The sequence below is a fragment of the Coturnix japonica genome, chromosome 1 (genome assembly GCF_054131305.1).
Source record: "Coturnix japonica strain WE chromosome 1, WE-NBRP24, whole genome shotgun sequence".
In the NCBI taxonomy this organism is placed as follows: Eukaryota; Metazoa; Chordata; class Aves; order Galliformes; family Phasianidae; genus Coturnix; species Coturnix japonica.
In genome coordinates, this window is record NC_140663.1 from 56,409,675 (window position 1) to 56,553,853 (window position 144,179).

Consider the following 144,179-nt stretch of genomic DNA (forward strand, 5'->3'; position numbering starts at 1 on the left):
GCCTTTCAGAAAGCATAGTGTAAATCTGGACACTGGGACTATACATATGACCTTGATGCTCTAAAGTACTGGAACAATCCTCCCACAGATGGTAGATGTAGTGTGGATCAAAAAAAAAGCCTATGCCTCTGTGGAATGATCGCTGGAAGCCAAATGATGTGTCCTACGTAGCCTAAAATGGTAAGTTGCACATGTGTAGGCAACTACTCATAGAATCAGAGTCATAGAATGGCTCAGGTTGGAAGGGACACTGAGGATCATGGAGATAACAGGCAGGACCACCAAACTCCAGATCTGGTACTAGGCCAGATTGCCCAGGGCCCCATTTAACCTAGATTGAATGTGTCCAAGGGTGGAGGCGATGAGCATCCACAGCCTCTATGGCCTGCCAGTTTCAGCAGCTCACCACTCTCTCTGAATAACTTCTCCCTGACATGCAATCTAAACCTTCTCTCCTTGAGCTTAAAACCATTCCCCCTTGTTCTATCACTATGTACTCTTGCAAAAAGTTGATTCCCTTTCTATTTATAATCTCCTTTTAAATACTGGAAAGCTGCAATGAAGTCTCCTCACAGCCTTCTTTTCTCCAGCCTGAAAGAGCCCAGCTCCCTCAGCCTGTCATTGTAGGGGAGGTGTTCCAGCCCTCTGATAATCTTCGTGGACCTCCTCTGGACTTTCATCAACAGCTACAAATCTCTCCTGTATTGAGGGCCCCAGCCTAAATCCCAATCCTAATTTCTTTGCATGGCAGGTAATGAAAGAATATCACAAGTTGCTTCCAGATGATAGGTTAGTATATGTTTTTATTTTTACTCATTTCTGCTAGTTTATGTAGCAAAATGTGGATCTGAAGAATTCAACGATCATCACCTGCTCAGTGTAGCATAACTGTAGACTTTGCAAAATGCTAGCAGATCTGGATTCTTTCAGGATACATTAAAATCTTTGCCCATTCTGATATGTTTTGAACAAAACTGATGAATATTCCAGAAGAAATCAAGAATGACCTCTAACTTCATTGTTGAGCTACTGCATGGTCTCACAGAACTGTAGGAGAGTGTAAGGTCTTCTTTTCAGGAAGAAATAGAAGAAAAAAAGATCCAGACAATCTACTTAATGCTACTGAGGGAACTAAAACGAGACAGAAATTCAGGTAAAGGCAAATCAATATATAGTTACCACATAAATTAATAGACTGGTTTAAACTATGTATTTCCTTACCAAGTAACAACATTCATCTCCTAACTCAAATGAGAACTGAAGATAGAAGTGCTCTACAAGGATTTGATTTATAACCAGTTGTCACCTAAGTGTGTTATAGGAATTATGTATCCTTTTATTTTTCCCTAGGATGATCTCTAAGGTCCCTTCCAACCCGCACGAAACTATGAAACTATGAAAATAAAGTAAAATGTGTAAAATGTTTTTAGACGAGAAATGCTTCTATAGGACAATCTGTTAGGTGGGTTTCTTTGCAGAAAGCAAACACTGACAAGATCTGACAGGATTTTAAATTGTTTTCATCTTTTGACATGATTCAGAATTATTTTACAGAATACTGTGAAATGACTGTTCAAAGCTCCTCAGCCCAGCCTGATTGTAAAACACAGGTCTGCACTGATGGAGACCTGCTAGTGAACTGCCAATAAAGTTGCTGCATAGGCAGAAATTGTGCTAAGGACTGACATAAAACCAGCAGTGGGTAAATCAAACACAAGTTATTTGAGATGTTATTATTTACAAGGATAAGACTTTCTGTCTCTCCATCAGAGATGTATTCCTATGAAGTCACAAATGAGGATTAACTGCTTCGGTGAGGTATTAGCCTGTGTTTCATCAGATGTTCCCATGTCACAGAACTGAGATTTTGGAAGTGCCTCCTGAAGTTCTCAGTATGTTAGAACTAGAGAAGAAATCATACAGTTAGGCCTACAAATACAATGGGATGCTTATTTCTGCTTATTTCTAATGTTTTGTTGTATGATCTTTACAATTCCACTTGTAAAAGGAGATAAGATTCAATCTGGCTCTACCAATGAGCATTAAGAAATAATTTGATTTTAACATCCGTTATTCTCCTGCCTAAAAAAATGAGTGACAAATTGACTGACAGGACTTTGAACTCCAGCACTCACTTCTGTGTCAGTATTAACTAAAGAGGAAACAAGTGGCACTGACAAACAGAGAAAATGGTGAATATGCTATTGTAGGTATGAACTGTGTAACACATCTATTGAGCCTCCCAATAAATGTGCACACAACTGAGCCACGGACCAATGCGTAGTTATTTAAAGGCAGTAAAAATGAAAGCCATACACAGCAGACACAGCCCACCATACCCAAGCCATTATGAGTTTCAATCACCATCCTGAGCCAAATGAAAGCACCATGCAAGCCAGGGCTGCTGGTCAGTCACTAATTGCCACAGCAGCAGCAGCAGTTTACTTTAAAGCCATGTATGACTAATTGGGGAATAGCACATATTTCTCAAGACCTTGGATATAGCTGGCATTTTGGTTTATCTGACTCTTGGGAGGCTGCTTACAGCTGTCCTGTTACTTTTGTTCATTTAAGGGCCTGAGAGAGAAGAATATCAAATTTCCCAGGAATTTTCTTCTACCAGTAACTGGATACATAAAAAACTTTGCTTTATAGAATGTTACATTAACACTTGAGGATATCAAATCTAAGAAATCAAAACTTCTAACGCAAGCAATACTTCATCTTATATTTACTGGTTTGTCTCTTAGCCTTCATTGCAGAGGAGAAAGAAATTATTAAATCTTGGGAAACTTTCACTCAAACTCCACAGGGTGAAACATAAAATTTTCCAGGTGATAGGAACTCATTCCAGGTGATGCTGATCATGACGTATTATCTTCTGGTCTGTTGTATCCCATCCTCAGCTCTTACATAGGATGAAGGTAAAGTATTTAGCAGTGAATGGTTTGCTAATAATCTGATAAACTGAGGTTTGTCCTAAGCAAAATCTCAACATCCCCCTTACAGGGCAAATCTCTATTACCTTTGAGACTGAATATGCCTGTACTCACATCTCTCTTCCATCTTCCAGATTTAACAGAACAAAAGAGGCACCAGGAAAAGAATGCAAAGGGGGATTAAGTGATCTGATGTGTGACTTACAGGTCAGGATGGAGAGTGCATAGGCCTGTTTAGTTACCCCAAGCTAGTCAGAGGAAGGTTGTTCTTTCCAAGGTTATCAATGGCGAACTGTTATTTTTTCCTGAACAGAAAAAAGAATTGTTCATTTTCAGTGTTTTCCATTGTTACCAGTACAAAAGCTCATCCCAGAGCTCTGGCAGCTTTTGTAATGTTATTGAAAGTTTTCCAGTAACTAGTATTTGGTTGCATAAGGTAGAACTGTCAGAGCTAAGGTCGGGACAATGAAGTTTTTAAACTACAAAGTTCTTTGCAACATTGGCTTTTTTGGCCTCCTTTACATTGTATAATTTCACTAATGGAGACTTTTAGGGTCTAGATAGTATGGTTTAAGACACTATGAGGCTGGAGTTTGCAAGACTCCGTGAAGGAGCATGCAAGCATATTTCATCTCAAAGTACTACCAGGTAGACTATAATTAAGGGTAAGTTATAGCCCAGGTGAACTTGCTGTGGATTGGATTAGTTTTGAGAGGCCAAGGAACATAGGGAGGGTCACTTCACAGAATCACAAAACTGCAGGGGTTGAAAGCGACTTTGAATTCATCTAGTCCAACCTCCTACTAAAACACACTCCCTAAAGCAGGTTCCACAGGAACCCAGTGGGTTTTGAGTATCTCTGGTGAAGCAGACTCCACCTCCTCTCCAGGCAACCTGTCCCAGTGCTCTGTCACTCTCACAGTAAAAAAGATTTTCCACATGTCCAGATGGAACTTTCTGTGTTCTAGTATGTGCCCATTGCCCCATGTTCTGTTACTGAGCACTTGACCTCTACCTGTTAGATACTAGTGTTGATAAGATTCCCACTTAACTTTCTCCAGGCTGAACAATCTCAGGTTTCCGGGCCATAATCCCAAACAAGAACACTCATTAAGTAGCACAAGCAGCAGCTCCTGAAACGTCTGTGTTATCACACCCTACAAGACAGCAAAGAAACTGCAAACTACACACTGGCTTCATCGCTAGCTACATGGTGCTTTCTATCTGACTTGCTTTTGCTGGGTTCTCAATTTCTCTGGCCACAACATGATACTGTCTTTGCACTACTCTGGTGCTTCACTGTTACAAGGGAATTCAGAAGACTGGAAAATAAGCTAGCAGCAAATCCTTAGTAATGCTGACAGATATGTATTGTACCTAGGTTTTTAGATGTGTATTAAGCTATTTTAGAGTGTTCAGATATATATAACAAAAAGCTAAGAAATAAGTTGTTACAACACAGTTGTAGTTCTTGTGAGGCCCACAAAATTCACAGCACAAGTCATGTTTAAATAGCTAGCACTTCTGAGTACAGAAATACAAGGTAAAACATTTAAGAACTTTAACTCAAACAACTGCATAGAAATAAAATCCAATGTAAATATATAATTTCCCAAGGAACTGCTTTTAGGAAAACACTGTTATACCTTCTGAAAACAGGAATATTAAAATTAAAATCAATTGTGTTTATCTCAATAACCTAAAAAACTGAATGACTCGGTTATTTCATGTGTCTTTCCTATCAATCTGACATTTAAACCTGAAGAGTAACATGAACATGGCACTGTGTAGTGATTGTTTCTGATGTAATCCCTAGCTACCTGGAGACAGAATTTAAATAACATTTAATTACACATCCACAATAGGAGATTCTGTGGTCACAAAAGTAAGCAAACCTGGTCATGATGGTTAAGATAAAAAAAACAAAATACTATGATTTTAACTATAGATTTGTGGCTCATCTTCATTTCCTAAACTTATTCTAAATATAGCAAAATGTGTCAAGTTACCAACATGCTGAAAAAGAAGGCCTCAAAGTCCAAAAAAACCCTATCAACTAATTCAAGCAGCCTTAAAAATTCTCTTCTGTCCTATCCCATCCCATCCCATCCCATCCCATCCCATCCCATCCCATCCCATCCCATCCCATCCCATCCCATCCCATCCCATCCCATCCCATCCCATCCTATCCTATCCTATCCTATCCTATCCTATCCTATCCTATCCTATCCTATCCTATCCTATCCCATCCCATCCCATCCCATCCCATCCCAATCCCAATCCATCCCATCCCATTCTATCCTATCCTGTCCTGTCCTACTCTACCCTACCCTACCCTACCCTACCCTACCCTACCCTACCCTACCCTACCCTACCCTACCCTACCCTACCCTACCCTACCCTACTCTACCTTACCCTACCCTACCCTACCATATCTGTCCTATCCTATCCCATCCTATCCTTTCCTATCTTACCCTATCCTGTCCTGCTTTAATCTAGCTTATCTTAGCCTAGCATAGCACAGTAATGGTTCGGTTTCTGAATATTGCAGGTTTAGTGAATACAGGGGGACAGCAGCATAAGTAAGATATGATCTACAAAAACAAAGTAGTGTGTAGAAATGACACATGACATGAGCTCCTTAATTATGTTTTTAATATGGCGTGTAAAGCAGTGGAATTACAGCAGACGCAAACAGCTTTTAGCAGGTGTTTACTTTTGACAAGTGTTTTCACGAAGACAAATTGCATCAAGCAGCATGTTCAGCTCACATACTTGTCTGTTCCCTGGGGGTCTAAGGGCTGTCCTTGATATTCAGATGGAGTCAGGGGAAAATTTCCACCTCTTAATGTTATCTACCTGACTTTAAAGGGAGTAAAGTAAATGAGACAGACAGAATGTGAGACACAGCAGAGATTACCCAACAACTCGTTCCTGTGTGGCTTTGACTTGGGCCAGTGAAGGTCAGTTGCATACTGCTAAAGAATCTCTTGTGTGCAGCATGGGTTTTCTGGTTAATACTGCTGGAGATCATTTGCTGGCTAACTAGCAACAACACTGCAAACTGAGGAACTTACTGAGCAAAATCAAAGATTGCCAGAATAGACTTGGAGCTTTCAGCAGTAATGTGAGATTGCCAAGGACATAGCTCTGGATGACATACCTAAGGTTATTTTAGCAAATGAGTGTTTGTAATGCAATGTGGATGAACACACAAAGACTCCAGAGGCTCAAGAAAAACACCGTGCCTCGTGTAGCATTGTGCATAAGAAAGAAACCATTGCAATTTTGCTCTGTATAAGACACAATGCAAGCTATCATATATTGCTTACAAAATAGCTTAAACATTACAATCAACAAGAAATAGTTTTCCTATTATTATTCTAAAATAATTTGCATCGTAATGGAGCAGCAAGGCCTCAATCAGGGAAATGACCCCACTGTACCGAGTGCTGAGCAGACCACGGATAATAGCTCTTTCTTGAGTTCAATTTATTGTGCAGTGAAATGTTATAATTAGGACATGGAACCTATCAAATAAACCTGTGTTTAGAGAAAAGTGTCTAAATATATTTTCGTCAAATGTCCAGGAAGCAATAGACTGCTCTTAAAACTCGCCTCACAAAGGTAGGCAGCAGCTATGTGAATCCATTGTCTGTGTAATGAAGCTGTCCAACACATTCTTTGGGATAATGAACTATCACTCCCCAGTACAAATCATAACACATTCTTCTGTGTAATAGCGCAGGCACAACTAAACTAAAAAATGGCTCAGGCACTGAAATATCGGCCCTTCCTAGCCTCTTCTCTTGTTCTGGATATCAGATTAGAGACTGCTTGATTTTCCGGAGCTGTTGATAGATTACAGGCAAAGAGCTTTCATGTTGTTTCTTTTTTTTTTCTCTATGTACTGCTAGTTTTGTTTTATTTTGTATTTTGTTTTGCTTTCTCTTGGTTTTAATGATCCTTTTTTGCCTTTCATTGCTCATATTTCAACACATCCATGGCTGCTTGGGCAGAAGGAGGGAGACTACATCCTGTCTTCTGGAAAGATACAGAGACTTCTCTGCAAGGAGGGGCCACATGCTGGAATTTGGGGAGGATGGGTACATGCAGAACATTCTCCTTGGTTTGAGGTACTTTTATTTTTCTGATAGCCAGTCTATTTTAATCTTTTCAATAGTAATGATGTGTGAAAGGAATGATTTTACTGTTTATTGAAGCAGTGAAAATGTAATTGCAAGAAGAGAGTAAAGGAAATAAATTTTTCACATAATTCTTACTGTTGTTTCTGTGCTCATAATACGCAGAGTGCTATGGCTGAGAAAGGACTTATATATATATATATATATATATATGGGAAAAAACAAAAACACAAGAACAAATCAAACAAACAAATCCCCCCAAAAAAGAAAAAAAAAATCACAAGCAGAGCAGTGTCCTGTTCTGAGAGAGTGAGAATAGTTGAGACATGAAACAATTGCTAGACTCATTTCTTCATCCTGATGTAAGAAAAGTTAGCTAGAGACCAATGTATAGGGCCATTCTGTAGTCTGACCCCAAACCAAAAGGACTTATGCTTTTGTGTTTTTGTGACAGCTTTGGTTATCTGTCACAAACAAAGAATGCAGCAGCAAGCTTGTATCCAGCAAACACTGACTTCCTTCTCAGGAGAAGCTGTAAGCCATTTTGTAGCTATACCATCAGAAGCGGGCTTTTTAGCATAAATATGGAGAGACACTTGAACAATTGAATATTTTCACTACCTTCATACACAAGCATATTTGGGGATATATGGGGCATATAATCTGATTAGTACTATGTCTGTAATCTGTTAATTAATGTACCTTCTACTGAAGGCTGGATTAAATTTTGCTCTGCCCTAAATGTCTGTCAGTTATTCACTCAAGATTCTTTATATCTTCTGAACAAAAACTTGTATTTTTAGTGAGCAAATGGCCATGATTTATTTAAATGTCTTTTGATGTGTTGCAAGAATTTTCTTCTGTTAATAGCAATCTCTGGTTATAGTTCAGCAGTCCTGGTCAAATTCTATATAATGGCATGTGTAAAAATGCATGAGTTCTAGTCAGTCTTTGAAAAGTACCTTAGAATACAGAACTCCATGATAGCCAGAAAGTAATTTCATTCTTTATCCATGTGCATAGTTTTTCCCATTTCCCTCAGGCACAGGGAGGGATCTACAGCATAGAAATCACTTTATTTCTACTCCAGCATTTTCACTGTGAGTTTTTGTCAACTAGTGTCAGTGGGGTCAGTCATCTGTGTTTGACCATTAAAGAGGGAATTCATATAATTATCTAGATCCTACAATCTGTTAGAATTGTAGGTGACCTCATCAGGTTGCAGGAGATGAATCCAGTAGGTTCACCCTTTTCCTGATGTGAAGGAAAGAAAGGTCAATATAAGTAATATATGGTTAAGTTTAGCAAGTTGAAGACACCTAGAAAACAAAAGAGCTTCATCACCTCTTCTTTTTTATTTCAAAAGTCTACACTGAATTAAAATAATCATCTGTGGCTGATTAGAATCATTACGAGAGATATTTCAAAGAGACAGTAGCCTCTGCCTGGCTCAGACTGAGATCAGTGTTCATCTTAAAAATCCACTTCTCCTTTGCCAGTTCAGTAAAGACAAAAGAGCACTGATGAAATTCAAAGCTTTTTGATTAAGATAAGAACACGAGGAAATATTTTCTGGAATTTAGTATGAAGATGTTTTTTGACTACCACTTCCTCACTATAGTCGGTGAAAAGAAAAGCGCATGAAAATGGTGCAAAGAAATTTTTTACTCAGAGTAAGCAGAAGCTGAGGTTTTGTTTCATTTTTGTTTCATTTTGCCATTAGCAGTGACAGAAGCCCTGGTTATTTCAGTCAGGTGCACATTTTTTTGAGGAGTGTGAAATGTCAAGGAGATCCCTTTAAAAAGATAGGAAGTGTTATAAAGAGAAAAAATCAGTTCAGCAAGTCATTCAGTCTCTAGAAGTCAAGCTTACAGTGTATTTCTCATCATCAGTGGTGTAACAGTAAATCTCACAACATTTCTAGGGCATATATGGCATATTGGAAGGGTGAGAATGCAAGTCAGCCTATTTGAGATCTTCTATATAGTGCTCAAGGGATTAAATAAATGGCAAAGTAAAAAAGACTGTTTCTGTTATGTTACTGTGCCTTGCTTTTGTTAGACACTGGCTGATTGCAGAGTCAGTTCACTGTCTCCAAAGAACAAAGGAATTGGAAGAAAGAAGCGATATTCTGATTCTGGAAAGAGATCTAATCTTATGTCTGTACATTTCAGAAATGTAAACAAAAACGAAAAAAGAAAAAGAGACATTTGAAAAGAACAAGACAACCTCTTCGTATAAGCTACTACTGTCTCTTGTTATTTCTATGCTTTCACTTAAGGCAATTGCCAGGTAGTCAGACTAATCCTCAGAGAACAACTCTAATGCCTTTCCTATGGACCTCTTAACCTGTCTTAGGAATAGCGTCACAGTATCACACAAGCTTTTAGGTATATGTGCATGTGTATACAATGTAGAGCATGAGTAAGAAGTAGATATTCCAGTATCCAAGCTAGACTCTTTTAAATAATTCTATAGCTCTGATCACACCATAGGAGTTTATCCAGTGTATTTTTATTTTTATTATTTTTATTATTTTTATTTTTATTTTTTATTTTTTAAAGACCACACATAAAAGGAAGAGTATTTACACATACTGCACTCGAAAAATTTCTGCTTTTGGAAGCTCGGGAGGTCAAAGGTATGCATGGATTACAAAAGCAAGGAGATAAATTGGAAGAACAGTCCATCAGTCTTTGCTTGTTCATTTTCTCTGCTCTACTCCCTGGTGGGAATGTAAGACTTCACTCTGAGAAGACAAAACACCTCCTCTTAGAGGACAGAAAATAAGCAACTAACTCTTGTCCTAAAGGGCTCTCTGCGCTCCACTGTCTGTGAAAGGATGAACAAACCTTCACTAAGCTGCAACTACATTACTGTAGAATTTCAATTTTGAATTAGATATAGTATATCTAAATGTAAACCTGAGCCCTTGAACTCTCTTTTAGAGTAATGAAAAAAATCAGCAGTAAGGCAGTGCATGTCCTTCACTCCAATTCTGTAATTCTTTGGAGTCCATTGCTCCCAAATGACCTATTTATCTGTATGGAGTTAGGAATGTATACAAGATGTGGCAGGGTGGTGGCCTGATGAGATTGCTGATCTTCAGCGCAGAACATTTTCTTTTCCTTTGAGCTAACAAGCATATTTGTATCTGCCTGTCTCCATGACTCATACAATGACTGTAAGTTATTCACCTCCAGGAGCAAAGGCTACCAGCTCATCTGTTTTACTGCACTCTCTGGAAAGCTTTCTAATGTGAACAGCTCTGTTGACAAAGGTTCTGTTTCAGCATTTTACATTGGTTTAGGAGGGATATTTCAAAATTAAATATCAATATTTTTTTTAAGTGCCTTGTAAAATCATTTTGCTGTTGACTCCTCTGCTGGCCTTCTTCCCTTTAGAGATGCTATCTGTCTCAGCAGTGCTATCAATACACTTCTTTGTTTTCTTTTGTGGATGGTATGAGCTCTCCAATACAGAGATCTATGAGCATTGAATAGAAGAGCAAAATGAGAAGAAAGCAGATCAGACAAAGGCTTCAAAGCTCGATCATAATTTCATTTTTTTCCTTCTCCTCTCCTCTCCTCTCCTCTCCTCTCCTCTCCTCTCCTCTCCTCTCCTCTCCTCTCCTCTCCTCTCCTCTCCTCTCCTCTCCTCTCCTCTCCTCTCCTCTCCTCTCCTCTCCTCTCCTCTCCTCTCCTCTCCTCTCCTCTCCTCTCCTCTCCTCTCCTCTCCTCTCCTCTCCTCTCCTCTCCTCTCCTCTCCTCTCCTCTCTCCTTTTCTAATTTCTATTTATGGAAAAATGAAGAAATACAGAGGTAAGTCTTGTTTCTTAAGTTCTTCTTTCTATTCTAGAAAATAGGTTCAATGGGCCACAGAATCTGTACTTGCATTTTTAGCAAATGATGTTTTCTCCTTGAATGAGTGTCTAGGAGACCCTTTGAACAAGTCAAACTCCACATACTCTGATTTGTGCTACTTTTATGAAGTCTTTTCTGTATGTGAAGATTTGTACTTAAAACTGACAAAATGGACAAGATTTCTTTATTTGTGAACCAGTCAGAAAATAGGTCACTCTTACTACCTCATAGACTTCCAAAACTGAGGTGGCATGTTCTAACTAAACTGTAACAATCCTTAGTGGGAAGGAAAGAGAGGCTCTCCTGGACCATACCTCATTCTGTGACAGCAGCTGAGGTAAATCACTTCCCAGGTGCATCTCTGTCTGTACACTGCTGAGGGCCTGTGCCTGACTAGGTGAGCTGTTCAAAATAGAGTAAAGGGAGATTAATCTTGCAGTGATGGACTCAAGGAGATCCTAAGTGATGACAAAACAATACCAATATAATTTTTTTACCTGTAATTATTTTTCCAGGCAGATCTTTAGCTTCCGACTCCCTTACTGCAGTGGTAGAAATCTTACTCTTAAAGCATTTTATCTGCTACTTACATTAGCATTTTGATACGTATGCACATTTCTAATGCAGTGTGGGATACAATAATGTATACCGCTATGGGATCAATTGCTCCAGAACACCTCTATGTAAATGTAAGGAATTACAATAATGTTTGTTAGCTCAGATTACTTATGTTGTAAATCACTTGGGAATACTGCATCTTATGTTACAGCCCGTAACCAAAATCTGTATTAAATGTTCATTCTACTCTGCTTCTTTCAGTAAAATATTAATTTTTAAAGAATTACATGAAGAAATTCTTTTTAAGTACACGCAGTTGTAGGGTTTTTGATACAAAAAAATTTATAGAGCAAGAAAGCCTAATACTTCATTGCTGCTACACTTGTACTTAGTTTGTATTCCAGTTGGAATTTTAAGGTGAATGCTAAGCAATTTGTCGGAATGACACAAACAATACAAATGAACCTTAAATGAAGTTTTCTTTATCAGTTGCTTACAGCATCTGTTCATTCTTCATCTCAGAAATTATGTAGGCAAAGCACTTCACACAGTTAAGAAGCATTTAGAATACATATGCAACATGTATAGGGAATAGGATAATCATTCTAAATTAAAATAGAAGAAAAATGTAATACTCTGAAAATCTGACTTATTATTTTAACTCCATAAGGGATTTTTTTTTTTTTTCTTTTGAACAGTTTTATACTCTACAGACTATGGAATTATTAAACAAATGGGACCTTATAGCAACTATCACAAAGTGAATTACAAGGTCTGGCACCCCCAGCCCAAGAAAGATGCAGAGCTCTTGGAATGGGTCCAGAGGTGGTCCACTAAGATGATCAGAGGGCTGGAGCACCTCTCCTATGAGGAAAGGTTGAGGGAACTGGGATTGTTTAGCTTGGAGAAGAGAAGGCTCTGGGGTGACCTCATCGTGACTTTCCAGTACTTGAAAGGAGCATACAAACAGGAGTGGGAATGACTAATTATGAGGGTGGATAGTGATAAGATAAGGGGGGATGGTTTTAAACTAAGACAGGGAGTGGTGACCTGCTGGAGCAAGTTTCCCAGAGAGGTTGTTGCCCTGTCCTTGGAGGCATTCAAGACCAGGCTAGATGTGACTCTGGCAGCCTGGTCTAGGGGCTAGCAGCCCTGTACATAGCAGGGGGTCAAACTAAATGACCTCTGAGGTCCTTTTCAGCCAGGTTATTCTATGATTCTATGATGATTCTATGATTCTAGACTTATGCATTAAATCTCTGAGCAATTCTGTGGTATAAGACAGGTAAATATGTAGTGAAGCAGGATACAGTGCCTGTAGATACATTCTCCCAAGCTTTTGGTTCTTTTCAAGAGAACAAACTTACCATTAAATTGCTACAGCGGATGTTCCATCAAACATATGCCTTCCCAGCTTCCAATTATCAAGAAACTGTGAATAGCTCCCCCTCCACACCAAAGCCCAGGCTCAGTCAATTTACTGGTAAATTTTACCAGAGGAGGGTGGCAGCCCCTCTGAATTACTGGCTTTCAGTTACTTTTTTGTAAATGCAGTTCTTTTATTTCTAAGACTTCCTTTTCAAAATATTACAACTAAGTTGAAAAGTTATGTGCTTCTAGAGAAGAGAACTAAAGCTTTAGGAAGGAACTGCTATTTCAAGCAGAAACCTAGTACCTATGTTATCTTAGATGTACAGCACCGTCAAAGTAGAATATAGGCAAGAAACATACTCTTTACAAAGCTTTGGCTAAATAGCTGTCCTTTCTCCCTTTGAAGGCTGTTTCTATAACCCCAGGAGCAGATATGCTTATTAACTGGGTTAAATGCTATCTGTATTTCTGAGTGGCTTGTAGGAAGAGCATTGGAAAATTGTGTTCTTGTCACTTCATAATCACTTTGTAGAGAGCAACCACCTGGAATGTGGACTCCTCAGCTCCTGGACTTCCTGGAGGGGGATTAATTGACTCATTTGCATGAGATTCTATGTAAATAGAAGAAGTGGGGAGAAAATCATGGAAGTGTCTGATCTAACCGTGAACACAGTGAAGACATATTTAGTGCAGGCTCTGAAATTACTTACTACATATGATCCATTTGAATGAATGAATGCCTTTAAGTTATAGTCTTGCTTTGTATCTGCTTTTATACCATACAGCTTCTATAACTCACAAGTAACAAGCCTATAATATTTGAATTTATAACCACACAGCCCTATAAAATTTGTCTTTCTAAGAGATGGGAGACAGTAACTAATCACTAACAGGCAATCCCAGAAGACACAATGATCCCACCCACCCTCTGACTACAATGCTTCCTAGATGCAATAGGTGAAGAAATGATTTCCTTTAGGCTGTAATTTAAAAAGAGAAAGTACCAAAGCACCTCTAAGATCAGTGCTTTTTTTTTTTTTTTTTTCTCTTCAAATCTTCCTTTGTATATAAGTAACTTTTAATTTGAAAGTTGTAAATTCCCACACCAGGGACAATTGAAGAAGAAATTTGAAGAGGATATAAGAAATCAAGCAAAAATGTTATCTTCTTCTACTGGTGCAGCCAGTAAAGTAATTAACAAGCAATTAACAAACTATTAGCAGGTAGGGAAGGCAGGAAAAAGAGAGAAATTGGAGGCTTGCAGTCATTGACAGAAAATAAGTTGGTTGGTTCTACCCCTTTACAATAAATTCTCAAGTAAGCATATTTCATGCTCCCCAGCCAGCAGTGCTGACTGCAGGGAAACAATGATTTAGGGACTTCTCATTTTCCCTCACCCAAATCTTAATCTTCAGAATAATGTATTTTCTGCAAAAGCCATGAGAGGGGAACTGAGAAAACAGCTATTTGGACACCCAGGCTGCTGGAAACTACCTGCATGAAAATCTGCATTCATGGACACTTCCTCACTTTTTATTCAGTGTGTGAAAAAAGGCTGGAAGCATAGCACGGTATTTTCATTAGTCTCCCAGCAAAAAAGGAAAAGGGAAGCCACGTCATCTTAATGCTGAAACTATTGATTAGATCTTGCATTATGAACATTTGCTTGAAAGAGTAAAGTTTTAGGATGTAACTTTAACTACAGTCAACCTAATGATATTTATTATTGGTGTTAAAGAAAAATACAGCTCTTTAGAGAGTTCTAATGGGAGTTTAGGTCCTGAACTAGGACCAAGCTAAAATGTCAAAGTGGCATTCCAGATGCATTACACCTGGAAGGCAAGGAAATGACCACTGTGAACATAAAATTAATGAGAAAGGATGCATTTAACGGTATCAGAAAACAATGACAGAGAAAGTACAGAAGCAGTACCTTGTACAATCCTGTACAATCTTTCCATAGAAGTTCAGGAGTGGTTTTGGAAAGATTAATAGTGAAGGTACTTACTTGATGTGAAATCTGTGTGGATACCTGCCACACAAAACAAAAGAGAAATTAGGACTTCCTTTAGAACTGCAGAACTAGACACAAGTTCAGAGAAATGAGAAAGAGGAAAAAGTATCTGAGTGTATTGAAAATACCAGAGTTGTAATTTGGATTTTGGCATGCCTGCTTATAACTGAAAGGGACCTGGAACTGAAGAAAACTCTTAGTCACAGCGCATTGTGTCTTAGTATGTTCAGATTGCTTGATAAGTATATCTTCACCTTGGCATTCATACTAATTTTGTTTTATTTACTACTCTTTCTACTTATCTTGCTATACAGGAAGAACACCAAAGCAAAACAGAAAACCTAATCCAGTACAAATTCAGTCTTTTGTCTGTGCACTCAGGCATGTAAGTGTTACAATGAGATGTGGACTACCTGAGCTCAGCATCTGCTTAGGGGGGAGATAATCTGTCCTTGTCAGCAATTCATAAGAGATGAAAGATGACTTGAAAAGATGGGGATTTTTTTCTGCCCTTCAAATATAAGGGTACAAAACTTTTATTTTATTTTATTTTATTTTATTTTATTTTATTTTATTTTATTTTATTTTATTTTATTTTATTTTATTTTATTTTATTTTATTTTATTATTTTATTTTATTTTATTTTGTTTATTTTATTTTATTTTATTTTATTTTATTTTATTTTATTTTATTTTATCTTATTTTATTTTATTTTATTTTACTTTTTCTTCTATTATGCAATGAATATATGGAAAAAGAACATAAAAATGCAAACTGATAAATAATTCAAAATGAAAACATTTCCATTCAAAGAAATAAAATGTATGGACTTTTAAGACCAAAAGAGAAAACTGCAATAATACAATATGATCCCTACTATCTCTCTTTCCTGTAAAGATTTCTGTTGAGACTGAAGTAAGTACATACTTCTAGAAGCAGCCTTGATTTGAACATTTCTACTTTACAGGGAATCCACCCCAATCTAAAGATAATTTGTGACGATGATCAGGCATTCTCACAGTTAACATCAGTATTTTATCATCATCCTGAACCTGCCTGGATCCCAGGTATCGATTATTATTACACCTCAAACCATAAAACTGAAGTTGCCTACTATTATCAAATTCTGATTTCCACAGAGGAATCTTAATATATGGCTTGGCATCAGGTTTAAAGGTATCTGCAAAGCCATTACAGTGATGTTGGCTGCTATTCATTATGTTGCTGACTAGAAGAGATAAATAAGTGAGTAGGCAGTTTCTGCAGGTCAGTATGAACCAAACTCTAACAATGTTCCAAGAAAAAAGCAAAATGCTGGTAATTAACTAACAAATCAAACTGTCATTCCAGTTTAGCTTTATCTGAACAAAATAGCTGATGCTCTCAAGTTGTCTATACCTCTGGGTACCCACAGGTATGTCAGGTGCCTATGAGTCAGGCTTAGGAACAGCTCCTACAAAATTCCTTTTCTGAAGCTGGCTGGCTAGGACACAGAACCTCCCTTCATCAACATGCTGGATAGCAGGATTAAGGACTGAGTACTGCAAGAACCCAACTCAAGAGTTAGTAATGAAATAGCTCCTGACCTGCTTAAGAACCTCATGTTCTGAAACAACAAATCCCATTGCAAGATCTTGCACCTGGATCATAAGTTGGGCGATGTAAGGATAGAGCATAGCCCTGCCAAAAAGGGAGTGGGTGTACTGGTGGATGGTAAGCTGGACATGAGCCACTGCTGGCCACCCCTCTTTTGAGGCAGCCAGGGATACTGTTGGCCTTCTAGGCTGCAAGTGTACACCGCTGGCTCATGTCCAGCTTTTTGTTCATCAAAACTCCTAAGTCCTTCTACACAGGGCTGCTCTCAATAAGTTCTTCTCCCAGTCTGTATTCATATCTGTGATTGTGGCAGCCAGGCAAAGTCCCTGGAGATTGAAAAAGAAGAAACATCCCTCTCATTTACAGGAAAGGGAGGAAGGAGGACCCTGGGAACTACAGACCTGTGTCAGGGGTGTTGGAACTTAATGATCCCGTCCAACCCAAACCATTCTATGATTCTATGATTACCTTGATGCAAGTGCAGTGCCTTGCAGTTAGTCTTGCTGAACCTCCCTAGGTTCTCATGGGCCCACTTTTCGAGCCTGTCCAGGTGTCTCTGAATGGCATCCCTCCCTTCTATTGTGTCAGCTGCACCACTCAGCTTGGTGTCATCAGCAAACTTGCTGAGGGTGCGCTCAATTCCACTATCATCTATGTCATTGATAAAGATGTTGAAGAGTGCTGGTCCCATGTTGGACCCATGGAAACACCACTTGTGACTTGCCTCCACATGAACATAGAGCCATTGAAAACAATGCACTGGCTATGACAATCCAACCTATTCTTTACCCACCAAATAGTCCAGCCTTCAAATCCATCTCTCTCCAATTTAGAGACAGGAATGTGGTGCCAGACCATTTCAAAGGACTTGCACAAGGTAGATGACATCAGTTGCTCTTCCTTTGTCCACCAGTGCCATCATTCCATCATAAAAGACCACTAGATTGGTCAGGTGTGATCTGCCTTTGCTGAAGCCATGCTGGCTGTCCTGGATCACATCCTCATCCCACATGTGCCTTAACATCACTTCTAGGAGGATCTGCTTCATGATCTTCCCAGGCACAGATATGAAGCTTAACAGCCTGTAGCTCCCCAGATCTTCCTTTTTCCCTTTCTTGAAAATGGGAGTAATGTTTCCCTTTTTCCAGTCACTGGAGTCTTCACCTGACAGCCATGATATTTCAAATACCACATCAGCCATTTCCTTCAGAACCACGGGATGCATGTCATCAGGCCCCAGAGACTTGTGTACACATTCAGCCTTGTGAGGGGGCCTCAGACTCAGTCCAGTTTTACTCTGGGAGGGCTTTTGCTCCTCTTACTTCTGCTTAGAAGTTCAGGAGTTCAGGGACATGAAAAGCGTGGGACCTTCTGGAGAATGTCCAAAGGGCGACAGAAATGATCCAAGGGATGGAATACCTATACTATGAAAACACACTGAGAGAGCTGGGGTTGTTCAGCCCCTGTAGTCTTATACATACTTTTGATCAGGAAAATGAAGTACTGGTTTCTAAAGACTAGTTTTGCTGTAGAATAAATGTAAGTTTGACTTACAAATTGAGAGTTAATGGCATAGAATAAAACATACTGGATTTAAAACAGGGCTCAATTAGATGTACTCTTACCCCAGGAAATCACTTTCAGCTTAAATAATTGCAACACCAGTTCTGATTGCATTTATAATTGTATTCATTGCCCAGTATTAATGGTTCTTTAACTTCTAGGGTAAGATGCATATTAATGAAGTTTTTCATTTATTCTCCAGTTATAAGAATTAGGTAAATAGGGAAACATACAACGTTTCTCAAAATAATAATAGATATATTTCTAATTGAGAAGCAATATTTCAAAACATTGAAAGTACACTTAAAGACTCTTAGCTTAAAGAGGAGAATGAAACCTGAATTTACTGTTATCTGTTATAAAATAAATAAATAGTGGGCCTGACTCATGCAATGCAGAATAAATCAGAACTCATATGAGTTTGAATAGTGGAGTCTATTTAAGAACCTTCAAGGTTAGAGTCTCGTCCTACCTAGCTATTTCACATGCTTGCCTGCTGTCCCACAAGCACTGTCTTCCTCAGGTCTTGATTTCCCTTCCTAGATGGGAAGTTCTTTCTGATCTGGGAAGGTCAGGCAGCAAGTCAAGTTCATGCTTTGCAGCTGCTTGCCATTGTCTGTCTCTGGTGTTATCAGCCAAGGTCCTGGGCATCCCCCAGCATTTGTCTCTACAGGTCTCCCCCATTCCCAAAGTCTTTCTCCAGCCGGGATGTTTGAACATTCACCCTGCACATGCATGTACTCAAATGTGCACTGCCTGTTCAGAGGAGTTTTTTGCCTGTCACAGTGACTATTTGTTTAATGTTTTTTGACTGGAAATACTGATAATCTCAGAGATTTTTAGAAGTATCTAATGGCCCTGACTGCCTCTGAATTTTACACAGTAGAGACGCTCTTCATCAGAAAGGACTGACTCAAAGAATCAATACTGGATAGCTTGAAACAAAAAAAGTGAACAATGAAAATTACCTGGAACAGATGATATTTATTCAAGAGCATAAAGCTTATTATCTGAGGAGTTTCCATGATGTGTGATGTATATAGCACAGCATCAACAAAGTGCTGGATGAATGGAAGATGGCAGTATGGCCCCAATGGTTAACAACGGCTCTCTGTTCCTACATAAAAACCACAGAAAAATTACCAACTCCCACAAAGATGTAGTGATATCAAAAAAGAAAGGAATTAATACTGAATATGATATTTGTATTAACATGACTTTTGCTTAGTAAATTTATCCATCATATGGACAAAATCAGTGCCCAAGTGGTCCATCTGTCATCTGAGAATGTGGCAACAATGCTCCATACAAAAAGCCTTTCAGATCTCTCAAGTTGGAGGGAAAGGTTTCAAGGACTGATGAGTACTTAAAGAGTAGGAAAGAGTGCATTGAACTACGTGATCTGTTTTCATAATGGAAGGCAGTTACTCTAAGGGTCCTCCTAGGCTCTGAATACTAAGATCTAATGCTGCTTACAGTGCTGACTGCAGTGAATTGCCACAGAAGAACTGCAGGATGTTGATTGACCAAGTAATAAAAAAGCCAATGAAACTCAAGGAAAATATGTGGAAAGTAATGCACTTATGTAAAGAAAAGGAAACAACAACAACAACAAAAGCTTGCATAGATGATAAGTTTTGGGTTAACTATTTCCATTTCCAGTTCCTCCTCCTATCCAGATTCCTCTACTTTTCCCTCCCACCTTCATTGACTCCAAGTGTCTGAATCCTCAGCCTGGCTCTCATATCTGACTAATCATAGAGCAAGCCAGCTCAACTCATCAAATACAAAAGCCCTTTTTAATTTATTTTTTTTTTCAATTTCTGTTTTTAAGTGCATTTTCTGCCATTTCAGTGTGTTTGCATGCTGCATGACTGGATGAGCACCAGAAACACACAGGCAAGAGTCTGTGAATCCAGAAGCTTGGGGGTCTGAATCTCAGAGGAAGAGCAGGACATTTATCTCTTGTCAGTAGTTAGCCCAAGATGTGTTATTGTGAATCCATGAGCTAGTGCTTATTGCTAAACATCTAAGCTATCAGTTGTGGGCAGCAAATCACTTAGATTAATTTTTATTCTGATACTGCACTGCCATTCTTACACTCAGTGAACCAGATTTGGAAAGCAATATGGGTAGTTACCTTCAAGCAGACAGGTAATTCTGTGAAAACTGTACCAGAACTTCAGCAGTCTTCACCCATTAGCTAATGATTAAGGTAATAGATCTTCAGCTCTTCTCTCTATTTAACAAATCACAAACGAAATTAACTATGGAAGTCTAAAATAATCTACATACATAGATATTGTTGAATCTCACAGTTCTTTCCTTACTTTGAAGAGGAGTACATCAGTCTTTACTGCATTCCTTCCCAAGCACAGAAATGAGTATTTTACTGTGCCCCCATAAGAACAGTTACAGCTGAAATCGTTCTTGCATTTTTGGAAATGAAATGATTTCACCATTATTGCAGAGTCCCATTTGTTAGATAACTTGTAAAAGTCTGATATGCTTTAGGGATTAATTATATGCTCTGAGTCATACTTCATAAAACTACTGCAAACTGGCATCCATAGAGGACTTGGATGAATACATTTAAACTTTAGAATTCTTACAGCCTGCAAATGATTCTACCAGGAGACTCCTGATTTAAGTTATGTCTCTGCCATAACTTGATATGACTTGATGTCAAATCTGAGTGTAGAAGTAGGGTGTACAGCTCATCAAGGAGCTCCTCAGTTAGAAATTAAGACAAGATGAACACATGTTGTTCATAGCACTTGCTTAGTTAAAAAAATCCAGTCAGAAAAAAAATGCATAAATTAAATATGAAACCTGTTTCAGTTATCAGTTTAGGTAATTTTGTGCTTAGAAGAGCAATTTTTGTATAATTGCTTTTCTAGAAAAAAAGCTCTGGGATAGTTTATATATTCTGATCATATATATATATATATATACTATACTGATCAAAGCATGAGGAAGTCATACATATACGTTTGTTGAAATAGATTGCATAGCATTGGCCAAAACCACTTTAAGCTTTGCCATAACTGCCTTTCAACATTGTAAGTGTACTTATGTTAAGTGCAAATATAGCAAGGCCAATAAACATCAGCTGATTTTCTTGATTTCTTGATTTTTCAGGGAAGCTGGGGTGCCAGCCTGTCTTAGATGGTAAGCTGCTGGTGTCTAAATGAACATTATAAGTCACTAGGGTAACCCTTAGAGAAAAATAACAGCCATATCCAGCTAACAGATTTGTTAAGAGTTCTTTATTTTCGAGATCTAAGCGGGGCTATGAAAGTGCCTTAGTATAAATACTTACATTTAATGGGTTACATCATAATGGCAAAATTATCATTAATGAATATAGGAGCAATCAAAAACTCTGATGTAAACCTCTAGTTCATTGTGAGAAAAATCACAATAATTACAACAGTCGCAATGGATCACTCTTCTTGCTTTCAAACATCCTCACCCAATAGAAACAAAGCTTGTGAAGCCACAGTAAATTGCTTCCCAAAAGTATGTAAGTCGCTCTGAAAGTAACACCTCCTGTGTTTGTTTTTTTTCTATGAAAACCACAGCAGATACAAAAAGCACAGTAACATAATTTGATAGAACAAATTCTCAGTTAGAAAATAGTATTGTTCAATGTAGTCACCACCATTAGCTATGCATTTTCATTAGTGATGAACAAGAGCCTGCATGCTGTGCTCACAAAAATCTGCATCGCCCTCTAGAAGGTAAAATGCTCGGTTTGCTTTATAATGGTGTTGTTGCTGTAGGTGTGACAGCCAGAGAAAGTAAGACTTAGAGCAGAGCTCACATCCTTCACCAAACTGAATATAAAACATTTTCAAGCACAGAGTCAACTACAGGAACCTGACAGCTCATCTGATGTTTCTAAATATATCAGAAAGGCTGGTAAGATTTATTGCTATCCATACCAGCCTTATTTTCCCAGAAGTACAGTTCCGCAGTCACCAACCATCAGAAGTTACAGCACAATTCAATTATTTAAAGAGTGAGACCAGGTGAAGTTTCTTTACCTCTCATGCACAGCACAAGATGAACTGCTGATGAACATGTTACACTTCCCTTCTTTGCAATGTATAAGGAACACATATTTTAGTTTGAAAACTTCATTTACCACTGGATTCAGTGGAAGTGACACAAGTTTGGCAAAAGGCATAATTTTACTTAGTATACTGAATGAATAAGCAGACATAAATGTTGGAAGGAAGAAAAATATAATCTTAAGAGAAATAGGAGACCCTAGTTATTCCAGAGCTCTGCTGTTTCTCTTTCTGGGTATTCATAGAATTGCAGAGTCGTGGAATTGTCTGGGTTGAAAATGACCAAAATGACCATTTAGTTTCAACCCCCCTGCTATGTGCAGGGTCACCAACTACTAGACCAGGCTGCCCAGAGCCACATCCAGACTGGCCTTGAATGCCTCCAGGGATGGGGCATCCACAACCTCTCTGGGCAACCTGTTCCACTGCATCACCACCCTCTGAGTGAAAATTTTCCTCCTAATATCTAACCTAAACTACCCCTGTCTTAGTTTATAACCATTCCCCTTTGTCCTGTCACTATCCACCCACATAAACAATCATCCCCCTCCCTGTTTATGTGCTTCTTTCAAGTACTGGAAGGCCACAGTGAGATCTCCCCGGAACCTCAGTGTATTGGTAGAGCTGGTAAAGTGTTGGTAGAGCTACATCAGCTAATCACGTAGATATGATTCTTCTTCTCCTCTTTTCTCCAGACATTGCCTTACTTCAATTGCCATAATTCAAGAATACGATGATTAATATGAATAGCATTCATCATAATTCTTCTGTGGAGTCACTCACACAAAATGTACCACATTGGCAGAATGTAGCTACTTCCCATCAAGGCAGGGAGATTAATAACTGAGAGTAGAAGGTACACCTAGGACACCAGGAACCCAGCAAGGAGAAGAGAAAATTAGATGGGGTGGTGAATAGTCAAAACTGAATAATTAGTAAAAGAAAAATCAAAGACATTTTGTCAGGTTTATTGCCTGCTGATCCTATTTCTTTCCAACAAATGTGAGAAGCTATTTGCTGTGTCAGTGTAGAAGTTTCACACTCAGGAGTATATTCACTCTCTTTGATCACAGCTCTTTATCACTGAAATGCATGCTATGAAGTTGGCTTTGAAAATTGTCTTAAAATGCCTGCCCTAAACAAATGTGAGGCGATAAACTGAGCTGAATTCTCCTTTATGACTTATTCCCCTTCAGCCTCGATAATCTTTGAAGGAGATATCAGAGTTGCTAAAGTTACTTACTAATCTCAAGCACATTTAGAAAGCAGACTCAAAAACTTGTCTTTCCAAAACAGTCCTAAACTCATGAAATTGCTATCAAAACCTGCAGTAAAACAGTCATCCATCCATTCTCAGCTCTTGTCACAGTAGCTCTGGAAGATATATAGTTGTGCGGACACGCTTTGAAAGAAAGCCAGATTTGAAAGAAGGCCATCTGCATGTGACGCTTGTTCTGTTTTCATGGTCTGAAATAATGCCTGCTTCTATTTTCTTCGTTGCTTTGTGTGTGCCTATGAGTGGCTTTTTATAGCACCTGCTTGAAACTGGAGTGGAAAAAGAGTTATCTTGAGTACAAGGTTAGAGTTAGTTATGCCAAATGGCATATTTGTGTCTTTTGCCCCAAAGGGCAAGATTCCTCATAATAAGATAATTGTCAATAAAATATATTCTGCTTCTATCTCATCTGCTGTCCTTACATGCCTCCTTCTCCTTTTTCCTCCGTACAAGACTAGTTTTTCTTTCCAGTTTCCTCTGCATCTCTTGAGCTAAATTTGCCTTTAAAAATTCCTGAAGATAATTGATTTGAAATGTTGAGTTGTACTTTTGAGTATAGTTTTCAGTGCTGGCACAGAATATCTCCAAATCCCTGGGTTTTAAAGACAAAGGAGAGGTGGGAAAGTTATCAAAAATAATAAGAAGGCAATGCCACTGATCTATTTCAGGAAGCCACTTTAAGGGACAACTCACATTGTATATTTGGTAAGAACAAAACCCACAACTGCTTCAGTGTGACTACTCAACTTCAAAGTTAGCCAAAGACTGAATTATTGTAATTTAGTTTCATGGAAAATTCCTTTGAGGCTCAGCTCAGATGTCCTATGTCCTTTCTCTGAAAGAAACAAACAATTGCTTTAAGTTACTTGCAAAGGACAACAGCATCAGCCTCTAACAAATCTGGGTGAGGAGCACTGGCAGAGCTAGAAAGGTAATGCCTGCAGGTGAGCACTTCTGCTGGATTGCCAGAGAGCCTGGCCAGGGCCTGTGCAGCTTCAATGATCAGCAGCCTGAAAGTACAGCCTTCATCAAGTTGTACCAATAGAGCTGTCCTTCCTGCTCTTATTTAAGCAAAACTCTTCATCTGAAGCAGAGACTCAGAGTTCTCACAGAGAACTGTTTTACGTGTTTGAGTGACACGTCACTTGGTTATGTCAACATTTCTCAGGACTGTAAAGCTGGTAGCTAGTCTAAACCTGTGAACCCACTGCAGTATTTCAGCTTCTTCCTAGTTATGAGCAGAGAAAATTTAAACGGATAAGGCTGATAAATGGAAGTGACTGATAATGGAAAACTAATGTATCCATCAAAGCATAAGACTCAGACCTTATGGGAAAGGTCTCTGGACCTCACGCTGCACTGCTGATGGGGACTATGACATATGGAATCATAGAATCACAAGGTTGGAAAGGACTTCAAGATCATCTAGTTGAAACATCCTCCCATTGCTGTTGCTACCACAAGCCACTAAACCAGATCTCATAGCTCTTCATCCAGACACCTCTTGAACACTGCCAGGGATGGGACGGCAACTCCACCACCGCCCTGGGCAGCCATTCCAGTGCCTGACCACTCTCTGAGAGAAAACATTTTCCCTCATGGCAAATCCAAACCTCCTCTGGTACAACTTGTGGTCATTTCCTTGGGTCCTGATATCTGTGTGGGACTGATGGAAGAAAACCTGCGAGAGACAGTAGACCAGTAGTGGCTGTATATCAGCAGCAGTATGCTGCAGAAATGCACTCCTAGCAAGAGGTAGGCTCTTCTCCCTGCACACCCTCTGCAGGAATAACTCCTTAAGTAAATGGTCTGTTTATATGTCTTGCTGAAAGTGCTACCTGTGGAAGCAGATTTCTTGCATCTCAGAACAAACACTGAGGACAATGAGACCTACACAAAGCCATTAGCATTCAGTGCTGAGCCACGCTGCTGCTCTGGAGAGCGGACGGTCATGCCCCTTTCTTATTGCTGATGACTAGTTTCCAGCAGGTATAGCAGTGGTGATGGATTGCTCAGTGCTGCTGTTCCAGCTCCCACACCTTATCTCGGCAGTCAATGCACAGCATCTCGGGCATAGCTCAGGAAGGTGACCAAGTGGTCAGAGCACCGCAAGATGGGGGAGGGTAGGTGGAGCGGAAAACAGCAGCAGACATGCAGAGCAGGCACGTGGATGAGAACATGTAGCTTTTGTTTCCAGCTACTAGCAGTGTCAAGTTATTCTGGCAAGACCGAAATTACAGCTCAGTTATCACTGGATAAAAAAGAATTGGCACCAACACCCTGCAAGCACTTGTGTGAGGTAACCAAAGGTGAGATGGTGACAGATTTCAGCTGATAACTTGACTGGAGATAGGGAGTGCAAAATGTACCCTGAAAACAGCAGAGCAAAGGCAGGCTGTGAGGTATGCTCATGCCTGAGTCCTGCGTGGGTGCTGGGCTGACGTTCCCTGGGGCTTTGTGGCTTTGCGTGCCTGCATTGCCACATTTCTGTCCTCTGCTCATTCCCAAATAAGCAGAAGGTGCTATGCAAGAAAGAAATGCTTATCCCTGGGGAACATAATCCAGTGAATGGCAGGCCTGAAAAAACAAAGAGAGAGGTGGGATGAAAGAGGGGAAATCAAAAAGGAATAAAATTAAAATAAAATAAAATAAAATAAAATAAAATAAAATAATAAAATAAAATAAATAATTTAAAAAAATATCTTTATATACTTCAGAATCTAAAGTATTTGTTCACCCAGAACCAAATTACATGTTTTTTCTTCCTGTAGCCCTTCTCAGTATGTACAATGCTATGTCCAAACAACACTACAAAGCAGAGCAGAGCAGAAAGCCAGAGTGAGCTGGGTGCTGGTCCTTGGGAAACCAAACCACATTCCAGACTCTTCTCCTGGGTCCCAGCTCTGTCCTTGGGAGATCCCTTTACTTTTCTGTTGCTTGGTCTGCTGTCTGGAGGTAGTCACCAGTACACTTATTTCCTCAAGTGATTTGATTTGTCCAGTCAGGCTGTGAATTTCGATAAGCAGGGACGCCCGTGCTCTCATGCTGCACATGAATCATATCTAGCAACAGCTGGGGCCCCCCTGTTTCTGCTCTAAGTGCATGTTTACTTGAGTATTCTGATTCACTTCAGTAGCAGCAGAGGGAAGCCCAGCAGCTGCAGCTCTGAAATGAAATGCTGCTGAGGCTATGGTTCCTCTGGAGCTGTTTGCTAGTATTGAAGGAGAGGAAAACATAGTTGGTGATAAATGGGCTTTTGTCTTCACAAGAGTATAGCAGAGAAGGAAGGAAGAGGAATAAATAAGCAGATCAACAGTAGCTGAGGTGGATGTGATGATGATAGCACCCGAGGACCTGCTCCCAGAACAGACCTGTGACTCACATGCCCAGACTTCTTCAAAACACCTCAATAGATGCCTGTAATTCTTTTATTTATAGTGCTATGGAGTGGAGATTATTAATATTATTTACAGCTAATAGATGAGACAACTGAGGCACAGGGAGAAGAGATGTCTGGGTCAAAACTGTGAGTGTATTACTCGCAGTGGTAGGAACATGGGCACCCAGATTTCCAGCTTGGCTCATTTATCTGCTCTAAACTTTATGCACTGACCATGTTCTACTGAAATTAGTATTCCATTTTGACTGAGCACTATGGAGCTGAGAGAACATGAGGAAGATGCAGCCCCATCCAGCTGAAGGAGTGCCCATACTGCATCTGCTCTGTCACACAAACGAAAGGCTCCTGATGCTCAGGGTTGGACACAAACAACCCAAATTCCCTTTAACTGACTCATCAGCAACAAAAACCTCAGTGTCAGTCAGTACTTTTAATCTTCCTGGAGAGGTACTGTTTGAAGAGATAGGTAAATTTCTGTATACAATGAATTGAATGCATTGAAAAAGGAGAATAGGTGTATTCTGTGACACAGAACAAGAGGAAATGGTTTCAAAGTAAAAGAGGGGAGATTTCGATTTGGGGGGGGGGGGGGAAAGGGGAAGGAAAAAAAAGAAGCTTTTCACAGTAAGGATAGTGAAGCATTGGAATACACTGCTGAGAGAGGCAGTGGATGCCCTGTCCCTGCAGACACTCAAGGTCAGGCTGGAGGGGCTTTAAGCACCCTGATCTACCTGTGGGTGTCCCTGTTCATTGCAGGGGAGTTGGATGAGATGGCTTTTAAAGGATGCTTCCAACTCAGATGATTCTATGATAGCAGTTTTTGACCAGGTCAAAAGCAGCCAGACTTGCTGCTTATATATCATTTACGAAGGGACAGAGCACAAGCCTGCTAAGAGCTATGAATTCAGTCTGCAGAAGCATTATAAAAGTAGGATTTTCCAGGCTTGCTGTGATCTCTCTGTAGAGTGGCGAGGATGGAGGTGGGATGGTGCTTCATGAAAATTTCTATCACTAGACCCTTGTTGCTGTTTATTCCTATTGTACTGATGGCTTGGTTTCACCTACCTCTTATCTGCCATCTGTTCTGGTGGTAGATACTGGTGTATAAACAAGATTAGAGCTTTCAAAAAGTGTTCTCAATTTTATTTATTTTTATTATTTTTCTGATATGCAATCTGAAAAATACAGGTCATTTTTTGACTTCTAAAGCAAGTCAGCTTTCCCAGAATTGGAATCAGGCTTTAATTTAACCTTCATAAGCACCACTACATCAATGTCCTATCATTTCCCAGAATGAAATGTACTTTTCAAGTTACTTATATGTATTACATACATATACATATACGGATTATTATTGATATTGTTATTATTATTATTATTATTATTATTATTTCTTTGCACCCCTGGTATGTCAGGAAAAGGATGCAAAATAAATGGAGAATGCCATTGCCAGGACCCCAGTGTTTAAAACCAAGATGCAAGAGGGATGTTTGTTCTTAGACAATGCCAATGATGTAAGTTGAAGTATCCCTTATGTGAAAGGACTTTGGGTAGCAGAAAGGGTGTGTTGGGTACTGAAGAGGAAATTAAGTTGCTTGCCTCTTCCAAAACCTCGAATTAAATCACAATTGGTTTTCTGTCTCAAACAGATTCTGCAAACATGACAGGAATGAACAACCTGCTCTCTGTTCACTTCCCTGAAGATATTCACGCAAACAACTCACTTCAGTGTTGTTTTGCTTATCAGCATGTAACCTTGGACTGGGGTGTTACAGAGGGAGATCTCTCCCAAGGAGTGATGCTGCAATACTTGTGTGTTAATGATGGTGTCCTGCCAGGGAGGTGTCAAATACATTCCTTCAGGAAAACAAAGGAAGAGGTAATTGCACAACACACAGAGGTTATTGTAATTTTCTTTAATGGCTGAATATTCCCCAAGGTTTTATTTAAGCAGAAAGGCAATGGGCAAAGCCATTTGAAATGCATAGAGGTGTCAGTTAGAATAGAAAATGAACTAACAATAGCTATAGGACAGTGAAGGTTGCAGTAGTAAAACAAAGAAGAAAGTCCCAATTCCAGATAAGTATCATTTTGTTCCTAATTAACCCTTGTGTTCAATTTCTGCCCAGTTTTCAAGTCCTAGGGCAGAATCTGCTTGCAAGATGGATGCCAATTAATCCAGTTTGAAGAATCCCATTACATCTGAAGCACAAGAATATTGCCTGAATTTGAAAATAAGTTGAAAACTACAACAAAATCTGCTGGTAGATTTCTTATTTTTAGATCAAAGGAAAAAGATATGTGACCGCAAAGGAAACTCCACCTGCATGCTTCACTTCTAAGGCTGATGACACTATTTTGCTCATAAAAGGCACCACTCCCCTATGTAAGACAATTTAGACAAGCTTTCAGAAAGTCAAGCTGACCTTTGCAAGCCTGTGCAAACTCTCTACTGAGTAATACTGAAACTTTAGAAGTTTCTAGTTTTTGCTGGTCTTTGTAATAGACAACTGGTAGAACCCTATGCTTTTCTGTGCTTTTTAACAGACAGAACAGACTTTCCTTCCGATGGTACTAACTTGCCAAATCCCTGAGACCTACCAGAAAACAAAACAAAAGAAAGAAAGAGAGAAAGAGAGAAAGAGAGAAAGAGAGAAAGAGAGAGAAAGAGAGAAAGAGAGAGAGAGAGAAAGAGAGAGAGAGAGAAAGAAAGAGAGAGAGAGAGAAAGAGAGAAAGAAAGAAAGAAAGAAAGAAAGAAAGAAAGAAAGAAAGAAAGAAAGAAAGAAAGAAAGAAAGAAAGAAAGAAAGAAAGAAAGAAAGAAAGAGAGAGAGAAAGAAAGAGAGAAAGAAAGAAAGAAAGAAAGAGAGAAACTGAAACCACCATCAAAGCTCTCTCTAGAAAGAGTAACAGGAAAATGTGACTCGTAATTTACCCAATCTGCATGTTAGGGAGGAGCCAACCACCCTGCAAGAAAAGGGGAGAAAAAGGAGTTTACATATTTCACCCCACCCCTGACTTCATAACATTGGAATAAATCTTACATATCACTTACCACCAGAGAGAATAGCTCAAGAAGGACAGGAAGCAATTTATGCTATGAGTTCATTAGAGATGTCCACTTATCCATCATTCCTTCCCAGAAAATAAAATAAAATAACATAAAATTCCTTTACCATAGCTCAGAAACAGATTCTATGGAATCTATGCAAAAGGAATAATAGGAAAATTAAGTCCACACATTGAACTAAAGTGTTTCCCTGCTTGAAGCTGCATTATATCCACATCAGAAGAGCAAGAAGATCATGTGTCACAGAATGGGATGGGGCTGCTGCATTATCACTGGGTTAGGTTGTTCTCTCTCCTGCAAGGAAGAAAAGCTGCGTTTCAAACAAGTCATTTCTAATAAGAGACAAAATCTGTATTTATCTACAGGCCAGGTCTTCAAGGTTTCATTGTCTCACTTTCCTGGTCTATAAGTCACAACGATGTGACTGGAGCTCTCCAGCGGTTGTGTATTACTCCCCAGCTATAGTCCTTCCAAACATCAGATGAAAAGTGCTCAGCAAAGCTCCCTCTTCTTCATCCTCATCACCACTGGGGATGTCCAGGATGTCCTGAGCCAGCACAGCTCCGCCCCCAAAAACTTAGGAGTTCTCATGGGATCAGCTGCCTTCTTGTCTCTCTGCAGTCAGCCACACAAGCACCAGTGCCTGGCCAGGAAGAGGAGCAGAACTTGAAAGCTCAGGGCAGGGAAAAGAGAAGAATTGCTGGAATCCTACTTCAACGTTTTGACTTAGAAAGTTCTTTCTTCCATTTCAGTCTTGTGATGTATCCTAAGGCTAATAGACATGACTAAGCTGTGGAATTGGGGGTAGTTAGGCTACAAGACATTCACATGGTTAATATTCTAACTAATGACAATGGCTGCACTCAGAGGGAGCTTTCTCCACTCTTCAAAAAGCAAAGCAAAATAAAGCTGATTTGCTTCAAAATAGTTTTGTGGCCACAGTTGCCTGATCCTGTTCTGCTTATTTCTAACAGCAGGCTGAATTCAGAAATGAAAAAATATGTACAAAATGAGCTACACTTATTTCTAGCCAAGCAAAAATACCTGTAAATCAAAGTTAACTAAGCGACAGTACTTTCAGACAAAGATTAAAATCAAATTCTGCTTTTGGGAACTTTATTGAAGTGAAATCTCCAAAACAAACTTTGTTTTTTTCTTTTTTCTCACTGTCAGATATTTAAGTAGAAACCTTTCCTGTACTAAAACTTTGTGAAATGATAACCTGAGATTCCCTTCCCTTCCCTTCCCTTCCCTTCCCTTCCCTTCCCTTCCCTTCCCTTCCCTTCCCTTCCCTTCCCTTCCCTTCCCTTCCCTTCCCTTCCCTTCCCTTCCCCTTCCCCTTCCCCTTCCCCTTCCCCTTCCCCTTCCCCTTCCCCTTCCCCTTCCCCTTCCCCTTCCCCTTCCCCTTCCCCTTCCCCTTCCCCTTCCCCTTCCCCTTCCCCTTCCCCTTCCCCTTCCCCTTCCCCTTCCCCTTCCCCTTCCCCTTCCCCTTCCCCTTCCCCTTCCCCTTCCCCTTCCCCTTCCCCTTCCCCTTCCCCTTCCCCTTCCCCTTCCCCTTCCCCTTCCCCTTCCCCTTCCCCTTCCCCTTCCCCTTCCCCTTCCCCTTCCCCTTCCCCTTCCCCTTCCCCTTCCCCTTCCCCTTCCCCTTCCCCTTCCCCTTCCCCTTTCCCTTTCCCTTTCCCTTTCCCTTTCCCTTCCCTTCCCTTCCCCTCCCTTCCATCTTTCTTTTTTTTTGTTAGCTGTATCTATAAAAATGCTCATTTCAGCAGGTTGAGCATTTTATCCTCCTGTTATGTTACTTCCCAAAGCCTGTTAACCAATGGAGGTTTTTGGGTTTTTTTTTGTCCCTGAAGTATAGGCCTTATTCTTTCAGTTTCAGTCTTACATGATGCATTTTTGAGCCCCCACAACTCACAGAGACTGGCTGAAAATAAACTAAATATGTCCAAAATAACAGGAAAAACAAGAAATAAATAAAAGAAAAGAAAAAAGAAAAAAAGAAAACTAGCCTACTTTTGAGAATTTCTATATGCATCTTTAAGAGGACACTAAAAATGAAAAGTCAAGTGCACATTTCATAAGAACAGCAACTGAGACTTTTCACATCAGAGACATCAGACACTTAATATCACAGCATTAACTATTCATGATGAGGATATATGCAACAGTTCAATAAATGATGACATAAATTCTCTAGATACTCACACAAGAATACTAAGGGGAGGGGAGAGAGGGGAAAACAAGAAACAAACAAAACTAAACGCCCTTTCTCTTGCACAGATCAACCATTGGCTTTGAGTTCTCTATTAAGGGCCAAAATGCTTTCATTGCATTGAAGATTACATGTACACCCAGGGTCTCAAAACCATATTTTCTTAATTCTCTTTTCCTCTTCATTTCCCCTGTATCTACATTGATCTTTCATCTCCTTTGTCAGCCTCAGAAGAAGGTGAAATCTGTAATAAGAAATGGCACTGAGAGATGGCATTGAGATGATTCAGGTTATTTACTTATAATTATGTGTAGCAAAGTACATGAATGTTGAGAAGCTGCATTGTATCACATGGGGAGAATACAGTCGTCACAGGCATGTGCAGCACAGATTTCTACTCTAGAAAGAAATATTTATGGTAACGATGCTGTTAGGTATTTAAATAACTGTTTTACACGTATGGAAGTCTGTTACTGTGTCTGCTATGTTTTCTTGACTTCTGTTCTTTCCCACTGCTCTCCTGCATGTATCAAGGCAAATTCAGAGTTCTTTCTGAAATTTAGCATTTTTTGATCTGTCAGATTTACCTAAAATAGCAGTAGGTATAAGACTTGAGCTTGTTATAATTATGTTTATTTTATTTTATTTTATTTTATTTTATTTTATTTTATTTTATTTTATTTTATTTTATTTTATTTTATTTTCATAGTTTCATAGTTTCATAGTTTTGTGCGGGTTGGAAGGGACCTTAGAGATCATCGAGTCCAACCCCCCGGGATTCGAGCCTCTGTGTAGCACAGCGGCACTTCTACCACTTGCACCACAGGGGATTCATTTTATTCAAATTAATTCTGTTCTCACTATATCACAGACAAAAAGAATTGCCAGTCTTTGGATTGGGCATCTGGACTTGACCATAATGCACTGGCTGGATTTAGTAGCGCCAAATTTGTGGATGTGAACACTTCTATTTCTGTTTTTGATCAAGAGGGTGCCTACACCCTCTGTAAGGCTTCCCACATGCAGAATGATGCACAAGATCCTTGCATTACCAATTATAGTTTTCAGCTTTCTGACCATGATGTAGCAGTGAACTGATTACATACCATTCAAAGTGCATGGCAGTTTAGCATATCCACAGCATAACATTAAATAACTGCTATTTAGGACAACCCAATGGCTCATCCCATGCTGTTTGAACTGTCATACTGCTGATAAACTCAGGATTTCCCACTGCAGTGGTCTTCAAAACATTGCAGAGAAGCAAGTTCACTCCTTTTCTGGATCTGTATTATCAATGATCTGTCCAAATTTAGTTTAGGTGGAGATGAAGCAGCTTTGAAGCTGCCTTAACAGTCGGTGGTAATTTGTTGCAAGAGGTGAGGGGCAGGGAGTTAATTTATTCATTTAGAAAAAGAATCGATTAATGCCTGAAGCATATGTTTACCTTTGTGGGGAGCAACTTAAAAAGTAAGATCCTTACTTTAGATTAAAATAAGACTTTGAGGAAAAATAGAACTTCTTGCTGGATTTTAATTGATTCTCTATTTGCATATTAGGGATACCTGCATACCTATTTCCTTTGAAGTTATTATTGAGGGTCCTAAAGGGCTGAAGCTGCAAGGTAGTTATTGATTGTTACTGAACCATATTAAATAAAATCCTCCTGCTATTTCTTCTTTATTGACCCTCCCCACACAACGCCCAATTGATTTTAAATAGAGCAACCTACAGATAGGAGATGTTCAAACTTTTCAAAGACTTTTTAAAACCTTCTTCACAAGAAGTTATTGAAGAAACTTGTCAACCATCACGAGGCAAAGTTATGATGTTCTATAAAGCCTCTGTGGCAGAAAAATAGACATAAGTAGCTATTTCTCACTGTTGACAGAGGTTAATACTGGCCTGACCTAGGCATCAGGATTAGGTCTGGACTGAGGATATTCCACCTGCACATTAAAGAACTGGAAGAGGTGAAGAGTGAGGTGACCATTTCTCATTGTAATTATAGTTTATTGAGGCCAGTGATTTGGAAAGACCTAGCAGGCCTGGGGAAATTGCCAGATGCAGTAAATCTGGAGATAGATATGATTTTTGTCATTGCTAAAAATTAAGGAATTTGTTTCTTCTCCCTAACAAGAGCTGAAATATGGCTTTAGGATTATTATATTTATGTTACTGCTGTTAGGCAACATTTTCTGCTGCTTCAGCTCTCTTCAGGACAAGGTGAGCATTAGTGTTAATGCAAGAAAAGAGGCTGGGGTTTGACCTGGGGAAGGGGGAGGAACCTGCCTGTTCAGCAGTATTCCCTACTTCAATCCTTCCACCCAGTTGCACTGTAAATGATTTGTCTGAAGATCAAACAAAATCTGTCATTCGAGGAAATCAGCTCTTGTGTAGCTGGGGGCAGCCACTAGGCCATGTGGAACATTGCTTCTTGGTGGAGGTAGCAGCATCCATGGGCTATCCTCCAGTTCTCCCACCACAGCTGCAGTGTTGGCAACACACCTGTAAAAGCTTTGACAGCTCATACAACTCTATCTCTTATCTATTGCATAAGGATTTTTTACTGCACAGTGCAGTACATCAGCCTTTGAATAGCAATTTTCTTCTTCTTTTGCTGTGGTTTACAAAAACCCACCATCCAAGGTCTGAAAGATTATATACTAACAAGATATTTAACACTGCTTACAGAAAACCTGGAGGTGATGGCTGTGAAAAATGAAGTCATTTGCAGCCAGCCTACACAGGCACTGTCACTGCTAGCTGTGAGAGGGAGCTGCAGCAAGGACAAGGCAGTAGCAGAAGAACAAAAGCTCTGCCACTCCACACTGGCAAACCTTCAGCCAAGTGGATTCAAACTTCCCACTGGGGCAGACTGTTACAAGAGGAAAAGGTTTAGAGAAGGTTTATTTTGTTGAAATGTTCATCTGTCTTCATTATTTCTCTATTAAGCACCATTAAATTGGTGACTGGTTCTTAAACTTCTCTATATAAAGAGTCTGTGTCAAAACAGAAGTTTCCCAACTTCTGACCAGCTACAAATAAGTAAGTGGAGGTTGGTCATTCCCAATGAGAAGGGAGATTGCAAGTGTAGAAATCTATGGGAAGAACGGCTAGAAAAGGGTTATTTGCTTGCTTACTGCAAATTTTAAACATACTTTTTTGTTATAAAGATTTTGCTGGTTTTGCCTGTTTCAGCAAGAAGCATTACAAATGCTTTCCTGTGCTTCTTGCAACAGTGTATTTCACAATTTCAGCCCTGCAGAATACAGTGGTTTTACAGTTCAAGATTAAAGAATAACACCATTTAGAAAGTAAACACTGAGCCAAAGGACTTCAAAGCCGCAACTTTCATGTACTCAGCTTTCATGAATTTAAAATCACAAGTGGGAAAGAAGTGAAAACTAAATAAAATGGCACAATCCATCCATTTGACAATAAGATTCTAATTGCTATCCTCAAGCTTAGACTCCTTTATTTCTCCTTTTCCCAAATTATAGCATTAAAAATGTTTTCAGCTCTTTTCACCCCATACCAAGCTAACATCCTCTGGAGGAGAATCCATTGGACTGTTTAAACCTGAAGTTTATTAATGAGTATATTCTAATAGACAGGGCTGCTACTCATTACTTTCCTCTCCTATGGAGTAAAAACTAGTTCCACTTTCTCTAGTCATAAAGACAGCTTTCCTATTAGAACCTAGGTGTGTAATCACAGGCAGAAATGCTGGCTATATTTTGTCCTTCTGTATTTTTTATTTTTTTCCAACTGCTCTTGTAATGCATACTTTTTTTTTACATACTGTAAAACAGTGTTTTTCAACACAGTCACCACCATTAGCCATGCATTGTTGTAATAATAAAAATCTGCACCAGTGGAGGTGTCAAACCATTTTTTTCTGTATGGAGGAATTCAATGACGCTCCTTTTCTTCATACACTCTTCCATGTCAGACACCATTCTGTCTGACTGCCTCTCTGCTACTATCTGTTACACAAGACATAAAGAAATACTGGTGGAATGTTCAACCTCTAACGCTATCCCACCAACATTCACCTCTGATGTTGCAGGCCAACGCAATAAAAATGGGAGGCATTACTTTTGGAGCAACCTTTTTATGTCAGCCTATGTTCCTTTATTGCAAAAAGCCACTTATTATAGGAACAGCATTCAAAGCTCAACTTCAGCTTTGTCAAAGCTAAACACCACAGATTAAAACAGATAAACTAATCAGCCCTATCCGTAAGCTCCACATCTCATAGAAACAGATTAGGAGACCTGGCATCCCTGAAGACAGTTGGCCTGCCTAACAACTGAAATAATGTCATGTGAAAATGTTTATCTGAAGACACTGTAGAAATGAAGAACAGTTTGCTAAAATGCAAACATTAAGGCTTGATATCTCATGTACCTGTTTTCAAGTCACATAACACTGGGGAAACCAATTTTAAGATGCTACCGCTGTTGATGTTGGTAGGATGACAAGACCTATAATGTTGGCAGACAGAATAGTAAACTCCCAGCTCTCCCAGGCAGGAACACAGAGCTATGTACTCTTTTTTTGTTCATTTATTCTGCTTTTTAAGTTTTCCAGCAGTACATTTAGTCAGATATTTGCAAAGGAAGTCGAAGATTCCCATGGGTATTTCCATTCCTGCTTATTAGCTGCCATTCAAAAGTGCATTAATTTATTTCCTCATTATAGAGAAAGCATTTGGAACAAATTGCCCTGAATTCCTCAACTCTCAAGAAGAAATTATTACATATTCAGTGCCAGCTGTGACAAGAAACTGATCCATGATATGATCCATTTATATAGAACTCAACCAAAAAAATATTCATCATGTCTTCTCGTTGCAGGAACTTTGCCAAAGACATCCCAATGAAGAAGGTATCAGTTTTTGATAAAAGAACTATCCAAAAGCTCAGGAATCTGGGAAATTTCTACTCCTTATTACCTTGTGATCGATGGTCCATGAGTAAGATAAATTATTCTGTCTCTCTTTCCCTTTCTGAAACAAAAGCAAAGTAACTTAAATAAATCAACTATGCTGGCTATCACTCTGCCTCTTTACATATTTAAAAGTTTCCCCTGGCTATAGAGTTGTTTCTTTCTTGCTTTGGTTTGGTTTTTAAGTCCCAATAGTACACAAAGTATACATCCCAGTTTTAAAACAGAGAACCAAATGACAGAATAACCAATAACCTACCATTATACACAGGTGAAATGTGAACATAAGGAGAAGGTTGGCTTCACATAATTAAAATGAGAATCTGGAAAAAAGCAAGTTCTGATAACACATTAAAAAGGGACAGCAATACTCCCTACTATTAACTTGTTCTGAAAATAAGTTTATTGAATTTTCACATCTTCTGTGAGAGTTTTATATTTTTATTTAATTAAATATCCTAATAGGTCAACTCCTATACTAGCTGTTAGCCTTTATCATTGTTGCTCTAGCTTCTGAACAAACCTGCTACCCCACCATCCTCATACACACACAGTGAGTACCCCCCTCCCTTCTCCTCTCCCAGCACAACTATTGATTGATTTTCACAGCCACCAGTGGGGAAAAATGAGTTTTGAACTCCACAGTCCATCACAGCTGCCCTCTGCAGCAAAAATGCTTATACAAGCAGCAGGCAGCTCTGTGCTGACATGGGCCTCTGCCTTGCAGCAAAACTGCAGCTTAACAGAACAGCATTTCTCAGTCCAAATGGTTGAGGAACAAAGAACATCTAAGCTTTTCTGAATGAATAAATTCACAGGAGATCTTTCAACTTTAATCTCAGAGCAGGAAAACAATAAACAACACCTTCAGCATGAACACACAAAAGTGCTCTGGAATACTGGAAGTCAAAATAGTAACGATAAGAAAAGCCAAGATTTTTCAGCCATTGGGATTGTGGACTATATCTCACAAATGCACACACAAATCTTGCTCATTAAAATACTGGATGTTCTGGAAAATAAGATGTCTTGTTAAACATAAAAACTGTATGCAGTTCTTAACTCTGCCTTATCCCTTCAACATCTAGATATTTTCCCCCATTCAGTCTGAAGTTCATGTGTCTATGAAGTTGGCTTCCAATTGTAACTGAAAAGTGCTTTTTCTCTAATGTTAATTTTGAAGAAGTGAATTCTAAATAGAAAATGGTCTGTGAAAAACGACTCAATCTTTGTTTCATTTTTATATCCTTCATTTGCATGTCTAGTGTCCTGGTGCAAAGCGCTAAAATACAGCAAAGCCTGCTCCAGCTTCGGTCTGGCTTCTAGGTTTATCATTTTAACCTTCTGCTTCATGAATGCTCTTCTAAATAGTTCTTCCTACTCTTCTATACAGTGCTGTTAATTAGAAATGCCTGTTGCTGAGTCATCTTGCTCATTAAAACGCCTGGTCTTCAAGGGGTGCATCTGCCTAGGTATATTTTCAGTTATCCTATATTAAAACTAACAAAATTGGAATCACAAGGACAAACATATGTAAAAAGCAACAGCATTCAATAAATCTTATATTTCTTCTATCTCTAGGATACGTTAACTGTCAGCAGATTCAATTAAGGACTCTGCTGATTTAAGAAAATTAATCTGCTAGAAAGTTTAAAAAAAATAAAAATTACAGTCTTCATTCAATGTCAAAAATGCTGAGAGCTGTGATTCCCAGTCATGGATAGCTTGCACTGGGAAGGCTAGGATAGATGCTAAGAAGATTACTGCCCACAGCTCTCAATTCAGCCCTTGCCCTACGAGTAGCTAAGTTCCTAGGAAAGCAGTTTCTGTATAAGCATGAGGTAAATTCCAGAATTTTAAAGGTAGGATATGTTTTCTTGGAGAAATGCAAGACTGAACACTGATGACCAAAGAACTGCTTCAAAATGAACACAATAAATCAACTATGGATGTGATTACTGTGTAAATTGTGGAAAATGGGGTTTATGGATGTAATTCTTGCATTAAGGGAGACATTAGGTAGAAAATTCCTTAATGATCTCAAGTTGCACTAGAAGAGGTTTAGGCTGCATATCAGGAAGAATTTCTTCACCAAGAGGGTGGTCAGGCATTGGACAGGTGGCTCATGGAAGTGGTGCAGTTCCTATCCCTGCAGGTATTTAAGAGATGTGTGGATGTGATGCTTAGGGACACAGGACTTCATGATGAGAAGTAGCTCAGGTAGCTCGGGTTGATGGTTGGACCTGATGGTCCTGAAGGTCTTTTCCAAGGTAGATGATTCTATAAAATATGCATCTGTTGTACTTGCTCAACAAGCTTTACTTAAAATTCCTTAAGCTAAAATACTCAGAACAATCAAAGAATCATAGAATGGTTAGGGTTGGAAGGGACCTTTAAGATCATCCAGTTCCAACCCCCTGCTATAGGCAGGGACACCTCCCTCTAGACCAAGTTGCTCAAAGCGCCATCCAGCCTGGCCCTGAATGCTTCCAGGGAGGCGGCATTCATAACCTCTCTGGACAACATGTCTCACCACTTTCACAAGGAGAAATTACTCCTAATACCCAGTCTAAGTCTATTCTCTATGCTTTTTCGCAAAGATGTGGATGAATAGGACACTGACAGAGTGTTCAAACAATAGTAAATCTCAGGATAAAACAAAACAAACAAACAAACAAAAAAAAAAAACTCGGTGCCATGGGAAATGTCTATAGTTTTATTATAAATGCTAGATTTTAAACAATAATCAGGATACATATCAGTATTAATAGCAGGAATCATATCACTATTAATAGTGCTTATTAAACTTCAGGTGGGCAAGCTGAGAAGAAATGACTTCAATTTTCACCATGTACTGTTGAAGCCACAAAGACTTAAGGATACGAATGAAGCAAGATTTGTAAAGAGGGGACAGTATCTTTTAGAAAACCAGCTGAAAACTTTGGAAGTGTCCCAGGGAATCAAGCTCGTTTGAATGTGGCATAAGCAATCGTGTGCTTTTGAAAGCTGTCCATTAGTGAAGAGCATATAAAGGTGAGCGCATGAGAGCAAGCGTCAGCTCAGGTCAGCTCTGGCATGTGTGGAATGAACATACCTGACTAAATGGGATATTTAGAAACTACTCAGGGAGACCAACATTAATTTTCAGGATATTACACTCTGTTAGTCTCACTTCTGACACTAATTAATAAAACAAACAAACAAAATCACCTGAAAATCAATCAACCTGAACACCCTCAAACTTAACTTCTGAGTTTTGCAAATTGGAATCAAGGGACTTGCCTCCCCCCAAAGCAACCACCTGCTAAGTAGGTGTCAATTTTGAAACAGACATAAGAGAACGGTCAATTTATAACCAGATGATAATAATATGAGAACACAACCTTAGAAGCACCTCCTTATTAGGCATACAGGTTGTATAGCCTTATAGCTGTAGGGTGTTTTTTACTTTATTTTTCTTTTATCCTCAAGTTGTTTAATATTGGCTTTGTAAATATTTAATTTAACTTCATCTTCAGAAATTTCATTAATTTATAAGGTTGGGTTTTGTTCTTCCATTTTATACCTCTGATGTTAGAGGTCGGTATGCTTCCCATCTGTTTCATTTTTCTTTTAAAGCCAAACTCTTTTGTGCTGTTGAGAAGGTTATTGACACCAACTGCAAAACACACAAAAAACCTTTAAGGTGCATCAGGTTCTGTGAAATAATCCTTCAGCCAGCTTGCAGGCTAAGTGCACAAATAAAACACGAAGGGAAGAAGAAAAGAAGGGACGCTCTCCAATTGAGAAGTGAAATACAGAGAGGTTTGGGCACAGTCACAAATCTGTTGTTGTTGTATTGATCCCAGCTGTAATGATATCTCACTCTGTGCCTCATACATCTCCTTATGTATTCTATTTACTCTTGCTGTTCAGGATCTGTCTATGCGTAGGTGTAGGAAAAGCTTTTGATAACAATTTGCCAAAACTGTAGTTGAGAAGTATTCTTTGGCATATATGTCATGGTGCAATAGGTAAGAAAACTCAAGCATATAACTATGAGATGTCTTTCAAAAATAAAAGAATTATTTCTTTTGTAAAAGACAGAGTTACTACTTTGCTTTGTGAAAAGGAGCAATGAAAGCTAAAAGTAACTATTGGTTTTGGAATATGCAAGACAAAAGAAATGTATCTATATGTACAACATATAAACAACAAGAATAAATTCTGGGAAATACTTCTATAACCTTACTTTAGAAACAATTTGCTCCTTTTAAAAGACAATAACATAACAATGGTCATAGCTCCTTTGGTTTAATGAGAAATTGCTGCTTAACCTTGTTAAGCTTCCTGCATTCAATGCCCTGTGTAGATGAACACAGATGAACATAGGTGTAGACATGGAAGACTTCTGCACTGCAGAAACTGAATTAGGTAACAGCACCATACAGATTCTTGTATTTTTTTTCCTAATTAAACTTCTGCCTTACAATAGATAAGCACTGGGACCAAACTAGAAAATGGTTTGTTCTGAAACAAAAGCTTTGGTGAACAAACTGAAGTTTCTTCTGAAAGTACTGAGAAATTATCTTTGGTTAGAATAAGTTTATGAGAAGAATATACGAAGGAATAATTCAAAAATAATTATCAACATACACCATACTTGAATTTATCATAGGCCAAGGAATTATTTTGTAGACTAAGTAATGGTTCTCAATCCTTCACATTTATGTTCAGCTTGAGAAAAACAAAACAAGCTCTCTTTTAATTAATAGTAAGTTTGGTTGATGAATTGATTTGCGCTAGTGATTTTGGCTGACTCCCAGATTCATAATATCAAGAAATTCCTTGGGAAAAAAAAACCAAAAATGGACCAAAAAACAACCTTCTAATAAATAAACTTCCCGTTCTGATCGGTTCAAAGCAGACCATATAATCAATGTCATTATTTCTTACAAAGGGAATTTGAGCAATTCTAGTGAAGGCTAGAGAAGCACTGCTGTGAGACACTGCACATCACTGGAAGCAATGCAACTAGTCAAAGTCTGTGCTTGGTATTAAAGAGTGGTCTCATAGAAGCTGTCTCATCAATTAACCACATGAAGTTTTTCAGTTTCTTAAATTAGGATATCAGTATCATGACTCATTTCACAATCACAGTCCCATTGACTTAATCTGTTATTGCTAAGCCAAGTAAATTCACAAACTTCTTAGACTGAACCTATATTTTGTATGCTGATGTGCAAAACCAACGTGATGCGATTCCCATTGTAAGTGGAAGTTCCTTGGTGAGTGGATTCCACTGCTGTGGCGTTCATGGCTTTTGAATTCTGATTAACCTCCTGCTTACATAATGGATTCTGATTGTCCTTCTCCAAAATTTGCCTCCAAATTAAAATAATGAACCTCTTTCTTGCTGAGCACCAAAAAGGTTTTGCAAACTCCTTTTTTTTTTATGTGCATGTGTTACTTTAAACAGCAAACCAAGGTAGCAAAATAATGATGAGTATGCCAAGGTAGAACAGAGCTTCTTCATCTTTCACTTTCATCAGAAGAATAGATAATGAACCACAAAGAGGGAAGTGACCTTACTTCGTTTTAAATGAGCTCCTCATGTTCTCACATCTTCAGTGTTTCGGAAGAATTATGGTCATAAAAAGTATATGCAGATACGCATCCACTGCCATTATGAGTCTGTATCACTCATCAACCAAACCAGCACACAATACTACAAGTCCTAAGACTGCTGTTTTTAGGTTAGGCTAATATGCAGTCCCCTGCAACTTCAAATGACAGACTTAACAATTAAGAGCAATCATATTCCCTAACCAAATAGCTACAATGAGAGCTACATATTTAATTATAGTTTAAATAACTGAAGATCTTTTCTTACCATCTTGGAGTATCTTTTTAAGTTTACTTCTCAACTCATAGCATACATAGCAGCATTTTGCTACTAGTGAGTTGCTTTCCTTTACATCCTTGTTTATCTGTAAATACTGCATTACTTTATCAAACTATGCCTTAGAACTAACTGTATTCTGAGAGAAAACCTCTAAGTGGAAATAACTGCCTCCACCTTCTCCTCTTCCCCATTTTCTTATTCTTTTTTTAATTATTATTATCTGATGTAAAAACAGATTAAAAAGAAAACTTTTCCCTGTCAAACATGCCAGTAGTAACACCTTCCAGTAAGTATACCCAAAATACTAACGACATCTTTAAGACGCTAAAAAGACATTCGCATTCCTTAATAATTAAGGAAGTTCACACTGGGACTCCTTTCTACAACTCTGTTGATACCTGAGCTACCCCATATCTATTAGGTCAGGAATGGACAGACTGCTTCAGAGGTCTACACAAAAATCATAGAATCATCAAAGAAACATAGAATGGCTTGGATGGGAAGGGACTTTAAGGATTAGTTGGTTCCAGACCCCTCAGATAAACATGAGGATATGTTTACATGTATAAATTTGGTTAGCAAGAACATTAGCTGGTATTTCATTACACAGAAATCTCTGCATTAAAAACAAACAAAAAATGATGGACACAGGAACTGACCCCTCTTTTTCCCAGTTTCCCAGTACTGACTGAAAAGTTGTACATATGGCATCAAGATCCTGTTTCCAAAATTTAGCAGACTTCCTTAAAAATACTTTTTTCCCCCCCATATTTATACTATTTCCCCACTTTAATACAGTACCTTCCTGTATTTTAAAATACACATTTCTGAAGGAAAATAAACAACATCAAACTATTCAAGCAATGGGATTTAAATCACTGGTGACAAAGTTCTAACTGGAAGCTCAAAGTGCGCAAGAATAATCAATACACATTTAATGTCAATTTTATTTAGACTTCAGCTGTGCTTTCTATTAACAACTCATTTAATTTATCTGATAAAAACTAAAGTAGTTTATAGTCTCCCTAACATGCAATGGGAGTGACATACTCCCACCCACAGGATGCTTCTTAGACCAGTTAATCATGATAAATTCTTCTATATTATGCATCATCTTTTAAAAATGAAAAATGCAAACTACCAGGCTACAGAATTAAGCAAAAGCTTTACATATTTAGATGTCATTTGAATTCTAAGTATCTGAATATTTCAACCACTGTAAAAGCAAGTGAAAGTTTAGATGCCCTCCAGGCAACTAAAGTTGTAGCCAAAGAGATTAATAAAACATAGAAGCAAAAAGGGAAACAAAACTCCGGACGCTTATATCGCACAATTCAAGTTTATTCCATTCATTCTTGCAACACAAACTTAAAAATACAGTATCATTTAGCATTCTGATGTCTATGAACCATGATAATGAACCCAATTGTGTCAATACAGATAACAGTGGTGAAAAGAGGAAGTCAAATATCAAAATGCACAAAGCACTACTTTTCTTCCATCACTGCGTAGAAAGATGTTTGTCCATTTACAAAATAGAATTAAGACAAGTTCATCTTGAAATTTTGCATGCAACACTGCAATTGCTTGACCTAGGACACTCCACTCTTATCAGCCTCTTCTGCTAATATTTCAATATTATATTTGAAGATAAAGTTTCATTCAGCTATTACATCATTTCTTCCATTTGCTCCCCTTAACGAGAAGGAGCACAGGGCACAAAATCCAAAATACACTTTAGATCATAACTTACTCGGCACGAATTTCAAAGTGATCTTCCAAATGTACGTGAATCCAGTCTGACAATGCATTTAAATGCTGTTTAAAAAAAGTAAAATAGATTGGTATTTCCATCTAGTTAGGACCTGTTCAAAGATACAGGCAGCCACCATTAATTTTTTCCCCCAAATTGTAGCTAACAGAAAGGGAATGAATGAACAAGCTCAACTTCTAGAGAATTATATTTATTTTTTCCCCTTTTCTTTTGTAAAGTCCTGGGCCAAACCATCATTTGCTTTCCATGCAATGCAAAAAAGAAAAGAAAAAAAGTATTTTCTCTTCACAGTCAAACAGTAAATGTCATCTTTTAACTATCTGGAAAGGCAGCTTGGGTGTACACCATAGCCAAATTAACATTTATCTCACTGAAGTTTGTTTGCATTTTTTCCCCCAGTCAAAAGAAGTAAGAAAAAAATTAGGTGTTCACATAACTGTAGAAAAAGAGAGGCAAAATGACCTCAGTGAATCACCACAAGAGTTAGTACAAAGATGGTGTTTCTTTACTAAGATAATACTCATTTAAGTGAGTTGAAGGAAAGGGCAGTAAAGAGTACAGGGGAAAAATAATACCAAAAAGCACTATAGCCAGACAACTTGACACTAATTAACACAAAAGAACATGAATAATCAAGTTTTCCCATATCAAAACCAATTGCAGTTTTCTAGATTAGTACTTTAACAGCTAAGTATTGAATAGCATAACATGGAGGCAAATTTAATCCAAAGGTGGTTACTTTCATAGCTGAATAAAAAGTTAAACCTATATTTTTGACTTGACAATTAAGCACTGTCCAGAGATAAGATTAAAGAGTTCTTTTAATAGTCATTGGAATCACTGTTCACCAAACATGCTTCATTTTTTTTCAGCAGCACACCAATTTATTTTATCACTGACTTCCAGCCCTTCTGCTCTTCCTGCCATCCATATCCAAGAAACAGAGTAGTAATTGCACTGTACAGTTTATGGCCAGAGTTGATTGTTTTTTCCATTGCTTTTCTTATGGGATGTGTACATGCAAATAAGTTTCTGCTCTCATTTTACAATCTAAATGCAAGGCTTTTTTATATCTGAGACATTCAATAATAATACGCAACATGATTCAAGTAAAACTAAGTCTCTATTAAATATTTATGAGTGGTAGTCACCAGCCTATTTCTACATACCCTCTCAGTTTCAACAGTGATATCCAAGTAATATCTGCTACTTTTAAGAATTCAGCATGAGATACTATATACATTGTCTTCTGTATTCTGTTAGTAATCAGAAAGTTTGAAATCTGTATTCCAAATACAGGAAGATGTTTAAGTTTGCGGCATATGCTTTTGTTTAATAAAATCAGTTATTCACACTTGGGTGAATCAGCAGTCTAGAGAAAATTCTCAGATGAAAGCCACAATCTCACACTCCTGAGGACTGTAGGATGTGACAGGAATCTCTACCACAATTTTTAAATATCTCCCATCACAGCAGTCCTAGTACTGTCATATTTAGTGGTAAAACAACTAACAGACAATAGTTTATGTGGCGTGGTTGCAGCAGGAACTTTCAGAAAAAGCCCATACTTTAATAATGAGATTTAACATTTCTTCAGCAAACTATGAAATACTAATTCAAAGATATCCACAATTAATAGTTTTGCCTTCTCCAGTAATAATAGCAAATTAAGTCTTTGACTTGTAAACTCTCTGACATTGGATGTTAGAAGGACTTACAAGTAATTCAAATAGTTACCAGAGAAGTCAGCAACAGTATGTATTGACATGAATGTCTAAGTAATTACTAATTACTGTTCATTTTACACAACTTGATTATCTTTGTGTACCAAACAGCTTGATGCTTTCATAAACATCAAATTTTATGCTGACATGGTAAGGAAATTCCATCATACAGTCTTTTAAAAATAAGTACAATGATATTCTTTTTAATTCTCTCGAACAGTTAAGTCTCTACTCTGGAGTAGAACAAACAAAGGGAAGAAAATCCTCTAATTCATGCCTCCAGAAGTACATTAGCAGATATTCTGGAGTGTAATAACACCATATCTCAAGTCATCTTTCCTGGATTACTCAAGAGTCAGAAAAGCATTAGTGTGACATCCAAATAATCAATAAAAAGACCTGCTAGTATCAAAAGTCCTCAAAACTGTAACACAAGCTTTAGCCAGAAGAAGAAAGCTACCCACAGAGAAAAGAGAGAAAAGCAACCCAGTCACCTACATTACTACACTTCAGATTATGGCAGACACTAATAACATGGGACTATTGTCCTCTTTGAGATTAGTTTCAAGTACACAGAAGAGTACTTCTATCTAAGGGAATCTTTCAATGGAAACTTTAGTACTAACATAGGCAGTTTACAAGCCAAAAATTCAAGACCATGGTCTGTCTTCTTCTGATTTCGCTAGAGATGGGAAGAGATTGTGCACTGAAAAGAAGTCCTAGAGCAACACTGTTCATAATAGTTTTCAACCCTCTCCAAAAGAACCATCTTTGACACAGGCCCCTAACTAGTCTGATTCATCAAGAATTTCCCTCCCCCCAAAGTATTTAGCTGAAGAAGCTGGAAGATGCAAAGAGTGACAGACAGGCAGCAGTGTGAGGCCACAGGAGAGACATATAAGATAACAGTCCATCCGTCACTGAAGAAGAGTTTTGATTGCCTGGTTGTCAGTGGCTTCAAAGGCAGTTAGTCCATCTGGTCCTTTCACAGTCTTATCAGCACCCTGTAAAGACATTGAGAAGGACTGTGAATTCATAAAAGTAGGCTGTATTGGTATCAAGTGCACCACGTCACTTACTTACCTTTAATATATTGATTACATGACAGATTTTTAGTCCAGTTTTCATGTAAAAATTAAATGGGCCACATTTAACTATACAGCACACAGCTAACATTCAAACCTGATAACTAGAAAAAACGGTCAAGTAACTTCTGTCAAACAGCAAACTACATGATCAAGAAGTTATCAATTAATCTAGGACAAAATCAGAGGACTTTTATTTGTTTCCAGCAACTACTAACACGAATGCAAAAATGTATTCTTGAACTTCCATGAAATCTATGGCACAACAAGCTTTTTCACATGCCAAATTAAACAGTAAGCTCTAAAAGAGCTTACTTAAATAGTAATGCTTTCTTTCTAAATCAATAAAAGATTACAACCATCCAGCATCACACTTCTACTGTGGAAGGAAAATAAAGTCTTAATGCTACTTGGAGAAGATATTCAAAATCCAAAACTAAGCCAGATTTTTAAATATCGTATGCCTATTAAAAAAACAGAAAACAAACAAACAAAAAAACCAACAACAAGAAAACAGAAGGATGCAACAGCTTACTTACAGATCTGTCAATACTTCATAGAAGATAACAGAAATATGCAAAGTAGGCAGTAGGGAAAGAGTAAGCACAGAAGCAGAAAGTACCAAAAATATGGGAGGTGAACAAAGGGAAAAAAAAGGAAAGAGTCACCTTAGTTTTAAGCACTATTTAGTCATATAAATAAAAATGAAAACCCAAACTAAACTGTAAAAGTAGTTAAAATAATGGCTAAAAGTTACTAGAAAATAAAGAAGTACAAGAGACCAAGAATGAGATGTTTCCTGGAAATAAGTGAAAATTCCAAAACATTTCCTCATGAAAGATATGCATTCTTGCATTAGTTCAGACAATTAACAGGAAGAACACTGCATACAGATGTACTTTGACAAGAACATGTGCTGCACAGTTCTGTCTTCAGTTTCATATGCTACAGTTCATGAAGTACAAATCTAACCTCCAGTACATTACATGGAAGAAAATGGACAAACTACTTGTAAAGGACATCCAACAGCTTTCTGAGAAGGCTTGGGTTGGAAGGGACTTTAAAGATCATCTGGTGCCAACTCTCATTCTGCAGGCATGGCTACTCCCACCAGATCAGGCTGCCAAAGGATGGTGCATTCACATTTCCTCTGAGCAAAAATTTCCACTTAAACTAAAAGAGATGAGATTAAAAGTAGATGTTAAGGCTATTCCCCCTTCTCATATCACCAGTGTACTGGGTTAACAGCCTCCCTCTTGATTAAAAGCTTCCTTCAAGTACTGAAAGGCTGCAATGAGATCTTCCCAGAGCTTCATCTTGTCCAAACTAAACAAGTCCAACTTCCTCAAAACTTCCTTCTTAAAAGAGGTGCTCCAGTGTACTGATGATCTTTGCAGCCATTCTCTGGACCTGCTCAACAGCTCCACATCCCTCTTGTATTGGAGGCCCCAGGCCTGGATGCAGTACTCCTCATAAGGGCAGAATAGAGGGAGATAATCACCTCTCACTCCCTGTTGCCCTTTCTTATTTTGATGCAGTCCAAGATAAAGTTGGTCTCTTGGGCCGCAAGCACACATAGTTGGTTCATGCCCAGCTTTTCATCCACCAGGACTGCAAAGTACTTCTGCACAAGTTTTCAACAAGTTTTTCACCCAGTCTTTAGACATATCTGAAGTTACCCTGACCCACATTCAACACTTGATCATGTTGAACTTCATTACATTAATTTCTCAAGGCATTCCATTCTCTATAACATCTTTGCAGTAAGCGACCAGTCCTTCAGCTTGATTATAGTTTCTCAGCTTACAGGACACTCCATCAGCATACAATATTTAGGATTTAAAAGAGCTTTTACTGAAGATATAAGACTGTTTTCCTCTCTTATATATGTAGGTTACCATGAAAGTAATGCCTCCTATTTATTTCCATGGAAACTAAAATAGCTACAAAGAGCACAATATCACTATTTGATAGACCAACTTGTAAGCTACAAAATACTATTTTTCAATAGTTACTACAACTAGCTATGCATAAGCTAGTGATGAAGAACCAGTGACAAAGAACCTGGAAGCAGTGCTTGTATAAATTCACACAAGTGCAGGCTATCTGCTGTTGCCACTGCTGAAACACGCCATTCACTGTGCTAAACCAAACAGTGGATGTGAGCAAGCACTAATGAATGCAAACAGTGCATTTTATTTATTTTTCTTTAATTTTCCCACATGAAGGAATTCATTGATACGCCTTTGCTTTGTACTCACTTCCATGTCAAACATCACTCTGACAGACTGCCCCTCTGTTGCCATCTGTCACACAGCAACAAAGCGTAATGGAATATTGGTGGGAAGGTGCAACCTCTACTGCCATACCTCCTAATTCACCTTTGACAATATGGCCAACATAATAGCATAGGAGGCATTAGTTTTAGAGCAGTCCTCGTGTATTTGTACTTCAGAGAAGTTAGAGAAACGCAAAGCTTGAGTTTTTAAAACCTTTTTACTGAATGTTGGATAGGAGGACCACAACTACTTAAGGAGGATGCTGTTTAATAAAGTCAGTGTTCATAAATTAGGAGGATGGCCCCAAAGCAGAAAGATTCCTGCCTGCATTCAATAGGAGAAAATAATAAAGTTTAGGCCATGACAGCTTCCATTTTCAGAAACACAGAACTGCCAGGAAGCAAATTTAAATAAAAGTTCATAAAAGTAAAAGGTTTCACAATATTCTCTACTTCCCTGAAGTAAAAAAGGTATTAATCTCTTCCATTACTTTATGTTCTTTTCCTGTGTGTATATACATACACACACTAAAAACTGTTTGGCAGGATAATAACAACAAACGAGCATTTTCGCACTCTTATAACACCAAGTATTAGAAAACGATGCAGGAAGCACAGCAGTTACCAGGGTATATGCAGTTCAGAAAAGAAAGGCAGATAGTCAACACAGAGCTGTTACTAAACCCACTGGAACTGGAAATACTCTGATGAAGCAAGCCAGTAGAAGATTGGTTTACACAGCAAGGGGTGAACTTTCAGAATTGGGTTCCAGATGAAGTTATGGAGGCAAATAGCAGCTGATTGAAAACGGATATGGATAAATTTGTGGACAGTAAATTTCTAAACACACTCTAAAGCAAGTAGACTTACATATTTCTATACAGATGTGAGCCTCTAAAAACCCCTAATACAAAAGAAGAATAAATGAGCTAAAGCAGTGAAACCTACAGTTTTTCTCAAAAGGCGTCCATTCTGCCATTGTCAGAGGAAAAAGAAGTGTCATGGTTTTGTAATTTTGTAATTTTGCTATCAGTATTCCACATCATAACATCATGCCAAGTATGGATACTTCTGTTGAATGTGCAGTCCACAGAAGAAGACTACATATCCCAGAGAACAACAGGAGTAACAATAAGTCACGGGACCAGGACTCTATATAATCTCGTTCCCAGGCTGGAGTGCCCTCCTTCTTCTCTCGAACTTCTCGGAGAGTGGGAAGCGTTCCAGCCGTGTCGCCTAGAGTTCACAGTAGGCCTCTCGGTTTTCGGAGACTCTCTCTCTCTCTGTTTCGTTCGATTTGTTAGCCTTAATTATATTATATTGTGTTATCTTGTATTTCGATATCATATTTAGTAAAATAAGTTTTTCCTCCTTAGATTGTCGCTGTTTTATCCCACTCCCCTTTTCCCCCTCCTTTCCGGGCCCCGGGGGGGGGGGGCCGTGGGGTGGCTTCCCCTGTCACGGGCATAGGTAAATCTAAGTAACCCGTGACAAGAAGGTACTAAATAAAAAAGAAACCCACTGAATTAGATTACATTTTTTTAGCAGTAAGCAGAGATCAAGTTGTTAAGATATGCTAGAAAAATACTAGAAGTATTCTGTTATACAAACTTTACCACAAATTGAGACCTTCTTTATAAGCATTCAAAACTGATTGTCTATTGTAACGATACTGGCTTCTCCTGCAATACACTCAAGGAAAAAAAAAAAAAAATCTTCTCACATTAGAAACTCAAGTGCAAAATGTGCATGGAAGGACACAGAAGAATTTGAATTTTATTTGTAATGCAGAAAATCTTAAGTATCTTTGCTAACCCTGCAAAAAACTAAAAGTAAACTGAAGTACAGTGACTGAAGTTGCTTCTTTAGCTAATAGTACTCATTACTTTAACGGTTATTTTGTTTTGTAGAAAGGCTTTTACTTTTCCCTTGTAATGTGAGCTGAATACACATCTGGTATTCGAGGCAATTCATTTCCATATTTGTCAAAAGCTACTGAGAATTCATTTCCTCCCTAAGAGCAGAATACCTTCAAACAATACGTTACTTAATGTTAATAATAGAGAAAAGACAGAAGTGAAAGAACTGAACATGAGATATGACGGTTCTGCCCTTCTTTAAAAGCACTGTATACTGCAAACCACTTCATTGTTTTAAATGACCACAGATATTTTCAAATGTCTCAGTCCTGGAAGAAATATTATAAAATTGATTAAAAAATAATTACTGTTAAGGTAGTAGTAAGACAGCAAGCCCTATCTGAAATTCAAATGGAAACTGCTCTTTAGACAAAAGCTAACTACATTCACACTGTTTTATTCTAATATACTGTAAAACATCTTCAGCAAACTTAGATGAGTATTTTGTTTTAAACAATGCAAGCCAAACTGTTTACCAAAAATAACCATATCTTGGTTATATCTGATTTCATACACAAAAAGAAATGTCTGAACTTGAGTATCACCATCAACTATGGCAACATGTGAAGCCACAGTTCAATGCAACTTAATCATAAAATCATAACTCGTTTTTGCAGTGTTTCATGAATAGAAGAAAATACTATACAAATAAAACACAGGGAGTTAAATACATGCAACCATCATAGTTAAGTCCAAAATTGAAAAAAAAAAAAACAGCTTTAATAGTTACTGTTTCAACTTGTTGGAGTACTCATTTGTAACCACTAATTAATATTAAACAATGTTTCAATTACTTCCTATACAACCTAGTAGGAAATTCAACTGAATTGTTCTTTTACACAGCACTTCACTGTTTTTGATGAATATTCTTACCTTCCACAGCCAAATCAGATGTTATAGGGTTAACCTGCCTTTCATAGAATACCACTATTTAAACACTTGCAGCGAATTTAAGTAATTTTGAGCTAAATCCTTTGATTTACACAACTGTTATTATCCTTCCAGAGACAGAAGTTTGAAGGTTTGTTCTTCAGTAATCCTACCATTTCTGAAGTCACCATATCTATAGGGTTTACACTGCAAGGTCCTGTTAGCAGAGGAGAGTTGCAGGAGTACATTGTGTACAGTACCCAACAGCTGACCCATGTCAGATCAGAGCCAGCTCCAAAAGAGACCTATTGCTGCCAGAGCTGAGCCACAAGCAATGCTGGGTGTGCCTCTGGGAAAGCAGACAGAAGAAAGAAACTGCTGCGTGACAGTAGCTGGGAGAGAGGAGTGAGAAAAACAGCCTTCTAGTTAGCAAGGTCAGTACAGAAGTAGGGCAAGAGGTGTTCCAAGCACAGAGCAAAAGTTCCCTGCAGCCCAGGAGAGGCTCATGAAGGGGCAGGCTGTCCTTTGCAGCCCACAGGCACCACATAGAGCAGATTTCCAAATGCAGCCATGGAGGGGGCCCGTAGGGCAGCAGAGAACATGGCCTGAAAGAGCCACAGCCCATGGAGAATCCCCACCAGAGCAATCTCAGACCAGAGCTGCAGCCCATGGATAGGAGCCCCACAGAGAAACAAAAAGTCCAGGGAAGCTGCCACCCACAGGGACCAATGCTGGTGCACTTCCTAAAGGATAGGCCCTGCAGCACAGAGCAGCACTGGAACAGTGCTTGGAAAGCTGCAGCCTGTGGGAAGCCCGTGTGGGATCAGTTTGAGAAGGACAAAATCATCCACCATGTGGAGCAGGGGCAGGGAGTAACCATGAAAGAGCTGTAGAGATGAAGTGCTATGGACTGACTGTAGCCTTCACTGTCAGTTCCCCAGTGCCTTCGAGATAAAGAGAGTAGAAAAGGGAAGATGGTGGGTAAAGGTGTTCTTAGTTTGTTTTTTGTTTTCACTGCTCTTGTCTGTTACCAACACACAATAATTTGTGAGCAATCTCCCACTCCTAATATGAACCAATGACTTTTTTCTCCCCCATCTTATTTTCTCCCCCTGTCCTTCTGAGGAAGCAGAGTGAAATGGCACAGAGGAGCTTGGCTACCTACCAGTGTGAAACTATCAGAAGGTATTATAACAAACACAAGATTAAGGAAGGAGCTTCACATTGCAGTTTTCAGTGTTCAAATTTTAGTACATAACTGAATGCCATGGGACATCCAGGAAGTTTGGAAAACGTTGGCTATGTCATAATTTGAAGTTGCAGCTGATACAAAACATAATTTAATGCATTTGTAAGAAGGAGGAAGGAAGAGGAAGGAAGTAAGGTCTAGGAAATTTAAATTTATCTAAAAGTAATCAGTTTCATTTCCCTGAAAATGCATTAGAGGAGAGGTAACAGCACGATACACACTGTTCTAGCAAGCATAATAATCTAGACTTTATTATCTCTACTAGTGAAATTCCTTCTCACTGAGCACACAGCAAGTGCTTTTTTTTCAGTAACCTATTTCAGATCACTTCTCACCTACTAAAAGTCTCATTCTGCCTATAATTATAGCTGAATGTTATTTTCTATATAAAGGTCAAAACCTTGTTATTAAACAAAATCACTGTGTATTTGGATTGTTACTGCCCAATCTATTTCATCATAAAGATTTTCAGTATTTAGTGAAAATATTTTCCCAGTAGATAATCAAGAATAATCATGAAGTGTGGCAAAGGAGAAAATGAAACCACTTGTGCCTTTGGAAGTGATGCTAAAAGGCAAACATGGGCATAAAATATACTAAAGAGACAGCTAGATAGATTACAGCTTCATTCCCACATCTGTTCCTTTTCTCTTATTCTCAAGTTTTAGATGAAACTCATCCATCCTCTACAATAGAAAAATGCCACAACAGAGGCAACAAAGCAAGCAAGCAGTACATTGCAACAAGCAAGTATCTGCCCTTTACAAGAGAGCAACACAGCCACCAGGTGAGCTGTAAAGCAGACAAACTGAGTTCTAATTGTACACCTACAAAAACTACAAATAAACCCAGGAGACAGCTCTCTGGGACAGGTATTGTCACAGTGCAAGAGCACTGAAAAACATCCCAAGGTAACAACACAAGTGAAACTGAAATTAGTTCTGTTTGTTCTTGAGTTGGCATCAGTGTTTCTCCAATTCCAGTAACTAACGCAAGGAACTAAATACAACTTAAATTTGAAGACCTCAATTGGCAGGACTCTGGCTACAGAAAAATACCTTGCAGTAGGAACAAATGACAGGTACCAGTGCCAGGGCTGTTGCAAGGCAGCAGCTGAAACATGCAGGAAATAACACTAAATGACTGAACAGAATCACCTGTTCTCCTTGGTATAGGCTTAGCTGTAACATGGGACTGTCCCATGGATACTACCAGTGTTCAGAGTAACTTACTCAGAATGCAAAGCACTTCAAAACAGAAACAGAAAGAAATACAACATGTGATAAAGGAATTCCTTTATATTATTGACATTGATGAACAAGTAGATATATCATTTTTTCTTTAACCCCAAACTTATCCTCAAGGCCTCTGTTTCCCATTTCAGTACAAGATACAATCACAGCCAGATAAACACTGACACAAATTCAATTTTGTACAAAATTAAGCACTAAAATAATGTAGAAATCCTGAAATACACTCAGTGACACTCTAAGCATTACAGTTGCAGTAACTATTAATCAACAAGAAGAAGCAGCTGCATGGAAACATTAGCTATTAAATTGATTAACGTTTAAAAAAGAGAGGTCAGTAATACACTGTATCTACAAACTCCATATTAATAATTTAAGTTTATGAGTTGAAAAACTGCACCTCTGGAAGTCCTCTTGTAATACATTCCCCTTGAATAGCATTCAGTACTTTTCAATAGCATCCTGAGTGTTAGGCAGAAAAGCAACTTCAAGTGATTCATTAGCAGTTCACTGCTTGGAATAATTGTACCAAACATTTGTAAAATTAAGACAAGCAGTAAGATGGAAATCATGTCAAAGAAATAGGTAGAAAATTAAAACATTTGACCACTGAAATTCAAGGCAGAGAATACTCAGTAGCAATGAATTGCATTCTTTCTGGTTTGAAAAACAAAGTAATAACACAGAATCTGCACTTTCTTTTAAGATATTAAGATCCTTCTGGTTATGGATTACTCGGGTACTTTGTTGCAAGGGACTACTTGCTAAAGGAGCCAGCACTACAAAAGAGAATATGAAGCCTTCTAAGCTAGCAATAAGACTAACATCATGGAACAAGGTAACAAAGCGATACGAAAATGTACTAGTCTGCTTACGAACAAACTAAGTTTCTAGAACTGAGCTTGTATCAAAAATGCTGAATCAGACAAGACATGAGGACAAGAGTCTGTACTAACATGCCTCTGCTCTGAGCAGTGAAAGACCAGAAGCTCAGAAGGGAAGCTAAATCTATTCTTTTAAATGGTTAAATGATATACCTTGTCCAGCAAATTAAATACAAAGTTTCATGAATGCCATAAAGACAAATACTGAAAAATGTTAGAATTATACAGAAAAGAAGGATTTTATAACTAGAGTATATCTATTAAGTTTCTTTGATCTGAATTCACAGATCAGTCCTCACAACAAATCTGAATCCTAGATTAAAAGTTGCAGCATTTCCTTACAGAAAAATAAATTAACATTAGACAGGGTTAAAGAGGCAAAGAAAAGAAAGATGACCCACACACAGCATCGAGGCAGTTCAGAAGAACCATTTTACCATGGAAGATGACATTATGCATAGCAAGAAATCTATAATCTTTTGGTTGATCAATACAGGTATGTTCACATTCTGAAAACACTTTTAACCTCCCATTTTCAAAAGAAGTGCAGTGTAACAAGAAGGAGAAGGTATGAAGAGACAAAACATTTCTTGAATTAACTACTGCTTTGTAAAATACATCACTTTTGTAACACGGATGAAAAGGAGACCAGAAACAGAATAAGACTACGCTACTTTGGATGAAATTTACAAACTCTAGCACAGAAAAAATCTGCTGCTTTACTACCTACTTTTATATTTCCAATCCAGATGGGTTTTCATCCACCTGGCAGAAACTGAAGGAAAACACTCCTCTGCACAGCTTCATTGTAGACTCCATCATATGAGACACCTAAGCAGCTGCCAGAGCTAAAAACCACTCCTCTGCCTGCTGAACAAATACACTTGTATTCTTGCCTGATCTGTTGTTAACTTCTCAGCTAGAGCTCACCATATTTTTGGTGGTTATCCCTTTCACGCCACTGCAAGAGTCATAGAACTCTCTCTTTCAACTAACTTTTCTATTACAAGAGCATACCTTCTCTCTCTCAGTAATGTAAACAGCATTTGTTTGATGCTCTGAACTTATCTGAAGCAATATAATCTTACTGAAAAAAAATTACAGTAATATACTCTGCTAATGGGTAACTTTTTCTAAACATTTGTATCTCACCTTTGACAGAAGCAATTTCACACAGGAAACATGGCCCTCATAGACTGCTGATAGGAGTGGTGTAATATTGTGTTTGTCTGGAGCCTGTAAATTGAGACACAGTTATTTGAAGAACTATTTCACACAGCATTAAAAGGTTTCGCTTAATCTTTTAGTTTTGTCTTGCCAACAGCAAAATGAAGTCAAAGATTTAAAAATATTTTCCAGAAATGCGTTCCTTCACAATTTTTTATTCCTTTTTTAAAGATAAAAGATAAAAGTTGTGGCAAAGTCATGGCATAAAAGCAGTTATGGAACAGTAAGATATTTCTTCCTTAAATCTCCTTAGTATCCAAAAGTTCACGTTCGTATTTGGTTGGTTGGGATTTTTTATTTTTTTATTTTTTATTTTTTGGCAAATGACAGAAATTGCAATGTTTCACGTGAGAAGTTGTCATGATTTTGTAATTTTTGCTACTGGTATTTCACATCATAACACCATGTGAAGCACAGAGAAGAACTACACACCCCAGAGGACCTCAAGGTCAGAGAGGGAAATATGTCATGGAAGTGATGCTCGCTCTCTCTCCAACTGCCTGGCAGCGGGTGTGGGTGTGCTACCAAGCCGTGGTGCCTTCAGTTTCAAAGTAGGCTTCTCGGTCTTTTGAAACTCCATTTAAATTAGATTGTAATTAGTAAAATAAGTTTTCCTCCTTAGATTGTTGCCGCTTCTCTGTTTGCTTCCTTGAGCCCAGCTCCCATCTCCCTACCCCTTTCCCTTTTTTCCCTCCCCATTTGTCAGGGGCCGGGGGCTCACAGGCCTACTACCTCCAACCCTTTCCCCCCCATCACAGACATTGATTGATCTAGTTAACTCCGTGACAGTACCCTTAATTTTTCCATTTCTCAGACATTCTAGTTTCAGAAATCTGCTTTGGCCTGAAACATCCTCCAGGCCTTCTTTTCTCTAAACTACAGTCCTGGAAAGGATAAGAAAAGGAGCAAATGAAACATTCTTATTTTTCCTCCATTTTATGATGAACTAGGTGCACTCCTGAGGAAATTCTTATCGTTCCAGGTAACTACAAAAAGTTTGAGACATTCTGTAGATGTCTTGTACATTAATTTTCATATAGGTGTTCTAAAGCACAGAATTTGGAATGCATGGTTAAAGCATTTAGAAATTTCAGGTAATGGAGGACTATACTGTTTTGAAGAGTCATAAAGCTCAGGAAAGTCTTTTAACGACACAAAGCCATGCAGGTGTCTCAAACAGATCAATTAAATGTGAACAGAGAAAAACACCAATTAAGCAGAATTAGTCCTGTCACGGTCAAGGATGTATTATAATGTTGGAAAGGACTCCAAAAGACAGATTCATTAAGTGTTCTATACTATCTTTATTTAGATGCAATTGCTAGTTTTATCTTTCTAGTAACTGTCAAAATTAATAGTTTTCCCAATATGTGTCCAAAGATGTTAGAACATTTATTAAATGCAATTTTAATCTTCTAAACTTTAGGAGACTACCTCTCAAGCATTCTTATATATATCAAATTGCTTGATTTCATCTAATTCTTCCAGTAATCCACTAAGCACTTGCCTCTTATGTGAGGGAAAAAAAAAACAACCAAACAAACACAACCATATATGACTCTAAATTTTGATGTACATACATTAATATCAGCTCCTTTCAATAGCAGAAATTCCAGTATCTCAAGCTGCCCACAGTCTGCTGCATAGTGAAGAGGCTTCCTCCCACCTTCAAGTGTCCGGTTGACATCTTCACCCTTCAATGTAAACAACAACTCATAAGTAAATTAAGAATTATTACATCAAAAAGAGCCTGAAAAGAAAAATAAAAAATCCAACAACTTTTAATTTGCTAAAGAAAGTTCCATTCAAAAATTTAAGGCATCACCTAGCAAAAAAATAAAAATTAAGTTCCTTGATTTCCTTTCCTTCTTCAGTTGCACAAATAAGACCGTGACAGCTTCAGCTCTTCAACCACTGAAGTTCTGCACACAGGGAAGTCACATGCACAGAACTAAGTCATCATCATAATTACTAGCAAGTGAGTACAGACCATCCATAATCCAAAATCCAACTGTAATTCTGTAACAGGATGGAAAGTACCACGAAAACAGTGGGGTGGCAAAGTCTTCGGCTACAGCAAATGAGAACGAGCCCAAATGCAGCAGCTGTAGACACAGAAACAAACAAAAAGGCCTCAGGTAGGCAGGGATCTCCAGCAAGATTCCCTTGCCTTCACTGCCAACCATGGCTCCACCCCTTCCAATCACCAAGGTGCATTACATGCACCTGAGCTCCCCTGGGTTGACCCTGCCCTCCACCAGGTGCTCAGTCACTGTTTTAGGCCATGGCTTAGCATTTCCACTACATCAATTAAGAAACTTCCCACTCTATTTTATAAGTAGCATTATTTAATATTATGGAATAGGCAGATGCAAAGAGGTCTGAAAACAGCCAACCAACTCACGATAAAGGACTCTACATTCTAACGTCACTCATACTTGTGGGTTGAGACATGTCTTAAGGCTGCCTAAGTGAAATTTAATTTACTGAGTGTATAATCAGCTCTGTTTCTTCACCTTCAGTTGTGCAACTAAGGACAAAACTGATTTGCTGCACCTCAGTGACCAGGAGTTACTAAATACCAAATACTGGCAGGCTACGTAGTAACTTCTTGTTCATCTGTGCAAACGAGCTTAGTATTTTGAATTGCAGCTAAATTTAGCATGTTACCTCAAGTTTTTTGCCTCCACAGAAAAACAGTAAAAAAATTTCAGCTGCAGCACAAACTCAACAGTTCTCTGTAGAACCCCTGTAATACTCTTAGATTGTTTCAAAATTCTTAAAGTTCAAATAACAGAGAGAAATGCATCCTGCAGGATCTCTTCTGAGAGCAGAACGGTAGGCTGTCAGAAAAGAAATCTTATTCTGTATTTGATACTCTATATTGTCACAATTCTATACTGGAGGCTAGGCAATTCCCTTCTCCTTTCCAAATGGTTATCTGACTCTTTCCATAAAACTCCCCATAAAAGTCAAAGCAAATGTTTAACTTCAAGTGTGTAACTAGAATACTTTACATTTTCTGGTCTCAGAAATCAGGACTCTGCTCTTACCCTACTGAATGTTCCGGCTTCAAAGCAGTATGATGAAAAAAACCTACAGGTTTTTACCAATCAACAGCTTCTGAAGAATGCTGGACATCAGGAAAAATAAGGTTAGTTTTACTATTACGTATGTTCTTCAGAACAATAACGTGTTGCACCTCTGAACAGTCCATCAGAGCTTCAGCTTGGATACTCAGCAGTCTACAGTACTATGTGAAATCCCAGTAAGACCAAGCCCAACTGTGACAAATTACTTGCTAAATAGTGTTATCAGCTCCACAAGTCTGGTGATGCATCTCCTCCTTTACTTTGCTAAACTGCAGGACAAATTACTGGCAAGGGAATGTTAACCATTGTGTTCCAATAAATTATAAAAATACATCATTCAGATCACAGTACATTAACAGCATACAAATAGTCACATCAGTCTGAAAGGCACCTAAGCTAAGTGTGCTGCTTCCTTAACCAGTAAATTAAACTTTACTCATTCCTATTTACATCTCACCACTTCCTGTCAATTTTAAAACAACTGGCATTTGAATAGCACAGGATGTTTGCAGATACTCCTAAAACACCTGTAACATCTGTCACATGCAAAGACACAGTAAATAAGGGGATAAAGGAGAAGGACAAACAAGCTCTAACTCTGGAGACTGTACAAAGTAAAGCAACAAAGTTCATGTTCAAGAGAATTCTTTGTACTGTAGAGTCATTATGTTTTAAAATTACGAAAGTTCAAAGCTCATCTTTTTTAAGCTGATAAATGCTTGGCTTCTTGACTTACACTAAAGGATGTTTTTCTTTTCACATAATACACAACGGATCCTTCAGCTCTCTCCTACACTAGATACATGAAAAAATCCTGCTGGACAATGAACTTAAATGTCATCCAAGCAGCAAGTTTCTTAAGTTGCCCTTACAGATGATTAAAGATTGTTTACATAGGTAAGTACCTAGCAGACACTGCAAAGATATCCCAGAATGAGACCATATAGATTTGAGTAATAGCATTAAGGAAGTATAGCAGCAGCATACAAACCCAAACTATAGGTCTAAAATATTTTAGCTGGAATCAGCTGATAATATACACATCATATGTACATATGATGCAAATTGGTATAACATTGGTGCCAAAGACAGCTCCAACAAGCTTTTTACCTGGCTAGACAGTGTTGTAGAACACGTCAAACATCCTAGATGATATTGTCAAAGATCATCTAAACAAGATGCTATTCTCCTTTAAATGCAAGACTGTGGGTGTTGCTTTTTGTCTTCAATGAATACATACTCAAGGTTGGGTTTTCTTGTTCTTCCATTTGAAGTAACTCTGTTCAGCTATCAGGTAGAGATGTTGAGTTATATGGGCAAATGGGTTCTCAGCTTCGAAAGACTGGTGAGAAATGACAGACTACATTTTGCATAGCAAACATTTTGTGTATATAGTACTACTCCAAAAAAGTAAATATGCACTAGAGAAGTCAACTTTCTAGGATAGAGTTGCAAATTCACTAACAATTGTGCAAATGCTAGTACAAAGCTGGGGAAGGAATCTGACCTTGCACACAGAAACGATCACCTATTTTAATGACTTTCTAGAATGCACTGAGTTCACTTAGTTAGAATTGAGGCTACGACTGGCACAAACTAATGTTCTTTGCTGGTCAAAGACCGAGGTCACCATCTACTTAGTAACATTAAAAACCAGTTCAGCGCATGAAATATGAGAACCAGCAGTTAGCAGGTATCTGCTTTAATCCTCTCTATTAACATTTGATTACAGGTAAAGAAAAGCCTCTCTCTGAATCTCCAATTACTAAGCAAGAAAGGATGTAAGACGTTTACAACACAGTCATCTCATGTTCTACTTAGAAGACTCACATACACAAATAGTAGATGCTTCATTTAGGACTTTAAGTAACAGCTTTAGATGAAAACTGGCTATCAACACTCAATGAAAAAGGAAAACAAAATTTAAAATATTTTATAAGTTCTCTCTGCTTTTAAAATAACTAATCATAAAGACCTCTGAAAGCAACTACCACATTCGTTTCCTGTAGTGGAGCAATTAAATCCATAAAGAGACCTGTTTCAACTAATTTCTTAAGTGAATACTGTCAAAATTACTTACTCCTAATTCTTCCACTAACCTCTATACAAGGCCTTGTTGTGAAATAAGCTTAATTTGAAATCTCAACTTCCAGTTGAAACTGTCCAGTGTTTTTGAACAACATCAAATAGATTGTTAGAAGAAAACAGAGCAATCATAGAATAAAAAAAAGTTCAGAAGAAATCTCAAAAGAATTAGTACAGTCTCCTGCCCAAAGCAGAGCTATCCTCAAAATTCAATCACGGCCCTGTCCATTTCATTTCTGGAAAAAAAACCACCTCACAGAACCCTCTATACAACATCATCTACTTCACTAAGGTAGTGGTTACTTTTATAATTGCTTCTGTACAGTTTCCTTTGTTGAAGCTTGTAATCTCTGCAACTTGTACTACAGTTGAGCATCTCTGTGTAAATCCAGTTCCATTTTACTATACCCCTGTATTTAATACCAGAAAGCTGCTATTAATCTCCTTTCTAAAGTTACTTCTTCAAATTGAAGAACCATTGTCCTTATGTATCATATGATCTGATCCTCCTCTCAACATCAACATGTGGCCCCCCTCTGACCTCACTCCAGTTCACATCTCTTATAGCAAAGAACACCAAGCAGTCTGTACACACCACTCCTGATGTGGTCTTAGCGGTGCTGACAAGGAAATTGTCACTTCTCTCAATCTCGCTGGACTCTCCTCTCAAACCACTGGACTTCTTTTGACCTTTGGTTGCTGAAGGCCAGCTGCACACCCTGCAAAATCAGTGCTATTTGTGTTCTCTCTGGGAAGCGGTTTTTACAGAATGAGCCCCCACCTTGTATCAACAGGTGAAAGTTATTCCATTCCAAACAAAATTTGCCACAATTTGAGGTTCTGTCAATGTATTTTTGAAGTCCCACTGAGCAGCAGTTCTACTTTCCATGTTATAAACCAGTTCCCCTCAGCCTAATGACATCTGCTAATCTGAAAAAGGTATATTTCAATCACTATTTCAGCAACTGAGTAACATATTATAAAGTATCAGCCCAACCTTATAGCCAGGCCCCCCCACCCCCCCCACAAAAAAAAGGAAAAAAAGAACAAAAGGTGAATAACAACTACTTATTCAGAGCAACATAACTATTTAGGTTGAAATGATCTTCAATAGGTCTTAATCTAATCTCCTGCTTCAAGCAAGATCCAAACTGGATTTAAAATTAGGCTGTTCAGGAATGGGTCTAGTCAGGCCTTGCAACTCCTAACAACATTGTTCAGAATCACTATCCCAGTACTTAGTTATATATAATGGAATTTGATTGCATTCAAATGATTCCCTCCCTCCCCCTCCCCATTTCTACTACAATTAAAAAAAAAAAGAACAACACAAAACAGAGAAAACAATTGGGTTATCAGGCACGTTTTGCTCTTGTTAATCTGTGCTGGCTGTTCCTAATCACTCTCACGGATCTGGAAAAATCTTCTAGGATAGTATGTTGCACAGTCATTCCAAAGACTGCAGCAAGGCTGAGCAGTCTACTGCTTTGATCTTCTCGCCCTGTTGGAAGATTAGTATGACCTGTGGAAGATTAGTATGACATGTTTTGAGTTCTTTTTCAGTCACTGGAAACTGTTACTACTTGACATGGCTAAAAGTTCAAAGTGGGAAGATGGTAAAAAGTGACTTTATAATGTCAGTACTTCTGGTTGCACAGATTTGTGCAAACCCAGTTTAGGAGATTTCTAACTCACTAACCACAAAAAAAGATCACTCTAACCCAGACTCTGAGCTGGGCACAAGAACCTACAAGACCTGACAGCAGAACTTAGAAGAAATGAAGAGGAAAACTGCATGGACTCAAGAGGCAGGCCAACATATTCCTTGCTCTATCTTTTCCTGTCAATAAAACTATACAAATGCTGCTACTGCCTCATGCCCTTTTCCAGTTTAACAATAGCAAAGTCTTGGCTTTCCCAGTTCCATCTGTGTCAGAGAAAGCTACTAGATTCTTTGTATCAAAGCTCAATTAATTTAGTATTGGTTTTTCCTGTGTAATGTACAGAATTCCACCACTCCTAGCCACAGTTTGATTATTCCCATCCTTACATGAATGACAGGGCTGAATGAATTCAGTGAAGCATCTAATAAGTCTGAGAATTCACTTGAACACCTTTCCAAACGAACGTTCCTTCATCTGATTCACCACTTGGCACTTGAACACACCAGAAATAAGTAGCTGGGATTTACACTACAGTTCCACAACAGGAATAGAAACTGAAACTGGTGACCTCATTAAATCCTATTGCATAGGTTAACTGTATTAGTATAGCAATATCTGTAATGCTGATGGCATTAAAATGCTCTTTCAGATTTAGAAACAACTCCATATCCCCATCTGCGCTTATACGATCATGCAGAAATAATTGTCTCCCTATTTCACACATTCCTTTCCTTGTGATTTTAATTAAGAAAACTAGTTTCCGTGCACTCAGATGTCCTCAAAACGTAGGAAAGAATCCTATAGGAACTGCATTAGAGTAATTCTAGTCCCCATTGCCTTGAGAAAAGACAGACTCACTATACAGTCTGTTTCATTTCATATTCATAATATCTTAGCATAAAAAGGGTTATTAGATAACAAGAGTATCAGATAATTACATTTTAGATAAAGGAATAACTTCATTGTTGTCACTTGAACAATAAATAGGAAGAGTGAGAAATCATCCTTCTGTAAAGAAAAGTTAAAATCCTAAGGATGAAATACTTGGAAAGATCTTATTGAATCTTGAGAATGCTGCTTACAGACACGCTCAACATTTTACTGTCTTTCCCACAAGCCTTTGTCCACACAAGCTAAATTTGTTTTTAATATTCAACAAATAGATGAACTGAGATACGGTTTACCAGCAACATTTCAAACCAATCCCAATGTACAGATCTATAGTAAAAGACAATAATAATTCAACTCACGGAAAACAGCAGCATCTCAGGTTCTGAACATTCACATTCCCTGAGTGTAAGAACAATAAACAAATAGTAGTGGACAGAAAAGTTAAATGTAGGTATACTGTATTTTTTTGTTTCTTTGCCACATGATGGTGTATGGCCCAAGTATATCAGAAGCACGGCCTGTGACATTCCTTTATGTTAGCAACATTCTGCACTTTACAAGAGCATGGAGTTAAATTCCTCCAGGAATTCCATGCCAGAAAAAAAAAAAAAACAAAAAACAAACATTTGAAAACAAACAGGTGAATTTCCAAACAGCATCTGCTTTTTAAGTTGATGTGATGCCTTTTAAATAGAATTCCTTGTGGCTAGCTGTGTAAACTCTGATACACAGCCAATAATGATGGAGGTGATCTCCTCCACCTGGGAAGTAAAATCTTTCTTATACTTCAATATTTTGAACCCGGAAGTGTTCTAATTAAAAATACCATTGTCAGTTGTCCCCATTTAATTTTAACCGTGTAATGTGAAACCAGTACGATTAAGCTGTAATTTACATTGTTGAAAAAAATCCAAAGCCAGATTTTGCCATAAAATAGCCTACTCTGGTATCCACTGAATGAAACTTCTTTCCTTGCAACTCAAGCCACATCTAAACCATTGCCTAAAGAGTAAGCTTTGTATTTTTAAGTGGAATACAGATAACATGAGCTTTGAAAGCATGTAAGAGTGACATTTGCCTGAAGGAAAAACAAATTTGTACAAAACTGACCTGGAGAATGGAGGAAAACAATAAAACCCATAGCAATAAAACTAATATATACTCAAACAGGGTTTATCTGACAACCTTGTCTTCTTGCAATGAGAGGTGGGGGAGAGAACTGCTGTGTATTACTCTTCCTCCAATTCTCCCTTTTTTTCCCTGTGAAAGTTTCAGTCAGTCCATATCCCTTCATTCATTCCCCAATATAACTTCTTCAAGATTCATTCATGTGAGTAAAGGCTATTATTAAATAAAGTAATTAAAAAAATGTCCCCTAAGTACACTCCAAAAATAAAAGTTATCATGATAATCCCATTTATATTCTGAAAATAGCCATATTTTAAGAACATGTCAAAGTTTAGAGTTTAACTCATGTTTCAGTTGCGTGCTGTTAGCCTTTCCAACTGTTTAGTGCTGTCACTTCTTAGTTATGTGGCTCACTTAACCCAAAACAACTCTTTCTAGCACACTCTTTCTCATCCCCTTGATTGAAAACAACTTTTAGGACAATAATGCAAAAACAACTGAAGGAAAAAACCCGTTTTCTACATACTTTTATTCTTCAATCAGTTAATGATAAGTGAAAACTTCTGCCCTTATTCTACTTGCTCAAACAGTAGAAACATAAGATGCTATACCCAACCACAGGTCATTAATACTTGAGGTAGCAAGAGGAAATACAAACACTACACTTCCTGAGATGTGACTAATAATCTAAAAATATAACAGTTCAATTCTACATGCTTGTGAGTTTACTGACCCACTGAATCACAGACTCATTGAATCACAGACTATTTAAGGCTGAAAGGCAACTCTGGAGGTTATCTAGTCCAACATCTCAAGATCGGCCCCATTAGATCAGGTTCCTCAGGACACTGAACAGCTGAGACCCACGTATCTATGAAGACTGACAATTCCACAAACTCTAGGCAGTCTTTTTCAGACCTAGATCATCCTCACAGTTAAGTTACATAAAGGGGGAAAAATACTTATTTTTTTCATATTCCAGTTGGAATGGTTGCCTCTTACATCTTTATTGCACACCTAAATGCAACTTTTTTTGTACCCATTCTTGGCATAGAAAGACAATGAAACCTTCCTGCACGATCTTGCCTCTGGACAAGTTCCAGTACATCAACACCTTACTTGAACTAGTAAGAATCAGACAAAGTACTTAGATGCAGACTTTGAAATGCCTGGGAGAAGAGAACACATTTTCCCACATATGCTGGCTTCTTGCTTTCTAATGCAGGCTAGTATGTGGCTCACCTTCAACAACATAAGAAAATAATGTGAACTTACCTGCAGTTTGATGTCCAACAGAACCCTGAAGTCCTTTTCTGAAAAGCTCCAACCTAACTAATTACTCCCCAGCTTGTACAGTTTTATGGGTTTATTGCTTTCTAAACTATTGTTCTGACTGTTAAAAGGCATTCCATTGCCAAGGACATAACAAAGGCATTAAGTAGTACCACTAAAACTAACTCCTAATGGACACCACTGGTAGATAAGCACCACTTAAAAGTAACGCTGCTGTTCACAACCCTTTTGAGTCCAATAGTTCAGCCAATTTTCCACCAACCTTACAGTTCACTTACCTAGTTCACATATTACAGACCTTGACACGATCTCTCTCCGTACCCTTGTAGCAAAGGTCTTGCTAAACAAGAAGGAAGACTTGCTCCATAGCCTTCAGAGACTGAAGTTAAGCAGACTAGTCTTTAGTTTTGCACACCTTCCTTCTCACTGCTCTTCAAGTGATATGTTTACTTTCTGAGAATCATCAACAGCATTCGTCTCCCCAGACACCACAGTCTATCAGTGATGACAACAAACAGCTTTACAAAGACAACAGATAGGTCCCTCAGCACCTTTTATCCATTGCACATTTCATCCCATGTACAGATGTATATCCAGCTTGCTTCTAAGCCCTTCCCTAACTCCATCTTCCAATGATATCGAAAGTACTCCATTGCCATAGACTCTCTACATAGGCTATGGGTTTTGAGAGGCCTTGCAAATAAGAAGAGAAGCAAAAAAGGCCTTTACATATTTACCACTAGGCCTTCAGCCCCACTAAACAGTTGATCCACATCCTCCTTTGCCTTTTTTTTTTTTTTTTTAAAGAAAAAGAAAAAAATACTAGCCTTTTCTAATACCCTTCAGACTCCTTGCTAGTTTCGATGTCAGCTGAACTTTGATTTTCACATCTTTACCCCACCACTGTACATTTGTGCAACATCCCTGCATTCCTTCTAGTAGACCATTTTGTTCTCACCTTCTATTGAGCTGTTACAGATTCTTCAAAATACATGACTACAGCCATATTTTGCGTTTCCAAACTATGGAATTCACTTTCAACTCAGTGTTTCTATATAGCCATGGGTGCATCTCAGAATACAAATAAAGGCCCCTGAAGTATCTTAACTTCCTTTACTTCAGAAAGGATGCGGTATTGTCTCATCTATATTCAAAGTCACCAAAAAACAGAGTCTGATCTTCCATTATAGAAAGTAAATTGTATTGCTTGCATCTCCTTAATTGCTCTTCCACTAATCAGTTGCTCAAGAACAGAACTCAAGCTCCACCTACACTTGTTCTTAAGTAACTTCCTCTACAGACTCAACCAGAACTAAAATGGGAGGCTGAGTTCAAACAGAAGTCTAGTATTTTTAACTTTTAAGTAAGCTTAGGTTTACTGCTGAACACTCAAGTGCTACTACCTCAGTTTTCTCACTACTGAAACATTCCTGGGGTTTATACACAGGAAGATCAGATTCCTTCTGTGACCTCTTGGAGAAAGCTTTTATCTTATTTAATCGGTCACTAGAGGAGGTCCATATTTTCCATTTTCTAACTCTAGTTCTTATCTAATGACTGCCAATGAGCTGATTCACACTCCACTGACATTAAGTTGGATTTGTAGACAATACATTGTTCCAAAATACATACTGCTATAAAATGCATCCAAGAAACTTGACGTCGTTATAAAACACCAGATCTTAGCTCACTATAAAACACTATTCACCTACTCTGCACTTTATGTTTCAGTACAGCATTCACAACATTCCAGTCTTTGGAGATGGTATGGTGGTTCAACAGTTTCTTCCGTTGGAGAATAGTCCTGGGGTCTTAATAACAGCACTGACTTGGTAGCAGTTTTCATTCATTTCGTGATATACAGGGTCGTGCATTAATTTAGGTTGAAAGGGACCCTCTGGTATAAACCCATTCAACTAAGATCTACAAACACTTTCACAGATCCTTTGAGACAACCGATAGACACATTCTTAAAATTAATTCACCGATTAACACTCGCCGCCCTCCCCCCCCCAAGAAAAACTTGTTCCTAGTTTTCAAATACTAAAATTAAAATGACTTTCTGCCTCAAAACACCTTAAATTAATAGTGACAACAAATGAGTCTCATATCTGGAGCTTGTTATATAACTTTCTCTGGAGATTTTTGTCATGGTAACTGAAACAGAGTACTTGCCTGAAGCAGTTTCTGCTGACCAGAGCAGAGAAGTTACCTATCTGCCTCCACTACTAAAACAAACTTTGTTTTAAATTGCTACAGACGCTGTATTCTCACATCAACTTCCCTAATACAAGCCTGATGCTAACTGAAACAACAGATTAGCATAAACAAGCCACTGTTTTCACAGATCTGGAAATTTTTATTTATAGGAACAAGAAAAGAGATCAAATAACCACCTCATAACACAAGCCAAAAAGGAGCATTATTTAAACTTTCATAAACTTTCCCTGTAAAGGAAGGAAAAAAATAAATAAATCACATACAATGACTCAAGGATTGCAGAACTAAGACTTAGAAGAGATAAAAAGATCAAGTCCACACATCCTCAACTTGATGCATTCAGAACCTACCCAGAAGACAACAGAGAAGACCTAAAGAAGTATTAATTTATATATCCTACTCAACAAGAATATTAAGTCTCACGTTCTCTTAAATTTCATTAAAAAAGAAACCCTCTTGTCCCCCATCAATATTCACCCTAAGAGCAGAAGTGGAAATGAGAATACGGAGAGCATTCAAGCAACTGACAGCTCAAAGGTTGAGTCAAGTCCAAAGAGAAAAAGGGAAGAAAAAAAGAGTAAGTTTTGTAACTTGCAAATTGTTTATGATTTTGTAGCAGATAAAAATAAAAAAATAAAAAAAAAATAAAAAAAAGCAATAAATTTCTGTCAGGGCTAAGAAATCAACTCATGGTAACTGCAAGTAGGTAGTTTCCCATGGCAACTAAACAATTGTGTGCAGGATCCTGGTCTTCATTATGTATGTTCCACAGTTTAAAAAATAACTTATCTAGTGGACTGAAAACAAGTAAATGTAACCCTACCTCATTTAATCTGCAGTAGAAAGATTGCTGTTTCTCCTGAGTGGTGAAGCAAATGCTGTTTGCTTTAGAAGTTTTCCAGCTGGGGCCTGAACAGACCACAGTTGTCTGTGGACAACTGACCTACAATTACTGTGAGGGACAGTAGCTTCCACTTGGAGAATTTAAGATCTAGAAGTTCTCATCTGTTATCACTGTTTGAAGACTGAAAGCAGTTGCATTAGCAAAGCCTTTCTAAAGGTTATCTTTGTATGCGTGACATGAGATATTTAATAATGCCATTTTGCTATTGTTACATTTTTGATAACTACTACAAATTTCCTCATGTGGAAAAGCAATGATTTCTCTCCTAGATGTCTTTTTTCTTCTCCATGCCCTTTGAAGAATATTTGAGTCAAACTGACTTTATTTCCTTCTTCTGCATCTCACAGATATACACAAATATTAAAATCATCTCCAAGAAATCTTGATCAGAAGCCAAAATCAAGTTAACAGATGTTGACAAGGGAACTTCTTCAATACACAGGTCTCTGTGGAAGATGCTGCAGACATCAGTAGCCAGCTGTTTCCACTGTTGCTCTGAATTCACATCAGTCTTTCCAACTAGCTTTGCCTGCAATATCCATCTGAGATTCAGTATTTAAAAAGCTGAAAATGGGCAAAGAATTTCAGCACAACATTCCCTTTAGAAGACTCACTGGTTTATCATAAGAGAGAGCTGCTTTGATCATACCACGAGTCTTCTTCAGTAGACATTTTGTAGCAAACACAAGCAGAGCAGACACGTGTAGAACAAAATATGTTTAAAAATGCCATCTATTTTCTCACTGGCATACGTGATCCTCTGCTTTACAGAAGCCTCAACTGACTGCAACACAAGCTAAGGAAATGAATTATGAACGTGTTGTTGACTTTGCTTATTTTGATATGGTATTTCAAATGTAGTGAAAAGCTTTTATAGTCATCCTTACTCCTATTTTTTATAAAGCCAATCAAAAAGGTATTTAGATAGCCTTTTTTCCAGGATTTATTTGTTAACGGTAAACAAGTTTCTAGCATATCCACTATACTCAAACGCAATCTGAAGTTCTTTGCCTCAGTCAAAGGAATACAATTCCAGAAACTGACTGAGCCATCTGCGTTTCAGTTGTTTTAACAGTGTTTTTATGAAATAAAAAACTGATAAATTAGTAGCTCTATAAAGCAAAAATGAACCTAATGTTTTCAAGCAAGAGTTTCTAGAAACTTGTGCTACAATGTCAGCTTTGAATATGTATGAATTATTTGCATCACTGGAAGTAGTTACACTCCCCCAAACTCTTTACTATTTAAGATTTCAGTGAGAAACAGCAGAAACCGCTCACGCTGCATCATTAAGTAATGAAACAGCAACGTAGGGGCCAGATCTGTATCTTCACTTAAGTTCTCATGAATTACTTTTAAAAAGCTTTGCCCAAAAGTACTCACCTTCTATTTAGGCAACAGCTCTCACAACCTCCTTGGGCAACCTATTCCAGTGTGCACCACCCTCGGAGTGAAAAACTTCCTCCTAATCTCTAACCTAAGCCTCTCCTGTCTCTGTTTCAAACTATTCCCCCTTGTCCTATCACTATCCACCCTTGTAAGCAGCCATTCTCCCTCCTGTTCTCCCTTCAAATACTGGAAGGTCACAATGAGGTCTCCCCATCTCTTCTCCAAGCTAAGCAAGCCCAGTGCCCTCAACCTTTCCTCATAGGAGAGGTGCTCCAACCCTCTGATCATTCTAGTGGTCCCCCTTTGGACCCGCCCCAAGAGCTCCATGTCCTTCCTGTACTGGGGGGCCCCAGGCCTGGATGCAGTACTGCAGATGGGGCCTCACAAGAGCCAAGTAGAGGGGGGATTGTCACCTAACTCTCCCTGCTGGGCACAAGAACTACAGATTTAAGATCACAGACTTGAACCGTCAGCAATCAGATACCCATTATAAGCTTTTTTGCACTGAAAAATGTTTAGAATTTGGAAATGAAGTTAAAATCTTTAGTTACAGCATCAGGGCTTGTCTGTCACGCTTGACTTTGAACACAGGAGCACAACAACAAAAATTACAACTGTTTAATTCTTTAGGAATCATAACCAGAATGTAAAACTACACGTCTTAACCTGACATAAAATATTCACTCTTAACAAGATACGTTAAGTACCATATCCACTGAGCACGGTGCAGTGTCCATTTTCACAGACAACACAGCGACGGCCTTAAAAAGATTCTTTTATTGCCCTCCAGAAGTGATTGTCTAGAGCCTATGCTTTAACACTGTTACATTTTGATCTGACTTAGAGGATTTACCACTTCAAGGGTATACCAAGCAGAAAAATACTCCAGGCCTCAAGGGGGGGCAGGTAATTGCTGAGCAGCAGACAGGAACAACACACAGTAGTTATTCACTACTGTACTATCAGCATATTAACAAAGAATACCACCAAATCAGACCAGTCTCCTAAAAATACCCATTTAGGTACTTTAATACAAACTCACACTTTATACATGAGATCATTTAGTCATGGAATTCTGAAAGCAGATAGAAAAAAATACACTTTATGTGCTGCATCTCCTTCCTTCCAGTTTTGTGTTATGGTAAAATAGTAAGTTGGGGATAAAAGCATCCAGGGGTTTAATTGGAGAATTTGGGCAGTTGCCACTGTTAGACCATTGCTTCAGATGTTAAGTAGACAAACGAAGACCAAGAACCCAATCTCTACTTAGATGCTAGCTCTGAATGAAAATATTTTCAGTTATTGTAAAAGCACCGGTCAACATCTGTATTAAAATTCCCAGTGCATGCTGTCCAAAGAATGCACAGGAAATGACTATTTTCCTTCTAGAAGAACAGTAGAGGTCAGCTACTAAGTTTCAGTTTCAACTGATGTCACCTTGATATTTGTATTATGTGGTGTAAAAACTACTAGTACTACCAAAAAAAAACCAAATCATGATAATTAATGTGAGTTCTGAAAGATGAAGTTGTACTCCATTGTAAAGATATGACAGGATAAATGGGGAAATGAGCAAACCTTCCAGAATTTACTGCTATAATTTAAGAAGAACTGAATTCAGGTTTTATAACCTGCATCAAAACCATGACTTCCTTCTCTAGCATCTAAACAAGGAACATATTCCAGGCAAAATGAAATGTTCCATCAATCCCTAAAACAATCAAATTTAACTTCTAAATAAGTTTTCGTACCAAATTAGAAGGCCTTTTTCTCTGCACCTTGAGTTCACATTTTGATCACACAGAAAGATATAAAAAACATATAATACCAGCTGTGTTAATGACTTCTAGAAGCTCCAAGTCTTATGTACATTATTGCTGACACTCTAAAGCAAAATAAAATAAAAATCATGAAAAAGCAGATACCCTGGAAGTAAAACACATGATTACAAACATCCAAGAAATAAGTGCTACATTTCAGGCAGTACATGCTTAGGAATCATGCATTAAGATTCATGGAATGGCCTTCCAAACCACTTATGTGCAGCACTTAACTTTATAGCAACATTTCTATTTAAACACACCAATACCGATACTCTTTTAATTTAGATGAGCCACCTATAAAATTTAAGCTGCACTTTAGCCAAGCAAAAGAAATATTATAATTATATAAGTTTTATTTTTATTATTTATTTTATGTAAGTATTATAATAATTATATAAGGTTCTGAATTAAGAACTGGAAGTATTTTTGAATACCTTTTTTTAAACAGATACTGCCTACAGGATTTATATTCATAGAATCATCAGCAAATCCGTTTAGAATAGATATGCTGATGATAACTGTTCTATGGACAGCTCTATCTTTTGTCTCAAATGGCCTTCCAGCTCATCTTCCCTCTTTTGCGCTGATCACTAATTTACAGGCCATAAGCACGTTTAAAAGAAAGTTCATAAATGACTGAATTTCGAGCAAAGTAATTCAGCAATAAGTATCAAGACTATTTTAGTTCATAAGAAACTTCAAGCACACGATTCTACTTCATAAACTGTCTCCATAATTGGATACACATTAGAATATTCTTTGAGCTTTGGCTGGGAGTATGACAGGCAAGTCTCCAGAATACCTTTCTACTGATGTTCTGCTCTGTTCAGCTTATTAGCCACTGCGTGCAATTACTCTATTTGATTTTCAAAGTGTAGCTGAAGGCTAAATAAAATGATTTCACCATTTCCCTTTTGGCCCATAACCACTGAAGAAAGCAGCAAACGTGTATATAAGCAAAGAGAAAAGCCTAGACAATACCATAATTCTTGTTGCAGAAAGAAAGCCACAAAATTCTTTTCAATAGAGAAACGCAATGACTCTTGGTGTGCTGTGTACCTGCACAGAACTTCAGAACTACACCGTGCACAAAACACTATAGAAAAACACTAAGAGCATAAAAGCAGCTGAAGTGCCAAAAAGCACTAACATTCAAGTCCCCCAGTATGCTTTAAAGCCATGCTCATGCGTACATGTATTATGATACCGAATTTACAAGATTGTGATTCTCATTCTCTTCCTCCTCTACCTTATCAGGATTTCAACTGGTTTCAGGACAACACCGAGTTATATAATTTCTTTTTCAACAACAACAACAAGCCAACAAGAAATCACACAATTTGCTTCCAGTCAACATTACAACAAGTACTGTATCTTAGTCAACAGGACTCGTTTACATTGATTACTTTTCTAGGCCGAGAGCTACAGACCTTCACTGAATGAGAGAGCACTGCACATACTAGTCTCTTAAACACTGGAAGGAAAACAATACTTCCTCTCGCCCTCTAGCATATGACTGAAGAATTCACCACTGGTGGTTGCAATCAACACAGGCTTCAGCATTAACTTGCAAAAAGAAAAGAGCATCACCAGCACCCAGGAAAATATCAGCCATGATAATCTGTACCTGCCTCTCCTCACAACAAGCTAAAGCAGAAAAACACCCACCAGTTTAAAACTGCCGAAACTGCAACTCCTAAGAAAAACAACTGTTATGCAACAGGCTGGTCAATTATTGGCACTTAATTCCAGTTAATGCTTTTGTCTTCGTAACAGGAGATCTTCCTACTCAAACAACAACTAATCCTTTTCATAGAGAAGTGTGGGTATGTAAAAAAAAAAAAAAGCATTATCTCAGATGAAGATAATCTTAGGGAAATAATAGAAAAATTAAGAACAACTTACACAAACCTTGAGTTTTGGAAGTGCGCAAATTAGGTAAAAGCAGTAACTTTGATCACATTTTCGTCTGGATGCTTCCCCAAAAGCTCATACGAGCATAAACATAAAACCAGAGAAAAAACATTAAGAACACAGGGACATGTATGAAAATGAATATGTGATTGAAGTAATAAAATACAACACATCCACAGGCTTTCTTTATCTTCTCTCCACCTCCTCCTCCGACCTTTCAGATGCATCTTTACAATGCCTTTTATTCTCATAAAAATTACGGACTTGCGAAGTCTGTATTTCCGAGTCCACTACATTCTCCTTAAGTATGAGAAAGCTACTTGACCTTCATGTTGTAAGTCCGTACTTGTGCATTTTGATAGTGCTACAAGACCAACTCATTTCGTATTTTTACTTATGTGGCCTTTGTGACTCACCAACTCCAATAATATCCAGTCAACATTCACAACTAACACAACTTGTCACCAATGTCTCCCGATGTGGACCACCACAGAACTTTGCATTTCAAGGAAGCTTAGCTCATCTTCCATATGAACTCCTGTTGAAATCAACAGTAAACATCCAAAACAAAATGTAAGAGCTTAGATTAAAAAAACAAACAAACATGGATTTAACAAAGCAAAAAGGATACAAGAAAGAGAAGTGTGTATAGAATGAGGAAGGCTAGGAAGAAAAGAAGCAGTACTACCAGTATTTTCCCCCACACCTAGAGTTCTGTGATGGTCATTCATAACACATTCCTAATTTACAGCTCCATAGCTGGTGACATATAAACTAAAGACTCAAGACAAAACAAGATTTATCCACAGCAATAATAGTTTTTTTCTTCTCATTTATGGAATCGAATATATTAGCAAAGCTTTCAGCAACAAAAGTTCAAATTGATTCAATGGTATTCAAAACTGGGTATGATCACACTTTTTTTTCCCCCCCAAACAGCAATTACATGCATTCAAACAGCAATTAGGTATATCAGTATAACAACAGCCAGAAGAGAAATAAATAGAGTTTAATATTTTAATTCGGGTAGGAAATTGATAGATCCAAGGATTCTGAAATGCCCATCCAGCCAGCAAGCCATGAGTGCCCCAGTACAAAAAAGACAGAGATCTCCTGGAAAGAGTCCAGCAGAGGGCCACAAAGATGGTGAAGGGCCTGGAGCATCTCCCCTATAAAGAAAGGCTAAGCAAACTGGGTCTGTTTAGCCTTGAGAAAAGACAGCTGAGAGGGGATCTAATCAAGGTTTATAAATATCTGACGTGTGGGGGCCATAGTGGCAAGGCCAGACCCTTTTCAGCGGTATGTGGAGACAGGACAAGGGGAAAATGGACATAAGCTGGAGCATAGGATGTTCCGCACAAATGTGTGCAATAACTTCCTTACGGTGAGGGTGACGGAGCACTGCAACAGGCTGCCCAGGGAGGTTGTGGAGTCTCCTTCTCTGGAGATATTCAAGTCCCGCTTAGACTCCTACCTGTGCAACCTGCTGTAGGGAACCTAATTTGGCAGGGAGATTGGACTCGATGATCTCTAGAGGTCCCTTCCAACCCCTACAATTCTGTGATTCTGTAATTCCACTTCAACATCAGGCTTACAGTTTAACAGACTCTGTTTTCCTCAGGCTGATCCACTCTATGTTAAGTCAGGGTGATTTTACTGGCATTTATCCTATTTTTTTTTTTTCCCTTTTAGTGTTATCTCAATTGATAGGATTCAGTGGAGGCAGCACATATAGCTTCAGGGAAAATAAATAAACAAACAAACAAATAAATAAATAAATAAATAAATCCACTGTTATGCTTCACGTACCTTACTGCAAGTTCTTCAGAACTCTGTTCACTATGTACAAACAGTAAAAGTCAACACATACCCCCTAAACAAGAACTAGACAATTCAGAAGTGACTAGTTCAATCACAGTCAGTGCAACCCAAGGCCACCACACAGCTTCAAACAGGCCCTCTTTGCACCACATGGGTTAGTTGGTCCATTATATTCTTCTAAACGTACTAAAAGAACTGATGCACAAACTAATGACACACAGGAAAGAAGAGCTCATGTTTTCAGACCATTTTAAATCACACTGGAGAAACTAATCAGCCACATCGAAGGGGCACTTTTCATTGACCCCATATATCGCATTGTACCAGACATGTTGTATACTTTAGAAAAATGTTCTTGTACATTCTCAGTGTTTCAGCTAAGAACAACTCCCTCATGACTATATAACTTCTTAACAGCCTCTCTTTCAGCTCTCCATAGGTATTCAGTAGCAAGCAACGGCATGATTCCACAGAAGAAATATTTAGATTAACACACTCAAATTGACAGAACAAATTAAATATCAATTTTCAGGTTAGTTTTACTGCTTAATTACACTATCTTAAGCAACCACATTCCAACACACTTGAGTAACTACAAGAAAACAACGGGAGGCCCAGAACAGTCTACATACAGAAAAAAAAAACAACTCATGTAATGCAAGTAATAGCTGAACACTGGGGAACCACAAGGCAGAGGAGCCTGAGCAGCTCCACTAGAAATACCCTCAGACCAACAACTCCAGTGTTAGTCCAGATGAGTCCCTGCAAAACTGCCTGGTTCCTTTACACCACACTGTAATCCAGCAGGCCTTCAAGACCTCGTCACTTAAAAGCAAAGTAACCACTTCCATAGGAGAGGCAAACCAGGTATCAATACAGGCATAATAACAAAGTGAACTTCAGCATTCACCATGCTGAGCTAAGGTAGATTTCAGCGTATTCAGAATGTGATTAGCTTCCAACTCATATATTCCACCCGCATACAATACACTTTCATTTAGTTTGTTGCTCTGGAAGTAACAAATTATTCCAATCAACACTCAAAAGAATAGAAGCTACTCTCAAAAAAGTTAAAGCTTTTTATATCTACCTGCTCTCCTAGACATATTGAAGTCTCTTCTTTGCCTTTCCACAACAGACTTGAACACTCACCGATCTCACTGCTGTGCTTTCCAAGAAAACCTATTTCTAAATCACGCTTATTGCTTTAGTCTCCCCAATTAGTTTTGCAGTAGCAAACTTGACTTGTCAAGTCACATCCATTCAAATATCATTATATCCCAAAGTGCAAGACTTCATATAGTACCACAGTTTTGCGAAGGACATTGCTCCATTTTCCACCTGAATTACTAACAGTCCTTCCAGATTTTTTTTTGTTTTCTTTTCTCTATTCTTCAGGAAGTTAAAACAAAGACTCCCCTCTGCCCAACAGGAACTCCCAGTAAGCAAGCACAGCATATCTGTTTTTCTAAACACATACCATTTCTGGCCTAACGTTACTTCAACTTTCCAGTCCACTGGAAAGAATACAGCACTTTCAGTTAGGTAGACTGCCCTATCTTCTTATAGTATTACATTAGTTGATATGTCAGATATATCTGCAAGCAGTGCTACTAATAAGAAGCAACAATGTAGGGGATTAGAACAGCTCATGAAGTGAGAAATTCTCAGTTAAGCCACTGAAGACTAAATTACACCAGGAAAACATTTATTGTAGCTTCTTTCTTACAAATCCAGGTTTATCTTGCCAAAATCTTTGTTCCCTAGTGACTGAACAGAAGAAATTCTGCTTAGCTGCTAACTGGAAAACTTGCACGTTGATAGAGAAGTCGTGTTAAACAGTTATATAACTTGTCATTCCACAGAGGAAAGGAGGATAAAGGGAAAAGCACAAATGCCACTCATGTTAAGAAGTTCTGTGGGCTTAATATAGCCTGATCTTCTAACTAGTACTTTTTAAGCCCCCTGTTTCCTCCCTTGAAGGAAGCAAATTTCTCTAATCTGCGTGGGTACTCCTCACACATCTGAATGCACACTTGATTCATCTGTTCCTATGAAAGCTTCTGCTTTCTTGTGGAATTTTAAACATTTGAGTGGATGTATGTGGGAAGAGTGCAGAATTCCTTCAATCCCAACCCTGCAAAGATACCCCTCAAGTCAGCATATGCTGGTTATATTAAAAAGGAATATATCAAAGAAAGCAAACAGTAAAAGCTACTTTTTAACCTAGTCATAGTAAAAATAGATGACACTGTACTTAACAGCTAGCTTAACACACTAATTGCAGTATATCTGTAGAAATTAACATTTACCACTAAGTATTTACAAGACTACAAGTCTAGAAAGGTAGAGACTAAGAAGATGTTTCTTATTGAAAAGAAAGAAGCCTTTCAGGATTACTCAAATGACGCAAATAGTTTTTCACATTTGTATCAAGTAGAAGCCAGCTGTGTCTTCCAAAAGCACAGATTGGCAGCACTGAAAACTCCTTTGCAAAGCAACAAAGCAACATTAGGTGGCAAAGCCTGTTTCATTGCCATCCCTCAGAACTACTGTTTTTAAGGAAGATACAGTTTCTGAAGACAGAATCTTCAGAATACAATATCTCTTTACACAGAAAAAAATGATAATACAAATTGAGACACTTCCTTCTGCCTCTGTATGCTTCACTCATCTGCTAAACTGGCAGAAACTTTCTCTATGTAAAGAGAACAAACCATGGCCATTGAAAAGTATGTTTTTCACATTATACATCATGTTTCACCTGATGTTTGAATTCTGACATCCATTAAGCAATCTTCTCAGTATGTTCTTAACAATTTTTAAGTGAAATAGAAGATGCTAATGATTCCAAAGACAATATTACCCATAGCTTAAAGCACACAAGTGGAAAATAAAAAGGCATTAACTCATTATGAAGGGTTGAACTCTTCCAGACTCATTGATGATATCCATTCATACTTTTATTTTTAAAACACTCAGGTCATTTGGTTAATATTTCAGGATCTAACACTCATATTACACAAAATCAAAGATGAAGGACTTTATGATGCAAGTGGCAACAAGCCACAAGATCGTAAGCTGTTGTGCCAATTCAACTACTGAGAAACTAATACTAGAACAAGAACTATAGAAAAGCAAAAAAGAAAGAAGCTGGAAATGAAAAATTCCCCAAAAAATTAGATAAGAAAGTTAGAATTTCAGGAAGATGCAAACTAAGATATGTAATATTGCTTTTTACATTGCATGGAGAAGAAATTCTTACCAGTAAAAACTTTGTAACTCAGTAAAATTCCAGAACATTACATCATAAAGACAGTCATGCATTAGGCAGTCATAAGAGAACATGGAAACTGGAGAAAGTATTTTTCTGAGAACTGCACATAACACGTCATATTTGTCCTCATATAATTCATTCATTTAAGAACCGAGAGGGTAAAATACTAACTGAGGCTTTCCCTACCATCAGAGGATTCTGGAGATTTCTTGCCCTTCCTCAATGAATGTTTTCTTTTGACTAGTAAAATGTACGCTCACCCTTGCACACTTTGCCTCCTGCTCCTTCATTTAGTCTCACAAAACCCACCGATACCTTTGGAAACTCTTGCTCCTCTGTAACTGATCAGAAATTGGTCAAAACAGATTAACAAACCATTAATAAGGAAGAGGTCAGCCAAAACTTATAAGCTCTTATAAGCTTTGTTTCTTCAGGAAACCAGACTAAAAGTTTACTAGCCCACCTGTCAGGCAAACATAACGGACCGAAAGAAAACAATTTACTTCTTGCTTTACAGGCAAATAAAGACACTTACCAGTTGAAGATAAAAAGCCTTATTTGCAAGTGGGATTGCGAGAATGAACAAGATTAGACCACAAACAAATTCCTGAGGTTTATTCACGTTCTACATTAGAAACCATTCTGGAACATAATATCATTCAAGAATCGTATGCTTCTCTTATTATAGTAACTTTATACAGTATCTCTCTTTTTAAGGTTTCTACCCCATTTGAGAATGTCCTTCAGCCTCTCCACTACAGGATCTTCACCAGCATGGCTCAAGCAGTAGCAGAATGAACAAAGTATTTGACTTTGCATTGAAGCAGATGAAAAGCAATGAATGAAATCCATCTGTTGTACCAGCTATACCCTACCTTTCAGGAAGGGTGAGAATATGAAAAATAATTATCTTTTTAAATAGTACTGCGGTGATCTTCTAGATATAACTGGACTCAAAATGGCTACTGGCAAACTTTTCACCCCAATAACAGCTACACAAGAATCTGTTAAACACTACTGTGCAGCAATTTCTGTAGATATATATATGTAACTCTTGTAAAAGCTGTAGCAGTAATAGAAGACTCCAGCTGAAACACTGTGGAGGCCATTGAAGAAGAGAAGAAAACAAGGAAGTGTCAGTGTTTGCATAGGCATAGTTACATACAAGGCTATTAACAAATAGCTGAAGTGGAATAATATTATTCCTGGTTATTACCTCTAGGACTTTGTAGACAGAGCAGAGCATGTGAGCATACAGCTACTTTGATGCAAAGTCCAATAGCTTAGCTGAAATTGTCAGAGAGGACTATTGAAGCTAAGCTGCTGGACTTTGTACTAAAGCAGCTGGAAGTACTTGTACACATTTCTTTCTGCCAAGAGTGCTACAAGTTTGGGTAACTCCGGACGAAACTTGACAAGTGGAGCAGGAAGAACTTAAGTCATCAGAAGGTATGTCAGCATGCATCAAGTTGCCAAAGACAGTCATTAAGTTTTTCAGAGATCTAAATAATTACAGTTAAGTTACGTGTACGCCAAAGAGCTTTGGGAATGTCTGCTATGATGTAACAGCTTCTAGACAATATTTCTTGTGCACTATCACAGAATCACAGAATGACCCGGGTTGGAAGGGACCTCAAGGATCATGTAGTTCCAACCCCCCTGCCTAGCAGGGCCACCAAACATACACCTAACTAAAGGCCCTCCAAAGCACTATCTTGTCTTTTTGTACTGGGACCTTTCCTACAAAATTCACTGGCAACTGAAGGCAAACGAGGTCAGAATCCAGCTTCCAAATAACGTGTCTGCAGATCTTTTTTTTTTCAGCCATTACATATGTGCCTACTATTCCCGTAGCGCTTGCTCTAACTGGATCTCAAGCCACTTGACAGAAGGTTAATGAACTAAGCCTCAGCACACCTGGTAGCTTAGCATCACCCTATTAAGGATGAGCCCTGAGGCAGGGTAACCAAACCGAGGCCGCACACATGCATACACACGAAACCAAACGAGGCAGGACTGGGACACGAGCTGCGGAGCCAGGCAGCCACACGCAGCCGGCTGGCGGGGCCGGAGGGCACTAAGGCTGCGGAGCAAGAAGGAGGAAACCCAGGAAGCAACGGGCCGCCGGGGGGAGGGGAAGCACGTCCCGCTGTCTGAGCTCCGGCACAACGCAGCGCTGCCGCTCCACCCGTGCTCAGTCGGGCGGCGGCTCCCGGTCTCCCATCGCCCAGCGATCAGCCCATGGCCCCCAGCACATCCCTCCCTCCTGAGCGCCCGGCTTCCTAACCTTGGCCACGTAGTCCTTCACCTCATCCAAGTCCCCATTTTTAAGGGCCCACATGAATTCCTTGTCGGACATCGTGGCGGGCGAGGTGACGAGGTGACGAGGGGCCGGCAGCGCCTCCAGGGAGCGAGGGCGGCGGCGGCTCGGCGGGCAGGAGCCCCTCCCGTGACGGGCGGGGCGGGGCAGCGGGGCCGGCAGCGGTTGGAACGGTTGAGGCCCGGCACAGCGGGAGCGAAGCAGCCCGGGAGGAGCTGCCGAATAGGAGAGAAAAGCGGTTTACTGCCGCGCCGAACTTCCGCTTCCGGTTTCCATTCAGCCCCCCTACCCACTCCGCCGGCACACACCCACGCGGAGAGGAGGAGGGGGGGATGTGAGGCGCATGCGCAGCCGGCTGGATTCCTCCGAGTGCGCTTTGCGCATGCGCCCGACTTGAGCATCCCTCTGTTCCCGGAGATGCTGGGATGGAGGGGGGAGGGGAAGAAGCGGCGCCGCGCATGCGCTCTAAGCACCAGCGGCCTCTCCCCGCCGCAGGCCCCGCCTCTAGCGACCCGATGGTTGCCATGGTGCTGGCTGTCTCACCGGGCCGCCCGTGGGTACTAGGCGCTAGGCCGCAGGGACACGGGCAATGTGGTGCTTCATTACTGTGTCTGAGCTGCCCCAGGCACTGCATGTTTGGGTGTTCCCTCTGAGGATAGGCCTATCTGTCATAAAACACCCGGGGCACTGAGCACGCTGTGAATAATTACTGTAATACTGAAAAACACAGAATGACAGAATGACCCGGGTTGGAAGGGACCTCAAGGATCATGCAGTTCCAACCCCCCTGCCTGGCAGGGCCACCAAACATACACCTTTACTAGATCAGGTTGCCCAGGGCCCCATCCAACCTGGCCTTGAACACCTCCAAGGACGGGGCATCCACAACCTCCCTGGGCAGCCTGTTCCAGGGCCTAACCGCTCTCCTAGTGAAGAACTTCCCCCTAACATCCAACCTAAATCTTCCTTCTTTTAACTTAAAACTATTTCCCCGTGTCCTGCTATTATCAGCCATTTCGAAGAGTTTACTCCCCTCCCAGGAGTAAGTTCCCTTCAGGTATTGAAAGGCTGCAATGAGGTCACCCCGCAACCTTCTCTAGTGGCTAGACATAAAAGGAAGTATGTGATAATTAATTAATATGCTGGCACTTGGTGGTTGCATCTGCTTTTACAAACCACATGTTTTGCGTGCGAAGCATATGGCCTGTTATGTGAATCATGCCTGATTGCCAACAGGCAGCTGCTCTTCCTAACCCCCAAGCATCGTCCCAAACACTCCTGGAGCTGCTTTGACTGCACCCAGTCTGGCAACGTGCTGAGAAAGTACAGCACTGCTTAAACATTCACAGAGTCATAGAATGGCTTAGGTAGAAAGGGGCTTCAAAGCCCACCCAGTTCCAACCCCCAGCCATAGGCAGGGCTGCCATCCAGCAGATCAAGCTCCCCAGGGCCCTGTCCTACCTGGCCTTGTTTCCAGAGATGAGGCACCCACAGCTTCTCTGGGCAGCCTGTGCCAGTGTCTCATGGCTCTCTGAGTAAAGAATTTCTTCCTAACATCTAACCTAAATCTCCTGTCTTTTACTTTAAACCATTTCCCCCTGTCCTATCACTATTAGACAATGTAAAAAGCAATTATGTTATAGCTAATAACAAAGAAGGGGTGCTCCCTGTTTCTGTCAGTGAGTGAGGATTGCCATATGAATCCTTATGTTTCTATGTTTTCATTGCAATTCTGAATGTAGAAATGTTGAACATGTATGGATCTGTAGACTTTTGATAGGAATTAAACAATTTTTACACAAAATAGCCAGAATATTACTTGCAAGGACATAAAAATCGATACCTTTTAAAGTCCAAGTATATATTGATTTCACTTATAAATTGAGAAGTTTTGGAGCATGGATGATTTTGTCTGCATTCCTTCTACTAATGCCATTAAAGTGAGGTGAAGTTTGGCCTCTTTTCCCAGGTAGCTAGCGATAGGATGAGAGGTAACGGCCTTAAGTTGCGTCGGGGGAGGTTCATGTTGAATGTCAGGAGAAATTTCTTTCTCAGAAAGGGTGGTAAGGTATTGGAACATTCTGCCAATAAGGTGGTGGAGTCACCGTCCCTAGAGATTTTCAAGAAAAGATTAGATGTTGCACTGAGGGATATGGTTTAATGGGCATAATGGTGATGGGTTGATGGCTGGACTAGGTAGATATTCTTAGTGGTCTTTTTCAACCTTAGTGGTTCTATGATTTTAAACTTCTGAGAAATGAACTGTTAAATGCAATTGTATTGTTTCATAAATACTCTTAGTATATGTCTAAAAAATGTTCAGTGCTTAATTTTCAATCTGCAGAAATGGTAAGTAGCTTTGAATATTTAAATAAGATGTGAAATTCAGTTTCTTCCTTAATTAGGAAGCTTAGATAATCCTGAGTTAATAAGTCTGGTGAAAACACATTTAACGTTCTGGATACTTATTTAGGCATTTTAGTATGCATCAAGAAGCCATGTTCTGACCACGTTGTTTGTAAATGTTTGCTGGACTTTTGGATTACCGTGTTTGTATACACTAAACTGAATTGTTTAAACTAGGAATTTCACACTTCTACCAGCTTACTTTGTTTTTCTTGTAAGCAGTAGTAGAATCATTTGCCCTGTGTAGTGAATCTCCTCTTTGTACTGTATTTAATTGTAGTAGCTAAAACTCTGGGTGGACTAAACTCACTGTCTGGAGAATTAGTTCATTGCTGAGAGAGTCATAATTATTAGCCATTGAATTTATGTTGGCTTCTTGGATATAAGCCTTCACTTGGTGAAGTTCCATACTTCAAAACAGTATTTTTAGTGTTAACGGACAAAGTTTCAATGCAACATGTAAGTCATGTTCCGGGAGTTATACTATATAGGTAAATACATATTAGATATAAATTTAATTTGTAATTTCATAGAGATATGATGCAAATGTATTGCAAGCAAGAACAAATGCAAGAACAAATGCCTGCTATGACAGACTTAAAACATGTTCTTTACTCTGTATTTTACATTTTAAACTCAAGAACCATGAGATGCAGTGCCTCATAGTTTGAATGGCTGGAGGAGACAAGAAGTGATATCGAGTTAAGATGTAGGAGGACTGCTAGATCAACGAACCAGAAACTGTGCTTCCTCTAGCCCAGTTATTCCTAGTGAGATGAAATTAGTTTCTGCTTTCACTTACACTTTAGGATCTGTTTTGAAGACCTACATAACTCATGGAGTGTCTCATAAGTTTATGCTGCTCTGCTGACTGGAGTGAATCTCACCTACTGGATATTATATCATTTATTTTGATGTACCTTCATATTTTTTCACATATGCTTTTGTATATAAATGTAGTTTTACATGTAACTGTTTCAACACACACATTGTAATTAACTGTTATAAACTGTATTTAGTTATACAGTGGTGCTGTTATGTCTTGCATATGCTAGTATTAATCATAGATGTAGTAAGACAAGACAGTGAATTTATATCCAAGTGAAAAACAGAACAACACAAAAACCCAAGCAGGAAACTTACATTCATGTTGCTCCTCTTGCAAGCTTTTTGTAAAATCCATATTTGATGGCACAGTTGACGCATTCCCTTTTGGTAATACCAAACAGTACGTATGCAACAGCTGTTAGTTTAGTAACTATACTCAAACAGTAACTTAAAACATCAACATAAAGAAACCATTCTGTTGATGAAAAGATAATAAAGCTAACAAAAAACAGTAGACTGAATAAAGTTATGAAACTGACACGAGATCTAAGAATGACAGATGAAAATTGGATAATTGTTTTGTTTTCAGCTTATTAGTTTTTACCGTACTTACAGTATTTGATAAACATTGTTAGACATCAAGAAGAATATACAATATCTTCCCCTTAAGTTTTCAAATTAGAAGTAGTTTTACTAGTTTAAATTCATCTTAGCCAATAAAGTTTTGGGTTTTGGACTACACATCTTAAATCCCATTATACAGGATGTGAAAGACAAGGAACTCGTCTCTCCCTGAATTCTCTCTTTAGCTACAGGAATCTCTAGTGAAATAGTTTAGTGTTTGCTGACACTACTGCACATAAATTTATTCCTAACCTTTTCAAATTCTGTGTAAATGTTTGAAACATAAATATAAGGCCAGGGTTTACTTAGCTAATATGTGGGATGAGGTATCTGAAGGAAAGGGGGATAGGAAGGAAAAGGAATTGTTTGTTTGTTTGTTTCCTTCAATATATCAAACAAGATTTCAGCTAGGGAAAACCAGCAACTGTTGGCTGTATTTGTTGTGGTACTTGAAACAGCACTATCAGCAGAGGAAGACATATAGCTCTAGTTCTTTGACACTTGTTCATGGCAGGACCTTTGAAACAAATGTGGTAACTTGAGTGTCAGTCTTCAATAGTGAGGAAGGCACCTTTCTGTGGAAATTAATCTTCCCACAGAGTGGACGGCCTTTGCCTTGAGCGCTATTTAGTAGACTTGATCTAGTACTCAGTTTTGCTAAGCAAGGGGCTAACTGAAAACTGAAACAAGGAGTTGACAAGCACTCTCAGTAAAATTAGCAGATGAATAATGTTTGGAGATTTGACCTATAAACAGTCTGGACTAATTTATTAACACAGTATAAAAATATCCTTTTGGCTGTAGGCCTCTTCTTCAACATCGTTTGCAGATGCCAGAGAATTTCACATTTAAGTACTTTAACTTCTCATCTTCTGTTCAAAAGACTATAAGTCATTATTTCTGTCTTTATGACTGGAAAAAAAATAACATCTTTGTGATGCCTTCACCCAAGATAAGACAGTTTTCTCCTGTAATTTGATTTCTCATTTCAAGGGCAGTTCATAAGAAATGGAGTACAAGAAGCTATCTCTTGTTAGTCTCAGTTATTTCTTTAAATTAGAATCAGAGAATTATAGAAAGAAGTATCATGAAAAGGAACCTCGGAAGGTATCCAACAGCATCCCTGCTCAAAGAAGATCTGACCTAAATTAGGCTGCTCTAGACTTCATCCAGTCAAGTTCTGAACTTCTCAAATCATGGAGAAATCACAATTTGCCTTGTTTCTTGCAACTTGTTCCAGTGTTTAGTTGCTTTCACACACACATCTACACAAAACAAAAACACGACAAAAAATACTTCTATCTTATCAGAATTTCCCTGTTGCAACCTAGTCTTTGCTATTATTTTTTCTATACCCCTTCCAGAAGAGTCTGGCTCTGGTTTCTCGTTACATGTTTATGAAGTAGTTGAAGATAGTATTAAGATCCCCTGTTCCAGATTCTTCTCTCCTCCACATCTTGACATACTGGCTTGTTCAGCAAGACAGTTTCTTACAACTTTTTGTCATTGTCATGTGCTTTAGTTGACTTGTTGTCTTGGTCATCTTCCAACAGACTCATTCCAGTATGTCAACACTTTTTTTTTTTTAATACTGGGAAGCCCAAAGCTGGAAGCAGTACAGTGATGACTAAAAGGAAACAGCTGGTCATTATTGATTCCTTTGCATGCTGAAATTGCCTTCAGGAGAACAGCTGAAATGAAGGGGTAAGCAGCAGAGAGCCCATACTAGCATGGGTGAAAACAGTCCCTGTTCCAAAGTAAGGGTATGTGCCAGATAGCTGAGAATCACAAGCAGGAGAAATTAGCCCAATGCTTTGCTGATTCTGCAGGAGTCTGAATAGATTGCAGTTTGCTTTTTCACAATAGTATGGGCCATGCAGTGCTGACAAAGGTGAAATCTTTTGCTAGTAAGCAAATGAGAATTGGGTGCATTAGGGACCGATGCTAACAAAGAGGAAACATTAGCTACATTGGTGTTTTTTTTCACAGTAAGTTAAAGCAATAAACAAGTGCCTACTAAAAGTGATACCAATGTGATTTTCCAGTTAGATGAAAACAAGCGATTACTGAACTTGCTCAGCTGCATTCAGACAGTTCTATAGTGTAATACTGTATGTAAAATTCTAGAACTTTAGTAAAAAAGAAAACAGAAAATAGAAATTGCCCAACTACATACAGAAAAATACCTGATAGGAAAATTCAGCATTTTGATTTTTTGCCCTCATTCAGAGCTGCCTGTATGTGAATTACAGTTTATAAACTGAGTGTAAATTGACATATTTTATATATTGGTTATTGAATGACTGAAGCTTTTGGGTAATACCAGGAGTAGAACAAACAAAACATTAAAAAGTTTTAAAATAAGCCAGGCTAAAGCAGTTTAACATTTTTATTCAGAGAATAGTCATAGGTGTTACTGGTGGACTAAAAGTTATGCTTTTAGTAGGAAACAGCTTTATTTGAAAAGTCTGCAATTATACTTTTGAATCCCAAGTTTCTACAAACATAGTAGGGAATGCTGCCTCTGGGGCTGTTGCTTCTTAGATCTGCAGTTTTCTGCACTGAGGTGTACTGTTTCTGACTAGTATGGTCCTGGCTTTACACAGGTTGTTTGCTGCAATGCTAGTTGTTCCATAAGCATCAGAGGGTAAAACAAAGATCTTCTATATAATACAATAAGAACATTTAGGTATTGCATTTTTCACCTGTGATATTTAACAGGAACACACTCTTGTCCATGCTATCATTTCCCATGCCTTCATTTTTCCGTCATTAGTCTAATGGTTTTCTATGACTGTAAAGAGCTCTGAGAATCTTAGATGAAGGATACTGTACTTTTATCCAACAACTTTTCCCTTAGTTTGAAGGAACACATTGCTTTCATTCTTGATTTATATAATTTCTTTCTCTGTTTTTTCACTTTAGCTTGTCCGTTTTGATATTAAAATACATGAACAACACTTTCATGTAAACAGAGGCAAAACTGTGGTAACACTCCTAATTGTGATGTCTTTATATAACGATTTGGGTTAGGATTTCCATGTTCTGTAAAAGGCTATAATAGCTTCCTTGTGTGGGTGTACATCTCTCCTCGTTACATGGATTGCATATATTATGAAACACTCTGCTCTTTGTTGAGGATCTTTGGTACACTACAGTCTGATTCAGTGTTATATTGCTCCTTCTATCCCTCTCAGGTATGGTTTTGTTATACTTTTCATGGTCCTAGCAGAGTGATGGAAAAATAAACAACCTCCTAATATTAATCAGCTTGAAGGATAACTTTTAATTTAATGGTACCAAATGCCCTTCCAAATCTCTAACATGCATTATTCCAACATGGCATGTGGGAATGGTGCAGGAGCCTTGCAATAGCCTGGAGAGAACAGCCAGGCATTGCTCAGTGCACTCTGTCAGATTGCTCATGTCTTGTATAAGTCGAAGTTCAGAAACATACCTACTAATACTTATGATGATAGGTACAATGTACAGCAATCACTAGTGCTGACAGACTGTAACTCTTCCATTGTCCATACACTCTTTACTCAGATTGTACAAAATTGTCTGCATTGCTCTTTCTCATCGTATCCATCTGCATCCATCTGACTAAGCTCTGTTGTGCCTAGATGGAATTTAATAGCGAGGTCACCTCTTTTCTGTCGCACTGAGCTTTGTTTTGACGGAGCAAGGGAACCAGCTCAGGTACCCTGGCACCATGCTGACCAGTGCCTCCTAAAGTGTCTGTGCTACTTACAGTTTATTTGTTCTTTTAATTAACTCCAATTTTAACTAACATCTACATTTAATTCTTAGCAGATTCATGAGATCATAAAGTTTCAGATAACACAGTAAGGGAGAGTCCTATGCCCAGAATATTTCTGCAGCTGTGGTTACTTTTAAAGATTTGTGCTCACCCACCATGAGTTTGCAAAGTCACTTGTCATCCATGCTTTGCTCTGTTCAATTAATATGCCAGGGTGCTATGTCACTATTCTTGTGAAGGAGCATAGTCCGCTTCTGCTCAAAGAGATGAAATATAGGAGGACCATGCCAATACAGCCTAACTGGAGAAACTGACAGAATCTGACCACATACTGAGTATGTCACATTCCATATCTGTCTTTTTTTCTTTTTTTTAAGATAGTGTTTGTTAACTTACAGAATCAAAAATAGTAGCTAGTTAAGGATTAACAGTATTTTCTTAAAAATCACATCTAAATGCAGTTGCGGCTTACATTGTGTGCATGCTAATAATAAAGCTTACATTGTGCAAAGCTGTGACACTTAAGTCTGCAACCACTAGGTGTTACTGTCCAGTTTTTAACTACTGTGCAACATAACAGTCAGAGCTTTGCGGTGGAGCTGGAAATAAAATACTAAGGCACTTTCCTGTATCTTTGTATTTCCTTATGCATATCCACGAAAACTGATGAGCTCTTGGCCTTTTGTTTTTCTTATAATTATAGAATGGCTTGGGTTGAAAGGGATGTTAAAGACTATTCAGTTCCAATCCCCTGCTGTGGGCAGGGTTCCCACTCAGCTGATAAAGATGCCCAGAGCCCTATCCAACCTGGCCTTGGATGCCTCTAAGGATGGGGCATCCACAACTTTTTTGGGCAGCAGTATTCCAGATGGAACCTCACAAGGGCAGAACAGAGGGGGACTCCCTTGCCCTTCTCACCACCCCTCTTCTGATGCAGCCCAGGATACAGTTGGTCTTCTGACCTGCATGCACACACTGCTGTCTCATGTTGAGCATTTAATTCACCAGAACCCCCAAGTCCTTCTCCGCAGTGCAGATCTCTGTGCGTTCTTCTCTCAGTCTTGTACGTGTGTGTCTGGGTTTGCTCCAACCCAGGTATAACACCTGGCACTTGGTCTCATTAGATTCATATGGATTCATTTTTATGTTGTCCTTTCCTTCTTTCAGGTCATCTGCAGACTTGCTGAAGGTGCACTCGATCCCACTGTATAGGCTGTTGAGATATATCTTAAAGATCCCCAGTCCCACAATGGACCCCTTGGGGTACCATTCATGACCAGCCTCTGACTGGATATAGATCTATTGACCACAATAAATCTCTGGCTACAACTAGCCAACCAATTTGTTATCCTCTGAATAATCCATTCTTCAAATCCACATCTTTCCAACTTGGATATAAGGATGGGTATGTACCAAAGGCCTTCTACAAGTTCAGGTAGATGACCTTATTTACTCCTCCTTTGTCCACTGACACTATCAGTCCACCATAGAAGGCTACCAGATTTTGGTGAAGCCATGCTGACTGTCTCCAGTCACTTCCTTGTCATGCATGTGTTCTAACATGTCTTCCAGGAGGATCTGTTCCATGATCTTCTTAGAGGGAGATGTGAGGCTCACTGGCATGTTGTTTCCTCTGTCTTCCTTTCTCCTTAAAAATGAGAACGATGTTTCTGGGTAGACTTAACTTTCAGAATATCATGGAGATATTCAGGATATCATGCTCAAGCAAGAAAGCTTCATTAATAGGCTTCCTTTAAACCAGGTGGACTGTAGTAGGCCCCAACCTCAGATGTCCTTTATTGGTCCAGTCCTTAATTTTAACCCATATATACTCATATATTGTTCATGGCTGTTTATTGTCTATCAGTGTCTTAATACAGAAATCAACACTTCCACTCATCCCTCCTCACCCATCTCTTCTAAAAGCATTATAGCACTCAAATAAATTTTTGTGGTAGCAATTGTGTCACAGTTTTCTAATTGCACCATGGTTTCCAGTTCCTCCTTCTTGGTTCCCATCCTTCATGCATTGGTGTAGAGGCACTTCAGCTGGGCTGTCAGCCACATTACCTTCTTGGAAGAGACCTCCTTAATTATTTTTTAAAAGTTCTCTCTGTTTCTTTAAAGGACCTAAAGAAACTGAAGGCTACAAGTGTATTTGCCTATGTGTATATTAAACTGAAACAGCAGTACCACATAAAATGCATAGAGATACACGAACTGGAACAGATCTGTGCTGCCTTTCAACCTATGTATTCAGTCCAACTGTGAATACTGTGCAAGTCCAACTGCCAACACGGTATTCACAGTGGTTGCAGGTAGATCATTCCTACTATACATATGAAAACCAATATGATTCTCAGTTGAGAAACGTGCTTGTGACATTACCAGTATTGTTTGGAAAAGTGGGGTTCCCAGTTTTCCCTGCTTTTTGTGTGACCAATTCTGATATTGAAGCAACTTCACAGAAGATGGAAGTTTTATTCCTTTAAAGTGATTACAAATGATGTGAGCTGTTGTAGGAAGAAAACATCAGAAATCTACGAGTACTAAAGATCAGCAGGCTCTAATAATTAAAAATATGTATTATGTATGTCTTCCTTTTTTTTTTTTTTTATTTTTTTATTTTTTATCACAGTGGTAGGTTTAAGTTTGCTATGTAGCTTTTTGTCTGATACCACTATGTCACAGTCCAGTAGACAGCAATGACCCATAAAGACTTTGGCTAACCTGAATTAAAACAGTACTTCTGCCTGAACTACTCTTTTTGACAGAGCTATCAGAGACAAGTATCTCTAGGTATAGATTTACAGATCCATTCTGAAGTAGGAGATACAGTTTGATTTGAAAGTTAGTAGATGTTACTCATTTTAAGAAATTTCTTCTCCCCATTCCAGGTATTGTACCTGAAAAACATGAAATTTGGAATTTGCAAGCAATTAAGCTTACTAAATTCATATTTTTTCTTTCCTTCTTTCTGTTTTATTTTTGTGTTTTGTTTTGTTTTGTTTTGTTTGCTGACTGATCCCACCTTACTGTTGGCAGAATTATATTATATGTATCCGGGGAAATAACTTCCAAGATATTGACACGGTCCATCAGAGGTGGGTGTGCATGCTGCTGCACATCAGGCAGGTTGGTGAGCTGCTCGTTTGGTAGCAAAAAGTGGTTTTCTGTTCACCCACTCAGATTACTCACCTATTCCTCATGGAGGAGCAGGAGATGTCAGAGGTCCTCACCTAAACAGAGAAAACTTAAGTGGATAAATCAGGGAAGCAGCTACTGAACTGTTTTGAATATTTCAATATAATTCCACATATATTCAAAGACTCAGATAGGCTGATTCAGACAAGAGGATTATGGTGTTTTTCCATTGCATATGCCTCCTTTTCCCTTGTATAATGGAAACAGTGGGAGTAAACTTCTTTTGTGACAACAAAAGATCTAATAAATGAGTAGGTTTGGGGTAGATTTGAACACCTGATGAATGCAGTGTTTGCTGTGAACAACTTTTATTTATGTAATTTTCCATATTTAACTGCACACCTGTTTCATATCTAATAAAATTGCATTTCCTCTATGTTATCTTCCTACCAGTGCAAGTCATCTATCTGGAACATACTAGTTAGTTTTAGAAAGCATAGTTCTCTAGCTTTCTGACATAAAGTCACATTTCAATATTCTTATGTGAATGTCACTCCAGTAACTTTTATCTAGCTAACAACTCCAGAAATTTCCCACTTCTGTGTATTGATGAATTATATCATGCCTGACCTCTAGTGGCTACGAACTTGAATTGACTGTCCTCCGGCCTACAGAAAAATTAAACTCAGGTTTGGCTGGTTTACGAAAAGAAAAACCGCTGATTTAAGAATACCTCATGGTGAAGGTAAAGAGGATGCAGTATAAAGAGCAGCCAGGTGGATTTTCAGGATCAGATCCAAGTTAGGGTTGCTGTGTGGAGGATGGCAATGTTGTTGCATGAAGGAAGCGTGTATATTTTAACAAGTATTTAAGTTTGTTGCATGAGTTTAAGCATTTTTTTTTCTACACCTCTGTGAACTGAAATAATATCTAACCACTTTTACAAAGTCCTTTGAGATCTATGGATCATTTTTTTGTTCATGAATTTAAATAGACTTGGTCTACCAGTGATAAAGAGGCAGCACACAAAGGAGATGTTATATTAATCTGATGTTTTAAAACAATAATGACACCTTCTGGATGTGTGTATGTACTCTCAGTGCACTACTATTCACTCCTACATCACATACCACATCAAATGAAGACATTATTTTCATAATATATCTCTCTGCTTTGCAGATAATTATGATGCTACAGAAATAATGCACTTGCATTAGGCTCTTAGATCTGACAGGTTATAGGATTTTCATGCAGTGTTCTGTATCCAGTTTTAGTATTTGTTATTCCCAGATCATAACTGAGACTTCACTCTATGCATTACAAGTAATCTCTGGCAAAACATCAAGCATGAAATTTTCAATAGGTAGAACATATAACATTTTCTCTGTAATAAACAGATGTTGAAATAATTATTTATCCTGAAAAATCAAGTGAAAATGCAACATGTGGTATTGAAGTTTGTTAATGTGATGCTAAGTTATCAAATAAGCTGCTTGCAAACTGGGCAGTCAGGCATCCCCAAACATTTAGATGACACAATATCCCTCCTTCAGTTTCCAGTATTAAGGGAACAGTTCAGTTGTTTTTTTTCTATAGGAATGGCAAGAAATCAGAGAGCCATCAGTGACAAAGTATATAAGGAAACCTACAATAATGGGAAAGTTGTTCTACTCTCTAGAAAATTATGTATTTGCTGACAGATTCAAAAGAGAACTGTTTCACATGAAAGAACAAAATTCACTGAAACTGGCTAGGGACAGTGAAAATAGCACCTTCTGTTGTCACTATCAGGTCTTGTGTGTCCCAAACAATTCACATTTAATAAGGGCATGAAGGATTGTTGACACCACCATATTGCCCTGAGAGCAGGAATGATGAGCACACCCCCACTTCTGTCAAGTCTGGGCCCCTCAGCAAGAGCTCCATTCACCCAGTTCCTTCTTCAGTGCTCCCCACAGCAAGGTCTTAATGCCTCCCCTATTTGTGAGGCTTGTGTGTACCAACCCTATACCACTATCAAAGGCTGTGGCTCGCTACCTCTCTTCTTTATGGATCTCCAGTCTCCCTTTATTTTTCCTACAAAATTCCCCTAGAGGTTATAGTTATGTGACATAATAGCTGGGAAAGTTCGACACAGAAAACAAAGCTTAGTTTCTAAATAAGAAGAGCTGAGAAAAAGCTGTAAAATATATATAACACCCTTCTGTGAATAACCTTTTCATCTAATTCAGCATTATATACACTGACTAGCTTTCTTTGAACTATATTTATTGTCTGTCGCTTGCCTTAAAATGAGAAATGTAACTCCTTTGATAAATGGATTTGAAAGGTTATCTAGTTTCATGGTGGCTTCTCTAAGTTACAATTACACGCTTTACTGAAATGTTGTTTTTTAACTTTCTGAAGGAATGCTTCTTGGCAAGCTGTATTCAGTGCTCTGGGGTAATAATAACTCTCCTTCTTACTATATGTATTGATGGAAGAGGATCTGTAAGAGGCCATTGTACCTTCCTCTGTACAGATGATAATTAAAATAGTTCTGTGTATGTGGAGGTCAATCATTTAAAAACTCAGGACTTTAAAAACCACTCTGATTCATTTTTGTCTCAAATTCAGTGTGATCCATTACATTTTGTTTTGTCTTGAGATGAATTTTCTAGACAAAAGATAAACTTAAATGCTTGTAGACCTGCTTACTAAGTGGTATCTGCCAGAATTTGAAAATGTAGGAATGCTTTTTGCTTTGATAACCAAACTTCCTCTGTACTGGATCTAATTTCAGAAGTAGAATTTGTTGCATCTGATATTACAGTGTGATTTAGTGAAGGTATTTTTCAATCTTTATGTTACTACTTGTTAGAGGACCAGCTACCACAGAGGGCTTGCGCTACGGATGCTGAGGTCTTGCAGGGACAGTCCTAAAATGTAGAAGGGCAATCCAGCTGAAGAGTGATCCTTCCATGGGACTCCTCCTCACTGTGTCTGGTGATGGTGGATTTACCATTGACTCCATCAGTGTTCTGTGTGAACAGACACACACAAGCCTGTGTATTGATGGTAGTATTTCCTGCAGTGTAGGATTAAACAGCATGAGAAGGCTCCACATGCAGGGTATGACCCTAGTTAAGTCTTGCTGTATTCAGACACTTGTCCTTGTCAACTTACTTGTAACAGAGCACTCTTAGTGCTGTTACTCCCTTCTTCACCTTACTCCCTGTCAAGAGATTAAGAGCTAGGAAAAGTGAATTACTTATCTGAGGAAACAATCCAAAAAGCAACACTTTCAGGCACTTTCTGTACTTCTATTTCAGCCAAAAGTGCACACTGTTCCTGCTACCTCTTAAGAAAGAACTGTCCTGTGCTTTTACTAAAGCAAATGACATTATCTTTGAGCCACCATTTGTCTTATGCAGATTATTAACATCTGTATATATTACAGCTTTCATTAACACAACTTACTCTTCACTCTGTTTTCTCAAATCTCCTTTTCTTTCTCTCTGCTCTCTGTTTAGCCCTTGTACAATCACAGCCTAAAATACCTACATTAATTACAGTTACATGTGTAGATTTATAGTGTATCAGTTATACAGTAATGGCACCTGCCTTATGTCTGAATCATCTATCTCAAGGCAAAGGATTAAACCACCTCCTTTTAAAAATGCTGAAGGAGATTGGCAAAGATGTGGCAATGAAATATAGATTTATTATTCATCAAAATAGAGTGAACTGAAAAGGGAAAAAAACAACTGACATGGATGTGCTCATATATAATAGGCAGAAGAAGAAGCCATTTCTTAAACTGAAGACAACACTACATTTATTTCTGTATTGGTCTAGCAGAGAAGGAGGATCAAATTTTGGGCTCAAGTTTTTTAAGTGAACGTATTATTGATACTTCATACCATTCTTTTACTTCTTCTCCGCCATTCCTTTCCATTAGTGAGTGTATTTTCTCTAGCTCTTTGTTTTGCTTACCTGCAATACTTTTTGAAGGCTACTTACTAGACCGTTTCTTTACGATGCAAAGTAATTTCAGGCAAGCAGAAAGGGCTACTCCCTGGTGGACCGGTGACTTACTGCAGCCTAAAGGGCTAGAAAACATGTCACTGTGCTACTTCAGAGAAGGAAATAAGCGCACTCCTACCATTGCATTCTTTCTTCAGCATTGCTTGACTACAAGCAAGCAAGCTGAAATCCGCTGAGCTAGAGTCTATATGTGAAAGGTGGAGCCGTAACATGAATATGGAAGAAGATGATCTTCAAAACAAAAACAAAACAAAAGAAACAATAGCAAAAATAGGAGGGAAAGATATCACAATTCTTTTGTTACTATTGGATTACTATTGAACTGTCATATAAAGGCATCCTTGCTAAGAACAGTGAATACGATGCAACTTCCAAAGTACAAATCTGGTTACAAGGAGTCATAGGTTCCCACTGTATTTGCCTTAAACAGTTTTTTTTTTAAAACTTTTTTTTTTTAATAAACTTTTTTTTTTTTTTTTTTTTTTTTTTTTTTTTTTTTTAAATCATGAAATATCCAGGAGCAAATTTTAGCTTGTTTATTTTTATTTTTTTTTCCATTTTCCCTTTTTTAATTTTTCTCTCTCATTCATTTGATTGACAGAAATGTTTAAACCACACACTGTGTTGTATCTGCTCATAAAGGACAGATGTCTCTGTTTTCTGACACCTAGATATGCTATTTTGCCCTTATTTTCTCATTATAATTGTGATGTGGATGAAAGATGGTTCTAGGGTTTTGGGATTTCTCTTTCTCCACAATCTGAATGGTGTTGTGAGCAGGTCTAGGGAAGCAATTGTGCCCCTGTACTCGGCACTGGTGAGGCCCCACCTTGAGTACTGTGCTCAGTTCAGTGTACCTTAACACAGAAAGGACATGGAGGTGCTAGAGCAGGTCCAAAAAAGTGCAACAAAGTTTGTGAAGGTCTTAGAGAATATGCCCTATGAGGAACGACTGAAGAAGTTTTTTCTGGGAAAGAGGTGGTAGAGTAGAGACCTTATTGCTCTCTTCTCATAGCTGAAAGGTGATTGCAGTGAGAGCAAGGCTGGTCTCTTCTCACTGGTAACAGGTGACAAGACGAGGGGAAATGGCCTCAAGTTGTGCCAGGGGAGGTTTAGGTTGGAAATCAGGAAAAACTTCTTTACAAAAAGGGTGGTTAAGCACTGGAAGTGGCTCCCCAGGGAGGTGGTTGAGTCAACTTCCTGGATGTGTTTAAAAGACATTTGGATGTGGTGCTCAGGGACATGATTTATCAGAGGGTTGTTAGGGTAGTATGGTTAGGTTGGGGTTGAACTTGATGATCTTTAAGGTTGGGGTTGAACTTGATGATCTTTAAGGTTGGGGTTGGACTTGATGATCTTTAAGGTCTCTTCCAACCTGAGCAATTCTATCATTCTGTGATTCTGCAATTCTATAATCCCTCCTCCATCTGCTGACTTTCAAAACTAAGCAGAGTAAATGTGAAGACTGTTGCACACATTAAAAAATTGGAAACAATAAGGGATGTTATAGGTGTCGGAAAATTACTGAAGGATAAGATTTGTTCAGAGAAGGCTGGTCAGAGTTTCCAAGTATCCTATCCACCTGCCTGATAGGTTTTATTTAATTATCCTGTTTTGAAGATATCTGTTCTGTCTGTAAGACTCTGTAAGATCTCTTTTTAGTCACTGATGCCAGTAAACTGGCTGACTAAAATCCTTCTGTAACACATAAACAAGAAGAGGCACAAATATTACCACAGTAAATTTTGTTGAAAACACAAATATCAGCAGGCATTTTTCTTTTGTTCATTTATTCCATTCTTGTTGCAACACTAAAGGGCTGCATACCTGTGACAGCTGAGGAAGACATGGAAAGCTGCTAGCTTATTAAAAGCATTTTGTGCCAAAAAGATATTCCATCAAAGTGCTAGCAAGATTCTGCTAGAATTTTCTGTGTCATCTAATTCCTTGGAGATGGAATGATGAAGCTTTTCTACAAAAGGAAGAAATCACCAGCTAGGAAAACAAGAAAAGGAGCAGAAGGAAAGGAAATCAAGAAGATTATTATGCCAGATGTTCATTTCATGCAGCTGATTGATTATATAGAGTCATTCTAATGCAATGTATTAACTTGTCCAGCTGTGCCTGCCTAGTATGACAGTACTACCATTAACGGGAAAGAGATGCTCAGCTTGAGAGTTCGGACAAGGACTCAGAAATCCAGGGCTCAGTCCCTGGTTCCAGCTGAGACTCCTGGGCAATTTTAGACAGGTCTTCTATCATCTCATGTTTGTCTTCTTTGCATGTAAAATGGGTTTCTATCCCTTTTTCCTATCCCTAGTTTTCACAGCTATAATGTCTACAGCCTGAATAAGGAAACATTATTTATTGCAAAAGCTGGTTAACAAGCAGAGTTGTGGGTAAAGTTAATTATTTAGCAGCAAGAAGTATGCCTTACATTCTAAACCTGGCTGTCAGCAGTGTCATCTGAAAAGTACTCTTATCCACCATCAGTTCAGAAAGGATACAACCTTCCCTGCTCTACTGCCTCTGGCTTCTCACTGTCATCTGGTTCTATATGGAGTTGTTTTTATCTCCTAGTTTCAAACCAAATCTAGCCTTTACCCCACTCTGTACACTGTGACTTTCTCAGGAAGCAGTGATCCTGGCTTTCATCGTTGCTCTGGGGCAATAGCAATAATTCATATGATGATCTGTCTTCCTTCTAGAAGCCATATTATATTTATTTAGAATAAACTGTGTTCTAGAGAAGTATGTCGCCAAGAGGACCAAATGTTTTTAGGCTATGGCTTGTTTGTCAGCCTGAAGACAATTTGAGTGATTGGCCTTCCTTCACTTCTTAAGAAGTGCTTTAAAACATTACAGTTCTGATGTTCAGCTTACTGGTTTTGTTGCAACTGACTGGTGTCAGTTTGTATTAGGGATATTGAAGCTAACACCCTGCCTGCCACCTTCTCACTGGAGAGCATTCTTTGTGTCCTGTTTCTTGGTTTAAGCTGAGATACGGTTAATTTTGTTCCTTGTAGCTGGTACCATTCTGTGTCTTGATTTTTAGGATGATAGTAATGTTGATTACATATCAGAGTTTTAGTTGATGCTGATCAGTGCTTACTTACAAGGACTTTTCAGCTTTAGATTAATGTTAGGAGGAAATTCATTACACAGAGTGTGGTGAGGCCCTGGCACAGCTGCCCAGAGAAGCTGTGGTGCCCCATCCCTGGAGGCACTCAAGACCAGGTTGGATGGGGCCCTGGGCAGCCTGAGCTGCTAGTTGGCAGCCCTTCCCATGGCAGGGGGTTGGGGCTGTGTGGGCTTTGAGATCCCTTCCAACCCAAACCATTCTGTGATTCTATGATTTATCCACTGCTTTGATGATCTTGTGTATCTTTCTTACCCTCCATCATCCTTTCTTTCTTTTTTCTTTCTCCCAAATTGAAAAGTTCCAGGTTTTTTTAGTGTTTTTCCTTATAAGGCAGCTTCTCCATCACCATCATTATCTTAGCTTCTCTTCTCAGTACCTTTTCTCACTCATCTCCATCCTTCTTGAGCTGTAGAGACTATGACTTCATAAAGTGCTCAAGATGTGATTAAACCAATGTCTCATATAAAAACAAAATAACACCCTTTTTCTTGCTCTCAGTACTCCTCTGAATGATGCCAAACGTTATCTTTTTAAAAAAAAGAAATAAAATACATTTGTATTTGCTGACATCTGCTGCATATTGAATTAATAGTCTCAGAAAGCTGATCTCCATCAGTACTCTGTGTCTGGCAATTCTGTGTCTTGTACACTGTAACTATTGTTCAATTTTTTTTCTTTCCTTAGGTTTATTGCCTTAAATTTGTTTCAAAATATTTTTCTACACTGGAAGCATGTAGTCATTATATTTTGTGAAGTACTTTTGAAGTTCCGTGCTATTGACGTGTTTCTGACTGCTTGAAAATCTCATATGCCAACATATTCTACCAGAAGTGCAAAGTATGTTCCCAGCAAGTGTTTGCATACTGGACATGGAAATACAAGAGCAGATGGGTTGAAGGCACTTATGCTATTTCTTTTCAAGACCTTGTTTTTGTGCAGAGCTTCAAAAACATAGCTCCAGTGGCTTGATTTAACACAGCTGCTAGAATATGTAACTCAAAAGCAATTACACTTATCCTCACTTCATATGACCCAAAGAAAATAAAATGTCTATGTAATGTCACGCCAAGAATCCTGATGTAGAATATCCTGAAAAGTAAGCAAACCACTTTTAAGAAAAATGTTCCTGGTTGTATTCTCAGCTCTGTTATACTCTGGAGCTTGATTTTTGTCTTAAGTATTACTACATATAGAACTTCAGCTTTTACAACTGTTTTTCTCTTCAATACAAGGGAAATACACAGGTGTTAAAGATGAGCAAAGTCCTAACTGCCATTTTAGATTAATTAAAGGTTTCTATGAGTGCAAATATTCCAGTTCTTACAATAAGTGGGCTAAATTCATCATGCTGTGTTTTAATACTCCCAGCACACAACAGGTTAAGAATTTTGATGTTATCTGTTAACTCTCATGGATGGCTTTACAGTGGTTGTCATACCCTTCTAGATGCGAATAAATATGTAAGGCAGGCTTGCCTGCAGTCACGGGGGAAGGCTTTGCACTGCCACCAAATGCAAAAGCCTGCTGTGGCAATTCCTTAAAATGCCAAGAAGTCTCACACAGCAGTTGTAAATTATGCTCACGTATACCTTTATGTACAAGAAGTGTACTATCTAATAATTTTTTTGTGTGTTTTGGGGAACTTCTTTTTTCCTTTTTTTTTTTCTTTCTCTTCATTTCTTTCTTTTTTTCTATCTTCATTTTTTTTTTCTCTTCCTTTCAATCAGCAGAAACAACAATTTTTGCGACACAATGGAATTAAACGCATTAACTTACTGAATGCATTTCCAGTGACATTGTTCTTTAATGAGCCTGCAGCAGATTAGTAGTCCAAGATGTCTTTTGTTCAGAATGACATGCTAATTCATTACAATATGCTAACATCCTATGCTTTAAAATTAGCAGGTGGAGCATTTCAAAGCTTCAGATGTCATTTACATGCCTGGATTTTACAGGAAGTCAGTGAAAGTGAGACATGCAGTTGTCATTCAAGCCTTTAAATAACTTTTTTGCACTTATTAACCCTAATAAATAGTTTAGCTAATTCTAGCCTATTTTTAAAAAGAAGTGCTGAGAGCCTCCAGAATATTGCCATGTAAGTGGTTACCTCATGGATGGCTTCACCTGGAATGCTTGGTAGGATTTTATGCTTCCACAGGTTGTAATAATACAAGAACCATAGTATAAAATATGGGTCCTGAGTGTTCTGGAAAGCACACTTCAACTGTGGTAGTGAGTTGGGCTTGCAAGTTTACTGTCAGCAAAGACAACGAAACAGATCTCAAGAGTGCCTTTGGGTGTTCTGAAAATACAATAAACATACCTCTTGGAGCTGAGCCCTGCCCATTTGGTATTGCTTTGTCATAAACATTTGTCAATAAAGACTGATTTTCAAAAGAACCACGTTTGGGAGTCTAGAAGCAAAGAGCTATAATATGAAACATCTTTAAAGGTAAATCAATTTTGTGGCCTAATCAACTGAACAGCATCCCCTTAGCTTCAACATCTGAAATGCTGCCATGTATTAATCTGCAGAATGTTTCATTTCTTTTTCTTCTTTCTTGGGGACAGTACGTTCTTGAGTACTATTCCTATGGCAGTAAAGACAGGCACGTATAAATAACTGCACACAGCAGTAATTTTTAATAAATAGATAATGAAAAAAGGCAACCAGAAACTCCTCTTAACTCTTTATTCTAATAACTACACAAAAAAAGGTCATAAATATTGTGAGGATGAATATGTCTGCTTTGTTATTGTATATGAAATAAAACATTAAAAAATAATAAAATGAAGCAAAGTAAAGAATGAGTTTAACATTCAGCCTTATGAGTGTTGGTTTACCTGCAGTTGTATGAGAAATTGTTGATCGCAGGCTGAACCTCTGATTGTCCACCTGAGGCAAGTAACGGGTCAGCTGTGGGAGCACAGGTGAAGGTAATTCAGCTGTGCTACCTGAAGGAGTGGAGCTTGACTTCATCTCTCCCAGATCTCATTTCTGATTACCACTAAGGCAGAATCTTTTTCTCTAGAGATTACTCCTTTGTGGAGTTTACTGCAAACCTTCAACATCAGTGAGCATTTTTCCTTTATCTTTCTATCATGATAATCTTTTGTATGAAACATCTGTATAATCAGTATTTACTTTTAGACTGTATAGCTGCACAGCAGTGAAATACTGTTTTGACTTGATATCTTTCCATGAAATACTTAGAATAAAATAAAGCAAAAGAAAAAAATTTGGAAGTAAACTTCTAGTTAGGAATGCTAGAGGTCATTCCAAGTCAAGACAAATTTGACACTGCATTCAGTAGGTTACATGTTAAAGTTTGGCCTACCGTCTTTGTCTTTCTTTCCTCTCTTACTGCTGAGCCACAGAAGGAATACAAGGGAATTACATAGAGAAAGAATGGGGATCCTCAGTACTTAATGAATAAGTTCAACATGGAAAAAGTTTAAACAGAGTAAAAGCTAAACAAAATGCATGTGCATGTTAGTTACAGTGAAACCTTGAAAAAGGACTTAAAAGTAACTTCAGTTATGCATAGTGTTCTAGCTACTTTTTTATATAAGTGGCAAAATGTGTTTAAATTTAGGTGTCTGCATGTAAGCCAGGTATCTAACCTGGCATTATCAAGAAACATCTAGGAAGTGATGCAGTTAGCAAGACCTTGGCATCTGGTGCTGTTCTAGGAAAAAGAGTGTATTGTCTTGCCTGCAACTGCTGAACCAGAATGGTGAATATCTCCTGTGAAATATCATGTCCTCTGTTGGTAATAGAGGGCCAGGTGGGATATCTTAGGGTGTTTTGGGTGACATCAGATATTTAAGCAATTGAAGTGAGATGTAGTTGCCAGTGTTGGAGAGAGTTTTAAACAATCAAAAAGTTCATAAGAGGTCTTTTGTACCTAAAAAAGCTTCCTAAGCAGTGCAGTAGTGCTCAGAAACAAGTAAATCTCTACAAGAAATTGCAGCAGCACATGATCTTCCATACGCAACTGTTTAATACTTTTTTTTTTTTTTTTTTTATTTTACAAAAATACACTGTTTCAATAATTTTCATTTTCAGGCTTTTCTTTAAATAGCAAAAGTTTAATTTCTAGCTTCTCGTCACCCAGAAAGCAGGATCTAGACTTAAAGTGATGCTTTGGCAGTTTTGGACCTGTTATTCATTTAGTATTGAATTATTAAACTCCTGTAGCTGTAAATGGCCAGTTTCACAAAGCTGTATCAGTGTTAGATTGGTGACAGTGAAACTCTCTAAGAGAGTGGGTAGTGCATGCTCTGCTCTTGATGCTGTTTTTGAGGATATGAACCCATCACAGTGCAGGTAACCAGCAGACTACTATATGTATTTGGAACCTATTTATATCAGTCATTCTTTTTAATTTTCTACATTTATGTAGAAAACATGTTAAGTTTTACCTGTAACAGCAATGTGTGCAGCAGTCTCAAGACAATGATAAAGATTCTAGAAAGAGAAAGAATATCATATCTAGCCTCACTGTGTAAAGCAGTATCTTATATTATGGGTTTAACTCCGTGTGTGCTCAGAGTAATTCTTAAATGAGCTCCTGCAATTCTAAATCAGCGCTCAATTCATCAGATTATTGGCTAGCAGAAGTATCTCCATTGGCAGTTTTCTGATTCTAGCATTTTGTTTACTTGTTATTTTTGTTTGTTTGTTTGTTTGTTTTTGTTTTCAAGTGCTTGGAAACAGTGTCTTGTTTATCCACTTCAGTAGATGGGAAGAATTACCAGATAAGCAGAAAAGGAAACTGCCTGTGTTAATCCAGGTCTAATTTGCAATTTTAAATTGCTGCTGTACATTGTGATACTGAACAGAACCCACCCTTTCCTGCTCAAGCAGCCTAGTCCAGTTTCCATCAGAAACTTTTCATCAACTTCAGTTAAGACTGATCATTGCATATTGTATGGGACAAAGACAGTTTTATCTTCGTAGATGTCTGAGCAATGCAGTTTACACCTCAGCCAACTAAATAATGAATGGTGATCATGACATGTGTTTTCTTCACAGGCTAAAAGAGAAGTTTTGAACAGATGGCTTTTTTACTGCAACAACACTTCTTGTCATGTGGATATCTTTTATGTATGTAAAGATGAACAACTACCACTTCAGCTGCTTTTAGAGAGATTTACTACTCTCTTCCCAAGTGATCCAATAGCTTCTGAAATCTTTGTAGTGTAATTCCCAGTCTGTAATAAGCAGAACTTCTGGTAAATTAGACAACAGAAGTAAAGCCTACATCTCGTTTTTTTGCACTGTGCTTTTTCTTGGAGCAATGCAGATCATAGTTGAGAATGAACCACTTTGAAGAGCAATTAATCTAGATGTATAGTCATTATCTGAAATATCATACTGCAGTGGCAAATAACGGCATATGTGTAAACATGAATGACTGTATTGCTTTGTATAAATACTTAATATATATTTAGTAACTATATATACTTAAGCAAAACCCAATTGTATATGTTCTATCTCCAAAGATAAAGGGAATATTCAAAATTGCATGAACTAAATGGTAATGTTGCAGAGATTTCAAAGACTCAGAAATCAGACAAAACCTTATGTAATAATTTTTTTTTTTTTTATTTGTGTGCATGCATTTTCTCATTTCTTATGTAAAAAAAAAATTGCTATTCTTATTCAATTTTAGATACAGAAATACAAAATCATTCCACTAGGGTGTGGTATCACCTCCTAAGAAATTCCATACCCATTTGGCAATTTCAATCAGTACCCAGATAAATAGTTTTCAAAAGCAGTTATATTCTGCTAGATATCCTCTAGGATGGGCAGTAAGTGATAGGAAATGTTTAGCTACACTCAGATACCATCAGGTAGTGGAAGATAAGTTATGAGAAAGAGATTTCCTTAGCCTAATACTTGAGATGCTCAATCAGGCAAAAGAGATTTTTTTTGTTGTTGTTGTTGTTCAAATATTTTACTGTGGGCAGTTGGGTGGGGAAGAGGAGGGAAAACAGGTTACCTCAGCTTCATAATTCAGTTATATTCTGAGAGATAAAAGACAATGTTTCTGTAATTTAGTTAAAAAGTCATTCAAACAAGAGACAAATACAGAAGAAACTAGACTTTATCAGTTTTGGTGCTTGCAATAGGATTTATTTCCATGGGAAATCCAAAAGGAGAGGAAAAAAAGTCCCTTCATCATTGACTGGATCTAATACTGTTTTTACTGTTTATAGTTTGTGGCCTGGTGGAATACTTTGAATTCTTCCCTGCCTTCCTTCAGTGTAAGCAGAATTATTCATAAGCTCCTTTTAGCATTTTTATTATGCGTTTATGACGTACTCTATTAGCTTAGGTCTTCACTTTATTCACAGATTTATCGATATTATATCTCCACAAATTGTGGTGTATTATGCACGTTTTATACATCTGGAACTAAGGAGGAAGGATTAAAGCCCTCAGTCATTAATTCATCTGAGAGGGCTCAAAGAAGGCACTTTGGCAAATTCAGAGCATGTTTCTCCCATTGGAGTTTTTCTCCACCTTCTCTTTACAACTTCCCGAGGCTACCTAGAGCTCTCTCCTCTTTCTTTGTCACCTGAGCAAAGGGGCAAATTGTGCAGAGCAGTCACAATGCAGAGTACAGAGCATGCAAAGGAATGAGGAGCAGACAACAGCATCATGCTCTCCTATCCCTTCAAAGCCTTTTCAGGTCATGGCTGCTGCTGCAGAGCAGTTCTCAACTTGTATCCCATGGAGCAGCAGTGGAGGACAATGGAGTAAGTTTCTTACCAAATGTATTGGACTATTGGTTATTAGGAATGTTATTACTGATAACCTCCTATTTCTATGTTGTGGTAGCAGCATGTTTAAAATGTCTGCTAATACTGAGGGGATTTGAAAAACTAGAAGAGGTATTTCTGTTTTTCCTACCTCCTGCCTCCCCCCCAAAAAAGAAAAGAGTTGTAATATCTGTTTCTCCAAATAAATGATATATGATTTAAAAGTGAACCAGTTTTTACCAGTACTACAGAATTTAACACTTTTTCATTTCTCACTGAAAAATAAATTGTCACAAGCTATTTTGTAAGGGAATTGATTTCTCTTTTGTTTAATGGTGACTATCTGCCCCTCTCAAATAATAGACTACAACACTGTCTTGTTCTTTGCTGTCACATATTTCCATCTGTCTTCAAATCTGTCCCCTATTAAATATACATAGGGATCAAGTTATAAATATGTCTGAAAAAAAAATTGGATCTGCTAACCTGAGATCTTTATATTGATATACAGTGACAAACTTCTGTTGGTTTTGCCTCAGTTTTCACAGCAAATGAGATAAATTCTGCAACCTGAAATATGCTGTTTACTTTAATTAGCTATACTTAATGAAAAGAAGATCTTATCTCTATGAAGTGTTTATACCAGAACACATATTTAATGCATCCACTGTCATGTATCTATGCCAAATTCTATGAAAACCCTTAAATGTATTCAATTTGAGTCATGCTTTAAGTACAGTCATGACTACGGATACGTCTCATCCTTTTTAATTATAGGTTTTCCCACAATACTGTCTCTTCCCACAGACCTGGGTTTTGCTAAGAACAGGGGCAGAAATAATATGTGTTTGCCGTAATTAAAGAAAACCAGAACACAGACTCCTCTGAATTATTTTCTTGGTATGAAGGAGAGGCACTATTGCTCTCTCTGCTTTGGGTATATCCTTTGCAGTCTGACAGCTCCTGTGATGAGGAGCAGTAAGTGGAGTCAGCAGAGGTGGTTTCTTCACTATGGGGGAAAAAAGAAAGGAAGAAAAAAAAAAGATAGGATGAGGGGAGGGAGAATGTAAAGAACTATTGACAGAGACTAGGGTACAGTCACTGAGTGCTGACAGAATGCAGGTACTGAGAAGGTGGCAAATAGCAATGCTTTTCCGTTTTACTTAATTTGATTATTATGAACTTATTCCAGAACAGACTTTGAGTTATTCTTATACAGTTTTCCCCATTGCTTACTGTTTATAAAGGACAAGATTGCTCCAAGTGAAGTAAGCCCAGCCTTTGGAGCTCTTCCCAGAGCTCTAATGCTCACACATCCTTCAGGTGGCTGCCTCCTGGAGGGCAAGACCAGAACTACCAGCCCTTATGAAGGATGGAGATTTGCCATTGCTTCCAGAAAACAAGCCATGCTTCTGCCTCTTTCTGTGCAGTCAGGGCTATTGAGAAGAGGAACCAATGCATCCAAGGGCTGGAAAAAGATCTCAACTTAGAGAAATCTGTGCAGAGGCAGATAATTTCCAGCTCTAACGCATATGAGGGGCTCCTCCTCCCACCTTTTCTAGATCATTATGTGTCTAATAATAAAAAGTACATGTTTGATGCTCATGTTGTTGAGAAACACTACAAGATTATGCTGACATACTTGAAGCTTCCTCCTAGACAAAACTTGAATAACATGCATCCATCCTGGAGCGCTGGCTTATAGTGCTAGCCTGAGATACTCATGTGTGAAAGGACGTGGGACATACTTCAAAGGCTTTTCGACTCTTCATTACAATTCCTCTTTAAAAATCTGGATCAAAGTCCCATAAGTTTACAAGATTTTGTCAGCTGCAGTGAGAAGGCAAGGCATATGATGGGAAGAGATAACTAAGCATCAGATTTTATTAGTCTCCTGGGGAGCATGCAACAATACTCTTCATTTCTCTTTGAGAATGTGAATACAAATGTTGAGAACACTTGTTTTTACCCTTATCTTACTTTACGTAAATTTAGAAAAGGTGATGCTTTCAGCTGTTTTGTTCTTTATCTAAGTAACCTTGGTGTTAAAAATGCCCTTTGCAGCTGAAGATTTGGAGTATATCTTAAATTGGTGGGATTTTTTTTTTGTTTGTTTTTATTTATCTTCTGTATCTAGTGATTATAACGATTTTGTTCTGTGTTTTCGAAATGTGTTTAAAAAGCTGTCAGCTTTGCTGGCATTTCAGTTTGAACCTCTTCTCTTTCCAAATTACTCACTACAGTAATGTAATAATTTTGTTTTGATGCTATCAGAGTATTTTTGGATTTTTGGTCCAATAAAAAATTTGGAAGTTAAATAGATGTTCTGTGCAAATGCTTGACACCAGGATAAAACAACAAAAGCTTCTCTTTTAGGAAAACAAAATATTTTGATCCCTGCTATCTTTTTTTTTCCATCTCTGCTGCTCTGTAGGTTGTGTTTAGTTCACAGCACAGCTGTTTCATTTGTAGTTTCTTCTGCTGCTTCCAAAATAAAATATAGTGCCACTCAATTAGCCCTTCTATCTCCACTACCTGCCCTTCTATTCATTCGGTTTTTAGTCACTTAACCTTTCCAGTGTCAGTTCCTGGAAACTACACTGTCGAATACAGTGAACATTTTTCATGAGTTATGCCCACACTGACATTGAGGTTAGAATTCTAGTGTTCTTCCATCACAGTCTTACAGAAAAGTAAATATAGCCCTTGCTTTAACTAAGTATTCATTTACAGTATCTCTGAGCACATAAGATTCTTGGAGTGTGAGTTTGTTAAGGTATGTATTTTACTGTCACAATGAACAATAGTACAGGACATAACACATCTCTTACAGACAGTAGAATTAATTGAAGTCCATCTGCAAAAAGACAAGGTTCTGGTATCAAACATTGCATTGAAACTCTGTTTTGATTATATTACTTCAAAATGATATCAACCAAGAGCAGAATTCAGCTTACAACAGTTGAAGAATTTTTTCCTTCCTGACTATTTAGCGTCAAATGTGTCCAGTTTCAACAAAGCTCTTAACAATCTTTATTTCTTTTTTTTTTTTTCTTTTCTTTTTTTTCTTTCTTTCTTTTTGAGCAGGTTTCTGAGTTCTTTTAACCTTTTGTATATTGTTTGAACTCTGAACTGCTCAACAAAGTTGCTCATTCTCAGGGATAAGTGAAGTCAGAGAGAATGTTTTCATTGTTCCGAGTCGAGCCATAGGCATTTCAGCTGACCACTGTCACTGTACATGTAGGCAATGCTGATTCCTGCTTTAACTGCAGGATCAAATTCTGTACTTTCTGTGATTGATTTTGTCACAAAGTTAGCAAGCTCTACACTATGCTTTCTTTTCTCATTACTAGCTATCTGTCATCTGGGTAGCACTCCAGAATTCACTGATGCTTAAAATAAAGCAGAATAGCCCTTTTTCTGTATTTTTTGCTGTTTCTGTTTTCCAGCTGTGTAGAGACAGACAAAATATTTATAGAACATTTTTTTAATTTAATGAATACTTAAAAGAAATAAAAGAAAGAACTTCTTTTTCTTTTTTTCAGTGAAATTATGAATTTCTGATATCAATATGATAATATATACTCAGAAATGTATTAGACTTTACATATTATTTCAGTTGCTTGTTTGTCTCAGAGAAGACCTGATCAAGAACAGCATTCAAAAAGTCAGCAAAATGTCTCAAAAGACAATAAATCTCTCAGGATAGCAGTTTTCTCTAAGTCATACTTATCAGACATTTCAGGATTTTTTCTGGGGTCCATAGAATGCACCCAAACTCACTGAAAAATGAATCAAAACCAGAAACGAAATTTTTCCCTAATATCTCAGTAGGCTAAACATTAACCTAGAAATAGACTAGAGAAGAGAAAGCTTAGGGGAAGAATTACACTGGTGTATATAAATACCTGATGGGAAGGAATGAAGAGGAGACAGACAGATTCTTCTCTGTAGCAACCAGTAATATGGCAAGAGGCAACATGCACAAATTAAAACAAAAACAAAACAAACAAACAAACAAAAAAAGACCATAAAACCAGGAAATTAAATATGAACAGAAGGAAGTGTTTTGGTTGGTTTGTTTGGGTTTTTTTTGCCATGGAGGGGATCAAATATTGGAACACGCTGCCCAGAAAGGGTATGGAAACTCGTCTACAGAGACATACAAAAGCCAATTAAACATGGTCCTGGGCATCATGCTGTAGGTGACTTTCTTTGAGGAGCTGGGTAAGACTGGATGGTCTCAATAGATTCCTTCCAACCTTAAAGATTCTGTGTATAGTAGCAGTTACTTGAGTAGACGCTGTTACTATCAAAGTTATAGCATGTGTTTAGATGCCATAACATTCCAGCATTTCATCAATGGTCTTGGTTTGTGAGGTAAAAACTTTTTATTTAATGAGGAACATGCTAGAAAATAAATGAACAGAAACCAAGGCCACAGAGTTCCTGGCAAATTCCTGAGCCATCCAAAGAGTTCTTCAGTGATTTCTACATCCACCCTGAAGTAAAACACCAATATAATTCAAATTCATGATTGCCTTTTTGTCCATTAGATTTTAACCTGTTACTTGGTGAGGCCTGAGTAGTTTGATAAATACAGACAGGAACAGTGAGTACCTTAGGATCTCTCAGTGGGCTACAGAGTTGGCTCGCTTTCTGCCAGCAAATACTCCAATATGGGACATTTTCAAATGATGAAATGATGTCACTTGATTGCCTGGAACCTGTGGACTATTCACCTGAGACATATCATACCACTCTCTTCTCAAGGAGTAGAAGAAAAAAAAAGTGCCTGTCCCAAGGAATCAGTTGGTAAGGATACTGAAAAGGGAGGAGAAACACATCTTTACTCCCCTCATCTGTTCTTTGGGTCTGTTGAGGCCTAAACCAGCAAATGGATTTTGGACATATCTGCAATGTTGGGCACTGGACCACTTCAGAGACCAAGGAAAAAGCAGGTAGGAATAAAAAGGTGTTCAGATACCTTTGAAGTTAGCTGGTAAAAAATGTAAGATTTTAGATGATTCCTGATTTAGGTGGCAGATGAAACAGCTTTTTAAGGATCCTCGTGTTAGACAGGAGTAGAAACAGCAGCAAATATGACAGATTCAGATGCCTAAACCCTTTTGGTTATAGAACTAACTGGGTTGCTCAGAGACCATAGACATATCAGGGACAAAAAAATACTAGTTTTCCCAACTGATTCACTTAATCATTGCACAGTGATGTAGAGGTTGATGTCAAAGGCATCAGAAAGTGAAAAATTCTGTATTTACAGGCTGAAGAATTAAGAACTGTAGAAGGTTAAAATAGCTGGGGTATCCATACACCTGGAAAACTAAGAGGTAAATATTTTTTGAGGTTACATTTGTGATTACCTTTATTGCATCATAAGGTTTGATACTTTCAGGATTTTCTGAGGACAAATGATGGGTTTGTGACTTACTGAAAATGATGATGGCTTTAATTTTAGCTTGTCTTGGAAAGGAGAGTTCCACAGAAGTGTTGCAGTTACACTTTACAGATAATTCTGGAACTCAGAGATTTTATTGCAGCTAGAATTCAGTACAAAGTCAGTTTACACAAGCTGCCGTGCTTGGCAGTTTATCTGGAAAATCCAGAAGGCTTCTGGGAACACAGTGCTTGCCATAAGTTTTGTGTTTGCCTTTGGCAGCAAGCTCTAGTTTCTCAAGTGACAGCATCAAGTAAGGAAACTTTGGTATACCAAGAACCACACAAGATACATACATCTGTAATTTTGCCTTAAAACTTGAGTACTGAGAAATAGAAAATATTAGGAAATCCACAACAGAGAAAAGGGAAAAGGGCTATATTCCTGACTGATCCTTTAAACCTGATAGAGCTCACTTCAGTTAGGACTTCAGTCCTAAGGCATCCTCTAGGCATGTAGGCATATTGAATGTTTACAGTCAAAACCAATGTGTGGCCCACAGAAGTAATCTGATAAAATCACCCTTCAGCCCAACAACAGCAGAGATAAAATTGTTTAAAAATTGCTCAGAAGTACTGATTGATATAGAGGCTGGATGTAAAAAGGAGTTGAGGTGACCTGAATTATATTTTCTGCTTTTTGTGCAAATTATGGTGGATGTTTACCTGGTCCTGATAATCACTCCAAAGGTTTCAAAGGATCTGAGCTGAGTAATACTCAGCTTAAAGTCTTGTTGGCAGTAATAATACATTTGTATGCTCCCTGACTTCCCTATTCTTGGTGTGAAACTAGTATACTAGCATCTAAAGAATTCATTCTGCTATCCATTCTTCCACCATGAAGAAAATACAGAGAGGACTTCCAAATGGACTTTGAAGCATGATCACATCAAATGTACTGTTTTGAATATCTATGTCTACACAAGCATAAGCCACACAGAATTGTTAGCCTAGTTCCTTATGCAGTTTCTGGACCAGAAATAAGATGGACACTCTTGTAAGTCTCAGGGAAAAAAATAAATAAATAAATAAATAAATCTCCTTCCTTAAATAAGTAAATAAGAATACATAATTATTAATAAAGAAAATCCAATAGAATTTAAACAATAGGGGAAAAAAGATGTTTTCCACTGCATACATTTGAAATATTAAGTTTAAAGGCAACATTCTGTATTGTTGGATAAATCTCTGTAGTGGGCTTAAAAACTGCCCCTTTGTTTTTCAATTCCATAGTTGCGTGGCGTCTTGAGAGCTAATTTCGAAGAAGATTATGGTACCAAAGCACGAAAATTATTTCTAATCATCTGAATCTACACTACCTGATATTTACAATTAAATGTTTTAGAAGAACTGGAAAACAGAAAGAAAAGATGAACAGTAATGGGAATAAAAATCATAGGCAGACACTGGAGAAATTAGGAAATCTTATGACTAGAGATGGCACATGTTTTCCCAACCTTAAGTAAAGTGTTAATACTACAAGGTTCTATATGCTGTGTTGGGCACCTCCAGCAGCCAGCCCAAGTTCCTGAAGTTTTGGAGAAGTTCCTTCTCCAAAAAATAGTAACTGCAGGACACGTGTATTTGCAAGATGACTGCAGTGGAACCTGGATGTGTTGGCAGCTCCAGGGAACTAGCCCACGCTACAGAAAACAAGATTAGGCAAGGCTGATGTTTCTTCCTGCATTAAACATCCATATAACAGTATATTACTGTCAGAAAGTATGATACTGAGGCTGAACTGTGAGACATTTGAGGATAGGGATTATGAAAAGTTAGGAGGCTCTTTCAGCTTGGTTCTCAGCTTTGTGCATGTTTTGATGTGGCAGATAATGCTAGCAGTTTTTGCTTTTAGACAAAATATTGCAACAATATCAGTCTGAATCAGAAACCTGAAAGCAGTTCTGAAAAACTGACTAGTACTTACAGGAAAAAATACTTTTATTAAGCCTACAAATGAGGCACATGAAATAATAATAAGTCTGACAGTTGTATGGAGAAATAAATCAACATATAAGAGTAGAGAAAACAATTTCAGAGCACTTCTTGAAGAAGCAAATGAAATATTAAGAAATATCCAAGAAGTAGAAAAATATGACCTGAGATAGGACAGCTGAATGTGGCTTTGGCTGTGAGATTTATGATATTAGAGGCAATGGTTTCAAGCTGCGCCAGGGGAGATTCAGGCTGGGCATCAGGAAATATTACTTTTCAGAAAGGGTGTTGAGGCATTGGAGTGCACTGCCCAGGGAGGTGGTGGAGTCACCGACCATGGGGGTGTTCAAGAAACTTTTGGATGTTGTGTTGATGGATATGATTTAGCTGGGAAGTATTGGTGATGGTTGGACTGGATGATCTTCTAGGTCTTTTCCTACCTTGATAATTCTGTGATTCTGTGTGATTCTGTGAACATCATTAGTGGGGTTAAAAAAAAACCAAAAAAACAAAAAACGTTATCTGCCACAGATGCAAGAAGTTAACTGTATTAGATAGATGCCCTAGAATGGTGGAAATAGAGACACTGAGAGATACAGGGAGGTTGCTCAGGGAATCCCACAGCTGATGTCAAATATGCTTCCAATGACTCGTCATTTGAGTGTGAGTTCAGGATGGTTATGTGAATTTCTCTAAAGGGTTATAGGATGAAACTGTATGCCACACTCACTGCTATAGTTCCCCAGAACTGCGATTGAAGTTTATGACTGCTGGAGAGTTTGCATTCTTTCTGAACTGGAAGCATTTGAATGAAGGATCTATGCAACTTCATTGAACAAATGCAGTATATTAACAGTGCTAGCAGAACAAACCAAAATTCCAGATGAGCTATTTGTAAACATCTTGAAATGTCTCACTAAATTCCTCAGCCTCCTCACTGAAATGCCCTGTCCTCAGGAAATGCAGAGGAATATCTGGATGCTGACATGCTGTCCCTTCAGATAATCATACTGAGTGATACTTCCTCTACATTCATGTCTGTCAGCATTCATTTATTCTTTCTCATCTGCAGTTGATTTCTCTGGGGCCAGAAGCAAGTTGCTCTTGTCTCAATAACTGGCTTTGCACAACTTACTGGATCTTTCATTTCTGCTCCTTTTAACTACCCAAAGAGCAGTTCAGTAATGGGTTAGTTTGTGACTGTGACTGAAGATAGCCTAATGGAAAGGAAAGAAAGCCTTCCTATTCCAAGGCACTTCTGACATGAATATTCTGACATGCTCCAGATCATCATGAAGCAGAGGGCTTTTGATCAGCTATTATGACTTATGACTGCTGGGTAGAAGCATGTGCTAAAAGACGTTTTCAGTACACCCCTTATTAAACTTTAAAGTTGTAAGAAATGAAAACCACACCAGCTTGGCTTCTTTCCATGCTCCATAGAAGGTCTTTGTAGTTCAGGGTTGTTTCAGAAATACAACTGCATAAACAAGAATCATCAGTGGTAAATTTTCAGTCTTGCTTTGTTTAACGCACAGTTTTTTCCTTGTAACGCAGAACTGTTCTACAGCTTGACAAAATGAAGCCATGTTTAATTCCCTTTGAATACTTTTTTCCTCTGAGATTTTCCAGAAATAATTAAGCACTTAATTGTCATAGAATTAGTTGTGATCATTTGGAATACATCCTGTTGTACTTACATCCACTCTTTGGTCTCCAAATGTCGATTAATTCAGCAAATGTTGATGAATGACAATGGGTCTAGATTTTTCCTCAAGGAGGAATTCAGCAGTGCACCTTTGCTTCATACACAGTTCCCTGTCAGATGCCACTTTGTCAGTCTGTCCCTCTGCTGCCATTTTCCACATGGCAACAAAATATAAGAGAATACTGGTAGTGGTAGAACGTTCAGCTTCTACTGCCACTCAACCAACATCCACTATTATGGGCAAACAGAATAAAATAGGAGGCATTACTTGTGGAGCAGTCCTCATATATACATGTAATGTAATGGAAGAAGACATGCCTAGAAAATGTTGTGTCAAAAGATTCCATCTTACTCAGTTATGCATCTGATCTGGAATATGAATATACAAGTAAGTATTAATAGTATTAATAGGACAAAGAGAAAAAACTATATTGGCATTAGCTGAGAAGTAATAGACTATTTGTGAGAAAATACATGGGAATTCTATTACTTTGAAATAACTCTGATTCAAGAACTAATGCATTACCTCAACATTCTTGACAAAAAAAAAAAAAAAGTCCATTAAACTTCATCCTCTTTGGGACTCCTCGATAACTTTGTTCACTCTGTGGAAGAAAATGTTAAAAACAAAATATTTTTGCTACATTTATTTGAATCAAGTAAAAGACATCTCTCATGGATGTTTAACTGGGAGCTTAAAATCTGCATTTAAATTGAAATTCAAAACTGTATAAGCTAAGGTGAAGAATACCTTCTTCAGACATACTGTACGCAAAGAGCACAATGCTTTTATTTGAGTTGTCAATAAACTAAGTGGGAGATTCAGATAAGAAGAGAAATATGAGGTTTGGGAAAAATATGTGAAAAATGATTAGAGACTTAGAGAACTGAAGAATTCAAAAATAAACTTTAAGACAGCAATTTGCATTTAAGATCACTTGGCAGTCTGTGCCATTTTTTGCATTAAACAGGAGCAGGTGTAACCAATCTGGAAAATATTTTGCATTTGTATCTCCTGGCATAGATATACATTGATAGATGTACAGTCTAATACAGCGCTGAATTGTCAGCTACGTAGCTGTCCGATATTCACCTGAAACTGATTCTGCTCTCCATTGGTCCAGGCTGACATTACTGGCATTAAACTCAATAGCACAAGAAGAGATTGTTTCATTAGAAATATTTTCTTTTACATTTTCGGAATTGTTATCAGTGCCACTTTCTTTGTGTGGGTAAATATTATTCCTTTTAATGAGAAAGTAACTATGTACTTGGATCTGCAAAGCAAATCACATTTCCCAAGTGCTTCCTAACATCACTTGAATATAACAGAAGTAAAAATTAATTGAAGAGGAAAGCCACTCCTCTGTGAGAGCTTTCACCTGTACAGTAAAAGCAACCAAAAAGTAACTGTAACTTTAATCTATGGAGGGGCAGATTTTTTTTTCCAGTTAGAGGCTTGAGCTGCCTTGCATTATGAATGACTCCACAGCATTATCAGGGCTTCAACAGTTTGAGTCTTTCTAAAACACTGGTGTTTCCACAGTACAAAAAGGGTGTGCACATGAATGGGAAAGCTTACAGAAGGAGGGAGTAGCTCTCACATCTGCAGTACATCTTTTTTGGGGGGCTGTCAAGAGTTTCTTATGTTGGCAGCAGTATTTTTTCTTCCTTTCTGGTTCCCATGAACTTGTGGCGGTCCTTTATTGCCCAGACATTTTAGTTCCTTCTCAAAGAGCTTCCAGATCCTTCTCAGACAGTTCTGCTCATATATACTATACATCCTAAAGCAAGATCAGATCAGGAAGGAAGGAGAAGGGTCAGAAAGGTTTAGAAGACCTAAGAGTACTGTGAAGTTGACAAAAAATGCCTGGAAAGTCAGAGCAGCTTCAATCCTCAAAGAGATGTACCTATAAAAATAAAGCACCGTGACTCAAAAGAATGGATACTGGAATTAAAAACTGACATGAAAATAACTGAAGTAAAACAAAAGTACATTATTTTCCCTTGTGAAGATTTTGTTGCTTGAGTTAAAACATTTATTTATCAAACCAACTGGTGTACCTGTGGGCAGGTACATAAATCCTAAGATATTTTCCTTCTGTCAGTGCTCCAAACCACTCCTCTGATGCTAACACTAAGGATGCCTTTTCTTGTCCCAGGAGGGACTGGTGACAGCAGTCTTACATTTAAAATGGGATGAAAGATAGATTTTTATCTGTGCCAGATGCGAGTGGCATCTGTAAATGACTATGATCTGTGCTGGTTTTTAATGTCAGAACACTTTGGCAAAGTGTTACTAATGCCTGGAAATGAGAATGTACTTTCAGAGATGAGTGGGAAGATTTACAGAGACAAGTAAACATGCAAGGTTTGTTTTGAAGCATGTGAAATTTGTATAGACGTTTTTGTACAAGACGTTTATGTTACACAGATGTTATCATAGTCCTGCTAAGCATAGAAACTATAAAAAATAAGAAAAATAGATTTTAGAAACTTCTAGTCACCATTTATATTGAAGAATTGCTGTGATAATCCCCTCTCATCTTGTTTTGAAATAGTTTAATTATAACTAAGTCAGAGTCATAGAGGTTCAGCAATCCATCTCAGGAAATTTCATGTCTGTTTTCATGAATATTTTTATAGCAGACAGTGTTCAAAGCATCTCAGTAATGCTATTTGCCTTATAGTCAAGCAAGAATTGCTATTATATACTGCTTATCCTTCGCCAAATCCCAGTTAAGTATTATACCACATACTGCAGGCTAATGCGCCTTAAGTAATGCCTCTTTAATTCAAATGTGTTTTGTTATTTGATGAAATATTACAGGACTTTAACTATACCCTGACTGCATTATTTAATGCCTCTCATTCCTCAGGAACAGGATCTGTCTGCATCTTTTTGTTGCAGAAAGTTGTACCAGACTCGCTCCCAGAGTCTTTCTACAAGTGAAGAAATCACTCTGCTCTGGCCCAGCTGTAATCTAAGTAAGCAACTCTTTTCTTCGAGAATCTTTCTAGATAAAAACTATATGAGCTGGCCAAAAAAATTATCATGACCATAGATTTGAAACAGTTTGCCTTAACATCTATACCATCTCTGCAGCTAGTGAAAGGACCCTCTTCTCTGTGTGTTGGATTTTGAATGTGTTGAATTTCCTGATTGAAAACTCCAGCTCTCTCCACTACCTTTGGAGAAAATCATAGATACTAGGTGTCCTAATTTAAGCAGTTGAACTTAAGTGCCTGTATAGAAACGGTTGTGAACTTCGCATAAAAAGCTGTGTCTCACACAAGCGGTGTATTATTAGAAGGTAGTGAGTAGAGTCATGAGAAGGAAAGCAGTTTAGAAGCTGAGGAGGGAAGGCAGAAAAGAAGACTGATGTAATCAGTGAGTTAGAAGATAAAAGATTATCTGTTAGACCCTAGGAAGATGGAAAGCATCAGAGTAAATCTTTTGTGTCTCTGCCTATTGGAGAACACTTTGTTGCTCTTAGTCTGTTGCTAAGTTGAGAGTAAGCAGTCTTGGCTCTTGCTGGTCCTGCCTGTGCCCTACAGCTAACCTGGAGTGCAGTACTAAGAGCTGTGTACCAACATAAGCATGGAGATCAGTGTAGGCTGCACGCTCCACTTTCCTTTTACAGCCTAGCTAGAGCTCCCTGATGCTTCTGTACTTCTGTTCTTCTTGGTATACCGTGTTAGATCTAGGTATGTCGTGAGAACTGTTTTGCCTTTACCTGATGCTCTGACAGGATAACAATTATAGCTAATGATTGCTCTAGTTCCTGATTGGAAAATCTTGAAGAAGAATTCTGTAGTGCTTGAAGACTGAGTTAACTAAACCAAAATCAGTCTGGTTAACACAAATATTTTACATCTTAGATTCTTTTCCCATTTCTGTTTATTAAAGTTATTTTACTATAAAATAACTAAGACCTCTTCAAAAAGTCAAAAGAAACTTTCTTTAGGTGATGTATCTTAATGTATATTTCTCTGCCTTTTAAATCAAAGCAGCATGTTGAATTCAGCTTAGGTTGACATATGATTTTGTTTCTCTTTCTCCCCTCTCTCCCTTGTCCCCCCAGGTTGTTTTATGAGTCATATCTCCACCAGACAACTCTATCATAAAAATAAATCTTTGTTATCACCTGTGTTTTGCCCCTGGATGAATGACCTCCCAACCCCCAATTCTTTTATGGGAACTTCAAGCAGAATTTAAGCCTTAATCTGTTTTATTTTGGTAACTGAATCATGAAGACTGATGTATTCTGCTCACCAGGACACCTGTTTTTTGTTTTTTGTTTTGTTTTTTTTTTCTAGAGGCTGGGGTGAGTTACCAATCCAGGATTCACTGTAAAGTGAATCACTGTATTGTCATTAAAAAAATATTAACATTTACTAGTAATGTATCAACTTCAGTGACCCTTAACAACAATAAAAAGTAAGAAAAGCTTGTTTTTTCCTGTGACTGTAGGACAAGTGTACTAAGTAGGAGCAACAGCAGCAGCTGTAATGGATTTTCCTCCACAGGTCACTGTGATAAAATTAATGCTAGCACAGGGAAGAGTTATGTTAATAAAACATATAGGTGTTGGATAGCAAGCTGTGATTTTGAAAGCTTGAATCTTTTTTCAGTCCATAAAGTTGGAAGTGTGTTCCTGTTACAGTGGCTTACAGCTACGGGCCTGTTCATTTCACTGACCCTTGTGACCAGCTCTCTCAAACTAAGGGTTTGGAAATGAGGTTTAGGCACTGCGTCTGTCTAATTCTCTGTTCAAATTACCGCATGCACATGAAGAAATATGTAATGATTTTATACTAAAATCCAGAGGATGAAAAATTGCTTTGGAAGGCTGAGAGTGATTTCTCAGAGGTCCTGTTTGTCCACATTTAGTAATGACAGTTGGGCTAGATGATCTTAAAGGTCTTTTCCCACCATAATGAATCTATGATTCTATGACTTTATGACCTGTGGAGGTTGGGAGTGAGACTTGTAAACTGGACCCAAGAGACTTTCAGTGTTTTTGAATGGCTCAGTCCCAGTCACTCATTAACATTTTCAAGTCAGAATGATGAGATCTATAAGTTTTCAGAGCACATGCTGTTTAGTAAATCTGCCAGTTTGAGCTCAGGATTCTCACCAAAACTGTTTTTTACTCTTCCAGCTGCACTTAAATAAACAACTAAATAAAGATACAGAATCATTTAAGTCACTGGTAGGGTTTGGAAGTTGTCTCATTCGGTGCTGTGAATCAATCAAGCTGCACAAGGTAGTAGGCTGTGGGTTGTACCAGTGCTTAGATGGGGCCTTCAACAAATGACTCTTTACTAACTTCATCTTTCAGGGGTTAGTGAATCAATATGCCACTCTACTTCGTGCGGCCTCACAGATTCAAGGAACACATTGATCCATGGTCTTATTCCACTGAGGCCAGAGCATCCATAGTGTTTTCATAAGTACTGCTTCAGAAAACTTCTTAAAGATACAAGTTCATGAATAAATTTTCAACTTTCATGCTCAAAATTCTACTTCTTTTAGATTTCAAAGCAAGTCACTGTCTAATTCCAGCTTTTTTTTTTTTTCTTTCTTTATTTTTGATTTCCCCCCTTTGAACTTCTTTCTATCGTTCTTTATTTCACATCATATAACCTATAATCAAATAGCCCTTGAAGTCTTTGGTATTCTTTCAGGTCTGCGCCTACAACCCCCCATGTCTATTTATTTAAATTAAACAAAGGAAAAGCTGGCTTTCACATAGGAAGATGGCAGACCTGGCTTCTTGGGAAGGAAGATAAAGACTTGATGGATAAGTGCACAAAGGTACTGCAGTGCTATCTAGAAAGGGATAAAATATGTACAAGGATTAGCTAAAGGAGAAGATGACCCATTTCCAATTCCCTTTCTACTGCACATAAAGTGAAATGACTGGTCACATGGATATTCTCAACATCATCAGCCTGATTGTCTGTCCAGCTTACAGCTTGTTATGTAAGTAAGGACATTTCCTGTGCATCTATTCAGCTCAGGTGCTGACTCACCTTGTGATACTTCTGCATTGAACTACATTTTTAAAGGACATTCCACAGAGTTTTTGTGTGTCTTATTGGTGATTGCACTGCCTGAAAAGTCCTCATTATTTCTCTGTGCAAGGACTGTTTAGGGTTGTTGACTGTGCTTTACTAAACTACAGTATTGTTCTCTGCTGGCTGCATTTTGGAAGTGTTCTGTTATTTGTTTATGATATATTTTGTGATGAGAGTTTCTCTACATCTATAGTCTTCGGTATCTAAATTTAAAATCTTTTTTCCTCAAGGGAAGTATCCTCTGTATGGTTTTGTTTTCTACTGTTTGCTCACGTATCTTTCACTTCCTCTAGTCTTTGAAGACACTGGATTCCAGTTGCAACTGAGATATCTAAAAGATAATAAATTCTTAGTAGATGTGTGAGTACAGATAGCATGTGTGAGTACAGATAGCATACCAAGAGAAGATACATTAGCAGTAACAGTATTACTGGTAGAAAAGCAAGAACGCTACTCCTTATCTGTTCTGAGAGAAAGCACCAGCTGAGTAGTCAGTATACATCCTTTGACTTGCCAAGCAAAGTTCCCAGGCAGGAGCAGATTAGCACAGACTATAGAAAGAAGGTATGCTTGGGAATGCAGGAGTACTGTAAATAGTGTGGTTTGTGGAAGATAAGGCATAAATTTGGAGTTTTATCAGTCTCACTGTTCACAACACGTTGCCTATCCACATTTAGTATTGACTGTGTTTTGGCTAGTGTTTAGGAGAGCTTAGCACTATTCATGTACGGATGCCTAGAAGAGGAGGTATTTTCAGCTCCATTTAAATGAAAGAAAACAGGGATATATCAAGGTCAGAAGCCTACAGGAATGCTGATTTGTGATTTATCTACAGTGTCACCCTTACAATAGTAAATCTGAGGACCTCCTCACTCTAAACCACTATCCTGGATAAAAATAAAGCAAACATTTAGAGGACCTGCATCAGTGAAAGGTGTGAAGAGAAGTAGCAATACTCTTTTCCTCACCAGAATTACAGAGGGGCACTGGAAATCTATCTGCAAAAGACCAATCTCATTGTTCATGGCCTTTCTGATATTCATAAGCAGTAGAGGTTTTCCTCACAAATGTGATTTAAGTACAAATATGGACACTTGGTATTCATACTTGTCAAGTTTTGGCACATTATAATCAGTATGTGTTGATTCTTGCTTCTATGTTCCTACATCTTCATGTGCATGTCTCATTCTGGCAGACAAATGAAATAATTATTCTAATCAGGCATACATGAGAACTTCCCTTCTGAATGTATAAGCTGTAAAGAAACATAAAGTGTAGTATCTTGTTAAAAATACGTGTTTTAGATAAACATAGTAAAAACACTGATCCACTAGTATCGTCATCACAAACTTGCCATCTGTGGATGATTAGTAAGGTAAATATATATAGATGCGGGCCTGCTGTGTAGAGAATTCCTTAATTTTATGGGGCTGCAGATGTATTTGCATTGTCTGATGGCTTAAAGGAAGCAGCAAATTTTGCTTGTACACATCCTTTTAAGCCCTTCTTACCTACTGCAGCGTAAGGGGAGAATAAAAGCATAACATTCTCTGACTTCTCAGAGCCTGTGCCCAAAATTTGAGCAGGAAATCCAAATTTGTCAATATGGGTATAAAGATTGTTTCCATATTTGTCATTGCTTTATTTTTGTTTCATAGAAATATTTTTGTGAGTATTTTCAGAACTGCCAGCATCTTCATAAAACCAGTGAATTTTAAACACACAAGAACGAGTGTATATATAATGAGAACTGAGTAAACATTATTCCTATAAAACTGGAACTAAAAATTGTGCGCAAGACTTCATGACATGGAGAGAAAAAATGCAGTTCTGACCTTTATATGGGTGTACGGATTTCTTAGAGTGAATGCTAAGGAGTCACAACAAAAGGCTCCATAAAAAGTAGACATAGACTCATCTTCAGAGATTCATCAGTCTGACATTCAAATCAGAAACATTCAAGCAAGTAGCTTGAAGACTGATCACAACTGAAAACAAGACCTGATTTCAGACTGAATTATTACAATCTTTTCAATTGTGAATGTTTATTTACTTGAATAAACTGAATATGTAATTCAGTTTGTGATAGGTTTTGAGGGAAATATATGTTAGGTTGACTTTATATGCATATTGAGGTGCATAGAATGTATTTTTTATCTTGCTGGATTTTCTCGTTGATTCCCATATGACTGTCTGACTTCTGACTATGTATCCTGTGCCGTGAAATCAGCAGATAATGGTTAAAACTAATGAGTCTCCTCACACACATGCCAAACCACAAGATGACCTAGACGATCCCTACCTTTTTGTCAGTGAATTAATGAAAAGAGGAGGTGAACTGGACAATTATGGATGTAACACTCTGACTGGACAGATCTCAGACCAGACTTTTAGTGTTCTGGCCCTGTGAAACACACTGGACTTTATCACAGAAACTGCTAGAGAAGAGCAGGTATACACCACAGTGATGGATGAGTCAGTAGACTAATGGCGAGGTGTCACAGATATCTGTCTATTGAGAGTATTAGCTCAATTCAGGACTCTGATAGTCAGGAAAACAACTCTGGTTTTATGGCCAAAAAAAAAAAAAAAAAAAAAAGTCCTTAAAGGTACCCATAAGCTGCATAGCATTTGCTGAAGTCCTGGGGGAACGTGTGCTTTGTAAGTCTTGTTGCAATGTATTTCTTTCTGTTTGATTTCTAAAGTTCTCATGCAAACCAAATTTCCACTGATTTCAGTGAAGCACAGTAACACTGGGAGTCTAACTGAAGGATGTACAAACTGCAAATATCAAGCATGGAAACAACTGGACTACCTACATAAAGCCATTATACCTGTAATCAAAATGTCAGGCAATTTCCAAAGATCACAGCCATCACTGGTAAGTTAATGTTTGGCATCAGCTTTGCCAGTGCAATTAAATATTTTGAATAAGATGATTTGCAAATTTTATAGGTATTTTTCATTTGATTCTTACAATTACATAATGCAATCCTTGATTAAAAAAACCATAAAGTCTTCCCTGCTTTTATAACATAGTTTCTCCTTTTTGTGGTTAATCTACTGATTTCTAAGTCAACAGAGATATGCCTTTTGGAAGAGATGCATCAAAAAGAGAATATCCAAAGTTAAGGCTCCATTTTTGATTAATATTAATAAATGAATACTGATATTTCTTTTCTCCTGGCTTTTATCTATGATGCTCTTTCAATTCTAAATTCTTCAAGGCAATGATTTAATACATGTGTTTGGATAATAACTAGGGAAGTCAGGCTGTAATCTGCCTTACCTCAAATACTGATGGAAAATCTTGGTGCTAGTCACAAAAATAAATAAATATATAAGTAAAGTGCTGTTCTGACATTAAAAGGAAAAGGATTTTGGCAGTACTTATGCAGAATATGCTGGAGATTAAACTCTGGGTATTCTTGTCAGATGCAAGAGATGTGTGATACTGATGGAGACTGTAATCACAGGATCTGACATGGCCAAATCTTACAAACATATCTGACTGACCTTACAGTCAGTCTGTATCCTGAACTAAGTGGGTTCTGCTGTCGATCTGATTGAGAGGTGTTAAACTAGCTGATCCAACAGAATTTGTGGCTCACATCAGGATTTTTGCGGGGCAAGTATGTCCACTGCAAAAGGTAAAAGGGAAAGGCTACAGTTGGCAGCTGGGTCCATATGTAGTTTTATGATGTGTCTAGAGCCTCAGGTTGTCTTAATCCACCTATTCAGGAAAATTCAGGACTGGCACCTTTGCACAGAAATAAAAATAAGGTAATATATAGTAACTGATTTATTAGATGTTTAGCTAGAACTTTATGCTATTAGAGATTTTTTACTGCTTGCTCTACTTAAAGCCCTACAATTAATAAATGGTTGTTAAAATTGAAAAGTTGTGTTGACTAAAAACTTCAGAAAGGTAATACTGACATGCTAAAGGGATTATGTTTGTCACTTAAAACCAACCTGCCTGAGTGTAAAATCTTGAAATATAGCCAAGTAATACAGTATTAGTGAGCGTATCTGTACCGTGTTACTGACTTCATTTTTTATCTTCTCATTTCCTTCATTTTCATTTGTGTTTTCTGACACCTCTTAAGCCTTGTTGGGTCATATGCTTTAGGAGCAGACTGGGCTAGATTTTCAAAGAAGCAGAACTGTAATTTCCTGCATCAAGTTTCTAACTCAGCACCTGCTTTCAGCTTTCCTTTCCACATTATGGAAAAGAACTAAAACACCTCATTTTGTTTCTCCTATCCAGAGCTGAAACATCAAGTCATTATCTCTGTTGGTAACCTTTCTTTGCCAGGGATGATTGATACTGTGAGCTTACAAAAGTATTTTAAGGAGTTCTTGTAAATGGCATTGCTGTGACTCCTTTCCACACTTCTCAATGCATGGATTATATCTCATGAGTTCAGAAAAGCAAACCTTGCAGGCTATCCACATTTCGGAACTCCCAGAATACAAAAGGTAGAAATGTAGCAATTATTTACTTGACCTATTTTCTACTGACAACTGGTCAGTAGTCACAAACCCAATCTATGGTGTTTTCTGTAATAAAAAGAACCCATGGATCTGTGAACAAAAGTTGTTTCTGGGCAGACATTTCCCTGCTGTTTGTCATGTGGCAGCTTTCTATTTGGCAGCTTACAGGGAGAGGTGCTGCTTGTGGATGTAATAACAGAACTACACTGATAGGGACTATTGAAAAGACTAACTCAGTTTAGGTATCCCTTGTGCAATATAATAATTGTATCCCCATTTCTAAAATGGGGAGAACAGCTGACATTCTGCCTGGGAATGAGGGAAGCTCTGCCAACTTGCTCCCCTTCTTCAATATGTGGTAAATATATTATTTTCAGAAAAGGAACACAAAACTTAAGATCTGCTGTTAGATAGATTTCACCCCATCACTCCAATACCTTCCAGAATTCAAGGTTCAAGAACGTTTCCTTCTTAAAGATCTTTCACCATTATACAGAACTGGAAACTGTTCTTGGTGTACAAATATAAGTTGGAAGACAAATTTTGGTGGTTCCTTTATTTATGTAGTTTTTGCAGAACTGTTTACTTGTTTTATTTTTTGAGGGCAAGGGAATTTTGAAGCCATATATCTCTCCTCTGTCCCATATATATGAAAGGTATTATTGGTAATCTAGATGAGCACACACATTATTTTAATGTGAAAAATTCCTTGCTTTGGTAACTAGTGCTGTGTTCATTTTCCTCTAACTCTGTTGCTGAATATTTCCAACCCTTTGAATGTCTTCCTAAGAAGAAGTTCAAGATGTCCATTTGCCTGTCACAGTTTCATCATATAGAACTGATTTCTTTGTAGATTATCAGCAAAAGCATGAAAAAATGCATCAGGAATTTAAAGAAAGTAACTTCTGAAGGTTTTCAGAGAAATCACCCTTTCTTTTCTCATTATTAGAAACTTCTTTTGCCTTGATAACAAATCCTTTGCCTGGAAAATGTCATAAAACCATAGAATCATAACATCATTAAGGTTGGAAAAGACCCCTAAGACCATCTAGTCCAACCATCAGCCCATCCCCACCATATCCACTGACCACATCCCTCAGTGTCACATCAACATGGTTACTCCGGGGACGGTGACTCCACCACCTCCCTGAGCAACCTGTGCCAGTGTCTCATCACTCTTTCTGCAAATAAATGTTTCCTAACAGCCAACTGAAACCTCCCCTGGTGCAACTTCAGGCCATTACCTCTTGTTCTATACCTGTACCTCTCCTTATTTGGGAGAAGAGGCCAACCCCCATAGCACCACATCTTCCCTTCATCTTGTTATGGAGAGTGATGAGGTCTCTCCTGAGCCTCCTCTTCCCCAGACTGAAAAATCCCAGCCCCCTCAGCTGCTCCTCATAAAACTTGTGCTCTGAACCCTTCACAGCTTCATTAAATGTCCAGTTCTTAATTTATGTTTCTGCTTTATGTGGAAAATAAAAAGAGCAGCTCATACAGCAGTGGCAATGGCAGCTGCTTTGTATTTCTATAATCTTGTTCAATGATGCATATCCACATTTGGAGCAGCCTTTTAATAATCTATATTTCAAAAATCAGGTGGTGGTATTCTGATTTAAATCCAAGGAAGAATGGGCTGTGATGCTCAGTGATAATATTTCAATTAATTCCTGCTCTCTCATCAGAAAATGTTAATCTTCTGAAAATGACCTCAATGGAGAGTGCACCAGCAAATGAGTTTACTCAAGCAAGGTGTGAAGGAGTGGGAAACTTTGCATAAAAAGAAAGGAGAAAGAATACTGGATGGGAAATGTTTGCTGTTCATCTATGAGGACAGGTATGCAGATATCTCATTGTTTTTCCAAACTCCATCCTGAAGAATTCCTCTGTCAGCCTGAGGCCAGACTGAAGACCTTTCTGTCACATCCTTCCTGTTATCCTTTGTACCGGAGATTGCCACCTTCTTAGCTCATTAGTCTAATTCCTAAACTGATGGGTAGGTTTCTGGTAAGTGCTGTAAGGAAGCCATGCCAAGGGATCACAAGCTGTCATTCACAGTTTAAATGCTGTGGTGACAATGGTGAGCTACAGATACCTGCCTTCCCCTCTTCTGTGTGAGTCAATTACTTTGCTATGCATCTTAGAATAGAGTATTTAATTATCAAAACTGAGCTACAAGCCTGATTCATCCCAGGAGCCATAAATCTGAACAATTCATACAGTCCCTTTAAAATATGTGGCATGTCTAAAATTTTGTGTTGTGTGTTGGTTTTTATTTTTATTTTTCCCCAGCCTGAGTCATTGTCTGTTACAGTCATTGCAAAAACAACTGGTGGATCATAGAATGGGCTCTGTTCAAAGGCTTTACATCTACAGTGAAGAGATCCGTGTTTCACTGCATGCTACGTGGCATTCTGTACCACGTACAAGTGTCCTCTCATGCACAGAAGTGCCCCAGGAGACGCCTAGGGATGTTCTGGTCAGGTCACTTGCAGCCAGCTCCAGGAACACTGCAGCTGTACAGAATGTCGAGGACTTTGGCCTCAAGCTTGTTCTGAAAACACTGAATAGTTCTTCTCACCAAAATGTAAAGAGTTATGAGAAGAAGGAAAAGAAAAGTGCCAAAACCAATAGTCTAGATTTTAATTTTAGTAACTGGAATTGACTGTAAAATACAGGGTGGGAAGCCTGTTTCTTTTTCTTTTTCACTTCGCATTTGCTATTCTGATTTCATACAGATACCTCTTTCATGATGTATTTCTCATTAGCAAATGAAAAATGTTGAATAATCTCAACAAAAAGATTTCCTTTTTTTTTTTTTTATTCTAACATAGAAACATAATGAAACCTAGAGTTTTGACAAACTCTTGTGCTGCTAGATATACAAATACCTAAGGAGTATTTATACTAGAATCAGGCCAAGTGTGCAGAAATGCTTCTTCTATGTAGAGAATTGCTCAGCTTAATCAGGTAGAACTGCTTGGCATCATGGAGAGAAGGTCTGGCTCCTAGCTGGCTGATAAGCACATGAAAAGACTCATAAATGTGAAGTGAAACACCTCCCCTATGAGGACAGGCTGACTGAGCTGAGGCATTTCAGCCTGGAGAAGACTCCAGGGAGACCTGAGAGGCCTTTCAGTGTCTGAAAGGGGACTATTAGATAGAAGGGGACAGACCCTTTTGCAGGGTATGTTGTGATAGGACAAGGGGAAATGGTTTCAGTCTAAAAGAAGGGAGATTTAAATTTGTTACAAGACTTAAGTAAGGACAGTGAAGTACTGGAGCATGTTGCTGAGAAAGGTCGTGGATGCCCCATCCCAGCAGACTCTCAAGGTCAGGTTGGAGGGGCTCTGAGCACCTGATCTAGCAGTAGGTGTTTCTGTTCATTGCAGGGGGGTTGGATTTGATGGCCTTTAAGGTTCCCTTCCAACTCAAACAATTCTATGATTCTATGATTCTAAGCACTATTGCTTTAATCCCCTGGCTCTGCTTTCAGTAGTTATATCCACCCAGTTCTTTCCCTGTATATGTTTGTTCTCTTTTGCCATTAATGTATTTTGGACAAACTGTCTTGAATCCTGCAGCAAGGCTGGCTAATAGTTTCTGCTCAATCCCAGCATGGTCCAGGAAGGCTGAAATCTGACAGTCTGACATAGGCTATGTCTGCTGCTTCCTGATACATCCCCTATCCTTTGAAGATGTCAGTGCAACCAGGCAGGCTGTTTTCACTCCCTATCCTGCTGATGACTGAATTGACATTCTTAGATATGTGCGGCCAAGACTCCTTTCTTGTCTTCATGTGTCCTGGGATGAAGTGGAGTCCTGGATGAGTGGAGTTCTTCACCAGTGAAGGACTGGTGACTGATGTGAAGGTTGGAGAATGTCTTGGCCAGAGTGACTACAAAATTCTAGAATTCTCTGTTTTTGGAGTTGTCAGAAGGGTGACTAACAAAACTGCTCTCTTGAACTTCCAGAGGGCAGACTTTGACCTGTTCAGGACACTTCTTTCAGGGGTCTCTTGGGAGTCGTTCCTTAAGGGTAAAGGGGTCCAGGAAGCCTGGATGCTCCTCAAGAAGGAAATCTTAAAGGCACAAGAACAAGCTGCCCCTGAATGTTGTAAGGCAAGCAGGCAAGCAGTAGGGGAAGAAGACTGGTGTGGATGAACTATTGTTGAGACTCCAGAAGAAAAAGAATCTATGTCCTCTGGAAGCAGGGACAGGCTACTTGGGTAGATTACAGGGAAGTTGCTAAAGTATGCAGGGAGGAAGTTCGGAAGGCAAAAGCATTTTGCTGAGTAAAATACAGTCCCACTACACAGATTAAAGGCAGTAGGATATAAACATGTAAATTCGATGTTTCTCAGTTCAGAAACTTCGAGTCTCTAAGCAAGAAGAGAAATGAAGTGGCCCATATACAAGGAAAAGGTTATGTTTTATAGAAGGTTGCCAGATATCCAAATGTGTTGGAAGGATTGCAGGATGTTTACCTCAAAGCTAAGTTCACTGTTCCACAAGTCATCTTATTATATGAAGAAAGAATATGGGTGAGTAAGGCTTTTTACCCTGCCAGACCAGGATAAGCCAGTGATGCTGTACTTCAGAGACAAAAATATATATGGGGTACACTTACTCTAGCTAATTCACTGTGAACTCCTGGATTTAGTAGATGGAGTCTGAATGAGCTGTATATTTCAGCCTTCCAGATAAGGAGCTTGATTCCTTCATGCCTGAGATTTTATATGTGTATTTTTACTGTTTTTATTCATGTCACAACTGTTTTGGTAAGATTATATATTAGCACTACTAAAAAGTCACAAATTCACATACAAAGATCCTTGGAATTGCTAGCACTATAAAAAATAGCTAGAGCATCATTTCTCCATGAAAGGATTGCAAAAGAGTGCAAAGATGTGTTGAACACAGTAAGAGCTTAGGAATTACCTGTGCTTAAAATATTCTACCAAAAGTCTGGGCCCTCTGAAGGTCATTCAGAGACAGATGAGACCAAACACACTCATACTTTCAGAAAGTCTGACAAATTCTGTTCTACACTTTCCTACACTGTTATCTTCTTTCTTTTCATCTGCCAATTTTGTTATGTCTTCTTATCTTCACTGTATTTCTGTTCTCTCCATTAAGTCTATTGTTTTCTATCTTCTTTTTATTTCTTTTCTTCTTGAGTTGTGTCTTTCTTTCTTTTATCAGCTTTAGTTTTATAATAGTTGCAGCTGATAAATGTCACATAACCAGTATCTTCACCCTATTCGTCTGTGTATCTCATTTTCTTTGGGGACCATTCTTGGATTACCTGAGTGCTATTGTTGGTTATATAAAAGTAAAATAACATTTCCGTTTCAAAGGCAATCAATTAAATGCAGTCAGGTTGTGATAATAGCATAATGCACAGGCAAAATTATATTGGCTCTTTTCATGTTTCTCACAGCAACTAGGGCCTGGCCCCAGATTATGCAGCACAGAGTTCTACAGTGGCTGCAAGCTCTTCAGCCCGTGTCTCCTCCAGCTCAGCATCTCCTGTGCTCAGTTCTTGCTCCCTTCTGCTGACTTCCACCTCTTTATTTTCTGTTTATAATCTCAACCCTGTCTTAGTTTGTTTTGCATTTTTGCCCTGTTGTGCTCTTGCAGGCTCTCTTGCCAATTTGTTGCTTGTCTTGTGCATGACCCAGGCATTTCTGAGGGAGCTTCTGTTCTGCTGAGTATTCAGCCCAGAGCTAAGCCACACATAGAAACAGACAGGTGCTTGTCCAGTGCGTAGGAAACTAGTGTCCTAAGACAGGGCTCATCTCTGCTGTCTTTTTGCATTCTTGAAAGAAAGTGAGTGAAAAGGAGTGAGGATACACAGTTCAAAATTCTCCAGATCCACCACAGAGCTCCCTTCTACTTTGTGAAAGAAAAAGAAAACACTGAAGAGAAAGTTCTGCTCTGTCCCTGCAGACCCAGGTAAGAACATTTCATTGCAGGCAGAGACTCTTAAGTTTTGGTTGTATCCACTCACGGAGATTTTTTCAAGATCTCTAATCAAATGAGAGAAATTTCTCGGGAGCTGTAAAATGCACATCCTTGCCAGATGGAGAAAAGAGAGCAGAAGGATTAAAATGGAAGCCACCCTTCTGAATTACAAGTGTGGTCTTCAAAGAGCCTCCCTATGAAATGGTTGTTAGGGCATATTTCAATTGGAAAACCAAGTATACTTTTCTTTTACGTTCTCTGAAGTAGATAAGCTATTTCCTGAAATGTTTTCCAAAAATATCCAACTTCTTTTCTGGATTTAGCCACAACTCAGAAAAAGGTGCACCTAGGGGTGGTGGGATGCCTGGCTACCACTGCGGCTCTGCATAGCTTTGCAGAGTCTGACCAGTTAGCACTGTATTTCAACACCTGTAAATAAAGTTCTTCATAATGAAAAAACAACTTTCTACCTACAAAGCCTGAAGGCAAAATAATCAGGTTTTTTTTTTTTTTTTTCTGGAGTGACACTAGGGAATTTCCTGATTTCTCTTTACTCGTCAAAAAGACTTCAAGAACATCACAAAGCAGAGACTTTAAGTCAAAACAAAATTGCTTGACCTTTAACCAAGAAACACTGGAAACTCATCCCATTTTCATTCTGGTGACAAATGGTTACATGACTTGATGTGTTTCCTCACCATTGAACAATGAGATTGTCTTCATGCAACCACGTTTAGAATAAAAGGAGAATATCAAATTGCATAATGCACTGGGCAGGAAGAATTACTTTCTCATCTCTTTTAAAAGCATGCAAAGTACTAGGAAAAGTTTAAATGAACAGATACCACTCTGGGAGGGAGATAGGGAATAATCATCTACTGGTCCTCTATCCTGTGCACGCACTTTGTTCCCCCAGAATGATCATTTCTTTATCTGGCGGTAGTAGCAGTATTTCCATACACAAGGGAATATAGAAAGTTAAATTTTCTCTCTCAAGTCAGACTATAAGATAAAATGCCTGCAAGTAGCTTCCTTCTCAAAACGGATTCTCCCCATTCGGCAGTGCAGAAACTTCAGTCCTAATCACATTGCTTTAATGCTGCTGGAAGTACATAGGGAAGGCTGAGGCCAGGAATGATGATGGCAGTGTTTACATTCACTCTCATTTCAGAAAAATTGCCTTTGAAAATAGACATATTAATGCTCATAAACACATTTGAGAAGTGCCAAATGTGAAAAAAAAAAATTGATCTTACTTCAGTAGATGTTTTTAGACTGTAGTCAGAATATTCATTGGTGCTAGAAAATAAGGTAGTACAGCTTTATGAGAGCACTTTTGTGGTCCTGATTTAATTCTCATTTAGGAAAGTACAGTTTAAACTAGTTATGAAAACAGTGTCAATGCAAAATAAATAAATAAATAAATACAAAAGAAAGAGAATGGTTACATAATGGAAATACAGTGTTCCAAAGATACTGCAGAATATTTTTTAAATGGTTTAGTCATGAGAAATGTTTTTATTAGGTAAATTCCAATGGTTTCACCTTGATTTTGAGAATTCACGTTTTTGTCATAAAGAAGTTTTTAAAAGCAGATTTTAAATGTTTTCTTCCAGACGTACATTTAAATATTTCATAATCATCTGTTTTATTTTTTTAAATGGAATTTCTAACTAGCATTTCCAGGACTGCATTTGGTAAATATTTAATCAGTTCCTAATAAAATTAATAAGAAATTTTTATTCTCTCGCAGTAGGACTACATTAACTATAAAAAACAAATCATGAAGCATCTGAAGTACAATGTGAAATAATTGTAGATTACAGTTATAACTTCATTTGTGCTACAGGTACAAAGACATACATGAGAATGGAGAACTACATACAGACATCATAATAACTTGAGTAAAAAGGTGGCTGGGAAAGTAACCTTGGCCTCAGAAACTATATTTTTACTGACAGGAAATAAACAAAACAAAGCCCTGTAAATGTGAGTACCTGCCTAACTTTCAGCCATGGGCAATTAAGCCCATCCTGATCACGTCCAGTGTTCAGTTTTGTCCTAGAGCTTTCGAAATTTAAGTGTGGAAGACAAAGGGACATGGCCAACCTCTTTTCAGCAGACTGTGGGGACAGGACAGATGGAAATGGCCATAAACTGGTGCAGAGGAAGGTCCACACCATTATGCAAACAAACTTCTTCGTGGTGAGGGTGCATTACAACAGTCTGCCCAGGGAGGTTGTGGGTTCTCCTTCTATGGAGATATATGAGATCTGCCTGCACACCCACCTGCTGTAGGGAGCCTGTTTTCGCAATGACCTCTGGAGATCGCTTTCAACCCCAGCAATTCTGTGATTCTGTAATTCTGTGAAACATGTTACTAGGAGACAGACCTCTTCTCTTAAGTGTCACTTGTCAGGTCATTTCCATTGGGTGAGTTCATTCCCTCTGCTTCTCTTGGGGAATGCACTTTCATTCTATCTCCACCCATCTTCTGAACATCAATTTTTATGGTCCTTCTTTCTATGTGCTCTCTGAGGACAGTAGAGCCAAGGCCTGCATCCACATCTGCATCTCCAGCAGTATGGAAGAGGCTTAGTCTTGTGTCTTTTCAGCTTGTTTCTCTCCAGAGCAACCTTGAGGTCACAACTGAGATCAGTGCTCTCATTTTACCCTTTAAGGAAGGGGGAATGACTTACCGATAAATGAATGAAGATCAGTTCCTGAGATGGACACAGAAAATTGTACTTTATAAAATCATAACTGGCTTACAGAACAGCAGGATCTACAGGCCTCCATGGTCTCTGAGCATCATCCTCTGCAATCCTAGTGGGGTGGCAGAGAAGATTTAAAAAGGAGATAACCCCAAAGCTGTGAAGGAGATGCTAACAAGAATTTGGAGAAGGCTCCAGGGAGACTTCATTGTAGCCTTCCAGTACTTAAAGGGTGCTTATAAACAGAAATTACTTTTAAGTGATAGTGATAGGATGAGGGCGAATGGCTTTAAACTTAAAGAAGGGAGGTTTAGGTTAGGTGTTAGGAAGAATTAGGAATTCTTTGCTCATGGGGCAGTGAGACACTGACACAGGCCTCCCAGAGAAACTGTAGATGCCTCGTCCCCAGGGTGTTTTAAGACCAGGATGGATGGGGCCCCAGGCAGCCTGAGCTGGTGGGAGGCAGCCATAACCATGGCAGAGGGTTGGGGCTGGGTGCGCCTTAAAATTCCTTTCAACCAGAGCTATCCTGTGATTCTGTGATTCTACAAGATCAATTATTTCATATTTTTGCTAGTGGTAATTATTCTCAGTGGATAATATCTAAGCTAGAGAGGGCATGATCTGTAAGAAATGTTGGAGAAACCAAAAGTAGCATGTTTTTGTCTTCTTCCATTTTAACAGCATTTTCCTCTTCATTTATTTTCTTTTTCTAATGACTATCAGCCTTGCTTGGAGTTAATTATTTTAATGAGGTTTTGAATTATTATTTTCTACTGTCCTATTATCTCCACTCAGGTCACTAAATTGGAGCAGCACATTCTAACAAATGTGAGAAGAAGCAGAAAAAAAATAAAATAAAAGGAAAAAGAGAATTACTGCTATATCACAAAAACAATAAATATGGTAGCATTGTTTAATGTCAGTTGGGAAAAAGATCACATAGGTTTATGAGGTAATGGGAAAACTAAATCTACAGAGGAGCATCGTATCATTCTGTTGATTTGTCCAGTCATAAACATAATTGTGCATGGCTCAGAGCTCTGCTGCCCCCAGCAGTAAACAGGGAGAAAGATGTGGTGCCTCTAGGCACAGTTAAATCAGACAGCAAGGAGTTACTCCTTTTGCAGAACAGCTGTAGCGATGGGATCTTCTGCCAGTGGGCCAGGAAAGGTGTATCTGGCTCTGGGTATTCCCTGTGTTTCTGGAGAGATGCTCTCAGTGGAGCATCTTGTTACAGACCCTCAACAACAGCATGTTTTAGGGTCATATCCACACCTGGACTGCATAAAGAGAGGGACTGTTCATTCCCCACACAAGCATATCCCTAGAAATATCTGCATGACTTATACAAAACAAGTATTAACCAGGAGAAAAACACCTATTCATGCTGCAACGGGCAGTAGTATCTCAAAGGAAGGTACCACCACTCACCTGCTATGAGCACAGTCAAAGAAGCCTTCTGCAGTTGCAGAAAGAAGATGATGAATTACTTTCCAACCTGCCTCAACACCAGTCTGTGCCTCAGTTTGAGACTGAACTGCTTTTCACACACTTATATGAAGGCATCATGGATTCAGAGAATCACAGAATGGTTTAGTTTGGAAGGAATTTTAAAGCCCACTGATTCTCAGCCCTGTGCCTTGGCAGGGCTGCCACCCAGCAGCTCAGGGCTGTCTGGGGATCCATCCAACCTGGCCTTGAGTGCTTTCAGGGATGGAGCATCCGCAGCTTCTCTCAGCAGCCTGTGCCAGAGCCTGACCACTGTCTCTGTGAATAACTTCCCCCTGACATGTAATCTAAATCTCCCTTCCTTTAGTTTAAAACCATTCTCCCCTGTCCTATTACTGTCCATGTAAAAAGTTGATGCATCTTGTAATCATGCAGTCTTTTAAAAAAAATTGCCTCCAATCTAACAGAAATCTCCTGACATCCAGATGTGGTGTGTTCTACAGTTACAATGGTGAAATAAATAGTTAAATACCTTTTTAGAAATTGAAATGATGGTTTGATAATACTGTACCATGAATAGTAATTTTGCTTTCATCCAGATGACTGCCTTAATATTGTACAATGCCTGTCTAATGCAAATTAACCATTTAAATTCACTTACTCCTGAAACCTTTTAATTTTTTAGAAAGCATAATTTCCGTAGAGATCAGTGCTTATTTTCTAGTTTTGGAGTAAAATTTTTCAGATTCAGTTCTGTATAAATAAATCCTTTATAAGTGTCTGTCTCAAAACTAATGCTCGCCAGAAAAACACCTCTACAAACCCAGTTTGATGGCAGTATAAAGAATGGATGAAAGAGTTCAGATTACATTTAAATTGGGGCTAGAAGTAGGTTTCTCAACCACAAATACATATGAAGCTGTCTGCCTTCGTGCTTTTTGGATAAACATACTTTGTTTTGATTCAGAACAACAATGCCACTGAGTTAGCAGTTAGATTTATGATCAAGAAATATTCCAGTGCAGAACATTTATTTTACTCCACATCTAACATCTTATTAAACACCTCTCTACTCCAGCAGAATTAGAATTAATCCACTGGCTTTGTTTTATTTGCAGCTTTGCTTGTTCACGTGTTGTGTCCAGAAAATAGAGCAAGAGTGAGTAATTGCCGGTCTCTCCCATCCAGGGCCTGAACCTGCTGCTGTGCACATTTCTTAGTCTGAATTTTTAATCCTCATGGGCTTTCGTGATTCATAGGCAGTAGCTCTGGCAAACAAATCCCCTGCTGTGTTCAGTCCCCAGGAACCAGTAATAGCTGTGCTCAGGTTTTCAGAAAAGGACCTGTTTTTCATTATGTACAGTGCAGAACAGATGGAAAAGACAGATCAGTTTTGCAGGCCCTCCACCTCAGACACTTTAAAGGCTAATGTAGCAGTGTGCTGTGCTTTGAATTCAGCAGTCATACAGATAAGTTTACTGACCTCTAAGAAAATGGCATTTTTATTCTTGTGTGAAGAATATTGATTTTGTTTTTGCAGATGCCTAGTGCCCCTAACTGAAATTCCATAAAGGAATGCATTATGATGCACCTTAGCCTCTGAGTTTTCTGGGAAAAGAAAGGATAGCCAAGAGCCATCATATTATATACAGCATGCACTATGAATAGTTACTGTGTTCAACCGCAGAGAAATATCTTTAAGGGATGAATAACGGCATTCAGAATCTAATGAGAAAAAAATGTCAGGTGAAGAATTTTAGTAGAATGTAAGTAACAATTATTGCATACAGACACTACATTCTGTGTAAATATTTGGCCAATAAGTTACTCCATTTTATGGAAGATTCTCTTTTTTAGGTAACTATAACAAAGTGCTTCTATGCTGCAATACAGGGATTTACAAAGCTTGAAAAAGTTCTCTGCTGCAGCTGCAAGTTTTACTTTATTTGTATTATAATATGAAATGGTCAGCTGCCAGGGGAGGCTTACAGACCAGGTTGAACATGTCTGTGATCCCATGGTAGGCTCAGATCCCGGTATGTTTTCAGAGTAACTCATTCCTTCCTTCTCCTTAGGTAAAAAAAATCACTTTTAGACAGTCTATTTCTCCATTCTGCAAGAGAACCAAAATGTCCTAACTTTTATTGCAGTAGGTACAGTAGGAATATATTCAAATGTTCGTGGGAGCTTTGGTGCTCAGGCCAGGCCAAGTTAGTACCTAATGCATGGATGTACCCCACCAGCCATCTTTTCTGTCGACCCTGTTATTGCCTATGAGATTAAATACAAGAATGGTCAATAACTGCCTTCTACTTGATCACTTTGCCATATGCATCCTTTGATGCATTTATTGTGTTTACATTTTTCACTACAATTAAAGTCTGTCCACTGGGCCAGTCCATAGATTTGCTTCAATGTATCTGTGTTACAATTTCATTATCACCTGACAATTAACACCTTCTTCAATATTAAATGACAACAATACAGCTGGATGTTATGATGGAATTTCTTCAGGGTTGACAAATATGATTTGTTAATAGGCTCTTCCTTCATCAGTCATCTGTTTTCCCTGGGCTGCCAGAACCCTGAGGCCACAGACAAACCTTGATGGCACAAGCAGCCTCACCTGAGGTGCCTCTCACATCGTGTCACAGTCCCAGGGGCTCTAAGCAAGATCATTTGTGGTCCTTCATCTCCTGTCCAAACTATCCTGAGGGCTGGTTATGGTGGTCTGTGGCCATGTCAGCTGTGTCTAGCCATGGGCTCTAGTGGTCTGAACCTCAATTTCCAGATTGACTTTCTATCTTGAACTTGGACCCAACTCATCCTCATGTACATCAGAGTGGTCTAGGCTCTTATTTGGATCTGGCCACCATCTCTTCTTCTGTACAGAGCAGACACCATGGCTGAGGGCATTATTTCTATAAGAAAAACACCATACTTGTGTAGACCTCTATCTACTGTTCCTAGGCATGGTTTACTTCATCACACAGTACTGAAAACTGATGAACATCTACCACAAACCAAAACATGTCTCATTTCCTTAGTGTGGACAAGACAGGAGAAAGGAGAAACTGAGGGGACAGGACAAAGAAACCAGAAAAAAGAAACTGCCATTGATTGTGGCATGGTCCTATCTGTGGTGATGCTGACAGGGAAGATCTGCTGGCTGTCATGCCTGTGGAAACTGGCAATATCAGTTTATTTCTCACTTTTGATGTCTATTCCATATTACTGTGCCTGCTACTAGGAGTTATTTTTAAGGGTTGATTTTGACACTTTCCATTTCAAAATTTCCCCAAGTCTGTATGTATTCATGAGTGCAGACACAAATAAATGTCATTGCAGGATGATTTCATCCCTTTTATTTTACTCTTTGGTGTTGTAGTAAGGAAATAACATTAGTGCTTTATATTGACTCTAACTAGCCTCCAGCTCAGGGCTGATCCTGTGGAGTGTTGAGATCCCCTGAAAAGCATGGATGTCTGTCAGTGGCTCCAGAGAACACCACAAAGCAGTGATAGGCAGTCATACAGCTTGAGGAGTAACCAGTTCCTGCTACAGTCAGACTCCTGGAGAATAACCAGTTCTCTGGCAGATAGAAAAGAACAAGGTGGCTATTATAGATGTTGAATTATTAAAAAAAAAATGAAAAAAAATCTGTGGAACGCGTCTGCAAATGTTCTTTGAAAACAAGCTTTTCTAGCTAACGATACATTTGTGATTTTCCAGCTGTATATTTTATTTTTCCTTTGGCTTCTCACAAAGTTTAAAAATAGAAGTTGACTATTCTGTCGCTATTTTGGGGAATTAAGCTTATAAGTCCTGGATATATGTACATTATTTTGATAGGTGTGAACTTCCTGTGCCAAATTGCTTTATTTTTCCAACCCATTTTATCCCTCTTTGGATTTTTCTTTTTTAATTTATGAAAGGATGTGGTCAAAGTGGTAGTGAAGACTGAGCTGAATACAGGCAGTTGCCAAGCAAGATTCTTACTTTTCACTTTGGTGCTACAGCTTTTTTCACCTTCACCTGTGTTATTGCTGCACAAGATTCTACAGATACTCGTGTGATGAATGTTCCCTGAGAGATACATATTATAACAGACACATCTAAATTAATAAGCAGGTGTAACTAGTAAGGCCGAACAGTTCCAACATAGATTTAAAAGTGCTTTTTGTTTCCAGTGTTCCTTGCCCCAAAGCTGGAAACTCTCTTTTCATCACTCTGCATACAGTATTAGAATTATCCCTTCTATAAGAAAGGCTGGGCTGGACAGGTCTAACATTTCACAAAACAAGAATTTTGTTTGTGAGCAGAACTGAATCCTGTAGACTCCATATGGATTTCTTAACATTGCTTCTTAGTGGTAACAAGTAAAAATAAATATCTTCTCCTGACTTAAGACCAGAAAATTCTGGATGTCATGAATCTGGAAGAAAATTTAGACAGGTTAGTTGAATTTGAATGATTTTAGTGATTTTCCAAGAGAGTAAGGGAATTTAAAGGTCATGGACATTTAAAAGAAATAAATAAATACTACTTCTGTCCTTAAACCACCACCAAATGCAACTGCAAACAGACATATCCTCCTTCTCTCCAAGTACTTAATGTTCTGTGTATTTCCTAAGTAATATTACCAGGGTATTAAAGCATTTTCTGAAATAATATCAACAAGCAATATTGTTTTTAGAGGCTAATACAGAGCCCAAGGAGGGAAAGGAAATTACAGTACCATATTTTAAAATTAAAGGTGAACAGATCAACAGATATGAAAACTATCTATCTGTTTGCAGTTTTCATTATATCATGTTAGCTCTTAACAGAAGGAAACAGGAAGGAAGCAATAAGATAAATACAGAGTACATTAGTATTAAAGAAATTTGTGAGGAATGGAATCACCCAGTAAAGACTGCTAAATGTCATTTAATATTCACATGCAGATAGAATACATGTCAAAACACTGCACAAGAAGGACCATGTGTCAGGAAATAAGAGATTTCAGGAAATTCAGATTTTTCATTTAAAATTCAGTTGAGAACAAGCCAGTAGAAGTACAATAAAGATGTCAGTCATGACCCACTGCAGTATGAAATAAAGTCAATATGAATTGTTCTTATTCTGTGGGTCCCTCATTTGGTCCTTTGTTCTTCATTATGATGATAACTTTTGTATTCTTACTGCCTTCTTTAGACTGAGTGATTTTTTGAGAGGAAATCATTTAATTTGTAGTGTCCTGTTAACAATATTCTGTCTTGCTTGTTATCTTTGATGCTATGCATAGGTTGAGTTCTCAGAACAGACTGAGTCTGAGAAACATCAGTTTTTGAAATCTTCCCTCAAACATGTACATAAAGGTTTATATTTAACTGCTTAAACATCCAGACAGGAAACTACAATTAAGCACTAACCTTTAAAAATGTTAGCTGACTCTAACAAGATAATGTTTGGACCTGTCTAATAAGTACTGGTCACTCTTTCTGTCAATTTTCGGATAGTATAATTTTATAACAATTAAGGTACTCTGAACAGTCTCTCCTTTATTTTACTATAGTTAACAACAGAAGTGGTAAATATGAGCAGTACCATAGGTTTAATGCTAAAAGCAGACTCTAGCAATGATGTATTTGGCACTGTAATGACAAGCTGTACTGCAGACTGTATTGCTAATCTGTACTGCTGGAAATGCAGTAGCACAATAGAATAGAGCTGCAACTATTGATAAATTGTCTGTCTGGATTCCTTCTGTCCTTTGGCCTCAGTACAATTGAGTGAATGCATACCAAACCAGACAAAAGGTCAGGATATGCAGAACAAGCAAGCAAACTATCTACCCAGCAAAGTTACCACAAATTCAAGCCATTGCTCCTGGAATTTGGAGGTGAATCAAAACAAATACATAAGAAAAGAATATAACCACAGGACAGGCAGAAAATGAGTGTTTTTAAAGTCTGCCCTATATTTCAGCATTAAATGGGTTCTTTGCATGAAAAATACTGTAAGATTTGAGAACAGAAAATGAACGGTGCATATTTCTTTTGAAAGAAATAGTCCAGCTTCTGATTGTGCAGCAGTAGGAAGGGAGAAAGTACCTGCTGGTGGATTGTTCTGCTAAATGTTCTTTTTTCAGCTGTACAGAGATGAAGTATCAAGGAAAACAGGAGGAAGATATAAGCTTGACAATGAGAAGGGTGGACTACAGCAAAAGTATAGCAAGGCTTTCATGGAAAGATAATGAAAGAGCCATACAAGGAAAGAGCTATTCTATTCTGGCTACAGAGATTTATTGTTAAAACACATGAATAATCCTCAAACACACACACACACACACAAAGAGAAAAAGAAAAGAAGGCAGTGAAGCTCCACTAAGATTTAGAAGTGCATGTGCAGTCGATCTGGATCAGTGCTGTAACTGCTTGAAACAGCTCATTTCTTCTGAGGACAAATGAAAAATAACTCCATCTCATATGTACAAGCAGACTTAAAACAGATGGCATCACACTGATGGTGTGGACAGCTGAGCTTTACTGGGTAGATCTTTCAGTGTAAGAAGAAATGCAAAGTAATTTGCAAAATGCAAAATGTAAGCCCTATCAGTACTACTCTGATAGAGGCTGTGGTCTTTTCCTCAGACAGAAGATTGGACAAGACCAGGGAAA

The 144,179-nt window shown here is 38.3% G+C and overlaps 1 protein-coding gene and 1 long non-coding RNA gene across 3 annotated transcripts; one reads left to right on the forward strand and one right to left on the reverse strand.

The window, feature by feature from the left end:
- The first annotated feature begins 5,457 nt into the window (after positions 1–5,457).
- Positions 5,458–37,145, forward strand: LOC107315768 (uncharacterized). Of its 2 annotated transcripts, XR_014943840.1 has the most exons (3): positions 5,469–7,075; positions 28,451–28,680; positions 36,945–37,145. It is a non-coding gene; the product is annotated as an uncharacterized LOC107315768 (long non-coding RNA). The 2 variants fall into 2 exon arrangements; XR_014943841.1 differs by lacking the exon at positions 28,451–28,680 and having other exon boundaries at positions 5,458–7,075.
- A 7,099-nt stretch (positions 37,146–44,244) lies between these two features.
- Positions 44,245–83,274, reverse strand: MTPN (myotrophin). Its single transcript, XM_015866477.2, has 4 exons — positions 82,968–83,274; positions 58,760–58,873; positions 57,105–57,188; positions 44,245–47,421 (listed from the first exon to the last, which is right to left on the reverse strand). Exons 1-4 carry the CDS (start codon positions 83,037–83,039, stop codon positions 47,335–47,337), a joined length of 357 nt encoding a protein of 118 aa, XP_015721963.1. The 5' UTR covers positions 83,040–83,274; the 3' UTR covers positions 44,245–47,334.
- Positions 83,275–144,179: the final 60,905 nt, after the last annotated feature.

What these genes read in the sequence shown, in the direction of transcription:
- MTPN (XM_015866477.2), bottom strand. Translation starts at nt 83,039, where the DNA reads ATGTCCGACAAGGAATTCATGTGGGCCCTTAAAAATGGGGACTTGGAT. An exon ending in TGAAAGGAGCTGATATTAAT is followed by an intron (nt 57,189 to 58,759) that starts GTATGTACATCA and finishes CTCAATTTACAG; the next exon opens with GCTCCAGACAAACACAATAT. An exon ending in TGAAATTGCTTCTGTCAAAG is followed by an intron (nt 47,422 to 57,104) that starts GTGAGATACAAA and finishes ATGTCTTTACAG; the next exon opens with GGTGCTGATAAGACTGTGAA.